Raw genomic sequence first — 133390 nt, 5'->3', positions numbered from 1 at the left:
CAATTCAGACATTTTAGTCTCTTCAACAAAAGCAGATGACCAAGTCTATATTCAGTATTGATCTAATGAAGCTAACAAAAGCATCAAAATGAATTCTATCAGCAACTGTAATCACCTCTTTATGAAACAATATTAGTACTAAATAATTGAGGAAAATAAAGGAAATTAAAACGTAGCCATCAGAACACTGGTAAGATGAAAATAAGGACTCTTCAGATTAAATGAGTTTTAAGATTGAAGAAAAGACTCTATATCCATACACAGATAATAACTATGCAATAAAGATCAGTTTTGCATGAGATTTCAACGCTGCAGTACTCAGAGGTAAGCATCACACTCATTTATAGCCTCTTTCAACAGAAATAAAGCTTAATGTCAATTAATATCCAAAGTAATATTGCAAAATATAGGCTAAAAACAAGTAGATAGGATAGGCAGAGGAAAGAAATATATCAGACTAGCAAAAAGACTGCCCAAAAGAGACTCCATTTGTGATAAGGTAAAATGAAGGGATCTATGCCCAAGACTGACCTGTGCCATCGCTTGCAGAGACAGAGAGCGCCGGTGAAGAGAGTTTAGGCCTCTTGGCTGAAGGCGGGCCCGACTCCACCACATTCTCGGCATTTTTAATTCTTTTTAGACCAAACAGAGCCCAAATTGAAGATGGGGATCCCCAATGCCTTCAGCCGTTTTCTGTGATCCAAAATCAACCGAAGAGCAGTATGGAAATGGACTGAAAGAAATAGACAAAGTTCCTACTTTTTCGGCTCCTCGAGATCGATTTCTGTTGGATAGCAGTGAGTAAGGGGGAACAGAGATGGGAAACAGGGTGTGGAAGCAGTCTTTTCTCCGGGCCACAGGGAAAAACAAGGATGAAAAGAACAGAACAAACCCTTCCTAAATTAATTAAAGGGGCTCGGTAAATTTACAAATCGAATTAAATCCGGCCGTAGAACAGTTGGTGCTTCCTCACCGCCGCCGCCAATACCACCATCTTCATCCTCCGGGGGGTCGTCGTCTTTTCCTCCTGCTGCTGCCTCTTCGCCGCCATCAACCTCTTCCTCCTCGGCGTCGTCCTCCTCCTCCTCATCGCCACAAGGAGGCGGGCGAAGGAGGAGAGGCGAAGAGAAAAAGAATCGTTTTTCTTTGCTCGCAGTTCTTTCCTACTCCTTCCAAAACCAGCTTGCAACGGAGGAAAATGCCTAGGCGGTTGAACAAGGGGCTGGGGAAGGGGATCGCAGACGGAACGTACCGAGGGTCCCCCCAACTCCCCCTGCGCCGTCCCTGCTAATCACTAATGGCTGCAGAAAAGGGAGCCGTAAGGAGGAGGAGGAGGATGAAGCTAAGTCCCAGGAGTCTCCGCTTCACATCTTGTTGTGCAGGAACAAGGAGGCGGAGGAGAGATATGTGTTGTCCCGATGGAGGCAGCAGAGATCCTGGGATGGGAGCTGGAGAGGGTGGGCTCCAGGACGCGCGCCTGCCACCCCTCCTTTTCTTTCCTTTCTTTCTCTCTCCGGCAGGGTACCCCTTTCTGGTGAGACGACGGGATCGATCCCAAAGCAAGGAGAGGAGGAGGAGGAGGAGGAAGCGGCAGGAGCGGCCCTCCCCCCTTCTCTCAGCCTCTCCCCCCTCCCCGGAGGATACGGATGGTTACGAGCGCTCGATCTATGGAAAGGATAAGGCTCTCCTCGACACTGGAGACGCCGTGTCTCAGGCGCTTCAGCAGCGGCCCCGTCTCCTCTCCACCATATAGACCCGCAGGAAAGGAGATGTTCAGAGAAGAAGAAGCAGCTCTCCAAATCGAGGCGAAGCGGTCTCCCAGACCCGCGAACGTGCTCAATTGCCAGGAGAAATTGGGGTGGAGTCCACCCGGGGTCCCGAGTTTCTAGCCGAAACCGGGAGTGCGTACTCCCCTACTGGCTACGAGGCTAGTACAGTGGGTATATCACGGAGGTTTCAGGTTGTCTCGGGTCTGGCCGGCCGGGGGCCCTGAGTTGCCGAAGGTCTCTGCCGCTGTTTTCCACCTCCAGGGCTGTACCCGCCTAGCTCGGTGCTTTTCGTTCGCTCCCTCCCTCAATCGCTCACACACCAACAAAATGGCGGCTGTTGTTTCTTCACTCTCCCGATTCCTCAGAGGGAAGCGAGCGGCCGCGCCGGAAATGAGCCAAGAGAAAAAAGGGCGTGTCCAAAAAAGGAGAGGCGGGGACGCACGCACTCGCACACACAATGGAACGCGGAGGGCTAGGAGGGGGGAGATCCCGAGGCGGGGCCAACTCCGGTCACGAGACTGGCTCGGCCACTCGGCTTGCGAGCCTTAAGTGATCCCTTCCGCAAACTCTCTCGCCTAAATTTCTTAAAGGGGCAGGAGAACTTATCTTTTCCCCCTCCCCACTCCTTACTGTTTTTCAGTCGGCCGAAATGTGCCGCGAGGTTGTTCCTTAGGCCAGTCCTATTATAACCCAGAGGGGGGGGGGGGCGGTGTATCCTGGAACCGACCGTGGCCGAAATGCGCATCAGAAGCTATTTGTGTGAAGAGGGGGCCTCCTTCTCTCCTTTACCCACTTGCCTTAACACCTCAACCTACACATAGTGGCCAAAAGATTTGGTCAGCAAAATAGTCTCTCACGTATACACACAAATGTAAAAGAGGACGACGGCGCTGTGCGCTTGTGTGTCAGCCAACGTATAAATCATTAATGTTAGCCGTTCCGTATGATAGTATAGCCGAGACTCCACTCAAGATACGGGCTCAAGGCAGGGTTGGGAAGGACTTTTATCCAACAATCCGTGTTGCCCAACACGGAATTCTCGCTTTCCTGTCAGAATCAATGTCTGACGCTCCCAAAGGAAAAGGAACTCAGCTGAGCGAAGAAGAGGTTTTATTACGCAGGAGGACGTGGGGACTTCGTTGTGCCTGGATTCATGTGCATTTCCTTGTAATACCATGAACCGAACTGCTCTCGCTGCCCGCGACTTCCTACAAAAAATCGGGCTCCGTGTAGGTTAAAGGAACGCGGATTGGCGGGATGTATATAGATAAGCATGCCTGCCACTTGCCCTTCAGTTCTCTGTGAACGGGTCGTTCTCTTGGGAAGCCCCTAAGCATAAATAACAGCCCTTTCCCCTGTCATATACTTGTATTTGTGAAACGTGAGGATTCCACTCTTTTTCTCCTCTTTCTCTCCTAGATCCTTATCACGGGAGATGAGGAACCAGTTCATTAAACTTTAGGCTACGTGGCCTCCTCCTAGTCAGTAATTAAAACTGCCTGGTCATTTGAACGTACCTATTACCCTTCATTGATATTCACTTTCAGGTTAAGCAAAGTTGGGCAAAGACTAGAAAAGGTATAAAATGGTGAGGAGAATAAATAAAAGGAATAAACGGGAGTAAAAGAAATGTACAAAAACCTTGTTTGTACAAATGCAATTCAATATATCACTCCTGTACAGAGAATCTAGTAATTTGTGTTTGTGTAAATTATATTTATGTAAATTTCCTTTCCCAATCCTTGCTTCCAGTAAGTATATTATTCACTAATTCTATGTTACCTTTTTGTTCTTTAAACTTCTCATTTCTTTCTTTTCAGGATCTTTCCAACTATCCAATCACATTTTTCAGTCTTCCCTTCTCCATTCTTCCTACATATTTTCATTTTGTGATTTGTTTCTCATTCTCCATGACTAAACTACCGGTATATAAAAGTCTTTCTCCTTGGTCATTCACTCTTTGTATTTACATTCATTCCACATCTATTAATTCTTCATATTCTTGTTTTTAACTAAACACTTTTTAAGAATACTATTCTGCTTGGTTTACAATGCTTTGACTTGTACATCATACAATGGATACAGAGTATCCAGATACATGACTATGTATTAATTTTACATTCTAACATCATGCTATTATTCCCTTTCAGGGTAAGCACTTTTATGCAAAATAAATTAAAAGCCTGAGATTAAACCACAAAATGAAAGTTAAACGTAGTATAGACCAACACTATACATCTTCATATTTGTCAATTCTTCCTTAGGACAATTTATTACTGCATACATTGCCTTTTGTTTTTAAATTATGTTTTGGAATATCTCATGAATTCCACCCAATTCCAATTTTCTCAGTCTTTGTTTTCTCTCTCTTTTTCTTCTCCTACTCAGCCTTCTTTTATACATTTTTACAATTTTATTTTTTCTTTCTTCAAACTATCTCAATTTACTTTCATATTATTCATTCAAATCTGATTTCAACCCACATTCATTCAGCACCTATTCATTTTTACTCTATTTTAATTTTAACATCTAAATACTATTCTAAATCCAGTTTACTTTTATATTTCTCCTAGCATATCTAGTTCTCACTTCCAGGTAACAAATGGGCAGAAGCACATTTCTGTATAGCCATTTCCATTTCTCTCAACATAGTGTTATTTCGCAAACCTCCTAACTTTCGAAGAGTATTTGCTTGTTTTAACATTTCTCCATTTTTTAATTTTTAATACACATTCCACTACGCTACACAAATTCATCTATATGATCTAGTTTCATAATTTATGTACAATTTGCAATTGTTTTCTCTATCTTCTCTGTCCAACAAAGTTATATTGATTATCAATATATTAGTTTACCTATCTTTTTATATAATAAATTATATTTAACATTTGGTATAAGATATTTGGCTTCTCAATCAATAAAATGAGTTCCTCTGCATATAAAAATATACACATTGATACCTCTAATCAAATATTCCTAATATCTGCACTTGATCTTAGCCAAAAGATTGAGATGTTATACATTTGTATGATTTGGGTTTCTCTTCAGATAGTATAAATCTGCAACATAATCAGGAAGTAATCATAGAGGGGTGATACATCCTCAGCTTCCTCCCTGCTTAATGATTAAGTGCCAAGTATTCCATTTTCTCTTTCATGCTGTATTTACATCATATATCTCCCTTATCATATTCTGTAACCAACTTCTGTGTTTGTGCAACATTTTCTATAATTGGTCAATTTATTTTATTATGTGCTTTATCTAAATCAACAACATAAAATTGCTTTCCCACATAACTTTTTCAATAACCTACTAAAAAGCAAAAATATACACAATTTGCTATTCAGCATAATGCTGCACCACATATCATAACTTTATTACTACCTCTCTTACCCTTTGAGTGAGAATTCTGCAGAATACTATCTCAATAGTTTTCAACAATATTTTCACTGTAATGTTTGCATTCATCCTTATTTTTCCTTTGTAAGTCATTCTTAATCATCTTTATGGTCCTTATGCACATTTATTTATCAAATTAGAAACCATCCATCTCAATCTCAAAGGACATGTTAAACTTTTCATATCTATATTAACATATCTCTAGTCACATGTATGCTTTTAGGGTAACAATTTTTACCTGTTCATAGTATTAACTTTTTCATAATTTCTTTTCCTAAACATTGATGTTTATAGTATTCATTAATTTCAGTTCCTCTCTTCAATACACCCCTATGATTCCCATGCAAACCTTTAAAATATTCCTTCCAGTATTCTCTCATCACAAATCATTTGATTATTTTTATTTTTAATTCCATTCATTGTGTTGGAGGCCCTTCTTCATCAGATTTTTCCACTTCAAAGGCATTTATATTATTATATTTCCATCAACACCATTCTGCCATTTCTCTGCCTCTACCTAATCTTAATTACTGCTTTGGAATACATTCAACTCTTTTTTCGCTACAGTTACACACTATATTTCTCTTGTCCACATTTTTGCCATAAACCATTGTTTATGTGTACAGGTGTTTTCTATCCATAACGTTTTGCACTTCATTCTACCTACTATTATTTTTCATACTTTCCACTACAGTAGTATAACTCCACACATTTCTATTTCATGTACTGAAAAATAATTGTTGTTACTCTGATCCAGGATGATTCCATATCTGCTTTCTTATGTCAATTTTCTATTCATTCTGTGGGGAGGTGACAGGTTTTGTTTCATATAAATTAATATTTTCTGCAGTTATTCTATTTTTGGTATTTTCAATTTCTTTCCCCCCATGATTTACACTTAATGGTCAAGTAACAGTTTGGTCCATATTCAGGATCTTTCCTCACACTTGTATCATTTGTTAGACTTTCATCACTTTTGATTATAATCAATGCTTTTAATTACTTTGTCTTTGTAAATATCGATAGCCTTATTTTTAAATATCAGGTTCAAAAACAAACCATCATTTTTCTAATCAGATATTGATCAAATATCATTTTAATTCATCCTTAGGTCTCTTTGTTCCCATATTCATGTCACCCTAACAAAATATTTTCCTCCAGGTCAAATTCATTTAGAATTTTACACAATTTCTCCTAAAACTCAACCATGGTCTTTCATTATTATCATTCACTAAAGTATCATATCTAACTTTCACTAACCTAAAATTCTCATGTTCATATGCATCTATCACAATTCAGAAGACAACACTTTCTGATATACATTTTTAACACTTAATTCATACCCTGTTCCCCAAAAATAAGATGTCCCTGAATAATAAGCCAATTGGGCTTTTGGGCACATGGGGGCCTCTTGCACCTCAAAATAATAAGACCACCCGAAAAAAAGGCCAAACGCTTATTTCGGGGGGGGGGGAGAAAATAAGATGCTGTCTTATTTTTTGGGAAACACGGTAGCAAACACATACTTTTAGTGCTATGCTTATATCCATCACTGTTCCTTTAGAAAACCCACACTACCTTAATTCAGTTCTATTAGACTCTTCCCTTTTCTCTGAATAACAGAGATATGCAACTTACCTGTTTTCCTTTCTTTCCACTTGTTTATTTATTTATACATTGTCATGCTTCCTAAGCCAATGGTTCTATCAATGAACCTACAAAAGGTGCTCCATTCTAACAATGTGAGACAGACTCTGCCTCAAAACTATGAAAAAGTGGTCTATGGCTTCATTCTCATCCGCAATAAAATAATTAATCTAGCCATGACAAGTCTGTAAGCTTCTTTTGTAAGCAAATTCTTAAATACAAAGTTAAGTATCTGGAGTGCTGAGATTTAGTGCTATGCTTGGTGTGAACTCTGATGGACAGAAGGACATGAATTTTTTTACTGCTTTGATTCTCTCTCTGGAAAGTTGGGAACAGCCCTGTGACTTTTCAAAACATTATGAATAATATTTTCATAATGTTCTGAACAGGTTTTTGACATCTGAAAGATGATTTCTGGATACTGATTTCTTGTAGTGATCCTGTTTTTCATGATTCAATCAATTCTTCATCAAGATAGGCTAGAAAAATGTGGTTTTGACCTGCTTGGGTTAGACTATTTCGGTATCATACTTTCTTAAAAGAATTTCAGATGGATCCAGCTAAAGTGGACTCTAATCTAACCTGGAAGTCCCCATACTACTCCCAAAGGTTTGGAAGCTTTGTCAATTTTGAACATATATTTCTAATTTCGTTGCATTGGTTATATTATGATTCCCTTAAGTGGATTCTAAAGTCCCAACAGGCATTTCTTAATATAGATGATCTAGGCCAGATTCTAAAATGAAATATGTTTTACTTGGACATATAATACTGCCATTCCACAGTTATAGACAGTCAAAATCCCAATATGTTTCAAAAACGTGATTGGCAATAAACTGATTTAAAATATTAATATCCCATTAGCCCATTTTTTTAAAAAAAACAAGTGTTTTACATGCTATTTTCAAATTGAAATTATGTCAATGGATAAATTTATCATATAATTAAGGATTAAAATTTCATTTCCTTTTTAAATCTTTCAAATACATCTTGCAGCCTTTAATTATAGAATATGTGAAATTATGTCTAAAAAACAACTATGCCCCTGCCATGATAACAGAGAGATCACATAATAATTGTGAATTGTATACATAATAGGGTTTGGAGTCAATTATTTAGATTCATATACTGCAGAAATAAAGTCTACGTGCTGGAAAATCAGGAAAGATTTAAAATCCTACGAGTGTATGGTAACTATTCCCATTGATTTTAATAATTAAAAAAATACCTTAAAAGCATTAGCATAGGAAGACCTCCCATAAATTGTCTGTCTGTCCTTCATTATATATACATAGACATTAACTAATATTCATTTTTCCAAAAAATGTTTTCCTAGACACGTTAATAATCATATATTTATAGCAACATTAATCTGAGGTAAATAATTTAAAATATTTACACTTAAAATAAAGACATTATTCTTGGGATCATTTTTCCAAGCCAAAATAATTCAAACATCAAGTCTTACATTTTATATATATCCAGAGAAACATTAGAGCCTATAAGAAGCATATGAAATTTACCACAGTTAGGTGAATAGCTGATAATTTATTAATCTTTTGTATTGATAATACAATACACATTTTTGTTTAAATGTTCATAATTTGTCGATAAGATAGCCTATATCAATTGCAATTTGTATTCCATTTCTAACGGCTTATATGACATGAGAGCAATTGACAAGGCCAATATTTCTAACACTAAATATAAGAGATATAAGATATGTGTTCTCAAGCCAAACAAAATGGACCTATCCACTGCCTGTGCTTTCTTGACTTTCATTTTCATGTTTGTTGACATATAGATTGACATTATCTTTTCTTTTCTTTTCTTTCTATTTACTGTTAGCACAATTTGTATTTTAACTTTCAAAGCAAGTTTTTCTAAGATTTCTATATCACATGTATTTCTATAAATTGTGCTATGCCAAATATAATTTAAGCTTTATTTCCACCAATTCAAAACAGTACGTACTCAATGATGGCCATTAAATTTCTGGGATTCTAGCTGAGAACTCCTTTCAACTCCCCAATGGTTTCTACAACAGTTCAACAGCTTATCAGTGGTGTTTTATCAACTTTGATGAAGCTGTAAAAATGCAGTTATTTTAATTCATAAATGAAACCAAACAACCTGAATTCTGTTCTTTATTACAGACAGTCCTTGATTTATGAATACAATTGAGCCCAAAATTTCCACTGCTAAGCAAGACAAATTCTGTCCCATTTTATGACCTTTCTTGCCACAGTTGTTAGGTGAATCACTGCAGTTGTTAAATTACTAACACAATTGTTAAGTGTATCTGGCTTCCCCATTGACTTTGCTTGTTAGAAGGTCACAAAAGGGTCACTTGATCCTGGGACTTTGCAGCCATCATAAATACATGCCAGTTGCCAAGTGTCCAAATTTTGATCACGGGACCATGCTGCGATGGTCATAAATGTGAAAAATAGTCATAAGTCACTCTTTTCAGTGTTCTCATAACTTCACATGGTTGCTTATCGAACAGTTGTAAATCAAGGACTATCTGTATATACATATGATGAATTTGTTCTATCTTCATATACCTTACTCTGATATAAGAAATACAAATTGGTGACTTCATGACATAGCTAGAATTTATTGAAATTAAAGCTTTTGGATGAAAAATCCACAATAAAACCATCATAATGTCGGTCTTTTTCAATTTTATTATCAATTGAGGTCATCATAGTCTACTGCTAGAAAGTTTACTTACTAAAAATAGGCTGTACAAACTGTTATCATGCAAATACATTGGTGCAGCTGGCTGCCTAGCTAAGGGGAAAAGGATCCTTCAATTGCCTTTTTTCATTTGCTGATATTGTGCCAAAATTGGAGGCACCATCCAGTGTGGGACCCTGGGCAAAAGAAGTTTGTCTACTTCTAGAGCAATCTCTGCATGTGATCAGAGTTGCCTAATATACCTGATTTGCCCCTTCCTAGCAGGGCATATATGACGGAAAGCATACGATGGCAGCATATGCATGCTTAATTCTTTACAAAGTGACTTGAAGCATTGCACCAATAAATACACGTGTGGTTTTGTAATTACAGGAGAAATAGAACAAGTTTGAAAGGTCTTGTTGACCTTATAAAAGAGAAGCATTTCCAGGCAGTTGCAGAAAAATAGTTATTTCTTCATTTATTTATTTAGAACATTTATTTGGCCATCCAAGTCAAACTATGCTGCATTGGGCAGTGTACAAAACCATTAAACAAAACAAACAAACCAAAAAAGAATGACATATGCTACTAAATCAAACAAACAATTGAATGACAATCACAATTAAAAGATATTATAACTATTTTATAAATGTCCAGAAAAAGTGACATTTAACCACGGTTCTAAAAGGCCTGCAAGTCATGCCAAAGTTTGCAAAAAGCCCTTGAGCAGGAACAGAGCTGGGTTGGCTCTGTGAAAAAGTGAAGAAAGGCTGTTTTTAGCTTCCCCACCCCACACACACCTTTTTCACAGCACAAAGCCTGCCTTACATGGCCCAGGAGCACAATGAGAAAAAGGTGTTTGGGCACACTTCGTCTCAGAGAAGGGCTGCTTTTGTCTCCCTCTCCCTTCAGCACATAGCCAGCCTATCTGACTCACAGGTACGACAAAAACAGGTGTTTTGGCATACCTTGACTCAGAGAGCAGCTGCTTTGCACTTTTCCTCCTTTTTTGCAGTGCAAATCAATTACCAATCCCCCAGGAACAAAGTATAAAGTGGTGTTGTGGTGCATGCCATTCTCTTTAAGCTGCATGCTTCTCCCCGCCCCCCTTTTTTTGCTAATACCTTACCTTGTCAGCAGCAAGAAGATGGTGGCAAATGTCACCTTGGGACAGTGATGAGTCTCTGAGTGGCGAGGGTGACGTGGGACCGGGCTGGGTGGTTACAACTTCTGAGGTATCGCGAACAGTCCCAGAGCATTTATTTGTTTATTTATTTATTCATTTATTTTTGTTTCATCAAGTATGAGTTAGATAACAGATATAGGTATAGACATGATTATGAATACATGAAATGAATACTAATACAATGGAATATTAGGACAGAGATGCTAGGCACGCTGGTGCGCTTATGCATGTCCCTTAAAGACCTCTTAGGAATGAGATGAGGTCGACAGTAGACAGTCTAAGTTAAATTTTGGGGGTTTGGGAAAGAAACCACAGTATCAGCCCAAAATTGCAAGTCTAATGGCATAAGGTATTCTGTTGCGAGCAGAGGAGTAGAGGACTCTTCTCATGAAATATCTCTGGACTCATTTGATTGTATTTATGTCTGATATGCAGTGCGGGTTCCAGACAGATGAGTTGTATTCAAGAATTGGTCTAGCAAAAGTTTTGTATGCCCTAGTTTGCAGTTCAATATTACCGGAGAAGAAGCTATGCGAGATTAGGTTAACAACTCTTAATGCCTTTTTGGTAATGCTGTTACAATGAGTTCTGGCACTTAGATCATTTGAGATGAGTACTCCAAGGTCCTTGACAGTGTGGGGATCATCTACAACGTCACATATGAGCTGCATGATTTTGGGGCTGTACCCACAAGGCAGGGTGCTGGGAGGCCAAAAGGCCAAAGGTGGGGAGATAGGTGGATGGGGTAATTTGGAGACAGTCCCTTACCTTACTGAGACTTGAGGCTGGGAGAAAACAAGCCCAGAATGGCTTGAATTAGGGTGGGTTCTTGGCAAACAACTGGTAAAATTTGCTTAACAATGACAACAGGGATTGTGGTATTGCTGTCACTAAGCAACGTGGTTACACAAAGTCTCATTTTATGACCACATTGCTTAGCAAACCAAAATTCCGGCCCTAGTTGTGGTCAAGGGCTACCCTATTCTACTAACTCCTGGTATTGCAACCTAAATTATCCACACTTTCTTTTTTTGAACAACAGTTAAATCTGGTGTGTTATGTGACAAGATTTTATCAGTTTGTATTCTGAAACTCCATAATACTTTAACCTTCTCATTTTTATTACTATTTCAACTATATGTTACTGTCAATTTTGAATTACTGGAACATGATAATTTTGACAGATATTCCAGTGAATATTATTCTTGTTATTACTATGGACTCTGCTTGAGTGGTGCACTGTAACCCTGCACAGAATCAAAGATGAAACCTCTCTAGTTCAAGAATTTGTTGAGGACCAAACTCCCAACCACATATCCTTGGAAGAGTTCAGATTTGCCTGTTCCTCCCCACCTGTATCCCCATAGTGGCTTCAAATAGATGTAAAAAAAGGAAAGAGTGAAGAACATTCAGGTTCTCTGTAAAGCAGGGGTCTAGGACTAGACCGCTCACCCGTCATCATCTCTAAATGGAATTGACTCTGGAGGAAGGGAAACGTACAAAACAATGCCTTCCACACTCACCCCCCCCCCCCCCGGAAGGATACTGTTATCAATGATACCAAATGCTTTTGAAAAATCAAGGAAGATCAGATTGGATGCTCTGTGCCTGCAACGGGTCTTTGTCAAGCAAAAGCAACGCTATCTTGGTCTGAAACCTACCTGGGAGGAGTCAAGGTGATTTATAATTATTGTTGTTATTTTTGTTAAAATTTGAATGCTGCTCATTTCCAATGACTCCAGGATCCTTTGGAACTTTACCAGGGATGGTTCTGGCTAGCTTTACTGCCAGTTCACTCGTGCATGTGCTTTGCGCTCGCGTGTGTGCATGTGCAGTGCAATTAAAATTGTTCTGCACATGCATAAACCTCAAAAACAAGATGGTGGCGGCAACGGCAGAGACTGGGGAACCGGTTCAGGGGAGTGGCAGGCCTGGGTCACTGCTGGTTCCAGCAACCCAGGCCGCCATACCACTACCAGTTCGGCCAAATCGGATTGAACAGGTAGGAACCCACCTCTGACTTATATCCAACTATCTCCTCAATAATCAAGAAGGTAAATTTGATGGTTGGATGAAAACTGTCCGGTTTTGTATGGGATCAAGCAATGCCTGTTTCAGAACTGGTGAGACTATCCCCTCTCTCAAGGAAGCATTCACCAGAGCCTGGATACCCAAACATGCACCTTCCCTGAAGGCTTTGACATCTCCAGAAGGATATACATTAAAATACAAGTGACTGAACCCAAAAGCTTGGACCATCATGGCCATTTCTTTGGGACCACGTGAAGGCTTCTGCAATGGGCTTCCATGTTTGCTCTCAGAGTATATGATGTTAAATTGCTATTGCTTCTCTCACACAACATTATGCCATCATGCATGGCACTTGATTGTGTTATAGTGGATGTTGCTGCATAGTATTTATTAATATGTAATCCCAGAGCAATAATTGTAGGTTAAAAATAGCATAACACAAACTGAAAAATGAAAGATGTTCTAGTGTAAAATCCAAATTAGTCACACCTCTGTTATAGAAGGTAAACCCACCATTTTATTACTCACTCTCACTTTTTACAAGAAGATTCTTTTCTTCCAGGCCATCTATGATCATTTAAAATGAATAATCTAAATTCTAAAGCATATTATTGGCATAGCATAAATGATATATTTTATGGGCTGTTCTGTGGAGGCAAAGCTGTGATTTTATATTTTAGTTTACCTAATGTTTTTATGCATTTATTATTATTAGGACTCTAAATTTATTGCTATCTCCTATATCTGAGAGGTCAACCACAATAGATTTAATTGTGATAATCTCTTTCTATACATTCAAAACCAGTTCCCTTAAGCATACGTTCTCCCAAAACCATATATAGCCTTGATTTAGAAACTGCATGTTTTCACTACTGTAACCTCTTCAAGAATGCACATAATTAATATCTTTATAGCTTCCCCTGTTTGAGGTGGGATGAGGGTCAGACTTTAAAACAGTAATAAATGGCAATTAGTTATCTAACAGTAATAAATGGCCATTTGTGTTTTTTATAAGCTGGGCCCCAAGAATATAGAATGTTGCTGTCCTAAAACACAGGGACAAAAATCCTTGGGCAACTCTATCTGCATTCTTATTTAGCTATAAACTACAATAATTCTCTGACAATGCTCATACTCCTCTCAAGCTAGTAAATTGCAGGATTCACTTGGCTCCTGGTCAGCAAGAGCTAAGAGTGCAGAGAATGGTCAGTGCGGTTCTTTGTGCAAAGAACTGACCGTTCTCTGCACTCTTAGCTCTAGCTGACCAGGAGCCAAGTGATTTCTGCAACTTACTAGTTTAATAACTGGTTTGAACCTCTCCAATTATTTTGACTATTCCTTAAGATAGGGCTGCCAAACTCCCAGCCTGCAGGCCAGATGCATCATGTGCTGGCCACGCCCACGCCCAGTTTAGCGAAGGGAGAAAAACTCCTGATACATCCCTGATGCCACTGTGACAACGCTTGACACCCCTGCCTTAAGGTGAGTTTTTGACACCACAGTTCATATCAGTAGGAATGTCTCTAAAAATTGATAACTTATTAGAAGAAGTGGGACAACTGTTTCCTTGTAAATTCACCCTACATATTTATGATACTAACTTTAAAAGTAAATCATAACAAAATATGTAGCTCCTCCATTAACACACTATCTGACCTATTGAAGATACATCATTGATATGGCTGAATCGCATACAATCCAATAGCAATTCAGAATTAATGTGAGCCATAGACATTAGAGCAGGGATGCCAAACTCAATGCCCAGGGGCCGAATCTGGCCCAAGGGGTGCTTAGATCTAGCCCACAAGGCTGACCTGGAAACAGCATAGGACCGGCCCATGAGGTTGAGGTTTGAGGTTGAGGTTTATTGGACTTATATGCTGACCTTCTCCCAAAGGACTCAGGGCGGCGTACAACAAAAAAACACATATTACAAAAGTTAAAAGAGGCCCTCCCAAGCTCTGTTTTCACTGGCAGAGATTTGCAGGAGGACATCGCAACCGAAAACAGAGCTCGGGAGCCCATTTTTGCTGATAGAGTGCTCAGGCCACTACAAGCGCCCCCTAACACAAGTGACATCAAGCTGGCCATGCCCACCTTGGCCATGCCCATCCCATTCCCCCCCAGGTCAAACACAACCCTGATGCGTCCCTCAATGAAATCGAGTTTGGTACTCCTGCATTAGAGGATGGAAGTAGAAATACCCACAACTTAATTATTATTGAGAACAAAAATGTTTCCAAGATTGCAAGCTTTTGTCAGAATGGGGAAAGTAGTGTTGTGCCATCACAATGCTAGCTCCATCCTGTTGTCTTTATGCACTGAATGCATGTGTATATGTGAATGTGTGTGTATACAGTATATGAATGTGTATATCTGTGTCTATTTGTTTGCACAAAAAGGGCAGACTTGTGTCATGAGGACACAATGCTGTGTTTATGATTTGTCTCCCCCTTTTGTCCCCATAGAAAATTCTGCTTTATAAATTCAATAACATGTTAAGCTTTCAGAAATGAATGCATTGCGTAAATGTATGAATTTTATTACTTTAGATTTGCAGAAATCAGCATTTCAAATCACGTCCAGGTTTCAAACTCTGGCTTTACAAACTTACATTAGTACAGTAGTTATTTTGGATTCCACCCCAAACATGACCTCAGGTAAAGTTTTGTCCCTAAACTCTGTTAACCTTTAAGCCTGTAATAGCAATTATACTCCTAATCAATATTTTTAATCACCATTTAAGCAAACCGGTTAACAGTTGTTAATTGCTCATAACTAATACCACATAGCTTACATGCTGCCCCCTTCCTAAGAAAATAATTCACAATGTTTACATGTCCTGGTGCCTGACAATTATTTATCTGAAAAAACAAATCGATCCTCCTATATACGGGGCAACACTGCAGTAATGCAAAGCAAAGGTGTTGTATAGCAGGCTATGATTCATTCAAAGCAAAATAAATTTCTCTACAGGCTGGCCTGCCCTTCTGCTTTTCTAGCTATCTGAAGTTGCTTCTGCTTGTTTCATCTCTTTACCTTGTTAAGAAGAGAAGCACATGCCATCATAACTGCTCAGTATTTGCACAAACAAAAGTCAATAATTAACCTGTTTCCAAAGCCCAGTGTTCTTGAACAGAGTAAAGTAATAGGATTAACAGTAAATTTTCCATACTAATTACTTTTCTATATTCGGCTAGTTCTTCTCATTTAAGCCTTTATCACTCAGTCAATATTAGAGGTGGTTATTTTTTCCACATGTCATCCTTGTCCATTGTGTTTATATTCAAGCAATTATGTTGTTCAGTAAGCAGAAAGCATAAGCTTAAGGGATGGATGTATTCTTTTTGATAAATAAACATTGCATCAGTTTTCTATACAAATAGGAATGTCTACAAATACATACACGAACTGATATACATGTAGTACCGTTTAAATTTTTAAAAAGGAAGAGAGTCATTGACCTCCTTGTGGATTTACTTCCTACAAGCTTTACGTTATTATGTAATAGATTGGATTCAATATAATCTGAACAATGCTGAGCAAATGAGAGTAAGTTATAACAGCATTTGAAATAAGAAATTATTCTTTATTCTTCTTTATTTTACATATATATAATACATTATATTAGATTATGTTATTTTATACTACATTATGTCATATTACAGTATATTATATTAATATAATATATTATTGTTGTTGTTGAAGAAGAAGAAAAGCAAGACAGAAGGGAAAAGAAATCTGAGAGTTAAAAAAATGAATCAAGGGCAATGGAAAAAGAGAATTAAAATTAGCAGTATATCTTCATTTAAATACATATTATTTCAATTGTTTTTATGTTTTGCGATGTACGCTGCCCAGAATCACTTGTTGAGATGGGCGGCTATAGAAATCAAATACATACATACATGTGGGAATAATTGCAGAGACCTGCTCCCACAGTTTGTGCCATAGTGCACACGAAACAATGAAAGCGCATGGGATGTGGAAAACAGGAAGAATGACTCATAAAAGTAACTGGCCATAGCCAGCTCTGGCCCTAAGTGATAACATTGTATGCTAATGAGTGTAATAAGAATAAAAGGGAGTTTCGGACTCTGTTCTGAGCTCTCATCCCGAGACATCTTGCCTGCGTGTCTTATTCCTCATGAGAGACCACCACACGCGGTGACCCCGACGTGATCCTGTGCTGGCGGATACGTCCCTGCTAACCCTCTGCTTACCGCCTAGAATAGGCTTGGTGCACCCGACGACGTCGCTGGCGACTGACTCTAATTCGTAAGTATGGGGGGTAGAATGTCTGCAGCTCAGAAAGTTCATGTTGAAGAGCTTAGGCAATTAGGCAGGAAGAAATATTTAAGCACCCAAGACCGAAAAACTACCAAGCCTCTCTCTAAATCAGAGGCTGTCAAATTGCTTGCTTACGTTTGGGCTAACTGTCCATGTTATCCGGAGGATCTTATCAAAAAGCAATAAAAGAAGGAGGTTTAGACGCCTCCGATTTGCAGGATACTGAGTTGTTTCCAGTCACATACCAAAATACACAAGCAGGTATTGTTTTTGACTGGGAACCCGTGCCTCTGGTAATGATTAAAGAATTAAAAACTGCGGTAAAGGATTATGGAATTACCAGTCACTACTCCAGAGGACTTCTTAATTCTCTAGTAGGTGCCTATCAACTGCTACCGCAGGATTGGAAAGATTTGGCTCGGATGTTGCTTAATGGAACCCAGTATGTGGTGTTTGAGTCCGAGTACAAAAGGGAATGCTTAATAGCCCTACTATGTGTTAGGCTTTTGTGGCTTTTGCATTACAACCTTTCCATAAATCTCATCCTACTTTTTTGGTTTACCATTATATGGATGACATTTTGGTTGCAGCTCCTGGCCCAAAGGGTACAGTACAACTTGTGCTATCGGAGCTTGTTACATTATTGGCCACGTTTGGTCTTCAAGTAGCCCCAGACAAGATTCAGACCCATGAACCTTTTTCCTATTTAGGCCATAAGGTTTTGGCCTCGTACTCATCTCCGGTAGTACCCTCCATCAAAATACCCTCGCCTTTGACTTTGGTTGCCTTGCAGCAAATTTTAGACACCATAAATTTTGTAAGACCCTTTTTGGCTCTTACCACCACGCAATTAGCCCCGTTATTTATGGCATTAAAGGGACCTTTAGGCCCCTCTTCTATTGTAATTCTTACTTCGGCCCAGGAGCAAGTGTTTTGTTTAATAAATGAGGCAGTGACCACCCGTTGGGTGGATCGAGCTCTACCAGACCGCCCACTCTCATTGGCAATTTTTGCTACTCCTCCATTACCCACTGGGGCACTTATACAATGCCATGACAAAAAAGTTTATGTTGTAGAATGGTTACACCTCCCTCATACCCCACGTAAGTCCATCAGTTCCCAGCCTCATTTAATGGCTCTTTTAATAAATAAGGCTCGCTTTCGAGCTAAATGCCTTATTAGTTTTGATCTTGCTGGTTTGCATGTCCTCATTTCTCTTACTGTTTGGGAACCCCTCTTGGCCACATCTGATGTCTTACAACTTTCCTTGGCCGATTGGTAGGGTTTTGTGTCTTGTCATTTACCTTCTGATCCCCGTTTTCAACTTTTCCTCAACGTTCCCCTTTCCCTGTCTACTTCAGATTTCAGATTTCAGATTTAATTTATTTGTATGCCGCCCTTCTCCGGGAGGGACTCAGGGCGGCGAACAACTCAAAAGGGGAAAGGGGATACAAACACAATACATATAATTAAAATACACAAGAGTCATACAGCCATACAAGTCGAAAGGGGAGGGGAACTCATCAACCCCAGGCCTGCCGGCACAGCCAGGTTTTGACGGCTTTCCGGAAGGCCTGGAGAGGGGTGAGGGTCCGAATCTCCGCGGGGAGTTCATTCCAAAGGGCCGGAGCTGCAACAGAGAAGGCCCTCCCCCGAGTAGTAGCCAGATGGCATTGACTGGTAGATGGAACCCGGAGGAGGCCGACCCTGTGCGATCTAACGGGTCTGTGGGAGGTAATTGGCAGAAGGCGGTCTCTCAAGTACCCAGGTCCAATACCATGAAGGGCTTTATAAGTTACGACTAGCACTTTGAAGCGTATCCGGAGACCGATCGGTAACCAGTGCAGCTCACGGAGGATAGGTGTAACATGGGTGTACCGAGGTGCACCCACAATCGCTCGCGCGGCTGCATTCTGGACGAGTTGTAGTCTCCAAATACTCTTCAAAGGCTGCCTCATGTAGAGCGCATTGCAGTAGTCCAGTCTTGAGGTCACGAGGGCATGAGTGACTGTCGCGAGTGCCTCCCAGTTCAGGTAGGGGCGCAACTGGTGCACCAGGCAAACCTGGGCAAATGCCCCCCTGGTCACAGCCGACAGGTGATGTTCTAAGGTCAGCTGTGGGTCCAAAAGGTGGTGTTTGTGTTTTGATTCATTCACATTGTTGCATGTACATTCATGATAATCAACCTAATATTTCTGCCACAGTGGAAAAAATGGAGTCCTTGGTACATAACAACCCCCTGCATAGTGATGGCTCTGGTACCATCGACTTATGGGGGGCTCTGTGGTCATGGCTACCTGATGGCTCCTGGCTGAGATCACTGATTCCTGTGATAATAACCATCATTGTATTGCTGGTGTTACTTTGTTGTTGTATTCAATGCCTCCCATCCCTACTACAAACGTGCAAAACCCTCCTTCCCTCTAATAGAGCGAAAGCTCTGGCCATGGAAACCGAGGTCCGTCTGAACTTAGAGGAGGTCTCCGTTGATAATATAAAACAGAAGGAGATGTGGGAATAATTGCTGAGACCTGCTCCCACAGGATGTGCCATAGTGCACACGAAACAATGGGATGTGGAAAACAGGATGAATGACTCATAAAAGTAACTGGCCATAGCCAGCTCTGGCCCTAAGTGATAACATTGTATGCTAATGAGTGTAATAAGAATAAAAGGGAGTTTCGGACTCTGTTCTGAGCTCTCATCCCGAGACATCTTGCCTGCGTGTCTTATTCCTCATGAGAGACCACCATACATGCATGCATGCATGCATGCATGCATGCATACATACATACATACATACATACATACATATGTGATCTTAAAAAAATAAGAGTATTAAAAGCCACATTTAATAATTATGTGCAAAACAACAAGTTCAGGCAAGAGTAATACTACAAGAAGGTTTTTTTTGTTAATAAAACTAATGAATAATGACCAGATTTAAATGAATGTATTGTATCCTTTGTTGTAAGATTTTATTGCAAACTTTATTTTTGCATTTTTTTAACCAAAACAATTTCCTACATTTCAAATACTGTGGAATCAGTAGGATATATGATTCAATTACTTATAGCAAAACTTACATCTAACTACAGCAGGAATCCCCAACCCCCGGAACTGGGCTTTGTAAGTGGCAGGTGAGCGAGTGAAGCTTCAACTGCACATGTATGGGATCTAGACAGGGGTGGGCTTCAAAAATTTTAGCAAGGGGTTTTCTGCCCAGTTGCTAGGTGGGTGTGGCCTAGTTGGCCTCCTGAACCACGGTTGGGGAGCGAGAGTTTTGCCCTCCCCTGGCTCTGGAGACTCTCCTCGAGTCTCCAGGAGGGCAAAAACAGCCTCCCCAGGCTCTGGAGGCCCTCGAGGCTGGAAACAGGCCCGTTTCTGGCCTTCCTGAACTTTGGGTAGGCCCGCTTTTCACCCTCCCCGAGCCTCTACACATGCCCTGTACTTACCTGCATCCAAAATGGGCCATGTGGGGACTCACGGGAGGGGTGGACCGGGATTTGGGGGTTTTCCAAATTGCACAGAATCTTAGCTAGAGGTTCTCCCGAACCCCTGCAAACCCCCAGCAGCCCACCCCTGGACCTAGGTTGTGCATGAAACCATTCCCCCCCCCCCAGCCCACGGAAGACAATTTTTCTTCCGAAACTGGTCCCTAGTGCCAGAAGGGTTGGGGACCGCTGAACTATAGGAAGTGAATCAATAGTAATTTTTCAGATTTGTTTTGTTTTTAGTTATATTTATACATTTGTATTGCCTTTTTTCTAGATGTTATAAATAGTTTTGTAGAAATAAAGGGCAAATGTTTGTCACATATAAAACAAAAAAGCCAAAGAAGTAAGCAAAAGAATTAGAAGTATTATGTTTCTTATATGTAGTTTTTTAAATAAAGCCAGCTAAGTTTATCTCTTAAAGCAATATTTCTATCAATCTTAGCAACTCTAAGATATGTGGACTTTAACTTTCAGAATTCCCGAACATATTGGCTGGGGAATTTTGGGAGTTAATGTCCACGCATCTTAGAGTTGCTAAGGTTGAAGAATACTACCTTAAAGCATGGGACTCCTGGACTGGGAGCTTTATTACAAAGCAGCAGCACTAACATGGATCAGGGACTGAATAAATTTAAAAAAATAAAAGAATACTAACATTAGAGGGCCATGATTTGCAAATGGGATGGCTTTTTTTTCCTATGGGAAGAGGGTAAAAAGAAACAAAAATACTTTCACAGACACTATATTAGAGATGCACTGATACAGGTCTGGAATAAAATTAGAGAAAAACATTACATGAAAATACCGACATGGCTTTCCACTATGGAAACCATGACACATCCCAATACACTAGATCTATCGAAAATGGTTAGATATAGTTAAATTTTAGACAACCAAGGGAATTTGAAAACAAATCCAGAATTAAAGGAGCAAAATATAAATATAGATTGGTGGCCATATCTCCAACTACAATCAAGATACAAAAAAGATGTAAAAGAATATGGAATATGCACAGAATTACAACAAATAGATAAAATCTTAATTGGCCCAGAAAATAAATTCATAACAAAAATTTACAAATATTTATTAGAAGTAACATTAGAAGAAGAAAAAGTTAAAGGTTGCATGATAGCGTGGGCCAAAAACTTTGGTTACAATATACATCTAGTGGATTGGGAAAGAATTTTGAACACAAATTATAAACTAACACGATCAGCAGCACTTAAAGAAAATATATACAAAATGTTTTATCATTGGCATTTATCACCAACAAGATTGGCTAAAATGCACCCAAACATGAAGCCAACCTGCTGGAAGTGTAAAAAAGTACAAGGCACCTATTATCACATATGGTGGACCTGCCGGAAACACAAAAATATTGGACAAAAATTTGGAAATGGGTGCAAGAAATTACAGGAGAACAGATAAAATACAAACCTGAAATTTTTCTACTGGGAATAATCAAAGGGAAATATACAAAGAAAATTAAGTACATATTAACACATCTGCTAACTACAGCTAGAATAGCATTTGCCCAATGCTGGACACAAAATAATACCCCCTCGGATGAATTAGTGATAAAAAAAACTTTGGATTGTGCAGAGATGGACAAATTAACACTGAAATTAAAAGATAAAGAAGAGTTGGAATATTATGAAATTTGGAACAATTGGTACAAATGGCTGCAAAACAGGAACAAAATTAATTAAGCCAAAAAACAATATATATAAATTTATATAGAACTGTATAAAGTGTGTAAATATAGAAGCGAAATATTATATACATGTACAGGTATGATGACATAACAATGTTGATGTAATGACTGTAAGGTGTTGTAGAAGGGAAAAAAATAATTAAAAAATCTGTCGGGAAAAAAAAGCATAATAGCCTTCTGGGATTTGCTTAATGCTACCATTCACTGTAAAAGAAGCTATGAGGGAAAATGCTGTCTTGCTAGGCAGACATCATGAGACAGAATGGAGAGGTTTTATAATATAACTATCTGAGTCTCTTTTTACCAACCACTGCTTGGGTAACATAGCCCTTTTGCAGGCCCTACATTTCTTCCAGATCATACCCTGTTTCCCAGAAAATAAGACCTCCCCAGATAAATAAGACCAATTGGGTTTTTGAGTGCAAATGCTAAAATAATCCCTCCCTCAAAAATAATCCCTCTCTGAAAATATTGTAACACAGCAGCAGCCATGGTGTGACTACGCTCGCCACCTCCTGCACCTCAAAAATAATAAGACCTCCCCGAAAATAAGGCCAAGTGCTTATTTCAGGGTCAAAAGAAAATAAGATAAAACCCTGTCTTATTTTGGGGAAAACACAGTAGTCTTTTTGCAGATTGCCTAAATTTCTCCTGCATCCATGAAGCCACTCTCCAGGAGATTACATCATCCCTGCAGTTGTAAAAGAAACAGTTCCAGAGGTACTGAGGTGAAATAGATTTTCTGGACCTATTTCAGTCAGGGATGGATTATCCTAATGTAACGGCTTTCATTGCCTTGATAGATAACTTTTGCTGGAAATTACATTAGATGTAATTCTGCTAATTCTACAACATATCCCTCTGGCTTTCAACACCATTGACTGTAGGGCCGTCTTGAGCTGTCTGATGGGTTTGGATTTTGGGGGCAGCATTTTGCAGTAGGCCTCATCTTCATCGCTGAGCTGCAATCACAATTTAGTACTAAGGGAATACTGTTCAGCACTTCCACCAGTGACCTATGAAATCTCACAGTGAAGGCTTACTTTAGTCTTATGTTTACATTCTACTAAGTGAGATCCTGGGTGCCACCAGTGCACTGATAACATACAACTCTACTGCTCTTTACCATCTAACTCCAATAATGGGCTGAATATGGGAAGTCAATTAGAAAGTTGGTTTTGGTAAGACTGCACCCATCATGACAGAGCAGGTCTACAAAAGAGGAATGGACTTTAGCTATAAGTTGATTAACAGGTAGTAGTGATGATGAGCCCTTCCTTCCTTCCTTCCTTCCTTCCTTCCTTCCTTGTCCTTCCTTCCTTCCATGCCTATCTCATTGCAGTCCTTGTAGCATTCTGTCTTGACTACTCTGATTTTTATCATATGGAGCTACCCTTGAAAAATTTCTGGAAATTGCAATAAGTAAGATAGGTAGGTTGCAACTTGCAAGGAACAGAAATCACATGATGATTGTATTGAAAGATCTGCACTATTGCCAGTTGTCTGCTAAGAATAGATTTAAGGTTTTGGTGCTGATCTACATGGTTTATTTCCAGATTTTCTAAGGGACTGGTTTTTCCCATAATGAACATGCAATATTTAGCCAGCAAGAGAAGACCTTTTGAAGATGCATTATCAAGTTTCACACCGGGACATAGCAGTAAATATCAGCTCTCCAAACATTTAAGCCCTATTCAGCAATTGGTTTAGTATGGTAGAAGATTCTCAGAAATGGTATATTAGAATCTTTATTGCAAACAATGATGCCCTTAACAAAGTAGACAATTTTCCCTCTGCAATGCAAACAGGCCCAAGCTTTTATCTAGCTCTGCACTCCAGAATTTACCTTCTAGTGTTTTTCTTTTGCCTTTTCGTAAACACTTGGTTGTTCTCTTGATGATATTGGGAGAAATTGAACTTTGGTTACAAAATAATTTTCTCTATCCCAGGAATCAACCATTTGTTTGTTTATTTATTAAAACATTTATGTAGCCATCTATCTATCTATCTATCTATCTATCTATCTATCTATCTATCTATCTATCTATCTATCTACCTACCTACCTACCTACCTACCTACCTACCTACCTACCTACCTACCTACCTACCAGCCAACCGTGGGCAGCACTCAATTCGGATCTAGGATGCTACCTCAATGATGCCTTATTAGCTATACTCCTTACATCCCCTCTACCCATATATGTAAATATTTAGAGGGCAAGGCTCATCTCCCTCACTGAACAACTCCAACGAATAGGATAGGATAGGAATAGGGATAGGGATAGGGATAGGGATAGGGATAGGGATAGGGATAGGGATAGGGATAGAATTCTTTATTGACTGTGTGATTGGACACACAAGGAATTTGTCTTATCTTGTAATATAATGTAATATATATTTGTTATATATTTAATATAATAAACAATTTATATTGCAACATAAATATTAGTACTAGATGTATTTGTGACTCCAATATTGCCTCACAATATTTCTGTGTTAAATTCAGACAGAATTTAACTAGATTTTGCATGTCAGGCTAAAAGTCAGCTTTCTTGATTAAATCATCAGGATTGCACCATTGTGTAAAATATATGCAGCCTTTTTCAGGTTAACCAAACTGGGTGAATTGTCTCAGAGTGTTGCCAGTATTTGTTTACTTGCTTATTGAATTTGTAGACTGCTTCAATCCAAGTGACTCTGGGGTGGGTTTATAAAATTAAAAAAGTAATGAATATAAAATGATTCCAATGATAAAAATACCATCCACTCAGGGAATGAAACTCCCTGTCCAATTCTTCGTAACTCCTGGAATCCTTTCATCTATCTAATCCAAAGTCTGCAAGAAATGCTAGGGTTTTAGGATCCTAGAAGTTAGGCAATCCTACCTATACTTCTGTGATTCTCTTCAAATCAACCAAGATCCTCAACTACTATTGTCCTTGCCAGTAGCAATTATGGGACCAATTATGGGAAGAAGATATCAGTAATCTCACAACCCCTCATAACATTCAGCCTGCTGGTAGTCTCCCAGTCCTTTATATACAAGTAATTCTCAACTTACAACCATGATTGAACTCAACATTTCTGTTGCTAAGTGAGACATTTGTTAAGTGAATTTTGCCCCATTTTACAACCTTTCTTACCACATTTATTAAGTGAATCACTGCAGTTATTGATAGTAACATAGTTGTTAAGTGAATCTGCTTCCGCATTGAGTTTGCTTATCAGAAGGTCACAAAAGATTATTACATAACCCAGGACTGCAACCATCGTAAATATGAGTCAGATGCAAGCATCTGAATGTTGATCATGTGACCATGGGGATGCCACAACGGTTGTAAGTGAAAAACGGTCATACGTTACTTTTTTCATTGATGTTGTAACTAAATGAACTGCTATGAATTGAGGAATACCTGTAGTCTGGGTACAGCCAGTTCAATATCAGGTCAACTGACCAGCCACAAATTCATCTACATTAGCTTTAAAAGCCCAGCAGGAAAATCACATTGAAACTGAGATCAAGCTAGATGCTGAATAATAAGGTAATGGCAGAGCCTGGGCTTTGCTAAAATAGCTCCATGATCCTGTTGATATGTTTCTGGTACACTAAGCCCATAGCTATTATCCTCTGCCAAGGAGGCCAGAGGCCCAAGGCCCCAGCCAAGAATGGAAAATGTGATGCCTTTGCCAGTCCACCAAGTCCAGAAAGCCTTCAAGGCCAGGACAACTCTGATCACACTCAGAAAAGTTTTCTGTTTGCGTCTCATCACTATTTCCAGCTCCATGCTGGACTCCACCAGAGGAACCAGATCCTATACAAGCCAGTCCACAATAGGGATCTCCCCAAAGCAGAATTTGCCCATTCTCATGCTCCATATTTCTAGTCATCATCCATTCCTTCAGTGCATTTCTCTTTTTCCTTCTCAAGTAGAATTCCGTTTCCTTTTCGATCAGATTTGGAGTACATAAGCCCCTTTCTTTCTGCAGAAACACTTTTGTTTCCCAAACCCATCATTGTATTGAAACATACCTCAGAAAAGAAATGGTTTTACAGAATGAGGAGCAATAGTGTTTGGGAAGGGAAATATTTTCAAATGCCTAAAGATTCCTGTCTACCAGAATGATTATTATTAACAAGCTTTAATCGCTTTTACCTTCCAGACAGATGTTCAAGTTTTCTGGTTGCTCATAAACTACCAGTAGATGCACCAAAAATAAAACTGAAAGGATTTTAGGATAGAGACAGCAGCTCTTCTCTTCCTTGTTACATATGCTTGATTTGTGCATGCTAGAAAGTTAAACTGACAAATGAGAAGGCTGACACCACCAGAAAATAGGCAAGAATGGGATAGTTGTGATACCAACATAGCCACCAGTGAAGACAACATATTTCCACACTGATCCTCTACAGTAGGGGTGTCGAACTCAAGGCCCAGTGGCTGGATACTGCCCTTGGGGTACTTTAATCTGGCCCATGGGGCTGCCCTGGGAACAGTGGACAGGTCTGCAATGCTTCTGCCAGTGAAAACAGGATTCTGAGCTCCGTTTTTGGCTGCCACTTCCTCCTGCAACACTCTGCTAGTGAAAACAGAGCTCTCCTGAGCTCCATTTTTACTGGCAGAGGGTTGCAGGAGGGCACGGCAGCCGAAAACAGAGCTCAGGAGCTTGTAGAGCTGACAGAGCTCTTGGGCCATCACAGGAGCCCCCAACAGGAATGATGTTGAGTGAGCCATGCCCTCCTGGCCATGCCTCCAGCCTCCTCCACGATGTCAAACACAATCCTGATGTGGCCCTCAATGAAATTGAGTTTGACACCCCGTTCTACAGAAAGTATTGAGCCTGAATGGATGATCCAAACAAATTCATGATAGCAAGTTTTTATGGACACAAAGAGGGGAGAGATTTGTTTTAAATTATCCATATGGAAATGCCCCTTAGCCATTTTTCCCACTATGAAAAAAAAAAGCAGAACCAATAGCACAACCAAGGAAGGAAAAGCTATATTTGGATTCTTTATAAAATGCTATGAATTAGACAGGGGAATTCATGATTAAAAACATATGAAAATACTTTTGGAATTACATATAAAAACCCCATATAATGCTGAACTATGAATTGCATTTGTATTGTGGCCCACCAGCGGATGTTGGAGCTGGCAGCAGATTCAGACAATGAGGAGGTTGGGGAGGAATATGGGCCAGTCTTGGAGTCTAGGAAAGGCTCAGATGAGGGCTCTGTGTTGGAGGCAGAGAGGGGGCCAGAGCTGTATGCCAGTTATCAGCCGCCTTCATAGTCAGACATCAGTGAAGCAGACGAACAGTTGGAGCCTGTTTCCAGTGTGCGCATGCGCAGAGTTGCCATACGAAGGGAACAGCTAAAGAACAGGGGTCGACTTGGGAATAAGGTCACAGGTGGATGATGAATGGCCCCTCCCAGAGGAAATAAAAGAGGAGTGAAAGGGGAGTGGAGTTTGCAGGAGACAATTAGTTCGCTTAATTGGTTTGGGACTCTCCAAGACGCCTTGCCAAGTTTTCCAGATATCGGACTGGCAGCTCTCTAAGCCAGATAAGGTCTGTGACTGTAAATCCTCCTATGGAAGACTTTGTTGGATGTGAATGAACAGAATTCACAGTAAATTAATAAAAGGGGTGTTTTTTTGGTCGGGACCAGGGGTTTCCTTCATGCTCTTGGGAAGCCTAAGTCAGAACACAGTTTTCATCTCAGATTTTTTTTCTAGTTTAGTGTATTTTGTGAAAGTCAGTATACCTGGTTGTAAATGGTGAGATGAGTTATATATAAAACAAGAATAGTAGTTCTAAAAAGCCCACTTGAGTTCAATGTGTTATGTACAAACCTAAGAAATGGGTTGATTCAGTAAAAGCGCCCTCTTTGAGGGAGATGGGCAGTTCAGAAATGTGAAATGTAAATAAGTACAATAAATGGATAAAGAAAAAAATTACATGTGTTCTTTAAACGCAGCTACAGCACTATATGAATTTAGAAATCTGGGATGATTAAAATAACCAGTAAAAGTATTTTACTGCTGGGGCATTCACCATAAATGATGGACTCCGCAGTTGTGATTTGAAATGTTTATGCAGATTTGTCTTTTTGCATTAATATTTGCAGGAAGTGCCAATTGTGGTTTTTAAACAAAAAGCTAAAGAACTGGAACAGTGAATGGCATGCTTCAACTGATGAGAAAAGGTGCAGGCTTAATAGATTAACCAAGGCACTATAGGAGGAGCTCTGAGCGGGTTTTACTCCACTCATATCTAACCATAGTGTAAACATATCTGGCAAGTTTTTCTTTCTGATGACTATGCAAGATACTGGTTTTACCTTTGTCCCCAGCAGCTGATGACTGTCTCAGCCTTAAGGTGACCTTAGGTACATCAATGTAAAGTATTTGTGTCCCCCTTAAGATGCCTTTGTCCAGTGACTGGTAAAGTCAGTCATACTTCCCTGGCTATAACATTACATCAGGCAGCCAGTAACATAACATCAGGCAGCCAGTGGAATCAGAGCAGTATCTACTGACTGTTAGAGGCTGTTAGAGGCACATTTCCTCTCTTCTGATCCCTGGTCAGGCTTTTCGTCTGCTAAAATTTTTTTGGTGGGGAGAGTGTTCCTCCATACAAAATGAGATACAACAAAATTGCACAATAATAACAGTCTGCTCTGCCAACACTACTGCAGGTACTTTAATGCTTTGGTCCTTAACAGTTTAGCACAAAGCTAAAATAGCAAAACAGTGAAATGACAGGGCTAACTAACACATTGCCTCTCAAACAGAACATAGAGGACTCTAGTAGCCAGCATTTGTTGTATGAAAAAAGGAAAAGAATGAAAGAGAAATTCTAAGAGTGCTGTTTGTGACTCAGCTCCTTTTGTGATTGGATTTTTTTTTAAAAAAATATCAGTGTATGTTGTAACAGAATGGAGTGAAGGAGGAAGAGTACAAATAACAGCCTAAAAATGAAAGTGAAATCTCTCAGCTGAACCCTCCCCATTCCTACTTGGGATTGGTGAAGTCTTCTCCGGTTGACTGGTGACATAGGAAAGTGTAAGACAGCAAAACAAAACATTGTATTTGTCACACATTACACATGCAAAATCAGGACAACATCATTTGGCAGGGAATAAGAACATACACAATGGAGGCAAAATGGGGATTTGCTATTTTAGGCCAGAATACTTTTCCAGTGCTCAAAAATGGCGGTAGCAGTTTAACACAACAGTGAGAAGACTAGAAGAAGTTAGTCTATTTAACGAAGATACTCAAAGAAAGGTGCTAACATGGTGAACAAAAACAGCCTCTAGAACAGTGATGGTGAACCTTTTCGGCACAGAGTGCTGAAAAGGGATTGTGCACACAGTCATCTGGGATGCGACCCGAAAGAGGAGCTGCCCAGGGGGCATGCGTGAGCTGAAAAATGCACTTCCAGTTTTTGGTGGACGCATGCGCGCTGACCAGGCAGACTTCCAGTTATTGGCGCACATGCATGCATGCTGATCAGCTGGCTGTCGCGCATGCTTACGCCAGAAAATGGAAGACTAGGTCTTCCATTTTCCAGCACTGCCGCACACATGCATGAAAGCCAGCTGATCATCGCATGTGCATGCCCGCCAGAAATGGGTGGAGGAATGAGGAACGGGTAACACTGCATGTGCCAAGCAACATGGCTCCGCATGCTTCTTTGGGCACACGTGCCATAGGTTCGCCAGCACAGCTCTAGAAGCAAGAGAGGTAGAAAAATATTCTACATGCTGGAAGACAACGAATGTTCTCACCCTCATAGAAACAAGCCCAGTGCCTTCCAGGAAGGGAAGGTACTGGAAACAAAAAATGGGCAAACTGATTCCAAAATGGCAAAGGACCTGCTGCTGGACCATACAAGAGAAAAAGGGCTTGATAATTAGTGACTTCCTGCTATAAGGATCTGAGATAAATGTATGGCAACTGGATCCTTAAATCTACTCCATCTGAATGACTGGTTATACAAATGGACAGAGTGACAGAGATTATTTATTATGTTATTAATTATCTGGATGATAGGTCACAGGAAGAAAATAGGTTGCGCCTCAAAAGGACTGGTTAAAAATATGTTTGGCTGAAGCAAGAAATTGATTAGGAACGTTTTAAACAAAATCCGGTAAGATCTGGGGCACAAAAAAAGGAAATAAAAGGACCTAAAATGAAGTCTTGTACATTGTAGGACAGTGGTAGGATGCAGCCAGTTTAACAACCAGTTCGGTGAACATGCACATGCGCACTTTGCTCATGCAGGCACAGCATTCAAAATCCGGCCATTTTAAGCTTAAAAACTTACCTTCTATGTCAGCATCGGTGAGTAAAACAGCTGATGTGCGGCACAGCGGATGTGGTGCACAAATCAGCTGAGCTAAAAATAGGGAAATATAGGACAGGAAAGGGCAGGGGAGGGTGGGTGGCGCCAACTGCTCACCGAAACGACCGGTTTGCCTGAACCGGTCTGAACTGGCCTGAACCGGCTGAATCCCACCCCTGTTGTAGGGGGGGGGAAAGGTATTGGTACAATGAGGTCCATTTGAATTACAGTATATAGTTTGCTCAACATTAACAAAAACCATAAGGGGGGGGGGGGGGAAGTAGTATGTTGAAAGTATCTCCATAATGTTGAGAAAGCCAAGAGAATAAGAGAATAAATTTGGTGATACTGTCAAGAGCTTTTAAAATAAACAGAAGAACAAAGAAAAAAACTTAAGTACCAGACAATGAGAATGAGAGATTGATCTGTAATTACAATGCAGTAATTATCACAGATTGGCATGGATTTGTCAAAAAGTCTTGTCAGACTAATCTGATTTTTAAATGTAGTAACTTCTTTAGCAGACATAATATAGTTTGATTTCAGCATAAGATTTGACACATCTACTTAAGCAAGCTGGTTAAGGGGTGGCAGGATAGTTAAAAAATTGGCTCAAAAATCATAACTAATACTCATTAGTAGTACTCATTAAACTGGGCTGAATTATTTGTAGAGTGCCACAAAGTTCAGTTCTGGATCCTGTACTATTCAATACTTTAGATAATGAATTGAATGAAGAAGGAATGCTAATCAAATATATGGATGCCACAGATTGGGTGAGATAGTTAATACTTAATGAGAAATAAAATGCAAAATAATCTTATTGAATTATGGTATGTACAGAGATTTAAGAAATGTTAATCAAACACACAGGTGTAGGATAGGAAACACCTGGCTTGATAAACTTGGTACAGTAATTTACTACAAAATGAGTATCAATCAGCAGTGGTGATATAATAGTAGAACCAGAAAAAAAAACCAGTTCTAGCTTGCATCAACAGAAATACTGTTTTAAGGAATGGGAAATAATATGATCAAATTATTTTGAATTGATTATATACCACATTTTAAGAACCAATCTTTCTTTAACTGTGAAACAGATTTGTTGAAGAACAACAGGCATGATCAGACAGAAAATAAAAGATAATAATAGTATGTTTCAAATATCTGAAAAGATGATAGACAAAAGAAAGTCAAGATTTCTCCCCCCTGTGTTCAAAAGTGCATTTTATGGAATTGTGAATCTAACTTATAGGAGGGCAAATTTAAACTGAATGCATGAAATGCAGTGTGAATACTGTGAAAAATTCTCCCAGAATGATTCATTGGTGGATCATAGGCTCTTTTTCAAGCACTCACTATGTAGCCATCTACCAGGATTATTTTAACTTGGATTCCTGCAGGGGACAGGAATATTATTTAAAGTAATATGTGTAAATTCAATCATACAATTCCATATATATGTTCACATGTACATGATTTGCTTAACCACGATCAGCTAAATAGATCCGGGGCTGGATCCAGGGCTAGATCAATGTTAAGCTGTTTCCATTCATTTCTAACTTATAACTAATTGTGAGCCCTTTTATATTAGGCTAGTACTACCAGACACTTCCCTGAATTAGATGGCCACTCCAAATCAGTATTTTTTAATAAACATTTTGTGCTAATTAATGGAATGAATATCACAATGGACATATGAGTTATCCAGAATACCATCTACATGTAAAAGGGGGACTACAGATTATTAAGGCTGTGCTCAGTTGCCGTAGCAACCAGACTTCCAAAGTGATGCAATGAAGAAATAGCATCAAACAGCATTGCTAAGGATATATGACAAAGTCAGTGGGAAAGCAAGGCAGCCTAGTGGGGAGTTTTCTTGCTGCAGAAAAGAGAACTGCATTGTCTGAATTTGCAGCCATGAATAGCAGTCAGTCCAAAACTGAAATCGGGGTGTTTGGGTAATCATCAGTTTAAACCATGAAGCTGGCTGGAGCAAGACAGCTATGTTGTATCTATGAAAAAGTGAATACATTCAGTGAGATTTAATGCTTTACCATGTAAATGATATGCATGATTCCCAATTCCTTTCTAAAAGACTGGTGATACATTTTATCATACTGTAATTCTGAATACCAGTAGTTGAAGAAAAGGAATTAAATAGATCAGCTTCCCAGTGGATATGTTACCTGGGGAGAGCCCTAAATGGGGACAAATGTATGTTTCCCTCTCTGAAGGAGCAAGGAAAGAAATTTCTGTATGATCCATAATCCCAGCAACATCCACTCTGTCCTAACGATATGACATTTCAGCCATGTTTTGAATATTATATACAGAATATAAATAATGCACATAGAGAGGAATGCTTCATGCATGGTGCACATATTCACTTAGTTAGGCAATCTGATTTAATCTTTACAAAACTCACTTGTAAACCTTGAGTATGGTACCTAAATTTAATTTAATAATGGGCTGGATGACAGGAAAATGCTGAAATAACATCCAGACAAGATAAAAGTGTTATAAATAAATAGGAAACTGGACTTGGAGATTGAAGTTCGGCCTATTTGGCTCCCCCTGGAAAAATAATTTTTCACTCTGGCACAGCTTTTTAGTCCTCAGTTATACTTTGATTTGCAAATGGCAGCTACTATGAGAATTATCTTTATGCAATTATATTTACTACACCAGCTGTGTCACTAGCAATGTGAGCGTGCACAGGACCTTTCACACATGTGCAGAGTGTCAAAACGGGACAAGCCTGCTACCAAGTGTGCCTGCAAAGGTAAGTAGAATAGCGAGGGAGGGGGAAATCCACTGTTCCAGGCGATTTAGATTAGCTAGAAAGCAGGAAATCTGACGATTCTAGCTAATATAAATAGTGCATCATAGCTGATCGTCAGAAATACCAGTTCACCCGAAATGATAGCATTTTTACTACTGGTTTGGGCGAATCGATCCAATTGGTAGCATTTCACCCCTGGTGTAACCCCTTGCTGACATCCAACATGATCATTGCCCTTGAGAAGTACCTGGAAGTTGCACTTGATGTACTGTAAAAATCTAACTAAAACAACTGCACAATATTATACTACTGTAAATGCACGAGGGCAGAAATGTGTTTTGGTAAAAAGAAGTCTTGTCATGTTCTTAGATTGTTGTCACAAATTAACCCTGCTGGCACAGTTAGAACAATAGTCACTTTTTGTTTGTTTTTGTGTATGAAACTAATTCTTGGACTAAAGCTATCATTTGCATAATAGTGAATTGGCATAATTAGCATAAAGTGATCATATCCATGTGAAGCATAGATTATGCTTAAGCACAAGGAATAGAATCATACCAATTTTGAAGCTGTCTTCTCTTTTAACATAATTGTTTGATCTATAACCAGCCTTTTCATTTAACGTGTATTCAGGGTGGCTAATAATGACTAAATATAACTACAAAAATAATTAAATAATACATTAATTAATTTTAAGAATCAGTAATTTAAAGATTATTATTATTGATCATATGATGAGAACACGACAGAAGAGAAGTAAACGTGTATGCACGATCCAAGTGATTATACTCTAAGTCAGTGGTTCCCAAACTTGGCAACTTTAAAACTTGTGGACTTCAACTCCCAGAATTCTCCAGCCAGCTCTGCTCTGCTGGCTGGAGAATTCTGGGAGTTGAAGTCCACAAGTCTTAAAGTTGCCAAGTTTGGGAACCACTGCTCTAAGTAAAACTTCTATGAGGGTATGGCATGACAGTGGCCTCATAATTGGATGTCCAATTCAGCTATCCAGGTGATTACCTCTGCCGTTGCTTCATGCGAATATTCTAGAGAACCAGAGAACACAAAGTTAATTAATAGGCGACATTTAAGATAATTATTATGTTTTAAAATTAAATGGGAAGGAGCAGTAAAGCTGGATGTCATCAATTTAATGATGGTATCCACTTCCAAGTCACAATCACCTCCCTTTGCAATTTAATGTAGATATTAAACAGTACCACCTTTTAGATGTAATCCCAGAACAAGAACCATAGCTTCAAAGCCCAGCCCTGCATGTTAAATGAGAATGAAGCTGTTGTCAAGGGTACATAACCTGCTGAGAGGTTCAGGAGAATAAGGGGAGCCATACTCCCAACTTCTAATTTCTCGCAAGATAATCAAAGCAATATGTTATGTTACTGGAAAACAAATTAATATGGGTCCTAATAATCAAAATTATCCAGATGAGTCTCTTCTTTAATTTTGTCTTGCATGAAGACCAGACCTTAGGAAGAGTTTTCATTTCTCCCTGATTTTAGGGCAGTGGTGGTGAATCTTTTGGGCTTGTGTGTCAAACATTTGGAAAATGTCTAGCCTGACTTTGCTGTCATCATCCTATACCAAACAAAAGAGAAACAATTCTTTACATATTCATTTATTTCAGGAAAAATAGTGCAATCGTATGTGTGATCCTCAGAATCTACCACTCACGGATTACCTTCAGGCTATGACCTCTCTGTTGCCAGGTCCCTGCGGTCTACTTGAGGCAGCTCCGGGTCACATAAAGCCTTCATTCTTGAAACTGCTTTGGAGAATACTTTTTTGTGGCCTCTGCATTCTCCCAAAACATGCAAAAGCACATCCCATTCTTGCATAATTTTGAATGCTCCAGAGACTTTGCAAGAGCACACCATTCTCCATGTGGCCTTTGAAGCCTTCAAAAATTGTGCAAGAATAGGGCATGCTTTTGAGAATGTTTTTTGGGTTTTGGTGAATACTGGCATGCCATCCAAAATATTGTAGTATGTTATCTTTGGCAGATGTTGTGGGTTCTCTGTCACTGTCTTAGGATGAATAAAGAAACTAGAGAAACTAGAAACAACACTGATGCAGAATGGGTAAGGCTGCAGGTCCTAAAAAATATAACTTATCTTACCCTTTTGTACATACAGCATTTACAAATTTGATTGGTTTAGCATATTGCCCAGATCAGTAACAGCCACCATTTTAGACATGAAGAAACCAGAATTTGAAACCAATTCTTGTTTATATTCTAATGAACAAAAATGTTGTTCTGATGAGCAAAGGAAATTAAAATACTTCATTCTAAAGCACATTAGCACAGCATATTCTGTGATCAGCTATTATATGTTCTCAACTTACATGATTTTGACTTAGCATGGTGCATGAATGCTGCTGTTGAGGTTTATAACATGAAGTCAACTTTGCCAACTATGGTCTATGAAGAAGCCACAATTGGCTGTTTTGTATATCTTGTTATTATGAATTATGAATAAATCAGTTAAACAAGCCATGATGACAGTTATTTGAGGTGTCAGAGATAAAGTTGATGGGCAGCACTTAGTCAACAATCTTATATTTACTTATTTAGGAATAAGTACTAGAGAACATAGTGGGATTTACAACTGAATAAATATGAATATGATAGCTGGCCACCAGGGTTATAATAGAACCAACCTTAAATCACACGAGAAAGAAAGATATTATTTGTGTACTGTATAAGCAGTACAATGGGCCTTTAACCAATTTGGCTATAATTAAAAATCCTAAATCCTGGAATAAAGCAGCTGTGAGGCTTTGGGCCAGTCACTTTTTTTCAGCCCTAGGAAGGAGGCAATGTCAATCTAGTTTTGAAAAACCTTGCCAAGGAAATTGGAAAATGGAGAATATGGATATAATTTATAGTTATCCATTTTGTATGCAACTTCATTTTCTAAACATTTTCCCATCAGTTGTTCTGTTACTTGTTTCAGTACACAGACAATAAAACTTAAATCTCTTGATCTTTGTGTATTTTGAATAGTGGTTATAGTGTGGTATCTTGGCACTCAACTGCTTTGTAACTCATCAAATTTGGTACTCACACATTTTGATGTGAAAATTTTGTCCGGTACTCATCCTTTGTTTGCCACTCAAACCCACAAACTACAACCTGTTGGAGTCACCTGTCTTGTGACTCACTAGATCAGTGGTTCTCAACCTGTGGGTTGGGACCCCTTTGGGGGTCGAATGACCCTTTCACAGGGGTTGCCTAAGACCATCAGAAAACACATATATTTGAAAAAATACGGAAAACAAAATAATTTTATGGTTGGGGGTCACCACAACACGAGGAACTGTATTAAAGGGTCCCAGCACTAGGAAGGTTGAGACCCAGTGCACTAGATTATTCCTTATGGGAAAAAAATTGTTTAGTACTCATCATTTTTGGTACTCATTGTCCCTCCCAGAACCAAGTAACATTGAGTACCGAGGTACCACTGAAATGCTTTTAATTAAATAAACATATCTTTTTATGGTACAGTATGTAATAATTAAAGGCTGGAGTGAGGTCAGAAAGTGAAACAGATTGTTATATCCCTGTCTTTCTTTAGCTTTTACAGGCTAAGATAGGGAATCAGATATGGTTACCATTTAGTTACCATTTTTTCTGAAGAAAAAATGATGTAAAATCAAGCTACTGTCACATTTTAGCCAGTTGGACTAAATGCTGACAAGGGCTATCTCAGCCAATCAGATTAAGCTCTGCAATAACAACTCTCATAGGAAACCACGTTAATTATAGGCGAGTATAATATTTCTCAAATTTGGCATCTTTAATATGTGGGGACTTCAAATCCCAGTTACCATGTTTGAAGAACGCTGTGTTCAATGGTGGGATTCAAAATTTTTTACTACCAATTCTGTGGGTGTGGCTTGGTGGGCATGGCTTGGTGGGCATGGCAGGGGAAGGTTACTGCAAAATCCCCATTTCCTCCTGATCAGCTGGGACTCCGGAGGCAGAGAATAGATGGGGATGGACCAGTCAGAGATGGTATTTACCAGGTCTCTGAACTACTCAAAATTTCTGCTACTGGTTCTCCAGAACTGGTCAGAACCTGCTGAATACCACCTATGACTGTGTTAATAGTTGTCAAAACAATGACAACTACTCATGCTGAGAACACTTTTGCTAGTTATCTAGCCATATTACTTTCTGAAATGAGTGCTGACTACAATATTTATTTCTCACCACATAAAACAACAAAAATAACAAAATCCCTGGAAACAAAACCCCCAAAAGGAATACATTTATTAAGAACTCTTGGGTTATTTGTTCTGTATTATTTTTGATTTTGAAGCACACTAAAATATATAAAATTTACATTACAGACTTCAAATACATAGAGAAGTATCAAATATCCATCAATGGGTATGTATCTAGAATAAATGATGTAACATTTAAAAAGAGCACTACATATTCTAATATGTTGGTCAAGTATTGATTTGCCTCCAAAAATGTTCATATTCTATTCATATTTCATATTCATATTTTTATAAATACACACCTTTTCCTATTTTAAAATATATTATCAATATGAACTATATTATCAATTGACAAGTGATTGTTTAGAAAATTGATTTAAGAGAAAAACTCTTGTGTAGTTTCAATTTTGTTCCTTTTTCTCCAATTCAGTTGAGGTTTCAATAGTATATTCATTTACCTGGCAATAAACTAGGACTCAGAATAAAGATGTTAAGATTATGCTACAAATGATAAAACACCATAACTGGACAAAGTATGTTTAACCAGGGCATCTATTATTTGGTTATATTCACACAATACTCAAAACCAAAGGGTTACAGTAATTAGAATAAAGAGGTGTGAATCTTATTCTTTACCATATAACTTGTTAACTAAGGCTCAAATCTTACATGAAACCTCCCTTTTTGGGACACCCAAGCTGGGACACCCACCTCTAGTTTGCTGAAACAGGAAATAGAAAGGTAGGCTAGTGCTGGTTTCAAACGTACTGATATAGGTTTACACGCTGCTTTATATTATTTAGTTTGGCTTTCTGATGTGTCAGGCATGATCTATTCCTTGCTTAGTATTTGGCTAATACACAGCAAAATCAGCTTGTTCAATAAACCATAGGTAAGCAAACCATGTCACAGTGTAAAGTATGCCCTTGCTCTGGGAGGGTGGACATTTCTCAAGCTTTAGAATTTTCTGGTCAAAGCCCCTTTTAAAAAGGTTAACTTTGCTTTTTCTTCATGGTTTCCATATTTCACAATTTGAAATTGCGTGAGGAATTTTATTTAATGTTTGTAATTTTCATTTCTGTTATCATACATATACTGGTAGTTATTTTCTTTAAAAAGTATATTTTAATTTAGATTGTAATTTCCCCCCTCATTTGTCCCATTATAGAAATGTTATTTTATATAAAAAAATAGAAAAGTGAAATATTAAATGTGTACACGCATATGTGTATGGAAGCCAATGTATATTTATCAGCAAGAGTTAATTTCTAAGCATGTGGAGACCGAATAAACCATCTACTTTTGTAAAGAAAGAACCAGCAAGTAATAAAATGTTGCAGCAATGCAGACAGGGATAGACTGAATAAATATCCTTTACTCCATAGCAACAGAGCAAATTAGTTGCAAGAGTTAAAGCAGTAACAATCATGGAATATTATAAAATCATCTACTGATGACAGTATTGTTGCACTTTAATATAAATGTAAAATCAAGATTTCTGAAAGTTGCGTGTATTTAACAGATGACTCCCTCCTTTTGAATTTGGCTAATCAAGGCTTTACCTATAAAGCTTATTCAAGTGCCAAAAACCAAAATCACATTTAGTTTTTGTATTAGCTGTTAAAAATATACAACATTATGCTTTAGCTTGCTAACCGCATTCACATTATATTCTAGAACAGATTGTTTGTTAACAATGATTGATGATATAGCTAGTTGTGTGAATGCTGCTTAAAAATAGCCCTTACTGAAAGACAGATGGATGATTAAGTTAATGCTAAAAAGGAATTTCTATATGATTAATTCTCATGGAATGTTTAACTCTGGTTAATATAAATTTAGCCTGATCGGTTATTCCAATTGTCTGGGTTTGCTTGGCACACTGAACCATGCAGAAGCAATACAGTACTGCCTGTGCTCAGGAAACATGTTTGGCTGAAATGTGGCGCAATGTGTTGTTTGAACATATCTACTGTGGGTGCATGACATGTCAATTCAAAATGTCTGGCTAAGGAATATGTAACTCCCACCATCTTATTTCCCCCAATACATGCAGGACCTCATTAGGTTTACTACATTCACAAAATCTGAAATTGTTATTTCTTTGGAAAATCAATTTGAAATCAAGATTTGATATAAGGTACAAATTCTACTTCTGTACATGGAAGATGATGACATTTTGTAGTTGGATGACAGTCTAAAAATTTGTTCAGTTTGGGCAATGGGGGATAGAATGAAACATTACTTTATTTCTTTTGGCATGGTGAGTTATGTAAGAATGCTCTTTATGTAGCACACTGAACTAGCAAAAACTAGACTTTAAGTCACTGTGCTGAATAATATGGTTCAGTGTATCATGCTAATTTAGAAAATTATTAGTAAAGGATAATTAATTAGGTAAAGTGTACCATGTGAACACATCCACACAAGGTGTTCACCTTAAAGCAATAAGATGACTGCTGAACGAAGACCAATCGGTGGGGTCCTTGATATTCTCTGAGGTTGTTTTCTTGCAGATGTTTCATTACCAAACTAGGTAACAAGGTATCTATTTGGTAATGAAGCACCTCAAGAAAACAATCATGCTCAGAGAGCACCAAGGACCCCACAGTTCAAACCTGAGCTACAAATATTCTCTTCTGTTGAAGGCCAATTTCTTCATTCCTTTGCATGTGTAGAAGAGAAAGAACAGAAAGATCATCAGAAGCACAAAGGTACTGGAGGAAAAGCCCATTACCTGCTGAGAGACTGTTACCTGAATAGAAGTTTCCCAGCCCATGAGCAAGAATAGCCATAATCTGGCAACCATCCAAGGCCAGCAACTCCGAAGTTGTTAATCAGGTTGGAATTAAAAATGAGAAACAGTGATATTATTCAATCCATTTATATTAATGTTTTTGTTGGATTAGTTAACAATTTAATTCTACACAAAACAGATGTTGTTTTTTTTAGCAAAGTTCTAAAATCTATTATTTTATTACAATTATTTCTCTCGCTTTTTAAGGTAACCATATTTCAAAGTGACACACAAGTAATAATATCTATAGTAAATACAAATACAACAAATATTATTGAAAAGATAGCTGGTATTGTTTCTTCGCTCCACTTTGTTGTTTATGTTTTGTAGTATTTTAACAGGTGTTTTATTAAATTCTTAGAAGCCCTTCAAAATATGTGGCATGTCTCAAAGGATGTATAAACACTTTTTTCCTTATTACTTACAGGATGTTAAAAGCCATGACAGAAATGGAACCGATAAGATAAAGGGGACAGAAAAAATATGTCAGGGTTATTTTATTTCTTTCCGCTGCTATTTTGCTCAGCTGTAGATATTTTTACTTTTATATCTGTTTACAACTGCTTGTTTATTAGTTTTGGTCTACAGATCTATGCCTTACATAGTTTATTTTTTAATAAAATAAAAACATTTCATTTTTGTTATCCCATTGTTACATTTGCTTTAGCAATAATCACACACTCCAAAAATATCTAAGCCAGTTAGTTATGTTTATGCTTCATTAGACTGGGGAATCTGCTATTGCACTCCATCCAAATCCTAGATGTGGGCATATTTCATTTCTAAAGAAATACTACCTGCCTAGGTGGAGCTTTATCACTTAGATTGCTGTACTTAAATGCCCCAGGAATGAAGTATAGAGATTAAGAGGGTGGAGATCCTATGAAAGGATCTTCGATTGCAATAATTCCACCCCACCCTACCCCCCACAAATGCACCTTCTATTATGTACTGCAAGTGTTAGACTGTGTAAGTGACTAATGTATTCATGAAATTGATTTAATTTTTGGAAAAATGATCAGTTATTGATTATATTAGAACACAGGAAACAGTTTGTGAATGAAAAACTTTAAACTGATGAGTCAAGCTTAGCTAGTGTTTTAATGTGATTGGTTGTTGCCATTTACAACTTAATAAAAAAAAAAAAAACCTGAAGAATTCTGTCCTGTATTTGAAAGTTAGTACAGTATGGGAAAGACAGGTTTAACATTATCAAAAAATGCCTGATCACAACTCACTACAAGTACAACCAGCAAAAGCTATGAAAATGGCAACACTGCGATACATCAAAAACATCTCAGAAACAATCAACAGACTACTACAACCATACAGCTTCACCGTAGTACACAAACCAATTAAAGATCTTCAAAACATCTTAACTACACCCCCCCCCCCCAATCACTGCCACTCGCCCCAGGTATGGCGATTCCCGAAGCAGGACTCAACACCAAGACCCAGAAGCCCAGGAGTCATCTACAAAATACTGTGCAGTGTAAGGACCGTAACAGCTGCCCTGTACGACAAATAGACGGAAGACTAGCAAAGCACATCCATGAATACCAACCTGCAGTAAGAAGACACAATGAAATCTTCTCAATCTCATAACATATGGACCCAACCACAATTTCAACGAATAAATTGAAAGCAAGCCAAATTCAAAAATGCTGGAAGATTGTAATTCAGATAAATCAGCCTTTATCAGACACAGAGAAATAAACCACATTTATACACTATTCAAGAGATAATAAAAAGCTACAAAGGAAACAAAGACTAGAAAAACCTCTCCAGCAGCCAAAACTGAGATAGGTACCACTAAGGGGAAAAAAACCACAGCATCCTCACTAACACTAGGAGGGTAACATACCATATATGAACAGGGAGTAACTCCCAAACTCACTAGCACTGATGATGTTGCTTAATTGGGTAATGAAACATCTACAAGCAAGCACAGGAAGCACTAGGGATTTCACATCCTTTTGAACATAACATAATTAGACCCTACTGAAATATATTTGTGACTCTAATATCCCCTATTTAAACTGTTACAAGATGTGCTCTGAATTGTCTTCAAAAATAGTTCAGAAGCAATTTGTTAAAAACAATGTTTGAACATTATAGTAGTATTTCACTAATTTATAGGACTCCAATCTATTTGTATAGTCAATTTAAAATTCTTCTACTTGTATTTAAAACCTGGGATCAGCTTATCTCACAAGTCTTCTTCTCCCATAGCTACACATTCAAATCTCAAAATTTTGGGTACCCAGTTCATTTGCATGAATATTATACAAGATGGTATTTTCAATAGGGCACCAGGTACAGAATGTCTCCTTTTATAAAGAACTATCTAGACCAGGGGTATCAAACTGGGGGCCTGCCGGCCAGATGCATCACACACATGCCACACCCACCCGTTCCGCAAAGGGGAAAAACATGGTGATATGTCACGTGATGGCAATCTGACGCCGCAAGTTTGACACCTGTTATCTAGATTCTAGACCCTTTGTCTAAATTTTCTGATATTTTTTTTTTTTAGAAAAAGTTATACTGCATACTTTCTGTTAATTTATGTTTAGCATTACTTGATACTATAACAAAATATGTATGTGATCTGGGTTTCAGATAAATAACAGAAAAGATTGAGGCATTCTAAATCACTACTTACTGGATAATTCATTGGTATTAACAGAAACAATCAATAAAAGAACAGCTTATCCAAAGACCAAGAGAGACCCCTAGAAAAGATGTTGTGCATAGGACTGAAGAACCAAAGTATAAGGATTGGATTTTGTTCCTTTTGGATTCATTCCCCACCCCACCCATCCAAAAAACACCTTAATTATGGAATAAAACCAGCGGTGAAATTCAATTTTTTTTTACTATTGGTTCTGTGGGTATGGCTTGGTGGGCATGGCAGGGGAAGGATATTGCAAAATCCACGTTCCTACCCCACTCTGGGGTCAGCCAGAGGTGGTATTTGCCGGTTCTCCGAACTACTCAAATTTCTGCTACCGGTTCTCCAGAACCTGTCAGAACCTGCTGAATTTCACCTCTGAATGAAACTATTTTTATTAGGGACTCGTACACATTTAAGATTCAATTATACAAATTTGTATAAAATATGGCTTTTGAAAATGTCATTGAAGCTTTTGAATGCCCTCTTACTCTCTGCATATACAACTCTACTTATAACAGCTCATTTAATCATTGTTCAAAGTTACAAAGGCACTGAAAAATGTGACTTATGGCTGTTTTTTATAGTTACGACTTTTGCAGCATTCCCAGTATTGTGTGATCAAAATTCAGATGCTTGGCAACTGGTTTATATTTATGATGATTGCTATGTGCCAAGGTCATGTGATCACTTTTTGCGACCTTCTCACAAGCAAAGTCAGTGAGGAAGCCAGATTCACTTAATAACCAGGTTACTAACTTATCAACTGCGGTGATAAGGTCTCAAAATGTGGCAAAACTCACTTAACAAATGTTTCATTTAACGACATAAATTTTGGGCTCAATTGTGAATGTATGACAAGGAATATCTGTATAAGATAAGTGGAAATAATGTTACTAAAATTTCTGCCATGCAAACATTTTGGTCTGCCCCACAATCTGGATAATCCTATGGATCAGAATAATTAAAACATTTTATATTCACCATTCTGTGAGATGCCACTATACTATTTGCATATTAAGCCAGTTTAAAAATTCCTATAGTCAGGCTATAGATGAAATATATGCATTTGTACAGGTATTTAGAATTTGTGAAAAATATGAACTTCTAATCAATTTAATATCCTTTTGGTAGTATGAACATTACTGTTATAAATCTGGATTTATTTCTGAAATCAGAAAAACACACAATCAGATTCAAGATGAATTGCTCATGGCTTATTGAAATTACCAGGTTTTCTTTGCTTGTTACACAAGCATCTTGTCTTAACTTAGAAACATTACTCGACTTCTCTAATTCCACATAGGAATGATGTAGATAATTTAGCATAGATTTTGCTGCTGTAGACCATGAAACATGTTCTAACATACTTACCTTCTGTGAGAAATGGTGAAGAAATGGCTTCTTATTGCTGATCTTTAGAAGTTTTAAATCTTATGATTTGATGACAGCTGCATTTGTTTACTCAAGGGACATTTCTCACCATGTGCTTTTTATGGGGTGCATTAGTCAATTGTATGCACAATTATGGATTATGTGTAAATAATTGTTCAGAATATGTAATTGTAAGGAATTGATGTCTACTTTAAAATAATTAAAGTTATGAAACTTCAAGAAGCAACTCAAACAGGAGACCAAAAAGGTTTATTACTTACAATGACTGCATTAAGAAAAAACAAAAATGTTACAACAGAGTTAGCCCATTTGCACTGTGGAAGGTTTACGTTAAGACAGAATAAACTTGGGGATCTTGGCTCTCCTACTAATGTCCATACCTAGAAAAAAAAAGCATTTTCCTTTTAGGACAAAGTAGCAATTATGTCAGAATACAACCATTTTTCTAATCTACAAACAAGTTATTTAGCTTTATAATCTACGATGGGGTAAATTTATTTATTTATGTATAGAACTGCTTATCTAAAAAAAATCCATTAAAAAAACTATAAAAATAAAATATCCTTCTCTCTGGCACCAGGCCAAACAGCATCGCAACAAAACTCCCATCCTAGCATGAGGGAAAACCTCATGGACTACCAGAAGGTTTAAAAGGTAAGGAGCACTCAGATCTCAGGTGGGAGACTATTCCAAAGGGCTGAGGCAGCCATGAAAGAGACATGCCTCTGAAGTCCCATCAGATGACAACATTTAAGGGAAGAGAACATGGAGTGCACCCACTCTAATAAAGTTGGATGAGTAGATATATATTCTCAGGGAGAAATGGTCCTGCAAATAACTTTTGCCTGTGCTACATACATAATCTGGTCAATACATGAATGGGAGACCAATAGGAAAAGCAGGAAGGTTAGCTAATTGGTTTAAAAAAAAACATACTGGAAGAAAGTGTTAGTAAATCACTTCTGGTTGGTAAGAAAATTGCAAACACTTCAATGAAATCACCAGAAGTTGATCTTAATTTGAAAGAGTCCTGACTTGCAGAAAATCTGATATCTTAACAGAAATTTTGAATGCCAAAATCACAAAAGTTTGTTCTTAGTCATGTTTAAAAGGACAGTTCAGAGGTGGTTGAAAACATCTAGAGCAGCAATGGCGAACCTTTTTTGGCTCGCATGCCATAAGTGGGGGGAGCACAGGGGAGGGGGGTTGTGTGTGGGCATGCCGCACCCATAATGCAATGTGTGACCTCCCTGGTGCACATGCGCGCACTACAGGCATGACCCCATTTTTTCCATGCTTTTTTCGCCCTCCCCAGGCTCCAGAGGCTTTATAAGAGCCTGGGGAGGGTGAAAACAGCCTCCCCCGCCCCCCAGAAGCACTTCGGAGGCTTCAGGGACCTTCAGGAGGCTTCCCTGAAGCCTCCGGAGCAGTCAAAACGACCCTCCGAGCAAACCAGAAGTCACGTCCGGTTTGCTCAGAGAGTTGTTTTGAGCGCCTCGAAGGCTTCAGGAACCTTCAGGTGGTTTTCCTGAAGCCTGCGGAGCAGTCAAAACGACCTTCCGAGCAAACCGGAAGTCCGTTCCTGAACTTCCGGTTTGCCCGTAGGGCCGTTTTTTTGCACTCCGGAGGCTTCAGGGAAGCTCATGAAGCCTCCGGATGGCCTCCAGGAGGGTGGGAGGGGGTTCGTCCTCCCCAGGCTCCTATGGGAGGGTGAAAAATGGCTTTAAAAAAGGGTGAACTCAGCTGGCCATCACCCGCATGCGCGCTGGCCAGCTGACAAGGCAGCGCCTCGCATGCCCTGACAAATGGCTCCGCGTGCCACCTATGGCACACGTGCCATAGGTTCACCATCACTGATCTAGAGCAAACTAAGTTGCATTTTCCTGATTTAAGGGATAGCACCTGCAAATTAGGAAATCATACTAAATAACTCCTATATCAGTGTACTGCTTGTTAACTGCTGGTTTGCACAAGCTGGCAATTCTGCCATTTAAAAAGGAATGAAACATTACATCATTCGTATACCATATTTAACTTGATCTGAAATGTGTTGCATGCTTTACATTACATGACACAGAATGTTGAAAATCTCTGTGAATCTTAAGCAATATTATTTATTAGCTCTGAAATCCCATTATTGATGCTTTTGTTTATGCTGCTGCAATCTTATTGATTCTTATATATTAATTAAAGTCAACCAAAATCTCTTCATGATATATTTTATTGCTTATTACAATAAAAAACTGATACATTGCCCATAAATTGTTATTAATGTAGTTGCAAATCTGCTCCATTCTTCGGTTGCAAATCTGTACCCATCAAACCAAGTTTACAAATATACTTTATACTGTTATTGGTATTTTAACAGACATCAGATTAACTACCTTTATTTCCAAAGACATTTAGTCCCGAATGGATAGTCCCCATTTTAAGGTCTACCCTTCCCAATATCTACCCTTACCCTCCTGTATGTAAGCAGGAACAATATAATTGTGTAAGTAATATTGAATAATGAACTTGAACCATTATGCATTTAACTTGAATCACTGTATATTTAACTCAAATTCTTAACTGTGGGTTATTTTAAAATCAGGGCATTCTTAATGTGGGGACTTGTACACAATCATTCTACTTATATAATGAAATATATGTGCAATCTTGAATATAAGTCTGCATACTGTATACAAGTATATGCTATACTTTTATCAATAACACTTTTCTCTGCTGCCTAAAGGGATACCATAATTCATATATGCTCATGTACTTCCCTTTAAGCAGATGTAGTAATGTTGTACTTCATCTACATCCCTTTAAAGCATATGGAAATGCCATTTTCAGCTTGCCAAAACACTAGTAATGTAAGCTCTACCTATAATCAAAGCACCTGGATGAAATTAGGCATATGCTATGGTTAACTGTATTTCCCTTATTTAGGCAAGTATATGATACTTACTTCTGAAACTCCCATTCTCGATTATCTAATGGGCATACCTGCCGAGTCTTAAGCCAGCGGGAAATGCAATGAAAATGGAAAGCGTGCTAAAAGAAAAGAAGGGAAAGTTATGATAACAGCATGCTGTAAACTGTTTTATTACTATTTTTATTTTGTAGAATTACTTCAGGGGATGATGAGATCAGTAGCATATTCAGGGTAAAATTATCATCAGAAATTGCAAGTATAGAGAAAGTCTCCAGCCTCTATGTTTTTAGCTTTCTATTTAAACCTTTTAATTTTAATTGCTTTATATTATCTTTTTTACCTTTTTTATTATATTGTAAGTTGCACATAGTCGCTGCATCAATGAGATGGGCAGCATAAAAAATTAATTAATAAATAAAACAGTTTCAACCAAATACAATAGCGTAAACAAATTTCAGTTATGTTAGAAAGGAGAATGCTATATAGGTTCACTGCATCCCCCCAAATTTGGAGGTTGGTTCTAAATATTTTGCTTCTAGTTTATTTATTACTGGAAATTATTAGTAATTCTTATTGCTACTGCAATAACAAATGTATTTAAATGGCATAAAGGTAGATTCCTTACATTACAAACACCCCATGCAACAGTGCATTCTTCCGAGGTAGCTGATGCTTGGTTAGCTTGGCATTCTATACCTGCAAGAACAAGAACAACATTAACGTTATGATTCATAACTACTTATTTGAGTAGATGAAACAACAATCTGTGATGACAAGTATATTCTCTGCTAAAAGTCGACTGGAGAAATGAGACAGCTATATTGTATGAGTAACAAAGAAGGCTCAATATGATGTAATAAACAATTTCTCCATTTTTTATTTTCATTACATCATAAGAAGCTATAGAAGCCAATAGACTGATCATAGCAACAACACCGGTTCTCATAATCATACTGACATGGACAAATTTGTCCATCAATGACTGGAATAAGTCTTAAAGCCAAATACAAAAAGAAAAAAGAAAAAAAGAGGGGTTGGGCATAAAAATATGCCTTCTACTAAAATATACTTTATGGATGTATAACTGATAGCTCTCCAAAGCCTGAGTGCTGCCCTAAAGACCTTCCAATACTGCATTTAATAATTTGCAAGGTAACAGAAAAGGAAAATTCGTAAAAACACTGGCATAATTCTGTCTCCATCTACATTTAGCTAAAGTAACTTAAATGAATTTGATTTTTTTTAATTTAATGTGGTATACTTGCTACTGAAATCTCTTAACAGTTTACAATAAATTTAATATCAAGACATTAAAAACAGCTAAAATAGCACATAAAAAGAAAACAAATCAAGAGGAATAACAATAATGGTTCAGAATCCATATTTTTTCTTTGCAAATGGCAAAGGAAATGTACTATTAATTTGAATTTTGAATGGCTATTTATTCCAAATTTCAAAATTAAGAAATGGTACTCAAGGCAAATTGGGATTATCAGTTTATTTTTGACAAATTCTGTTCACCAAAATAGTCAATAGGAAGTATTTGAACTGCTTAAGGCAGAAAACTAAGGATTGCATATGGGTTTTCAGAAGCAGAGTTCAATTTAACTACATTCTGAATCCATGATTCTGATGGACAATAAATGTGATTAAAAACAGACTACAATATTTATAATACAATAAATATGTCATAAACCACTGTGAATTTCATTTTACACACATAGCTTCAATTTCTTAGCCTTTATCAAACAACCATCAATTAGGGAACTAATTAAGGTGAAAAAGAGAAAAAGACCTAGATTTCATTAGAAGCAACTTAATTCCAAATTAGTATATGATTTTTCTCAGCAATTATCGTAACTTTTAAAGCAATACAAACTTGCAGCATCTTGTAGCAATATTTTAGGGAGTTGAACATTTTGCAATCAAATTCTGAAGTCCAGTTATATAATAAACCATGTTATTCATACCATTTTCACTATCCAGTTGTATGTAGGTGTTTCAAAACAATGACACGGTAGATTATATCAAAAAGTTAAGATGGCTGCAATGTCCATACCCGGGGCTTCATGTATGCATGGGTATGTGTATAACCTTCAACTATTTCCTAAAAACCATAAAATCAGATTTTAGATACCTAACTATAATGCACCAGGATTTTTCTAACCTAAAAATGAAGAACCTTTTAATCTTTCCTTTCTTAAAATAAGTGGTCAGGGACCAGCAAAGATAGGATTTATCAGGTTTCCCTCTTTCTTTCTACAATGAACATATCCAAATGTACATTTGGAAAATGGTTGCAGAATGGTTTAATTTCATTTGTTATTTGGTTGAATATACTTAATATATGGATGGATGGCCATTTTAACACCAAAGGATAGATTTCAAACAAACATACACAGATGTAGTTTTCACTGTGTATCTATATGAATACAGTTAGAAGCACAAAAATGTCCTCACAATACTTCTTCATATGAATATAGTCAAAAGTGAAAATGAAGAGATGCTACATTTGTTAGATTTTAGAAGCTTATATTTTGGTTTGACAGAAATTAAACATTTTAAGAAAACATCAATGTATTTATAATTACTGATTGAATAAACCTTTTTATTTTTCTGTTCAGTTTCATAAGCAAACCAAATTGATACAATCTGTCAAACCCTTAAAATTATCTATCCTTCCATTTCCTCCCAAATTTCTGTCTTTCACCTAGAAAAACAGCTTGTTTTCTATTCTTATTTGAAAGTTCTCTTCCTAAATGTAAAAAGGATGGCTATATAGATATACAGTTTTGCATTAACATTTAACACCACTATTTTAAAAATGATGCAGCAGCCTACTGGCAGACAGTATGATGCATTTATGGTAGCTTAGTTGTAATATATTTGTGGTATCTTGCACTAACTCTCGTCTCTGAATTACTCTTTAAGGAAGATGTACAGAATATATAATAGTATTACAAATCTGAAATTATCACAAGTGTACCAGGTCTGTCCCTAAGGAAAACCTAGATGATATATCAGCCCAAAGAATGGTGTTGGACACCAAGATATGCCCCTTCAGTAAGTCTACAAGCATTGTCAGATAAAGTATGTATTCCTGCAGTGAAAATAAAATATATGACCATTTAAAATAGATAAATGTCTGGACTGATGATACAGTAACAAATCCTCAATGCAGCCAGCCATTCTTTCAGCTAGCTTTTTCATGTCTTATCTGCAACAATTGAAAACAGGTATTTGGGCATATTTTTTTCAAGAATTTTGTCAATATTCTGAAGCAGGGAAGGAAACATTGATCACACAGAGATGGAAAACATACACCAAGACATGCTTGAATAGAATCTGCAGAAAATTGCTATCTTGACAGAATTTAGGAAAATCATTATAGCAGATCTTTTCTTTTAGCAGTATTTTCAGTAAATTAAGAAAAGGCTTTATGTCTCTTCACAAAGCTCTTCTAAACAGTTACGTAATGCAATAGATTCAATGAAGTGATTTCCCCCGACTGCATACTCTAGCACAGGCATGTCAAATTGGGGGCTCACAGGCTGGATGTGTCACACATAGGCCACGCCCACCCCAGCTTCACGAAGGGAAAAAACATTACGATGTCATGTGATGCCATGATTTTGACATCCATGCTCTAACATATGACTAATTATCCTCTTAATAAGGCCCACAACAGATACACTCCAGCTGTTGTTCAGCCTTGTTTCACTCCTTGGAGCTAAGCACAAAACTACACAACTATTTTTAGTGTCAGAAAACAGATTCAGAAGCAATTATGGCAATGGTTTAATTTGCCTCACCATTTCATAATGAGAGAAAACTTCAAAGGCATAAATTCTAGCTTGTCTCAAAGGTTTTCTCTTTAAAAGCCAAAAATCAGTTTATAGTCAGGACATTCATAATCTCCAGCCTACAAAGAAGCTGCAATCCAGTGAGAGTTTGAAAGTTGGTAATCAAGATCCAGAACTATGAATACAACTTCGAGTGGGAGTGGGATGGGGAATCTAACACAAATGGTGGCAGGCAATTATTGCCCTACTTTCCATTTGAAGTTGTTTTTCATTATGTCACTGGACTTTTCTATTAGTCTTTGCACATTTGTAATTATAGGATTTGCACTACACAAACACATATATTCTCTTTACCAGTACTCACAGAGATCCATAATATGATTTCTGCATATTGCACAGTTGTCAACAACGATGTCCCAAGCCCAGAGGGCAACTGCATTCCACTACAAAAAGAAGAGACATGTAAGTGCATACAAGTATCTACAAAAGAATCAATTTTGCTCATTTCCTCCTAGTCATCTTGGAGCCAATTCAGCGCTTTTATCGAATATGGTTTACTGAACAGCAATAGAATACACAGACCCAATCATATCTAGTTATAAACACTTTTTATTCAGTCCCAGTGATTTTTCCCAACCACTGTTATTATAGATGTATTCTATTGTTCTAATTAATAAAAATAAATCAAAAGCCTTATTCATTTCATATTAGCCACAGTGGCACAGTGGTTAGAGTGCAGTACTGCAGGCTACTTCTTCTGCCTGCAATTTGGCAGTTCAAATCTCACCAGGCTCAAGGTTGACTTAGCCTTCCATCCTTCTCAATAATCAGTGAATCATTAATGCTAAGCCAGTACCTTTTTTTCAACTTCACTTCATATGCTAAAATTACTACAAACAGTAATATTTAATATTTTAATAATTTAATGCAGTTACATCCATTATTTTAATAGCAATTAAATTTGACTTTTTTCCTTTGATGAAACGTCCAATTAGAAAATAGATTATTTTGTAATTCAAAAATATGTACCAATTCAGAAAATCTGTTATTTCAAATAAATATAACTAAATGTTGCTGGAGTTGCTTTCAGTCTCTGCTGACAATGATTTATTTTTAAGCATTTCATTTTCCTTTATTATGAAAATTCAGAAAAAATTATTATTCCATGGAGATAGTCCTACTTACACCTTTGTCTTTCTTAGCTCTCACTCTAGTTAGCCAACCACAATGACAGCTACAAGTATCTTTAGAAATCACCAGTACAGTCTCATACACACGTAACACTTTCTTATCTAGTGGACTAAGTTGTGGAACTATATCATAAGGACACATACTGATTGAAAATTAATACAGATAGTCCTCAACTTACAGCCACAATTGAGCCCAAAATTTACGTTGCTGAGTGAGAAATTTGTTAATCAAGTTTTGTCCCATTTTTCTTGCCAGTTATGTGAATCACTGCAGTTGTTAAATTAGTCACACGGTTGTTAAGTGAATCTGGCTTCCCCATTGACTTTCCTTGTCAGAAGGTTGCAAAAGGGAATCACATGATCCCAGGACATTGCCACTGTCATAAATGTGAGACCGTTGCCAAGCATCCAAATGTAAATCACATGACCCTCGGAATGCTACAATGATCATAAGTGTGAAAAATAAGTCACAAGTCTCTTTTCAGTGCTGTTGTAACTTCAAACGGTCATTAAGCGAACTGTTGTAAGTCAAGGACCACCTGTATGTTCATATTTACAAACACTGTCACAGGTAGATTAGGAAGACCAATTGGTATGACGTTAAGAGCCAGAAGAGCCAATTTCCTGATGTATCATTTAGCCAATATTTTCTTGGTCAGAGATCTTAACTGTCCCGTCGCCCCACCTCCCCTCCAAGCATCCCAAATCAAAGAACTACCGAGAGCTGGTAATCGAAATGCCGCCTTTAAAAACCCTAGTGAGTAGATAAGTCCACCGGTAAAGTTCTCCCTCACTTTCCTCTCACCTCTCTCTTTTTCCCATCGCCTTTCGCACGGAGCTGCGCAACACCCAAGTACTTGGCGGCTCACTCACACGCGTGACCGCCCCTTCCCAAACTCGGTCCAGAAGGATGCTGTCTAATTTAAGCACCTGCCCTTTCAAATATAATGAAGCAGAGCCCCCCAAAAAGAATCGACACCCTCTCTAGTCCGTTCGGATTCGTTACCATTACGGCTTCAAACCGTTTTCCCTTTTCTCACCTTCTTTACTTCGAAGCGCTTTTTACCGGCACCGCTGTTGGTCCCACTCGGAGTATCAACATCCATCGCGGCAGCCATTTTGGATGAGGAAATCCCTGCAGCGGTCTACCTACAACTCGCATGCGCGCGATTTAAACAAAAGCCACGCGATGGTTTCCTTTTGGCTCCCCTCCCTTTCCCCCACTCCCCTTAATATTGTGTTCGGTGGCTGACACCCTCCCCTTCCTACAAGCAGGTGTGAACGAAAAGGGGGAGCCGGGGGGGGGGGCTGGTCACGTGCCCCTTCGCTCTTAAAGGCGCTGGCCAAGGCGGGGCCCGTTACGCGCAGCCCTTGCGTAGTCTTCGTTGCCGCTCCTCGCCAGTTGCCCGACCCTGGCAGGGAGGGTGGAGGAGGGAGAAGAGGGGTAGAGCGTCGTAGACTCTCCTTTAAAGAGATAGTCCCGAATTACTCAACGTCAGTTGATCAGCCGCAGAAAAGGCAGGGTTACCAAACCTGGTGGCCCTACCTTTTCTTTATTTCCTTGTTGCCAACTGGTGGTTGTCTGGATTTGCGTGGCCCGAAATAAACACAACCCGGGAATAATTAAAGGCGAGGGTGGGTGGGATGGTAAAATAGAAGGTGCAGTAGCCCAAATTTTAAGTCACACCACTCGCAGCTTCAGAAGCAAGTGCTAAGGGTCGGCCCTACAAATTTCGAGCGAGTTGACCAGTTCCAACTGGTCCCTGCAAAATCCCCCCCATGTACTGGGCTAAGACCAGCCTGCGTCGGAAGCCTCTTCTTTAATGCCTGAATCTTCTACGTGCATCCTGGCTGCTCTGGCCCCGATGAGCAACTCTTGATTTAACCAGGGTTTGCAAAATGATTTTTTTTTCGTTTTGAAAACATTGCTCGCGGCACTTCGCCGCCGTCTCCCTGGACGCTTTGTTTAGTCCTGCAATGGATTTTTTTTTTTTTGCACGGATGTCGTGTTGCCAGATCTGGTTACAGTCGATAGCGTGCAAAATGCACTTGCAGCCCCAGCCAGCGAAATTGTGTTGCCTTGCTCGAAAAGCCCCATTAATTTGAACAGTACTTCTAACGGGCGAGATATTAGGACGACAATCAATATGTAGCCGTCCATCTTCTCAGCGTGTTAACTCGCAAATAAGTCTAACTGAACTATGTGCTTGTGCTCTGCGTCATATCGTCCCTGTAGAGATGGCATCTTGGCATATCCATAAAAGCTTGTTTGTTCTCTCGGTTTTTGACTTTGATGTGACAGTTTGAGGTTGTGGCGGATTCTGATTTCCAAGCAAACGAAATAAAACAAGGGACCCCCCAAAAGGAGGGGGCTTAAATTCATATCAGTCATTAATAAACCAAATATTAAAATCCTATACTCATAATTAAAATGCCACTTCGAATATTATACTCAGTTGCTTCTCCCTTTTATCAACAGCCTGCATGGCTGACTTCATACCCAAGATAATGCCGCCTCAATTGTTAAGGTGTATAGAGAGGCCTGTTTCAAATGCAAAAAGACTGAACTGTAGCTTTTACATAATATCAAAAACTTCATCTGCATTTAAAACAAAATCTTGCCTTTTCCTTGACATTTACTTCCTTTTCCTTTAAAAAGCAAGTAAACTGAGGAAACTCAAAATGTTTTTTTGTTTTACCAACTTCCACATACCCTGAATCATTAATACCCACCTAGCACCTACCCTGAACCTATGCAAAAGTATTTTTTGAAAATTAGTTTTTCATATACTCACTCTTTCCTCTTAAGTAGCTGCTTCTTTGGTTTAACATCTACATACTTTAAATATATATTTAATAAATAAAATAGATTTGCATTAAGTAGATAGGCAGCTTTTCCTGTAAAATTAAACTTACTGTAGTGCAATACTCTTGTAGAAACATGAGCTTCTACCAAGAATATATTTCAGCAGCATCCACAACATTTTTCAGTGCCTAAGGTAATTGTCTTGTGAGACCTTAATCTGAAAGATGGACTATAAATTGTAGATTAAATCAAGCAGCTCAAACTCCTATTCCAGATTAGTAAACACGCACACAATTTTAGCTTTCTCAACTCAATTAGCTAAAACTTTTGAGGAGGGAGAGTGGAAGCCAGCAAAAAAAAACAGTTACCCAAAATTGGCATGCAATCCTTTATATAAGCCTTACTGTGAATAATCACTAAATAGGTATGTTGAAGTAAACATGCACAGAAATGTTACCTGGCCTGTTGTATACTAACATATCAATTAGTATAGAACAAAAATTAGTAACCTGCAGCTCTAAGGCTTTATATGGCTCATGGCCTAATTCTAATAGTCCTCTATAAGAGGTCAATTTGAATCTAATGATGAAAGTGTTCTTCCTCTAAAGTTTGAAAGTTTGAACAGAGAAAAATATGTCAGATGAGTAAATAGTATCAGAAAGAAATAAAAACTGTCAAAGAGAAGGGGGTTTCTATCCACTTCTGCTGCTGTCTTACTGTGGCCCTATTTTTTTTTTTTAAAAAAGATGCCTATGCCTAATAAAGTGTGAAATGAATTCAAGACAATAACCATGCAGTAATCACTTCAGATTTCAGAAGTGTCATATTATTGTAGAATGTAGTTACTTATCAAGGTTTTTTTTAGACTTTAAAGCTGTATCAAGAAATAATAATTGAAGTAACACTGTTTTAGATCCATGAAAATGTGTATTAAATAGAAAATAAAAGGACTCTTAAGCAGTTCATTCTTTTCTGCTTTTAAAACAATGGGAATGCCATGGAAATGGCCCGAAAAAGAAGACAAAGCTCCTTGAAAGAAGTTTGATGGGCTCCTTTCTTTGTTGCCTGGAAAATACTTTTTTCAACACAAGAGTATCCTTAAGCTTCTGATCAGAGCTTTGTACAAACTGTTCAATAAAGTTAAATAGTTTAACTTATCAGCAGTATAGATTATGTGGTTCTCCAGCATATCAGAAACTTCGTTAATTTTTTTGCAAAATGCTAAAAACGGAAAAGGTTTTCCAGTCCTTCACTTTGAAATTATTTTATTATAACTGGGTAAAATCTTCATATATCTCAAAGGAATTGGCTTTTGATAAAAGGTTTCTATTATATTAGCCCCATATTTTTTTCTCAAAACCCAAATGTTCTATGGCAGGGGTGTCAAACTCAAGGCCCGTGGGCCGGATTCAGCCCGCAGATGCTTAGATCTGGCCCACAGGGCACCCTGGAAACAGCTTGGGGGGGGGGGGGGCTGCGTGTGGAACTCCGGGCTCCATTTTCACTGGTAGAGGGCTGCAGGAGGCTGTCCAGGCTGAAAACAGGGCCTGCAGGGGACATGGGTAGCTCTGCCGCGCTGTTTTCACTGGCAAGCAAAACAAACTAAAAGCAGAAATGTTTCCTCTTTTGCATTTGAGCATCCAAGAAGGGACAGAAAAGGAGAAAGGAAAGAGGTGAGACAAAGAAAAAGATGGGAAAAGAACAAGGAAGGAAAAAAAGAAAAAGGAAGGAAGTCCTGCCTTAGCACTCGGTCACCAGCAGACGGTAAGTTCCTCTGGAGGACAAGGGTTTGGCATTTTCCCTGGTCTCTCCTTCATCCACTGGAGGCAATGGATCCCCTCAGCCTGCCCAGGCCACCACAGGTGCCGACACAAGTGATGTTGAGCTGGCCACACCCACCCCAGCCACGCCCACCTGGCCCCCTGAGGTCAAACAACCCTGATGTGGCCCTCAATGAATGTTCTATGGGGATAAAATACGAACCACCTTCCAGCTGATTTAGGAAAAAACTATTACAAAAAGGATGCAACAAAAGTAATCTGATGACTACTATAGGGTACTAATCATGTTAGTTATTAAAAAGATGCAATTGTCCTTTCCCTCCCTATTCATTGACATCCATAATTAAAAATGGATTGAAGGGAAATCTGCATGTCAAGATTTCATAACAGAAAGAACATGAACTGCCTCTACTTATGAAAGCGAACCTTTTTCAAAAGGTGAATGCTTTAAGCCCATACTTTCTTAAAACTATCCAATATTTTATCTACCATATTTTTTCGGAGTATAAGATGCACTGGAGTATAAGCAGCACCAAGGTTTTGAAGAGGCAAATTAAAAAAAAATGTAGGTAGGTAGATAGAGGGAGAGATAAATACAGTAAGTAGGTAGGTTGAGAGAGAGTAGGTAGGTAGGTAGAGGGAGAGAGAGAGAGTAGGTAGGTAGGTAGAGAGAGAGAGAGCAATACAGTAGGTAGGTAGGGATAGAGTGTGAGTAGGTAGGTAGATAGATAGAGGGAAAGAAATACAGTAGGTAGGTAAATGAAGAGAGAGAGAAATACAGTAGGTAGGTAGGGAGAGAGAGAGAGTAGGTAGGTAGATGTTTCTAGGTGTATTTATCCATGTGCTAGAGAAGGAAATCTCTGACAACCTGCAGCACCTAAGTTTTTGTTTCTGCTGGCACAGCATTTGATCAATGTAATTCTCACCAACCACTCTAACTAAAGAGCTTTCCGAAAGAGTGGGGGGGGGGGAGTTTTTGCACTCTGCAAACCTCCCCCAAACGGCCTGTTTTTTGTGAAAATGAGCTCATTTTTCACAAAAACGGGCCTGTTTTTTTTCAAATAAAAGGCATGAATAGCCTGGGGGGGGGCTTGCAGAGTGCTCGGGGGGGCGCAAAAAGAGCAAAAAACAGCTCATTTTATGTGAAAACGGGCCCGTTTTTCATCAAAAAAATTGCATGCATAGCCTTATGGAGTGCTGCTGGGGGGGGGGGCAAAAACAGCCCATTTTTCCTCATTTCTCCCCTCCCCAGCCCCCAAGATTTCTCTGAAAGCCTCCATAAGGCTAGACATGGCCATTTTGGCGAAGGGACGGGGCTTCGGGAGGCAAAAAAATGCTGTATTCAATGTATAAGACACACCCAGATTTTCAGCCTCTTTTTTGAGGAAAAAAAGTGTGTCTTATACTCCAAAAAATACGGTATATACAGGTAGTTCTTGACCTATGATTCCACTTGTGGCTGTAGTTTTGGTTCCTAAGCTATGCAGTAGTTAAAATGAGTTATCATGTGACTGAAGTTGATTTTACAATTGTTTTTACTTTGGTCATTAAACCCATCACTGCAGTTCTTATGTGAATCATGTGGTTGTTAAGCGAATCATGCGGCCACTCAGCAAATCCTGATTCCCCAACTGATTTTGCTTGTTAGAAGCCGGCTGGGAAGGTCGTAAATTGCAATCACGTGACCACAAGATGTTGCAGCTATTGTAAATGCAAGCCAGTTGTCAATCATCTTAATTGCAATTGTGACCGTAGGTGAGGTGCAACAGTCGTAACTTTGAGGATGGATCAAGTTTGTGGGTGTGTAGCTAATGAGTAGGCTAGCTTGGTCAATCAACCAACAGTGAGACACTGGTGAAGCGGGCATAGCAGCACCTGCGTTGCATGAGAAAAATACATCTTCCTTCTCTTGTCCTTGCCATTTTCTATAGAAGGACAATCAAGAGCATCCTATCATATTGCATTATAATCTTGTTTGGAAGCATTAAGGCTTTGGACAGAAGGCAGTGCAGAGTGGTGAGAATGACAGAAAAGGTTATTGGTAGTTCTTCTATTTCTTTCTTCTATTCACGGCATAGCATATACGCAATGCTTGAACAGGGTCCGCAGTATTGCCTGGGATGCTACGCATCCTCTTCATGACCTCTTTTCCTTGCTACCTTCTGGAAGGAGGCTTCATGGTATCTGAAGCAGAACATCTAGATACAGTCAGTGTTTTGTTCCATGTAGCATTAACCTTTGTGAACTCTCAAGTTTCCTTTCTGCTATGGATTCAAAATGGACAGTGATTTATATACGTACATATAGGTAGGTGTGTGTATGTATGTATGTGTATATACGTGTGTGTGTGTGTGTGTGTGTGTGTATATGTAAGTATGTATATAGCATTATGTATATGTGTGTTATGTGTATAGGTAGATATATATTTTCTTTTGAGAGCAGGCAACAGAACTTCATTTTTAATGTGGGTCAATATGCTCACAGTAAAAATGACAATAAAGGTTATCTTATCTGTCTTAAGTCACTTTTTCCAAGGTCATCATAACTTTGATAAACAGTCATAATCAAAGGCTATTTGTACTACTAAAACTCTTGTGACTGTTTGTAACTTTCAATTGGGTGAAATGGTATACCACAGGAGTCCCAACCCCTGGGGCACGGACCAGCACTGGTCCATGGCCTGCCAGGAACTGGTGCATACAAGGAAGTTAAGCCCCCTCTATGCATGTGCGGGATGCAGGCAGCACGCAAAACCACGTTCTCCCCCAAAACTCAGCTGCCGAGTCTTCCAACAGTGGCTGCTCTAGGAGTGCACTCTATGGTTGTGCAGAGGCTGCCAGACAGAGAGTCTTCCGGACAGAGAGTTTTCCGGCAGCCGAGTTTTGGAGTTTGGAAGCTGAAGAAGAGGTTATGCTCGGAGCACGGCGACGGCGGTGCCCTGGCCCTGCAGGGAGAGCTGGGCCAGGGCATGGTGAAGCTGGGAAGCATGCTTGCTGGGGGCAGAACAGGCGCTCGCACAGCCCCCTTCTCCAGCCAGGCAGAGCTCCATGCACTGGGATATCCCTAATGTGCCAAGCTGTGGGAGCTGGGGGGCGGGCAGAGTGCTGTGTGCCTTGGCGCTGTAGGGATATCCCTTAGGTCAGTGAATGGCGCTCTGCCCGGCTGGAGGGGGTTTGCTGGGCGGCTGCTCGTGAGTGTGGTCACCTCATGGCTGCTTTGCTCCTGAGGCTGTGCCCGGCTCTTCGGGAACCTGCTTGCAAGAGAGCAGCCGCCCGGCAACTCCCTCCTCTGGCCAGGCAGAACGTCATTCCCCAACATAGTGGTATCCCGAACGTGAGTGCCTTCCCCCCCGCCTTTGGGGTAGTGCTAGGTTGGTGAGCGGTGCTCTGTCTGGCCAGAGGGGGGGGGCTTGTCCAGGGGGCTTATTTTCAGGGGTGGGCTTATATTTTTGCTCACCCAAAAATGTGGCAAGGCCTTAATTTCAGGACAGGTTGTATTTTCGGGGAAACACAGTATCTTTGAAACAATGATCCAGTAGGTCATAGGTTATTAAATATGCACTAAAAACAGATTTGTATCTTCAGTGGCTTTCACTGATAAAAAGGCTAGAAACTTCTCATTTTAGGATATTGAAGAAAAGAGGTTAACTGACAAGGGGAGGGCAAAGGTTTCTGCAAGCCGAGTTTTAAATGTAATTGTTGAAATTATATTTTCCCCAATACAGATATTTTTCTTTTTAGAATAAAACATTTTTGTACATTACAGTAATAATTACATTGTACACAGACATCAACTTTCAAAAATTCAAAAAGCACTTCACAAAAAGTATTCACCAGATAATTATGTAACATTTCATTTTTTATAAAAATCCCATGGTGAACAATTTGATTTGACCCAACTAGAATAGTACCAAGCTTTAATCATATTTACGAACTTATTAATGTACATATTTTTATGTAACTACTTTTGTTTTGTTCTTCTGATAATATGTGGTATTAAGACCTCAACCTTAAACCAGAGTATTCTGTAAGAATTTCTAATAAAAAATATCCCGATGCTTTGCATCAGTTCAGAAATAGTCTTATATCAATTGCTAGATTTTCCCACAATATAAAGAATTGGAGCGTTACCACTTTTTTGGGTTACCATTTCTATGTATGTAGTCAAGGAAAAGGGCAATTTAATATAAATACAGTACTTTTCATAGTTTGCATCCCAAAGTGCTTCTGTGTTCACATCTCCTATGAGAGGTTGAATACATAAAAGAAAAAAGACAGTAATCACAACTTCATTGATAAGCATCTTGAATCTAGTCTGATTCACTGAGTTTATCAAATGAGCTCATATTATTTTAACCTAAAACTGACATTTGTAATCATTAAAGCCAAGTCATCAATATATGCAGGACTGGGTGTGCCATTGTGATCAATAGCTTTGCCACATCTAATTCTGCACAGGGATTTGTCTTTAGCTGTCCTTTCTATATAATACCCTCAGTTTCACATTAATGGATTTCCCAACACTGCAGCCCTTCTTGTATCTTCTGAAAAGGGGGAAAATTCTTCTAATTTCAAGTTTGAGGGCGCTCTTCTTCTTCTTTTTTGCTTTGTACAATGGAAATTACTGCATCCAGAAAAATACTTTTTTTTCTTTTCAGCTCTTACAACTAAAAAACTAAAACTGAAATTTAATTGTTACAGACACACATATGCAGTTGGAGAAATGTCAGTACAGCTGATATTCAATACATCTCTGTAAATAACATCATCACAGTATAAGCACAGAAAGAAATAGACCAAATGATAGGATGCAGAATTCTGTTTCATCAGCTTTGTTTAGTATTAGCATAACTTTAAAATACATGTTGAACAGTTATGTACATTTTCCCATTTAAATAGTGTAATTGTGCCTTGCAAAATATTTACATACAGTTCCTTGCAAGTAATATTTTTCTAGTAGGATTCTACCTAGTTAAACAATCCTATAAGTTATGAAAAACTGTTATATATGAGTGTGTATTTTCCAATCTAAACCCAAGCAAAGTATAAAAAAGGCAGTGAAGAACAATCAAAGGCTACAACTGCAAACCTGTTCAATATCATAGATCTCCTTTGGGCAATCTGCAGACAAGATTAATGGTACATTCTCTGTCACCACCACATCATCCTCAATGCGTATTCCTATGCCACGGAATCGTTCAGGGGCACTTGTATCATCTTCAGGTATGTAAATGCCTGGAAATAAAAGTACTGATCAAAATCTAGCAGATTCAGTTTACAATTTATACAGTATATTCCTTCAGGGTTTAGAAGGCATAGCACAAAAGGTCAAGAATTGACAGCTAGTGTATCTCCACCTTGATCCAATTGATATAATGCAATACACAGAACTTCGTTTTGTACCAGTTGTGGAAACATTAGGCCAAACTTACAAGACTAGAATAGTTTTTACAAGCTACTTTACCTTGATATAAATTCAGTTAAGCACCCTTTTAAAAATTATTTTCCTACAGACTAAAGATCATGAAGGTTGTTTGTTCATAGTTAAATCTATGAAGCAAATTGCAGTGTTTTCTGGATAGTTCTCAATGCATCTAAGATGACTACTTTCTCACATTTATGGGGGTGGATAATAGAAACAGAGACAGGTTATGTTAAGAATCTGAAGCTATTTAAAAACAAAAACCAAAAACAATTGCACTGAATTTTTTGAGCATTTTTTTAAGAATAGATTTTTGAAAATAATTTTTGAGAAATGATTGTAGCAATCATTGCATAAATAACTTGGCATTCTTCTTTTCAAGATACCACACACAGACACAGATCTTTTTATACTGATTTCATCAGTGCACTCTTTTACCTGGCTCAATGGTGATCACCATACTTGGCTGGAGGAGAATTGATCGGGATACATCAGGTGTATCATGAACATCCATTCCCAGATAATGTCCTACATGATGTGGACAGTATTTCCGAACAGCCTATGAAGCAAAAAAACAACAACAACATCATTCCTAAAAGAAGTAAAATTTGGAATAATGTTGGATGGATATTCTTCAGCACAAAATGTGCTAGAAACATACAATGAAAAGGAAATACAACATTAATTGGTTGTTCTTACTTATAAATACAACCATTATGTTTTGTGTAGGCACCATCTTCTGCTTTATATCTATCAAATTTATGTTTGCTGTAAGGGCAACAGACTCTGGTCTTTAAGCAAAACATATAAATGACAATCACTTTGGTATTAAAGGCAAATAGTGTCTTGTTTTGAGCTCCAAGGTACCTTTGATCTTTTAGCTGGCAGATTCCTCTGTGGGTAAAAAATTAATATTAGGTGGAATTGTGAGGCCATCACTTATTTCATTACCTTGCCTAAACTTTATGCAATATTTATTCAAAACCATTTGACCTAAGTGGTTTTCCTGTTCAAAACCTCATCACTGTTTCCAGCAGACCAGCATGACCGTCACTATTTTTCAAGTAGGTTGGGGTTCTGAAACTTTTCAGTTCCTGGGAATTTCCCAAATAAGAGTAGGTAAGGATCTCAAGAAGCAGCAGTACGCCTCACTCTGCTAAGCAGTTGGTCTATGTTGTTGAAGTTCACATATTATATCATGGTAGCCATTACTGTACATAGAAATATTCTTAAAGCATATAACAAAGAAAGAGCTCAGGGCCACTTTCCACTTTAAAACGTCCTCAATACATAATTTGAAAGAGTAGCACACTTCATAACACTGTTTTACTTAGTATGAAATATTTTCCTAAATTTTCCAGTTGAAACAGAAGTTGATACTACTTCAAAATATCCATTGATTTAAGGTGATTTTACTGGAAGTTGTACTATGTAAAACCATGCTCTGTCCATCTAATATTGCTTATGCCAACAGGTTGCAGCTCTTTAGAGATCCACAAGTTGTTTCTTGCCCCATTAGATACTGGGCAGGCAAATATTTGATTGCTGGATTAAATACCTATTTAAGGTTTATTTTGTTGGCTCCCTCAATTTGTGCCAAATTTCAAAATACTGTTATATGATGCATTTTCTATTTGTCCCGCAATTTCTGAGATTGATGGGTAGAAAGAGCTTGTACTGAAATATTACCAGTCCTTGTATCTGTCTATGAAAGACCAGGAAAGTATTATGCAGGTAAGTTGAATCAAAGTCAGTCATTAACAGATTTCTAGAGCAGGCGCTTTCTCATGTACATGGCAAAAAATTATGTGAAGATATCTTCCATAACTATTACCAAAATCTTAAAATGAAGCACTTTTCTCCCCAATTTAGCAATCAAATGTAATAGCTTACTGACAAGTTAGAAAAATCTCACCACTGATCTCTATCTCTTGAATTAATTGTTCTCAGGAATTAAAACAACTGGTGTGTGTGTGTGTGTGTGTGAGATTTTATATATATAAAATCTAAATAGTCTGCCATCTGCTGGATGAAAGAGGTACTGTACTGCTGATAACCTTCCACTTGTCACCAATATAGGTACTTCTCAATTCATGACAAAAACTGAGCCTGGAATTATAGTCATAAATTGAGGCATAATGTGACCGTATTTGAACTTACAATTGTATTTACAACAGTGGTTAAGTGAATGCTGTGAAGCAAATTGAATGAAGCAAATTCATTTCCCACAATGGCTGTTTTTTTGCCAAAAGCTTGAAGTAAAGGTGACTCAGTTGCCAAGAGCCCAAAATTAGATCATGTGACTATGGGGGGGAGGGCTGTTCTAACTCCAAAAATAAATTGTAAGTACCGTATTTTTTGGAGTAAAAGACGCACCTCCCCCCCGCAAGGGTGAAAATCTGGGTGCGTCTTATACACTGAATACAGCATTTTTGGCCTCCGGAAACCCCACCCCTTCACAAAAATTGATGTGCACAGGATTTGGGAGGCCTGCACAGTGCTCCTGGGGGCTGGGGAGGGCAAAAAATAAGCGAAAAACAGACTTTTTTTGCTAGTTTTTGCCCACCCAACCTCCAGGAGCACTGTACAAGCCTCCTAAATGCTATGCATGCCCTTGCAAAAACGGGGCCATTTTTTGCTCATTTCTCTCTCCCAGACCCCAGGAGCACTTTGCAGGCCTCTCAAACTCTCTGCATCCCCCTTTTCACAAAAAATGAGGCATGCAAAGGGTTTGGAAAGTCTGCAGAGTGCAAAATGTTTTTTTTTTAATTTACCTCTTCAAAATCTTGATGTGTCTTATACTCCGGTGAATCTTATACTCTGAAAAATACGGTAACCCTGGGGAGATCCATCATAACTCTAAATGATTCTTAAGGGACAGGTTGTAAATCTATATTTTTTTAGACCTGCATATCTGCAGGAAGCTACAACTTCAAAACCTTAAATCATGATTTAAAGGGGTGATGATTTCAAGGATTCTTCACTTTTTTTTTTACTGTTCACTGTTGTTGTTTTAGCCAGGAAAAATAACAGGCTAAACAGATATGCAAAGAAACCAAGTACCTTGAAGACCTGACCCTCACTAGTGCTATCCTTTAGGATTCCCAACTCTTTCAGCTTCTGTCCAATGAGAGTTAGCATTAAATTGTAGATATTTTCTAGGCTCACACCTGAAGAACAAAGTCTTAGGCATGACTTCTGGACCTCCAGTATAGCTTGGTACAGCTCTGCCTGGGGACTAGTGAACCTGACAATAAGAGAAAAACACAAATCAGCTCAAGTGAGATTTAAGCAGAAAGAAAAGCAAAAATTAAATGCTAAGGTGCATGCACAAAATAATTATGTGGCACAGTCCTTTGGATTTGTTCTACTCCAAAATGTTGGTGGATGATGGCACACCTGAACACCTCTTGTTTCAAAGTTTTCCGTAATTTTACCTTGGAAAATATTAGTGAACTTGATAAATACTTTCCCATTAACATTCTGAAATGAAATAATGACATGCAAACTTTTCTGAATTATCTGGTTTTGCATTACCACAAACTGAAGCCTAACTCTAAATTAGGGGAAGCAGGACGACTGTAGAACATTGCACTAAAAACTGCAACTACAGTATTGCCAAGGATGATTTCTGAAGTATAATGAAATGAAGAAATCACAATAATGAAACATTTCAGAAAAACCTGGAACTGCAACCAACTTGATGTTCCTTTGCTGGGAACAGGACCTACCTGCCATTGATGGGCCAAGTGCGGGTAACATCACTCACATAACAAGAGTATTCACACCCTCCATCCAATAAAACCATTTCTCCATCCTGGAGCACAAAAAAAGCAATTACTTGGCATTTAATAATTTCATTTACCATATTTTTTGGAGTATAAGATGCCCTGAGTGTAAGATGCACCCAGGTTTTGAAGAGGCATTTTTTTAAAAAAAAGTTGGTAGGTAGAGGGATAGAGAGGGAGAGAAAGAGAAAGAGGGAGAAATACAGTAGGTAGGTAGGGGGAGAGAGAGAGAGTAGTTAGGTAGGTAGGTAGATAAAGTATATATATAGAGAGAGAAATAGAGAGAGAGAGAGAGAGAAATAGAGAGAACTACAGTAGGTAGGTAGGTAGGTAGAGACAGTGTAGATAGGTAGGTTGGTAGGTAGAGGTATAGAGAGAGGAAAAATAGAAATACAGTAGATAGGTAGGGGGGAGAGTAGGTAGGTAGGTATATAAGTAGATAGAGGGGAGAGAGAGAGAAAGAAATACAGTAGGTAGGTAGGGAGAGAAAGAGAGTAGGTAGGTAGGGAGATGTTTCCAGGTGTATTTATCCATGTGCTGGAGAAGAAAATAACTGGCAACCTGTAGCACCTAAAATTTTGTTACTGCTGGGACAGCACTTGATCAATGTAATTCTTATCAACCACTCTAACTAAACAGCTTTCCGAAAGGGAAAAAAAAGGTTTTGCACTCTGCAAACTCCCCAAAACGGTCCATTTTTTTCAAATAAAAGGCATGAATAGCCTGGGGGGACTTGCAGAGTGCTCCCGGGGAAGTGCCCCCCCCAAATGAGCAAAAACCGGCCCATCTTTGTGGCAAAAAATTGCATGTATAGCCTTATGGAGGCTAATAGAGTGCTGCTTGGGGGGGGGGGGCAAGAAAGGCCCATTTCTTTGCTCATTTCTGCCCTCTCTAGCCCCCAGGAGCTGCCTAAAAGCCTCCATAAGGCTATGCACGGGCATTTTAGTGAAGGGGCGGGGCTTCAGGAGGCAAAAAATGCTGTGTTCAATGTATAAGACGCACCCAGATTTTCAGCCTCTTTTTAGAGGAAAAAAGGTGCATCTTATTCTCTGAAAAATATGGTAGTGTTATAAAAGTTTTTTTAAACAAACAAACAAACCTGGAATTTATCTTTAGTGAGATAATTACATTTGCTTTTTCATCTAATAATTCAGCAGAGTGTAGCTTTTTATAGTGCACTGTCCTTCTTTGCAAGCTTTGATCTTCAGCTTATTTTAACACCATCACTGTTATTTATTATTGTATTATATACTTTATTCATTAAACATGAAACTCAGCCAACTGAACATTCAAAAATGCATCACAAATATCATTGACTGGTGCTAATGGTTGATACGGGTTGCTGCCAGCGTCCTCGGTATCAACCAAGTACCTTCTTAAAATATAAGATCTTCCGAGTAGCGCAGTTTTTTGCAGTTCCTCTGGTGTTATTGCAGGAAGCTGCAATTTGTTGATGTATCTTATAAAATTCTTGGACATGGTGCCAAGTGCCCTGATGATAATGAGTATCACTGTTACATGCTTCATCCATAGCCGTGTCCTTTCGATGGCCAGGTCGCGATATTTCATTATTTTTTCTAGTTCTTTTTCTTCGACTCTGGCATCTCCTAGAACAGCAATATCAATAAGCTGTACACTTTGGCCCTCTACAACCGTGATATCTGGTGTGTTGTGCTCCAAATGACGATCCTTTGTATTCGAAAGTCCCACAAGATCTTCACCTTCTCATTTTCAATAAATTTTCCCACTTTATGTTCCCATGACTTTCTGGATATAGGTAAATCATATTTTTACATAATGACCAGTGGATTAATTTAGCAAATCGGTCATGTCTTTGTAATCAGTTTGTGCGATTTTGCTGCATTCACATATTTAATGTGAAACAGTTTCGACTTTATTATTGCAAAGTCGGCAGTTTGGGTTGTCAGTGGATTTTTATATCTTCGCTTTCATGGCATTAGTTTGTAGTGCTTGTTCTTGAGCAGCCAGTATTAAACCTTCTGTTTTTTTCTTGATGCTTCCCATCCTAAGCCATGTCAAGTTGACATCACATTTCCCTTCAATGTTTTTCAAGTGCTGTCCATGCAAAGCTTTAGTTTTCCATCTATTTAATCTGTCATCCAGCTGTTTTTCTTATATTCTGCCTTTGTTTCTCTCGTTTTTATGCCGTTCTCCATTTTCATAGTCTGCAGCAATTTTTCTGAACTTTGGTTCACATAATCACTCAAACGTTGTTTTTCTACTTCTACGGTTTGATGGATTTGCAATAGCCCCCTGCCCATTATTTTTCTTGGCAGGTACAACTATTGTATTGTATTATATACTTTATTCATTAAACATGAAACTCAGCCAACTGAACATTCAAAAATGCGTGACCCGTCAAAACCGCGGAGGACAAAATCGCGCTAGACGAAAGCGCGCATTTGACGTCATCACAGCGCGACGAAAAAAATTAAAAATTGAAATAAAATTAAAATTAAAGCAAGCCGATTCACATAAAGGTAAGGGTTAGGTTTAGGGTTAGGTTTAGGGTTAGGTTAAGGGTTAGGGTTAGGTTTAGAGCGTTAGGGTTACGTTTAGCGTTAGGTTAAGGGTTAGCGTTAGGTTAAGGGTTACGTTTAGGGTTACATTTAGGGTTAGGTTAAGGGTTAGGTTTAGGGTTAGGTTTAGGGTTAGGTTTGGGGGGTTAGGGTAAGGTTTTCGCTTTATTTTTACATTTTTCGATCACAGCGCGATGTTTTCGTCGCGCTGTGATGATGTCAAATGCGCGCTTTCGTCGAGCGCGATTTTGTCCTCCGCGGTTTTGTGGTGGAACCCAAAAATGCATTATAAATACTGTTGACTGGTGCTAATGATTGATACGGTTGGCTGCCAGCGTCCTAGATATGACCCAAGTACCTTCTTAAAATATAAGATGTTCCGATAGCACAGTTTTTTGCAGCTCCGCTGGTGTTATTACAGGATGCTGCAATTTGTTGATGTATCTTGTAAAATTCTTGGACATGGTGCCAAGTGCCCCGATGACAGTGGGTATCACTGTTACATGCTTCATCCATGGCCATGTAGTTTCGATGGCCAGGTTGCGATATTTCATTATTTTTTCTAGTTCTTTTTCTTCAACGCTGGCATCTCTTGAAACATCGATATCAATAAACTGTACATTTCGAGCCTCTACAACTGTGACATCTGGCGTTTTGTGCTCCAAATGACAATCTGTTTGTATTTGAAAGTCCCACAATATCTTCACCTTCTCATTTTCAATAACGTTTTCCACTTTATGTTCCCAAAGAAAAGTGCCAAGATGAGAAAGTCTGATCTAACTTAACAGCTATTGGTATGTTAATTTCACTTACTTTAATTTAAGTACTATCTTTTAATCACACCTTTTATTGGCCAATAGTGGTCATATTCATCAAGCACACTGGTGGGGAAGGAGGCTAAGAAAAGGCCTCCTGAAACAAGCTTCTCATGAAACAAGCACCTAAATCAATCAAATCACATGAGTAGGTGCAGATATTATTGGGGGCCATGCTGCAAGACCTGTTCAGAGATAGATTGCTTTTATATTCTTTATACAAATCCCTATATTTCCTCATTAAAAGATTTATATACAGTACAGCTTTAAGATTATTCCTAAACTCCATAGAATGAGGAAGTAGATTTTTATCACTAGAAATATAGGACAGTCAGAAACACACTAGAATGCAGGAGTACTAGTTATGGTCTACTCAGTTTAAGAAGGTACTCAGAAACAGGATTATATCCTCTTTTAAAACTGTACATCCATACCAATCTTCTTAAGTGGCTTAGTCCTTGGAGGTGGATAAAATGAAGATCCAAATTGTTGGGGGCAATATGCTGACTCTGTAAACATCTTAGAGGGCTGTAAAAGCACTATGAAGTGGTATATAAGTCTAAGTGCTATTGCTATTACTGCCATACATCTTCATTTATTTCATTTAGAGGGGTTCAGTAGATAATAATACTATTATGTTGCGGAGTTCATTCAGTTACCTTGATAAGTTGATTGTTTTTCACATAATGCAAGGTATTGGACCTGTTGCCACCAGCAACCACAGGAGGATAAGCTAAAATATCAGCACCACGAGCCCGGCACTCAAATTCAAACTGGAAATAAAATAATCCATTAATTGTTGAAATAAATGCACAGCCAAGCCCTTTCTCACAAAGCCTCTGCCAATGGCCATACTTAGGCTAGCAAACTAGCAAAGTATATGGAATACACTGTATGTTTGAATAAGACGACTTAATTCAGCTGAGTTAAGTTTTCTCAAGTCAGGTGGTCCTCGCTTAACAATCATTCATGATTATTCAAACTTACAACAGTGAATGAATGAATGGTACTTATGACTGTACTTTCAACAATTGCAGTATCACTGTAGTCACATAATCACCATTTGCATCCTTCTTTGCCAACTTCCTACAAACAAAGTCAATGGGAAAGCTGGCAAGAGTTCACAAAAGGGGATTACATGACATCCTCGCTTAACGACTTGCGATGATTCACTTATCAATGGAAAGTGCCATAATTTCCATTGCTAAGCAGCACAGTCATGCGTCATCATGCTTTAAGACTATATCACTTAGCAATGGAAATTATGATCCCAATTAATATGGCTGAATAAAGATGATCTTTAATGGATCTATATCAGTGGTAGTCAACCTGGTCCCTACCGCCCACTAGTGGGCGTTCCAGCTTTCATGGTGGGCGGTAGGGGTTTGCTGCAACTCTGCTTTATAAATTCTATAAAGTAAAGTTACTTCCCTACTTTATAAATCACCATTACTGTGGAACCGGTGGGCGGTTAGAAAATTTTACTACTTACAGAGATACAAAAGTGGGCGGTAGGTATAAAAAGGTTGACTACCCCCGATCTATATCATAGTTTTCTGTGAGGCCAAAAAAATGAGCATATAAAACCATATAAAACAGAGCTGTCAAACTCCTGGGCCTTGGGCCGGATGCATCATGCGCTGGCCATGCCCGGTTTAGTGAAGGGGGAAAAAGTCCCCATATGTCATGTGATGCTGCTGTGACAATGTGAATTTGACACCCCGATATAAAAGCTATACTTAACTCCTTGAAGGAAATATAGTATATTAACCCATAGAGCAAGCTACTGCTTAAGTAAAGTACTTAACTGCCTCAGATATTGCAATCAGTGGAGAGGAATTCTGTTCTTCAGTACCATCTGAAAAGCCATACATTTCTCTTCCCTCCTAAAGTATGTGAACTAAAGAAACCTAATATGCTGTGGGAAGCAAAAGTATATAACACGTCTAATGTTTTTTCAGGAAAAAACTACCAAAACTGGGTGATTGCAAAATCAAAGGCAGTTTTTCTTATGTGCTTCTATCTATGCCCAGTTTCCCCACCACCTCCTATATTTATCCTGATCTGGGTGCATATCCATAGGAGTAGCAAACCAGCCAATAATTTCTTTCACTAGATGAAAGTAACGTGAAACACTAGGAGGTACTGACCTCATTAATTTTTGGGGGTTTGTGGTAGGCTGTATTTCCTACTCAAATTTGTTCCTTTAAAAAGGAAGAGATTTTAGTCTGTACTTATTCTCACATTTTCATTACGTTTGAGGGGGTGGCTGTTGGCACTCTCAACTGTTAATTAGAACCAAAACATATTTTTTGATACTATGCAAGTGTAGGAGAATGTTTGTAGGGAAAAATACTTCTGAATTAAAATGTGCAAATACATCAAGTAACACTGCACTATTTTTTCTTGAAATTTCATTTTCATAACAAGTATTCCTAAGGAAAGATAATGTTCATGAAGTGAAATATAATTAGTGCTGAAGAGCAAAATCCTCTTATTGTTCAGATGAAAGGCTATCAATAGTCCCCTACACACATCTATTCAAAAGCATATCTTATCAAGTTCAAAGGGATTTACAATCTGCAAGTACTGAGACATTTTAATAAATATTTTCTATGCTTCTTTAAAATCCTGGTCTCTCTCTTAATGTTCTCCTTTGGTATCTATCCTGCAAGTTCTAAATTAAGTGTCGACATGAGGATTAATAGAAACCTATCATATGCGTATGAGCGTACTTATTATATGTGAATACAACCTAAAAACTGGTTGTCTGGTTACAGTGAAGGACTATTTTCTACAATGCAAAAAAACCACCACATACCTTAGCGTATAAAAATGCTTCGTCCACTGGTGCTTTACTTGTAAACATAGTCTCTATGAACGCCTGTTGAAATGCAGTAATAAAAACTATTAATGAATATGTTACTTTCCAAAATATGAGATAAGGGGATCAACTCTCTTGGATCTGATTCTAACCAGTGAGGAAGAGCTGGTTGAGGAGCTGAATATACCATATTGGGATTCAATATACCATCAAATAAGAAATTGGATCATAGCTGTAAATGTACACTTTGGATTATGATGTATTATAGAAAGTGATGTTATGTTTGATTTCTTCTTCACTGGTATTTGTCATACTAACTCATACAATGATAATCTTATTATGTGAAACATAAGGGTCTACAGTGGTACTTGTTGACAGAAGGCTTTCCACAAACACAATTTCTGGAATAAATCATCAGCATCAGATCCAGAAACATCCTAATAGAAAGATGCCACCTATATCTACCATGTTTCCCTGAAAATAAGACCCTGTCTTATTTTCTTTTGGGCTTGAAAATAAGCACTCGGGCTTATTTTTTTTAAGTGCAGGAGGCGGCAAGCATGGTGGCTGATGGGAGTAGGAACGCAGCTACCGTTGGCTCCGGCCTCTCCGTCCCACTGTGTGCTTGCCCGCAGCTGCAACAGGCCAAGCTCTCGGCATGTACTGGCCTCCACCTCCTTTGCCTGCTGGCCCAGGTGCTGCTTGGACACTTCTTGCCATGGTGGGCACCGTGCTAGCTGCCAAGTGGCTGCCCATGCTGCTGCTGGCCTTGCGGGAGGCTCTTTGCCTTCCTGACAGGTTGGGTGGAGGCTGGGATGTGCCAAGACCTTGGCCCTGATTGAGGCGGCAGGCAAGCAGACAGTCAGATGGAGAGGGTGGCAACTGCCCAAACACTTTTCGCCCAGAGGAAGCTTTGTTTGCTTGCAAAAGGGACACTTTGAAATGGAGTTAAAATCTCCGTTTCAAACCGTCCCCTTTGCAAACACACGAAGCATTGAGTCTCCATCATTTCTCCATCTGGGCGAAAAGTGTTTGATCGATCATTCCCAATCATCCTAAACACTTTTCACCTAGATGGAAAGTATCCCCTTTGCAGGCAGACAAAGCTTTGTCTCCCTCAGTGAAAAGTGTGCAGCAGACCCAGGCAGAGGCAAACCCAACGCACTGCCCACTCCATCCTGTCTCTTGGCTTCCCTGTGGCCATGTTGAACAACCACCCTCACAAGGCTGTGGGATTGCCTGCCTCCCCCATTCCCCATGCCTCTGCCTGCTGCCAATGTCACCATGCAGCACAGATCACCTTTCTCTCCCCTGCCTCTATCTCCATGCTTGGACTTACTGGTATTTGCACTGTGCCAAGGGGCCAGCGGGCTGCGGCCGGACACTGTTGGACCCCGCAAGCTCCCTCCCTCTCATGCTGGCCACACCCATCCCGCCGGGCTTATTTTTGACTTGGGTTTTATTTTGGGGGGAACATGGTATATATCATTTCCCTTTTGGCATGAATTCCAATATCATGCCTTTCCTCTCCTCTCTAATAAACACTTTGTGCAACAGAAATGCTTTGATCGTACCTGTGAAGTGATTTTGGCAGCAAATTTCATCCTCTCAATCTCCGTGGCAGATTTGATCAGCCGTAAGTTTTGCACTAGATGCCGGACAGCTCGAACACGGTTGTTGCATTTAGCTTTGATCTCAACCAGGTGCAACAGATAATCAGAATGGAGCTGTGGATGCGCAGGTTTAGCAACATCATACCAAACTGTACTAGAATCATCTGTGAAACAGAATGTAATCACATTTTAAATTTAATTAACTATACTTCTTTGTAGAGATGTTTGCATATTTTTGGTAAATATCAGATTGCAGTCAAATTTGGATTTTTAAACCTGCCTGAAAGGAATCAGTAATAAGAAATATTGATGAAGGGTTTTTTTTTTTTGCATCATCCTTTATATAAAAAAGTAGATTTCAAGTACATCTGAATAGGAATATACAATTCTTTTAGATCAAAAACTGTACTTGGTCTTTGAACATAGTGCTAAGAATCACACTGCAAAAATGGAGAAGATTAAATATATAAAAAGTAATTTAAACTAGATTTAACATAAGCTGATTAAATTATTAGTTATATTCAATGGACTTAATAAAACTATTATTATTCCTATACTGTTTAATATTGTCCACTTCCACTGCATTAACAATTTCTGATTAGCAATATCTTTTAATAGGACACTGGAGCCACTTCCATGGCTCGGGAGACCACATGTGGCTCTGGAGCTATGGATTATGGATCTCTATACTATAATTTTAACAAAGTTTCTTCTTTTCAAAATACATTCTCATTCATGTGGACACAGAAGTAATGTTTTCAACACTCTTAAGTGTGATAATAATGCAGCCTAAAGAAGTACCTAGTAGGACTGTTCAAATCCTTTGAAAGAGTTGGAAGCATATACTTTTGCACTATCAAAGCAATAAGTTTCCAAAATGAGTAGCTAGTTAGGAAGCTATTCTCAATTATTTTTTCTGCCTTGTGCTTGGACAGCTGTTTTCTTTTGTGCACAAATCAGGAGAGCTAAGGTATTATAAGTTGCAAACAACTATTTCTAAGCCTGTTACTTATCACCTTCAATTTGTTGCACATATACATGACTCTACTAGAACAGTTCTTAAAGAAAGGAATTTGTTAGGAATATAATCTAACGGTTGGGTTGGCAATATATAAATCATGTAACAATGCTGTACATATTTTAAATAATGTGGTGAATACAACAACCGGTGAATTGCCATTTACTAGGTGGCATGGCAGAAAACCAGATCTGAGTTACCTACATACATTCGGAGCCCCAGCATGGGTGCATATACCATCACAAGTGAGACTGAAAGGGCAACAAAGAGCTCAACAGATATTTTTTGTAGGATATGAGGCTAACCATAGATCATTTAGGTTTTGGGAGAAAGGCACAGCTAAGGTTTACTATCGCGCTAGTGCTAGGTTTAAGAGAACACATGGGGTGGAATAAATTAGAAACAAATGATAATGTAATTATCGACACCCAAGTAGTTCCTAATGATGAGGTAGGAAAACCCGTAATTAAAGAAATTAAGGAAGAAGTACAGGACGAACCAGAAGAACAAGAGCAGGTTATACAGGAGAGTCCACTGGTGAGTCCTGAAATACCTACACGTTCAACTCATGTAACAAGACCACCCAACAGGTATCAGGCGTCTATAGCACATCAGGCAAATAAGGTTCCTGCTAATTACCAAGAATTAACTCTATATCCTACTGAGGAACAGAAAGCTTGGAAAGATGCAATGGAAAAGGAATTAAAATCATTGCAAAAGTTAGAAATATATGAAAATGTAAAGTTACCACCAGGTAAACATGACATTGGTTGTAAATGGATTTTTAAAATTAAAAATAGTGTAGATGGGACTGTAACCCATAAAGCCAGGTTAGTTGCACAAGGGTTTGCTCAGTCAGCCAATGACTATGATGAGGTCTTTGCACCTAGTTTAAAGGCTACAACATAACGTGCAGCATTAGTGTGGGCAGCTAAGAATGAATATATAGTTAATCATTTAGATGTAGAGACAGCATATCTTCATGCACCGTTGCAACATACTATATATTTACAGAAGCCTGCAGGATTCAAAACTGATAGTAAAACTGATTGCTGGAGGTTGAAAAAGAGTCTGTATGGCTTGAAGCAATCAGGCTATGAATGGAATCAATGTAAAAGAGTTAACTAAGATAGGTTTTAAAGCTGGCATGGCTGATCCATGTTTGTTTAAGAAAGAAAGTGATGGTGTGATTTCATTGTTGCTATTGTTCACTGATGACATAGCATTAATCACTAAAACTGAGGAAGAAGCTATGAGGATTATAATACTGTTAAGGACGAAGTTCAGTATAAAACATCTCGGTGAGATTAGGCAATATCTTGGTTTACAAATAGATAAAACTAGGGGAGGATACAAAATCTCACAAACCGAGAAGATTAACCAGCTACTCAGACTGTTTAGGATGGAACTGTGTAAACCGGCAGAAACTCCAATGGGTCTAGAATTTAGCCATGATTATGTAAAAGGCCCTGTATTTGATAAGGGTATTTATCAATCATTAATTGGTAGCTTATTGTATCTGAGTAATTGGTCAAGGCCCGACATAGCATATAGTGTAAATCAATTAGCCAGGTTTAATGCTGAACCTACTGAAAGGCACTGTCAAGCTGCTAGGAGGTTATTAAGATATCTTAAGCAAACGATGCATTATGCAGTGTATTTAGAACCTAAGGATGATCTGAGCTTAACTGCATATGCTGATGCAAGTTTTGCTACAGATGTGTCTACATGGAAATCAACATCAGCGTTTGTTGTATTCCTGGGAAAAGCACTAATTGGAAGGCGGTCTATTAGACAAAAACATTTAAGTCTATCAACTATGGAGGCTGAATTCTCATGTTTGTCATTATTATGTACGGATTTGGTTTGTTATAAACAACTCCTACTTGATATGGGGATTGACATACAAGAGCCTATTGTTGTTTATGAAGACAATCAAGCAGCAATTCAGATGGCATCCAATCTTGTTGTAAAAACTAGGTCAAAACACACTGATCTAAGATATCTGAATGTAAGGCAAAGTGTGAATGGTAAATTTGTTTCAATGGAGTAGTGCATGTCTGCACATAACATTGCAGACCATTTTACTAAGGCCCAAGGTAACATAAAGCATAAATGTTGTTGCGAGGAATACAGCTTAAGATTGTAAGATTTATATATTGTCCTACCCAAAGGGGAGAATGTTAGGAATATAATCTAACGGTTGGGTTGGCAATATATAAATCATGTAACAATGCTGTACCTGTTTCTTTAAATCAGTGTTTTTCAACCACTGTGCTGCAGCACACTAGTGTGCCGTGACATAGTGTAAGGTGTGCCGTGGGAGAATTACTTTATATATAGTCAATATAGGCACAGAGTTAATTTTTTTAACATTTTCTAATGGTGGTGTGCCTCGTGATTTTTTTCATGAAAAAAGTGTGCCTTTGCACAAAAAAGGTTGAAAAACACTGCTTTAAATCATGCTGTAAATGTGATTGGCTGCTGTTTCCTCAATCGGCCATAAGAGGGAGCCAGAGTCACTGTTATATGCTGATCTGATCTGAGGGTTTTGGAAGCTGGCTGATAGAAGTGCCGTTTAGTTTCAGCGTGAGCTATTGTAAGTTTTTGCAACTGCTAGCAAACTTAGTGTACCGGACTGTTTGTATGATTATGGATTATGTCATTTGGATTATCCCTTAACTGAAAGACATTGATGACTGACTGTCTTATCCATGTATGACTTGGACTGTTTGATGGACATTGATACCTTTATTTCCATGAAAGTAAAAGCCTATTTAAACTGCAGTGTCTATGTATGCTGGTTTGTGTGTTCTCCAATACCACTCTCACAACGCTTCTCTTAACGCACTCGCTCTCCCAATGGGGAGCTTACCTACCAGAATTGTGAAAGAACTTAAATGTTCTTTTCGGAACAAAAGACCAATAAAATTAATTATAGTTCTGTAGTAATCATTTCTTATCTCTAATTCACAAGTATCAAAGATATATAAGCTCAACAAACTTGGAAAACTTTCACTGTTGCGTAACAACTATCATGTGGCCACACACTGGGCAAAGACTCTCTCTGTCTCTATTCATAATTTTTACAAACTTTGCCCTTAAACATACTCATGATATAGATGGCCATTTAGAAATAATGTTAAATAAACATTTGTACAAATTTCTGAAATGAAAACTTCAATCAAAAAGTATTAACCGTATTTTTCGGAGTATAAGATGCATCTTTTTCTCTCAAAAAAGAGGCTGAAAATCTGGGTTTGTCTTATACACCGAATACAGCATTTTTTGCTTCCTGAAACCAGCCCCTTCACCAAAATGGCCATGTAGAGCCTGTAGGTGGCTTTCAGAGAGCTCCTGGGGGCTGGGAAAGACAGAAATGAGTGAAAAATGGGCCATTTTTTTGCTCAATTTCCCCCCCCCCATCCCCAGGAGTATTCTATGAGCCTCCTAAAGGCTATACATGCAATTTTTTTTGAAAAAAAATGAGCCAATTTTCATGAAAAATGAGCCGTTTTTTGCTTGGTTTTCGGGGGTCACCCCTGAGGAGCACTCTGCAAACCCCTAAAGGCTATTCAGGTCTTTTTTTTGGAAAAAAGGGGCCCGTTTTCCCCAAAAAATGGCCATTTTTGGGAGGTTTGCAGAGTGCAAAAACTTTTTTAAAAAAAATTGCCTCAAAACGTTGGTGCATCTTATACTCTGGTGTCTTATATTCTGAAAAATACAGTAGTTGGGCACATAATACTGTTTTCAGGTTGTGTAGTGTCAGAAAATATGAACTTTGCATGTTAATATTTGCATTAAAATCCAAAAACAAATTATGATTTTCCAGGGTTTTTTTTCCCTATAAAGGCACTTAAGGAGCTAAGGAATGCAGGGATTTAATTGGGTTAAACATCTCACATAAAGTTATTATATCCTTAAGTTATAGGTCACTGAATAATTGTTTCGAAATTCATATAACATGCCTACCATGAACCATCTTTTATGAACCACAATTTTTGGGTTCAAACATTAAGGCGAATCCAACCCATTCTAAGACTTACAGGTAGTCCTCAATGTATGACTGGTTAACTGTTCAAAGTTATGACATCTGAAAAAATGTACTTACGAGTGGTGCACATTTAGTCATTTGCAATGTCTCACGGTCATGTGATATTTATACTTTTGCCAGAAATCAGCATTTACTTCTGGTTTGCAGCAAAAAAACGAACAATGGATTTGCTTAACGACTGCATTCACTTAATGATGGCTGCAAAAAGGCTGTAAAATTGGGCATGAGCACCTGATGACCTGCTTAATAATTGTTGTAACTTATAACTGTAATTGCAGGCTTAGTGGTCATAAGTTGAGGACTATCTATAATGCAGTGCATGAATCCAGCTTTCTATCTTGTCTCTCTATTATGCCCTATACTTGACAGCAAATTGCTGAAGTGATTCAATATCATCCTATTTCATACAGTGCAAAATCTATTTTGTTTTCATACCTTTTAATTTAGATACCAGATGTCTAAATTCTTCCATGGTATATGCTTCGTCTACACCAGTGAGAGCCACTGCTCCATCCGTGCCAGATCGTGGCCCATCCCACAACTCTCGGCTTGGATCTCGTTTTGGAACAAACAGTAAAGCTTTGTGATAGGGCAAAGATCTACCAGGCACACTTTGCAACACTAAGATACTATCCGGTTCTTGGAAACCACACAAATATAGGAAATTAGTGTCCTGGTGAAAGGTATATGGAATATCGTTGCTCATGTAATAGGTAGGATTTGAAAGCAAAATTACTGTGTGATTTGTCCCTTGCACCTCTTGCTGTATCTGAGCCATCAACTTGTGTCTCCGGAGAGCATATTCCACTTGTGATAATCCTGGTGTTACCTCTCCTGTGAATAGAATTCAAAAACACAATTTCTATTTTAGAAACTTTTTTTCATGCTACTGAACCCTTGCAATTTTTGGACACTACGCGTACATTTTCCAGTCCATCTCCTTTCTATTCATTTTCTCTGCACTCATGTTTCCACATTCCTAGTTCAACTCTAAACTATTTTTTTCCTATTATTAGTACGTTAACAAAAAATGTTTGTAGAAGTTGAGTTCACAAGACATACTAAAAGCTACAATTAATACTAATGTAAGGATTATGACTAAAAATGATTATTGGGAGAGAGAAACGAAGAAAAGTAAACTTTAATACCTTTTTATACCATTTGCACATTGAACAGAGGATGACAGAGCTTGTTGCACTCTGCATTTTGATAGCAGTATGGATATTTCATTACCTAGAAATAACTTCTCCATGAAATGCAGAGCTCATAATGCTGAATTTAAAAAAGGATCTTTAATAAGCTGTGTATCTAAGAATTAGAAGTACTATAGAATTTTCTCAGAACTTCAGATTTAATCATCCAATCTAATTTTACCTATAACCTATAATCTAACCTATCTATAATGAATACAATGTCCAGAAAACAAAAATATTTTAACAAAACTGAACTAAATACCAAAAAAAATTGATTGTAAATGGAACGTTTTTTTAAAATAGTCTATAACAAGATTTGTATCTATTCAAGCTATTAAAGTCAATCCATTAAATTGAACAGAGCCAACACTTGAAAAATGTGAGAATTATACGTTCTGAATCTTAATTAAATCTAACAAATGGTTCTCGTGGAATCAAAAGAACTTAGTTCCATATACAATAATGAATATTTTTATTAATACATTTGTCTGCTGCCCATCTCACCATGGAGCTACTCTAGATGGTTTATTCATATGCCCCATCATTTGAAGATACCATTTAAAAATGTAAATATCTGCCTAAAACCTGGACATATTATGTACTTAAGGTTGTTAGCCTGTATTTTTAAACATTTTTCTTTATATTTTTCTGGCTAGATGCCCCTGAGACATATTTTCCCCATGACCAAAACATGGAGGGGAGAGAAAAAAGAGAAGCAATATTTTCTAGACCAGAGCTCCCCAACCTTTTTGGCTTTGGAGGGGAGAGGGAGTGGTACACCCATACGCACAGTGGAGATGCATGCATGCATGTGCTCACCCCGTTTCACAGCCTGGTTTCGAAAGGCTGAAGGCCTGATAGTAGGCCACAGCCCAGGGGTTGGGAACCTGTGTTCTAGACTATGGTGCTCCAAACAACTGCAGAAAATTGTGGACTTCTAAAACAGTGGCCAGTAATACAAGCAGCTGATTGATAGTGAGGGAATCTGTAAATTTATCATACATTAGAAGTGCATACAGTGGGAATATGATAGTCAATAATGACTCCAGGTAATTGGCAGGAACATATTGCTGCCTTTATGCCTTAAATATGGATGTCCCTAAAAGCACTTTGTTTGCTACTGTGGGAAACACAATGATGAATTTTGATTTGATGTTGTAGGACTTCTCTTGTTCTTTAGGAAGAGACATTGTTCAACTAAACACCAGGCTCTTTCCCATCTTCAATAGCAACATAATGCCACCTGATAACTATCAATTTTTTTAAAATTATCCAATGCTTTTCAAAAGGAAGCAAACATTTAAAAATAGGGGATATACTTTTAGATTAAAATTTTGTTTAGCTTCTTTTCTTCCATAAATTATATCACAGTACACACTTTAATTTAAAAACGTTAACCTACTTGCCATAAGCAATTTGCTGACCTAAGCTAGTTGCTGAGCAGCAGCATCACTAGACAAGATGAAAATAAGATATTTTCCACTGTGCAGAAGGACAAATGCTGGGCACATTATCTACTCAGATGCCAGCTAGTGAAATTTTCTGTAATACAAATAAAATGTGAGTGGCATTGATATACCATTATAATTAATCAATATTTATAGAGAATCACACATTTCAAATATTAAAGATGTGGTGGAATCTCTGGCTAGAGTAGAGGAAGGAATAAAGAGTCAGTTTAGCTTACAGTCTCTCAGTGGTGGGAAGCGACAGAGGCAAGATTCTTGAAGCCTTTATCTGCCAGTTTCCAAGATAATGCAATTCCTCTGGCAAAAGACTGGTAGTAGAGGAAATATAAAAGAAACTACTTTGGCCTAACCACGGAATTGTCTTGTTCCCTGCACCTGACAAAGGACAACTAAATCTAAGAGTTTTCTAAGCAGTTGAAATGAGGAAAGCTACTTAGCAGTACTCACATAGACTTTTACTGAAGCATAAATCTAACTAAATTAACAGTTCAAAAGATAATTAAACAATGCACATTAACCAAAACACAGCATTTTGTATAAACCTTAATTAAAGAAATTTAATAATGAATTTGACTAAAAGGATAACTTACCAATAATGCAAAAAATCAAGCTACATATTTGGAGAGAGAGACAAAACTATTGACAAATAATGTCATAAAATGCACTATATATGCAGCAAAAGGTTGAGTTCAGAAAAATGCAAAATTCAGGCACTGATGAATGCTTTCTCTGTTTTCTAATAGGAATTGATCCTGGGTCTTATTTACAAATCTGAATCAGGCAACTACAGTTATTTATTTCTAACTGATTTTGACCTGCTATTCTGTCAAACAATACAAAATGAGTGTTCAAAAAGAAAATGCCACTCAAAATGCTTAGCTAAAATAAAATATATTGATAAAAAGAGCAAAACCTTCATGGAAGAAAAATTATATTCACAGGCCATCTGAAAGTCTGTGAATATTGAGTTTCTCAATATCTCCACACCTAAACAGCACATCTGTTTCTGTCTCTTGCATCCATCTTCTGTAAATCTGATGATAGACAAACAAAAGACTCTCAACAAAGTTTTGTAACTTTGGGAGTTCATATGACAGTAGGCAATTCTTCTGATGGAAAACAATCAATGTAACTTTTTCCAGCTGTTGCAAATATAGAAAATTTTGCTAGCATTACTCACAATTGGGTTATTTATATCAGCAGCCCCCAACCTTTTGGGTACCAAGGGCTGGTCCCATGGAGGATGGTTTTTCCACAGACTTGGGGTGTGTGGTTTCATGCCCTGGATCCCACACATGAGCAGATAGGGCTTTCTGGGCTGCAGATTGGGGGTTGGGGACTCCTGATTTATCCAAGACTTTTGTCTAAATACACATATCCATGAGAACATGAGTAGAATTTAGGAAGTATTTTCTATCTGGAATATAAAACATTCTCAATAGGAATTCCTTGAAGGATATAAAATCCCCCCTGCCCCAGGTTGTTCTTTTAAAAAACTATTAAAAAGTGAGATGTTAAAGGATAGTGTCAGTAATGTAGTGTTATGCAAATCTGTCTAGGATTAAATATCTCTGAACACTTATTTCTCACTACAGTAAATGTGCTTAGAGTTGCAGTACCGTTATCCTTACCTGGCTTAAGAAGATGTGGATGTGTGAAAGGGCTAGGCTGGCCTAGATATCTATTTGGAATCTTCTTTTGTTGAACTGGTTGAATGGATAATTTCCGAAAGAAACAAAACTTGCAGGCTAAAATGAAACAGCGGAATAGCATCAAACTGAACTGTTTTCCCCATTTGAATCTGTGATAGAGTCAAAGTGAAGTTTGCCATTCTCAAACACTACTCATATCTTTTTGTTTTAAAGCTAATAATATTAACATGAATACTTGAAAAGTAATGAATGTTCTACAATAAGATTTTAATATATTTTATTGGCTGATTCTAACTGTTTGAGTTTGCATTTTTATTGATGCAAGTAATCTTCACTGATGGAATAGGCTGAAAAGCGAGGTATTAATTAAGTAATAAATACACACATTTATAAATATGATGGTCAAGACAGAACGGTTTTGCAAAAAGTTCAGAATCAAAAATAATAATAAAAAATCTTCCCAGGAACAGTTCTCTTGTACACTACAAATCACACAGCAAGGCAAATTTAAATATTTGAAATACACTATGCTTTCTAGAAAAGTTTTTGAACTAAGCAAAAATAACATAACAAAACTACTTAGATACCAAAAATAACTTTCAATGTTTAATGTTCAATGCAAAGTACTAATATTTAAGTTAGCAGATGGGAAAACAAATGGAAGAGAAGGGGAGAAAGTGTCATTATAAAATATTTCTATAATTTCTTTTACTCGTGGTTTATCAATAGTTATTATTATTTTGTGTATTTAACTTTCTAGATTACTGTTAAAAGTTTAAATTTAAAAATAAAAATATTTCTGACCTTGGCATTTATTTCCTTTACTATGGTCGCAAATGCTATAATTATGATTTTGATTGAGTGATATATTGTATAAATGAAAATACAATCTCCAGTTTAAATATTGCTAAAACATTTATGATAAACCACTGAGATATTCCAAAAAATGCAAAGATTACGTATTGAAATTATGTTTTTAATAATTAATCATTCCTGATCCATCCAATGATATTTAATAGGGATAACAATGGGACCTCATATAAGAAAAGAGTGATATTAATAACTTTTTATTTATAGCAACTTTATCCTATTTTTCATAATTACTGTTAAAACAATCCTAAAGTGTTAAAGAATGGCAATTTCTGTTCTTTAGTACAAAATAGGATTGCTACTTGACACTAAAACTTTTTTCAATCCAATTTTCAAAGCGCAATCTTTATTCATATTCCAGAGTCTAAAAATTATAAGAGTTGACAAGCAGAGCATCTTAAATCTCTAAAAGATTTAAAGCAGCCATTATGCCTTTTACATTTATGTACTCTTAAGAAATATTGAAAACAAAATAGGACAGTTTTGGATCTTTCCACTCTGGAGCCAAAAAGAGAGTACTACAGGCTTTTTCAGTGGAAACAAGCAAATTAGTATTATTTAATATGGCTGGTCAGACTATAGGCTTATTAAATCCATTTTTTAGTATATTAATTTATTATATGACTTTTCTTTTATTAGTTTTATTGTTTTTACATAGGGTTTTATATTATGTAAGCCGCCTTGAGTCGCCATGTATGAATAGGCAGCAATATAAATTCCCGAAATAAATAAATTTGAGACTCAGTTTGGTGTAATGGTTGAAGTATCAGGCTAGAAAGCAGGAAATCGTTAATTCTAGGTATCCCTTACGCACAAAGCCAGCTGTGTGAACTTGGGCCAATCAATTTCTTTCAGTCCTAAGAAGGAGGTCAAGGCAAACTATTTGTGCAAAAACTTGCCAAGAAAACTGCAGGGACTTATCTAGGTAGTCTCCAAGAATTGGGCATGATTGAATATAAAAAAAAATCCACTTGGTAACACAGAATGCTTGAACTATAAATATAAATCATTTGTGGTTATGCATTCTGTTTTTAGATATGTTAATCCAAATAAATCCCACAGAATGTAAAGGATCTACAACTAAATAAGGATTGCAGTATAAGGCCAAATGAAAAATACCATAATTAATTTATTTTAGACTGCAATCCTTTACATTCTTACTTGGAAGTATGTTTAGGATTCAGCTCAGTAGCCCAATTCACAGATATCCTTGAACTAGGACTTTTTTTTTAAAAGAAAAAGTTATATTATCTTAATTTGCACTTAAACAACATTTTAGTTTGCATGTTAATTAGGCATTGAGTTTTGCTCCATCATAAACATACATAGGCTCAAACCATATCTAAAATTCCAAAAATAAAACCCAAGCCCAAAATTAGACCTTGAAAAAATAAATAAACTTAGGGATTGTTATATCTTATTTCATAGTACACTTCACAAGGCATGTGAAGGTGTGTTTCAGCTGAACCAATCCCATTGATTTCCAGTGGAAAATGTACAACCATCTCCCCCCACCCTCTTTATTGAGATTGAAGACCTCATTTTAATTAAGGATTTAGTAATATTTTGTTAGCAATTTTTAAATCTAAATTGACAAGTTTCTGAAACTTCTATTAGAAACGTTTCTTTAATAAAATATTTCCATAATACTACCGTGGTCTTCAGGGTATTTTTTTCACCCTAGCACGAAATCAGCTACAAGTATCATAGTGTGAAACTGACAGTAAGCATTTGTTTTATTGTATACTCTTTTACACATTACACGTTTTACACGTTGTATACAACGTGGAGGGGGTACCTAAAATAACTAGCTTTCGCCCACAATTTTAGAATTGTTCTCTTATGTATAATCAAATTAAGTCTGACCTGAAAAGTTGCATTTGACCCTTACAGGTTGGATAAGTCTCTGAGCTGGCAACCACACCATAGCTGAGCTCCCTGCCTGTAAGAAGAGTAATCAACACTACGGGGCGATCTCAGAAGAAATCGCAACGCCCCAAGTCCTGATCTTCCTCCACTTCGCTCTAATGCTCTCTTTCCTGATCCCCAACCCCGAAGCATGGCCAGCTACACTAAAGCTCGATTTGAGTTCGCACGTTTGAAGGACCTTCCTTCCCCTGGGTCGGCACATAATGACGTCACCATCCATCGTAACCAGCAGCTTTGTATTTCGCCTCTTCAGGTTCGGCGAGTGACTAGTCATTATACTTTAGGAGACTAAAGAAATGCCTACTTGTTTAAGTGGCTTCATTCGCGCCTTCTTCCCGCCGTCGTGGTTAAGGAAGCATCAGAGCCAGTGAATGCGTTGCTATGACTTTAACTGGCATTCTCTCATGGACTGAATCGAAGGACAAAAGAGTGAGTCGAAAGGCAAACGAAAGAGGCAATATCGAGGGCAGCTCCACTTTCATTTCTAGAAGATTCTGGACCCCGCTGCCAAAATGGGGGCAAGAGGGGCGGTTCGTGAGAAGGCGGGGGAAGAGGGGGAGGAGCTTCGGCGGCGCGGGGAGAGTAGAGCGCCAAGAGCGGGAGTCTCTCCCACCACCACGGGAAGCTTGCCAGAGGGCGTGGGGGAGCCGTTGCGCTGTGCGGCGCGTGACGGACGGCAAGGCCTGCTTGAGGTGGGGGGAAACAGGTTGGGAGTTCCGGCTGTTCCTCCGCGGAGAGAAGCTTGTAGCGGTGGGAGCGGCGAGCGCGGCGTGGCACTGGAAGGCTGACCATGGACCCGCAGAAGTTGACTGAGCTGCGGACCTTCGTGAAACTCTGCAAGCAGAATTCTGCCATCTTGCACTCCGAGGATCTGACCTTCTTTCGCGACTGGATAGAGAGGTAAGCATGGAGCTGCTCTACCGGGGGAGCCCGAGCGGAAAACAGGTGGGGCTGCTACGGTGCTTATTCCCGCTTCTCTGACTGCTGCCCCTTTGGTTCCCCACCCCCACCCCGTAGTAAAAGTTGTTGGAGCTGGTCCTGAGATGGTGAATCTTTGGGGCTAAATTGTTCTGATCTTCCTTTAAGGGTTAGGGTGAATTTTGTCTCTCGTAGGATCGCCTGTAGAACTTGGGAAACAAGGGCGGCTGGATTACAGAGAGTTACTCCTACTTGTTAAATACTTGTACATTTCAGAGGTTGAAGGATTTCATTGATCTGACGCTGTCAGACGCCTTTAATTCGCCTCTGAAGCAAATCAGAGACGATTTGGGGAATGGAGCACTGAGCTTTTCGTGGCAAGGCCTAGTCGTTATCGTTGGAACCTGGCCTCCGGTTACTCAACTCACACACACACACACCTCCAAAAAATCTAGGAAGGTTTAACATTCACAAGGATCTTCCGTGTCATTTAACGTGCTCTGGTTTTAGAACTGAAATTGTTTGCCTGATAAATACTTTATATGAAGGAAAGGATATTTTTAAAGCTTTCTATATCATATCTATATGCAAAATTATATCCGCCCTAGAGTCAGTTGCTGGAGCTATATATGTGACTATCATGGTTAGTATATCCAATATGCTCACACAACAAACTCTGATATCTTAAATGACAAGTACATTTCTTTGTGTCCCCCCATCCCCTTCTTAAATCCTTTTTCTATGATGAAGACAACTTTATAGTTGCTTCACTTTAGAAGATTTGTTTTTTCTATGTGACAAAAAGTAGTTTTCTCAAATTATGTATTCCATACTAAGCAATAAAACCTTAGCAGTGAAATGCTATACAGTTCTCAACTTATGATCAAAATTGAGCCCATAACCTCTGCACTAAGTAAAGAGGTTGAGTTGTGGTCAATATTATAACCTTTTAAAGCCATGGTCATGAAACAAGTAATGTGGTTAAGGGAGTCTGGTTTCCCCCATTCATTTTGCTGGGAAAGTTGCAAATGGCAATCCCAGATACCTTGGGACTCTGCAACCATGGACATGCTAGTTGCCATGCATCGGAATTTTGATTGCATGATCATGGGAATGCTGAGTGGGTCATAAGCCACTTTTTCAGTGCCATTTTAACCTTGGTCATAAAAAATGGTTGTAAGTCAAAAGCTATTTATAATGCTTTGGGAACGAGCTTCTTCACAGCTATAAAGGATCTCTGCTTAAAAGCCCTTGCTGGTTTACCCATTTTACTTTCTGCAGCCACTTTTTCAAAAAGCCAATTTGTTCTTTGACAGTAACTAAGGAGTTAGAATAGCTCCTCTGTGAGGAAAGACTGTAAAATTCAGTGCTAGCATTTATGGTAATGACAATTTGACAATTTTAATAGAACACTGGATGAATTCATGGAGGATCATGCTATTAGTGGGCATTAATACTGCCGGTTGTTCTATCTTCTGTATTCTAGGCTGCATGGCTTATATACCAATTGCTGGAAGTTAATCATGACTTTCAGAGAATGCCATCACTTTAGATTTATGAATTTTGCAAATACATCCCTTTCACTTCTGTACATCTAAAATGTTGGGTTTACAGCCTGCTGCAGCAGGATTCTTATTTCTTAGTCTCATATGTAGCTTGAGAGCAGTCAGACTCTTCTTTATTCAGTCAATTACTAGGACATTTTCATATTCTAGTAACAAACCTCATAAAGTAGTGTTGGTTCTACAAAAAGAATGGAGCAGCAGGTCTGGACTTTAATGGCTCCATGACATTTCAAAAACATTGATTTCAAAGTGGCATTGAGCCATGCTCTAGATGAGGCTTTCCATTATATTTCTGACTGTAGCTAAAGTGATGAAGCTAGTTCAGCCTTTCCCATCTAGGGTCTTCTAGATTTGTTGGGTTTTAGTGGTGTAATCTCTAACCATCATGACTGGAGCAACATTCGGGAAGGTGCTGAAAGTAGAAAACATCTAGATCAGTGAAGATAGGTGGATCCAACCTGCACCCCTGGACATCTAGTAATACGGCCCTACAAGATAATAAAAATAAAAAGTTTGTTTACATAAATTAACTATATTATATATTTTATATGCGGCCCAAGACAATTCCCCTTCACTCAATGCTAGCCAAAAGGGTGAGCAACCATGATTTAAGATTTTGGGGCAGATTGTGAGATAATTCTGAATTAGTTGATTATCAATTAGCCCTTTGTAGATTCCAGCTTCCAATGATCAGTCTTAAATGTGCCTCATTTAGCATATAAATGAGCATAAACGTGAATATATTTACGAATGTTTAGCTAAAAAAAATGAGCAAATCAAAGATTTATACTACATATTTACAGTTGTAATCATTTCCCTAAAATTGTCTTGAAACAAAAGTTTCAAGACAATTGAAAAGTGTTACATTTGAATTGAACACCATTTTTAAGTTGCAATATTTTTAAAGGGAAAGGAAAATAATGCAATACAGCAAATATTTTCATTTTAGAAAATATTCATAAATGTAAACAGTGATTCTAGGTCATAGGTATCAAATTTGGCATCATGTTGCTGTCATGTGATGTATCGTGATGTTTCTTCCCTTAACAGAGCTGGGGTGGGCATGGCCTGCACATGACGCATCTGGTCTATGGGCCACTACACTACACGACACCCCTGTTCTAGATGATGCAATATGGCATATCATCATGAATTTAATAGGGCACAAGTACAATTTCACTCCATTTTTGTTGGGCATTTTGAGGGCAATCAGGTAGGGAAAGTGAAGGTTTTGGGGATAAATACAGAAACATTAAATGTGTATTTGAGCATCAGCACCCTTTGCTCTAGAAAAGTACTTGGGAGTGATGTGCATTTTATTTTTCTTTAATAGTATTTCCCCCATTATGTACTCTATAGTTCAGAATTAAATGCTTTTAAAGAGAATAACTTTCTGTGCTCACGATAATTATTCCTGTATTATGAAGCTAGGCTTAGAATAGGATCCTCTTAAATATCCCTAAATAGTTTTTTCCATATTTCTTAGATCAGAAGGCTGCAAATGATAGTGTAATTTATTCTCCTTAAAGTGGGAAGATGTCTGTCTTAACAATTTAGTATTGAAATTTAAAGCATTCCTGAAAAATAATTTAGAAAACTAACTAGATCCAATATATTCAAAGCAAAAAACACAACAACTCTGCCCTGCTAATTCTTGAGCTCATAAACAGATCTTTACCACAAGATATTATGGATCCTATATATTGCTTTATTTAACTTAAGCTAACGTGTTATATTCATATTTAATGGTGTTTTTCTTTTTTATTATAAAGCATGGGAGGTACAATACCACCGGCTCCTTGCAAAACTTCAACAGAAACAACTGATGAGGTAAGAAAGAAGCTTTGTTACAATGTACAAAACTTCAAAAATGGGATATTGCCCCTTTTTATTATCTGCAAAGGAAGAGGGTTTTTTCACATGTTTCTACAGGTTTGGTAGGTAACCTCATCTTATTTTCATTCCCCATGTCTTACCTTGAACTCTTGTAATTCAAATTTGCTATTACTCCAAATATGAGATATATAAAGAAATCTTTATATAAGGGTAATGGAAAGTCTAAGTCCAACAAAGTTTATTACAGCCATAAGACTGGAGGTAAAATACAAACAAAACATGTATATGTATATATCTCCATCCATCTGTTGGTCCGTCCGTCCATCTATCATTATAAAAAGATAACATTAAGGAAACTTGAAGAGACAGAAGCAGATCACAATATTTACAGAGAGTTCTTAGCAATTTCCCACATGTAGGATATTTATAATAACTAATACAACATCATCTAGTTCAGGGGTGTCAAAATCAATTTCTTTGAGGGCTGCATCAGGGTTGTATTTAACCTCGGGGGGGGCTCGTGGTGGCCAGCTCGATGTCACCTGTGACAAGGGGGCGCTTGTGGTGGCCCAAGCGCTCTACCAGTGAAAACGGGCTCCCGCGCTCCTTTTTCGGCTGCGATGGCCTCCTGCAACCCTCTGCCAGTGAAAATGGAGCGCGGGAGGGCCACATGCAGCCTTCCCGAGCTCCTTTTCACTGGTAGAGGCACAGCGGGCCAGTCTTTTGCTGTTTCCAGGGCTGTCCTGCAAGCCAGATCTAAGCACCCCATGGAGCGGATCCGGGCCCCTGGCCTTGAGTTTGACACCCCTGTCCTAGATGCATTGACTACATTTCCCTTTTTTTCTCTTAGATGTAACTTTACCCTGCAGAAAACATTATAAAAATTATCCGTTTTTTCTTGCAATCTTATTTTACCTTCAGAATTTGGTTTGGTTCATGAAACTCTTTGCTTCCTGTGATCCTACACCTTATTATATATCTTGATCACCTTTTCCATATTGGAAAAATAGACAAATAATGCTGACCAATAGATTTTATGGTCACACATCACTGTATAAAATAGTACTATGGAAAAATCTTCCAGGTAAATACATTGCTGCTCAAGCAGATTCTTCTATTCCTGACAGAGGGTATTCCACATCAACACTTCCTAGTTTATTTTTTAATTCCCCCCCCCCCTCCACTTCCTGTTAATCATATTTGTGTGCTTATGGAAAGTCATCTTTCCTGCAAAAATCATTGGAAGTAATAGTACCTGACATTTTCTAGATTTATTAATTAATGGAATTATTTCATTCTCAGCCACTGGCAAAAGGAGTGTCGAGCCTGAATTTGACATATGTGTAGCCATTTTATTTACCTCTCTATTATACTCATTTCTTCCTTTTTGCTTTCTCTCTACCATGTAAGGGTTTTTTTTGTGCTCGCCACATTCTTGAGGTGGGGGGAAGGAGTGAATAGATAGTGAGAATTGTTTTGGCTAGGTGACCACCTTTCCCATTGGAACAGAGGCTGCTCCTGCTGAGAACGGAATGTGAAGTTTGAAGACACCGGTCAATGCGTTTGAATGTTTATTGAAGAATGTGACTTTTCAGAGATGTTTCTAACTTAAAATATTATGTGGTGTAATTCCAGTTTATGTCAGATCTGGAATTACAACAGACTTTGCCAATTTGATGTTTATCTAAATAAAAGAAATTTGTTTTTAAAGATGAACTTTATGCATTTCTTTTTTGAATCACTTGGAAACCTAACAAGGAGATTGTGAAAGAGAAGCCTCCATTAACTAATTTAAATATATTATTGGTCAGAGGTACTTTTCAATACTCCCTCATTCTGTGTTTATATACATTTCCAAATCTCCACAGATTTTTAATTAATTGGATTTAGGTTTTTTTTTCATTATACTGTGCCAAGCAGATGTTTTATAACTTTATATCATAGTTTGGATGAGTTCACTTATTGTTATTTTAAAATCTCCCACAAAGAATGTCACTGCATCAATAATTATCAAATTTATTCTCTGATTATTTATATTTAAATAGACACAGCATTCTATGAGAAGAAGAGAATGTTACTAATTAGTGACTTTTTTTTTAGCCAAAAGCAGAAGAAAAGGTTGAAGAACCACCAAAACCTTCTGAGCCTGAAAGTGAAGAAAGTGATTTAGGTTAGTGACCAGTATTGCAATCTCTTTGATGTCATTCATTTTTTTTATTCTGAATTCAACTAAGTTGAATTCTTATTTGAAATATATGTTTGTAATTCCTTTTTTCTTTTTGGTTTGCAGAAATGGATAATGAAGGAGTGATTGAACCTGACAATGATGAACCTCAGGCAATGGGAGATGAAAATGTTGAGGTAATAGTGCTTGGAACTCTGTGTCACACTTAATCAATAAAGCAGTTAGTGTAAACATGCCTGTGCACAACTGTTAGTTCCTTCTTGTTATTGGTTCAGTTAGCAATGAACTTTTTAATGTTTTTTTTAATATGGATGGATGGATGGATGGATGGATGGATGGATGGATGGATGGATAGATAGATAGATAGATAGATAGATAGATAGATAGATAGATAGATAGATAGATAGATTTGCTATTGACAGGAGGAAGAATATGTCTAACCAGAAATAACCAAAAGATATAACCATGATATTTTTTATTTGAAGTAATGCTATCTGGTCAATTTTGGGCAGCAATATCTTTTACCCTATGTTCAGATGACAGGTTTATAACTGTAAAATCATTTGCAGTTGGTTTGCAGCCCAAAAGCAGACACTTGTGCAGTACTCAGCTCTTGATTAAATGTAATATGTGAATGTTCTATCTGATTTTAAATCCAGATAACTGTTTCCTGAAAGTATGACAACTTTGATCTGCATTCTAGTTTCTTTACCTTTGTTTTCTTTAGGTTACAGAAGAAATGATGGACCAGGCCAACGAAAAGAAAATGGAAGCTATAAATGCATTAAGTGAAGGTCAGTTTTATATATGCTATATTAACTTTTATCGTTTTTATTAGATTCATCCATAGAGTTAGTGCTTGGGTTACAACTTCTCATTTGGCAATTGTTCAGTTACAGTGATACTGAATGATACTTAAGACTGATCCTTAAAATTCTGGCTGGTACTTATGACAGTTGCAGCATCTTGCAGCCATGTGATTACAATTTGTGACTTCTACCAGCTTCCCATAAGATATTAGTGATAAAACCACCAAGGAAGGTCACCACTTGAGTCTCTGTTTTTCTAAGTCATTTTTATACATCATGTCCAATCAGTTCCCTTCTTTCCACATTTCTAGGGCCTCCACATTTAAAATGGAGTTCTTTTTCACTAACATTTTATATTTTCAGGTGAACTTGCGAAAGCCATTGATCTGTTCACAGAAGCCATCAAATTGAATCCTCATTTGGCTATCCTGTATGCCAAAAGAGCCAGGTGAGACTTTACATTTGAATATTTCTGCTATAAAAGATAGCTAATATAAAGATAGCATAATCTGGACTGTGTTTATGAATTATTGTATAGACTTTTAAAAGTTTCTTACTGAATAAATGATTTAAAAACTTGTTATACTGACATTCTGAAATAAGAAGAGGATATTTTTACAGTTCTTACGATCATTTTTGGCATTTTTAGCAATATGAAAGCTTTCTGCTAATCTCCCGTTTTTCTCTTGATAGCCATATCCAAGTTTGTGTTTTATCTTGGTTACCACTTTTTCTGTTCTTTAATACTGGTGCATTTGTATACCTTGATTTGAAGACTGGAACTGTAGCTAAGCTATAATAACAAAACTTTACAATACTGCTTGTGCTTTATCTACCCTCTTTTTTATATCCTGGTGAATGAGGGAAGAGCCAGCAAAAATCTTCTCCAAACTATTTTGTTTGTCAGGACTTAAGGAACATTTTGCTATCTTTGCTTCTTGCCTATTTCCTCTATAACTCTTTACAATAACTGCTTATGATTTCTAATCACAGTGGCTATATATTATCTCCAGTTTGGGAGCCTGTATACCTCCAAGTAATGGTTATTGTTATATGGAGATACAATAGCATTCAGGGCTTACTAAAAATGGGAATGAAGCACATATGGCTTATCTTTGTGGCAGCTTAAGTTAAAACTGAACATAATGATTAATGCCATTAAAAACACCTACTGTTAGTGATCCTGGAATCAGAAAATTTTAATGAACATTAAACAAGAATTATATAGATAATTCCTCTGGCTCTTCCTTTCCGAGCTTGTCCTAAGCAGGATGGCTCCTGCAAAGAAAGGTGGTGAAAAGAAGAAAGGCTAATCAGCCATCAATGAGGTGGTTACTCGTGAATATACTATAAATATTCACAAAAGGATCCATAGCGTGGACTTCAAGCAACGGGTTCCTCGTGCTCTTAAGGAGATTGGAAATGGGTACTCCTGATGTACGCATTGATATCCATTTGAACAAGGCTGTCTGGACAAAAGGAATAAGGAATGTTCTTTATCGTATCTGAGTACACTTATCCCGAAAGCGCAATGAAGATGAAGATTCACCCAATAAATTGTATACGCTGGTTACATATGTGCTCTGACCCCCCTCCGTACAGTGAGTCACACCGACACAAGATTACTGTTAGCCACGCTTTATTCACAGTAATTACTCACAGACAAGACTTTGGCAGCAACCCAGACACCCACAGATAAAGACATACACACAAGAGCTTCTCCAGCTTTAGTAAAACGGTTGTGTCCTGCAAAAGGTCTCCTCCCAAAGTCTCTTCTTATATACTCTCTTGGGAGGAGCCTAATCACAACCACCTGGGCCTGATTATCTTCTAAGTCTCCGTAATTGCTGCCGGCGCTTATCCGCCCTTCTTTGCCTAGCGTCCGGGACCAACTCCCTTTGCTCCTCCTCACTACTCCAGGGCCTGATGTCTTCACCGCTGCTCCAGGGCCTGACGTCAGGGACAAACTCTCTTTGGCTTTCACTGCTGCTCCATGCCTCAGGTGCTTCCTGGTGGCCAACCAGCCTCTCTGGTCCCTGCTCAGAGTCTGAACCCTGCCCAGGGTCTTCCACATCATCCAGAGCTGACTCATAGGATCCCTCGCTATCGGAGTCTGTCGGCAGCTCCAACGGCTCCTGCTGGGCCACAACACATATGTACCAGTCACTACCTTCAAGGATCTAAAGACAGTTAATGTAGATGAAAACTAAGCTTTTATTATAATAAAAATACTAAATTGGTATTAAAAAATAAATAAACAAGAATTATATAATGGTACTCTATAAGAACATTTGATAATTCAGATATATTTAAATAGAGTAAATGCAAAATGTATTGAAAGTGCTTATAATTTTGTGGCAAATGATAAGTGTATTGAGCTGAATAGTATTTTAACTCAATTGCTAAAAGTATTAGGCTGCAAAGCATATGGTATTCTATTTATTTTAAGTTAAGAATGTATACTTTTCATGTTGACAGTGTTTTTGTGAAAATGCAGAAGCCAAATGCTGCCATTAGGGATTGTGATAGAGCCATTCAAATAAATCCCGATTCAGCACAGACCTACAAATGGCGAGGAAAAGCTCACAGGTAATAAAAGTGAACCACCCTCCTATCTTCTTTATATCTTAATCGTCTTACTGAAGAAACTAAAAACTTTCTAGGTTAAACAGAAAGCTTTTAAGATGTGCTGCTTTTACTACATGTTATACAGTAACTTTTAATTTTATTCAATTTCTAAAAATGCAGAACTTGAAACTAAAGGACATTTAGACATTATTAAAAGCTTTCTTATTTATACCCATGACTTAACATTTTTTTTAACATTGTGTCAAATGATGCTGACTGTAATTAATAATTTTATTACCAGGCTGCTGGGTCATTGGGAAGAGGCTGCACACGATCTAGCTTTAGCCTGTAAACTGGATTATGATGAAGAAGCTAGCGCCATGCTTAAGGAAGTACAGCCACGTGTAAGTAATGAATGAAAATGTGGACGATGGCTTGCTTAGCTCATGATTTCACTTCTATTATATTTTATGGAACTTATGCTAAAACACTATCCTGATTTTATGTGATTTTTTTAAAACTCCAGTTTTGTAAGGATATTGTGATTCTGTAATTCTAATAATTGTTGCCATAAAGTACTGTAATTCATAGTCTGCAAGCTTGCCACTAACTTATTATAAGGCTTTTAAAAAAAACTTAACACTTGAAGTTTAAATCATTTTCTCCCTATTACAAGGGAACAAGATTAGATAATTAAAGTATGAATTGGTTCTGAAAACTGCACATTGTGTGCAATAAAATGTTGCTTGAATGTTTTGCTGATCTGCCACAAGGGAGTACTATGAATAACATAATTCAAAAAATTACTGTCTTCTCTTTAGTTACATAATAAACTGGATGATTACATACTAGCTTTAACAACAGTTGTGTTGTTACTTCTGGTCTAACATTAAAAGCTGTAGCATTTGACTAGTACTGATCTCTATTTTAATATTATACAAAAGAAATGTTGGATAATTTCTATATATAATAAGAATGCATATAGTTGAATTATTTCTGTAACATTGAATTGATTTCATTTGTTTTTGTGTATATTACAATGCTTTCTTCTGTGTCAGTTCATCTCAGGGTATGTGGACCCTGAACCATTTATGTTTCTGCCTATATCATTGAAAATGATTACAGAATGGAATATAACTTTTTCTCTAGCTTTATCTTACTTGGTTCTTATAAGCCAAAGAGGGGAAAAAAACTTATGGAAGTGAGAAATCCCAGTGCAGCATTACTGACTTCATAGTTTTTGCTTTCTTGCTTTTCCTATTAAGAAAAGAACAGTACCAAGGAAATTTTCTGTTCTTGCTAATCTGTTGTCAGGATTGCTTGAGATACACTATATTGCCAAAAGTATTCGCTCGCATGCCTTTACTCGCATATGGACTTACTGTAAGTGACATCCCATTCCTAATCCATAGGGTTCAATATGACGTCGGTCCACCCGTTACAGCTATAACAGCTTCAACTCTTCTGGGAAGGCTGTCCACAAGGTTTAGGAGTGTGTTTTATGGGAATTTTTGATCATTCTTCCAGAAGTGCATTTGTGAGGTCACACACTGATATTGGACAAGAAGGTCTGGCTCTCAGTCTCCGCTCTAATTCATCCCAAAGATGTTCTATCGGGTTGAGGTCAGGACTCTGTGCAGGCCAGTCAAGTTCATCCACACCAGACTCTGTCATCCATGTCTTTATAAACCTTGCTTTGTGCACTGGTGCACAGTCATGCTGAAAGAGGAAAGGGCCAGCTCCAAACTGTTCCCACAAAGTTGGGAGCATGGAATTGTCCAAAATGTCTTGGTATGCTGAAGTATTCAGAGTTCCTTTCACTGGAACTAAGGGGCCAAGCCCAGCTCCTGAAAAACAACCCCACACCATAATCCCCCCTTCACCAAACTTTACACTTGGCACAATGCAGTCAGACAATTACCGTTCTCCTGGCAACTGCCAAACCCAGACTCGTCCATCAAATTGCCAGATGGAGAAACGCGATTCGTCACTCCAGAGAACACGTCTCCACTGCTCTAGAGTCCAGTGGCGGCATGCTTTACACCACTGCATCCGACGCTTTGCATTGCACTTGGTGATGTATGGCTTGGATGCAGCTGCTCAGCCATGGAAACCCATTCCATGAAGCTCTCTGCGCACTGTTCTTGAGCTAATCTGAAGGCCACATAATGTTTGGAGGTCTGTAGTGATTGACACTGCAGAAAGTTGGTGACCTCTTCGCACTATGTGCCTCAGCATCCGCTGACCCTGCTCCGTTAGTTTACTTGGCCTACCACTTCGTGGCTGAGTTGCTGTTGTTCCCAAACACTTCCACGTTCTTATAATACAGCTGACAGTTGACTGTGGAATATTTAGGAGCGAGGAAATTTCAAGACTGGATTTGCTGCACAGGTGGCATCCTATCACAGTTCCACGCTGGAATTCACTGAGCTCCTGAGAGCGACCCATTCTTTCACAAATGTTTGTAAAAACAGTCTGCATGCCCAGGTACTTGATTTTATACACCTGTGGCCATGGAAGTGATTGGAACACCTGATTCTGATTATTTGGATGGCTGAGTGAATACTTTTGGCAATATAGTGTATATCTCCTTTCCCTTATATCTCTGAACCTAAATTATCAATTTCCGAGAAACAAGTAAAACTAGGCTGGGCAAAATCTACAAAATGAAATATTATGAAAAATATATATATACTGACAATTTCTTCAGAAAGATGTACCATTTTTGCTAAGTATTTTTTGCACTAGAAACTGATAATTGAAAGCATAATTCCAGTGATTTACTTTGAGGCATCTACTCTATAATGTTTCAGTGTGATTTTTACAGGATTAATACAAATGTGACATCTGTATTTTAAGGTCTGGCTGGAACTTTAGAAGCAATTTTCTGAATACTTTTATGTAGCAATTATAGCATAATTCCTTGAGGGAGAAGGATGTTCATATTGGTCTGCATAATTATAATCTTAAGGCTGTAATTCTTGTCCTGTTGTGAATTGTCAGCAGATACTCAAATAAGGTGGATATTGGATTATGCACTGCTTTATGTTTTGAAAGCACAAAATTGAAATTATTCAAATAAGAATGATTGCCTTATATATGGCTATTCGCTTCAAATGATACACTGGTTAAACTAGTTCAGTTTAAGTTTATAAACTTGTAATATTTTATATCAGTTTTATATATTTAATACCATACATTTCTTGAATTAAATAAAAAGTTTCTCTTCACTGAATTTTTGTTTTAACTGTCATAGATCTCAAGGCATTGGTGGTTCTAATGCTTTGCTACTTGTCTATATGTTGTGTATGAAAGAAAGTTAATAGAATCCCAGAGGTTTTTGCTTTTGAAGCGTTTTACTGTGTTCGTTCTGCAAATAACTTGCAGATGGTTTCTCATTAATTCTTTTTATTTAATTTTTAAGGAGAGTTCAGCTCTATTTTTCTACTGAAATTAATTTTCATCTAAAAGACTGTAGTGTATTGCCAAACTTATACAATTCTGTGGGATATTTTGGAGCTGTAACATTGTTGAAGGGAAGAATTAGTGTTGATTATAGCCTTACAATTCTTGAGAGAATTGACATACAAGCTAAAAATAGTTGTTGTAGAATACTAGAATTATATCGTATAAATGATACTATACATGCGACAAATAATTTTATTCATCTTGTACCTTAGGCTCAGAAGATTGCAGAACACAGAAGAAAATATGAACGAAAGCGTGAAGAAAAAGAAATTAGAGAAAGAATGGAAAGAGTAAAAAAAGCCCGAGAGGAACATGAGAGAGCACAAAGGGTAAGAGCTTGAAAAACATAGTTTAGCCCTTAGAGGGAAAGACTAGAGATGTCAAACAAGAATTCATATCCTGCTACATCATCTATCTAGGAACTTGGTAATTTATACAGTCTTCCAAGAGACCCTCACCTGGCATATTCTTAATCCTGATGTATGAGAGGGCTGTGCTGTTTTTTCTGATAATTAATAGGTGAAATTCAGGGGAGGAAAATGAAAAAGGTTCTATAATATATTCTTCTGGTCTTATGGTATACAGCTACGTGATTAGGGATGTCAGCTCACTCTCCATCCTTTTGGGAAATAGATTTAAACAAGAGCAAACTTTATTTTTTTAAAATAGAAAAATAGTTTTTATTTAAAAATATTTGGTATTCCAGACAGACTACAGGATGGTGCTATTCTTCTATAATTAGCAACCTCAGAAAACAGTGTTTTTAGATTATATCTAGAGAGAAAAAAATAATTCTTGGATACAGCCTGAGGTTGGAATAAATAAGTCTGAGCAAAGTCTCCTGCTTTATAAATACAAGAAACAATAACATTACCTAGTGTCTTACAGACTAATAAAAATCAAAAATTCTAATGCAGTTTCATGGCTAGATAGTTTGTATTTAAAGAATATGTAGGGAAACAGATAACTGAAGCAATAATGCTGTTTGCTTGCATATACTGTACTTTTCCAAATCCTTGTAGATTCCTCCAGAAATTCAGGAGACCCGTGCAGTGCATGTTCTCATTTCTTAACTGTGATACCCAGTTGTTTTTGTTCCATAATGACCTCCTGTTTTCTTCGTGACAACAAATGAAGTTTTTCTTTGCCCCTAGAGTGGTATGGATTAATGATATCTGCAACCTTCTGAAAAATGCATACAGATAGTCCTCAGCTTACGGCTGTAATTGAGCCTGGAATTGCAGTCATAAGTCATTGTGGTTATATCACGTGACTAGACCTGATTTGTCAACATTTTTTGCAGTGGTCATTAAGCAAATGCTACATTTGTTACATTTTCCCAATGTGTATATTTTGCTGGAAGCCAGAAGTAACACCAAACACCAGCAAAAGACATTGCAAATCACTGTTCTTTGACTGCAGGATATTGCAAATAGCCATAAAGGTGAGCCAATTGCTAAGCACACAAAATGTAATCATCTGATTGTGAAGGATGCATCTATTGTAACTTTAAAAATGAATTGTAAGTAGCTCTCGGGATGTTCATCATAACTTTGAACAATTGTTAAGCAATCTGTCATAAGTTGAATACTATCTGTATTTAGGTCTGAGCTGGCAAATTGGGCCAGCTACAGGAATAACATATTAGGAAAACTTCATATTTTAAAAGTCTCTGTTTCCCCAAACATAATAATGGCTTCTTACCCAACAGTAGTCAGATTTCCACTTCGCACAATGTTACAAGGTTGTTTGTTTAGTTGTAAATTAACCTAATGAGGAAACTTGACCACATTTTACCCTTTCTGAGGCTGTTCATTAAATGACCGGTTGTAAGTCAAAGACTACCTGTAAAACAGTTTACCATTTAACATATGCTGGTTTGTTTGAATATGGACAAATGGAAAACAGATTTATTTCCAGTGAACTCCAGAACCACTCCTGAATGGCTAGTTTGACATAAGTTTGAAGGAAAAATAGGAGGTTCCATCTTTGAAATGGTGGATTTTGTATATTCTTATTGGAGACCAAGTAAATAGTTTTATTTTTGCAGGAGGAAGAGGCTCGCCGGCAGACAGGAGGACCTCAGTTTGGTGGTTTCCCGGGTGTGTATTCATCTCAAAGCATTTATAGAAGAAACTTGAGCTTCATATGAATTGGGATCATAATAGTTTGCTTTACTTGTGGAGAAAAAAAGAAAATCTACCGTGTTTCCCCAAAAATACGACAGGGTCTTTTTTTCTTTTTACTTACAAAATATGGCCTTGGGCTTATTGTAGGGGAGGTCTTATTGTTTTGGGGTTGTCGGGCGGCTGCTCCCTTGCGAACTGGCTCCTGAAGATCCGGGCACAGCCTCGGGGGGCAAAGCAGCCATGAGGTGACCAAGCTCATGAGCGACCGCCCGGCAAACCCCCTCTCCAGCCAAGTAGAACACCATTCACTGACCTAGGGGGTATCCCTAAGGCGGCAAGCCACGTGGTGCTCCCCAGCTCTCGCGGCTTGGCACATTAGGGATACCCCCTAGGTCAGTGCATGGAGCTCTGCCGGGCTGGAAAAGGGGGGTTGCACGAGTGCCTGTTCCACCCCCAGCAGGCATGCCTCCTAGCCTCAACATTTCCGGGCCCAGCTCTCCCTGTAGCAGCTGCTGTGGCACTCCAAACATAACATCATCTCCGGTTCCAAACTTGGCTGCCGAGTCTTCCAGCAGCGGCCGCTCTAGGAGTGTGCTCTATGGTGGTGGGCTGGCTGCTGGAAGACACTCTGTCTGGAAGACTCTCTTACAGAGTCTTCCAGCAGCCAGCCAACAACCATAGAGCGCACTTCTAGAGCAGCCACTGCTGGAAGACTCGGCAGCCGAGCTTGGGAGTGTGGAACCGGAGAAGATATTATGTTTAGAGCGCCGCCGCGGCAGCTGCTCCAGGGAGAGCTGGGCAACTCCCCCCTCTGGCCATGCAGAATGCCACTCCCCAACCTAGCAGTATCCCAAAGGCGGCAAGCAATGTGAGCGCCTTTCTCCCCCCCCCCCCCCGGCTCCTGTAGCTTGGCGCCTTCAGGATTACCGCTATGTCAGTGAGCGGTGCTCTGCCAGGCTGGAGGCAGGGGGGTTGTCCAGGGGGTTTATTTTTGAGGGTGGGCTTATATTTTTGCCCACGTGAAAAATGTGGCATGGCTTTAGTTTCAGGACAGGTGGTATTTTCAGGGAAACACGGTATGTTTTGTACTTGAATTCATCAAACAAATACAGAAGTGCTGTATTTCTGATATTTGAATATAAAATATTCTAATACTACTAGCAATTATCCAAGGCTGTGATATTAAACAATGCAACATGAATTTTAGCATACAAAACACAGGAAAATAGACATTACTTTATTTCAGTCATTGACCAATAAAAATATAATCAATAAAATGAATAACACAGTACTATTTACTAACAAGAACTATTAGCAATCATAATGTAGCAAAATTTTGCTGCTTTTAGAGAAATATACAATTTATTTTAAATTATTTAACAGCTATTCAAGTGCTCTGGAAATTTAAATAAAACAGGTATAATTAATTCATGGATTATATGATAAAGATGTAACTAAGATATAGTCCCCTGTAATTTTCTATAATGATATTCCTTACATTTTCAGGTGGTTTTCCTGGAGGCATGCCTGGAATGGGAGGTATGCCTGGAATGGGAGGCATGCCTGGAATGGGAAGCATGCCTGGTCTCAATGAAATTCTTAGTGACCCTGAAGTTCTTGCAGCCATGCAGGTGAGGAACAATGGAGAAAGGAATGATGCTGCAACATAAGAATTCTGATTGTTTTTTAAGAACTCCTGCCCCAATCACTCTAGATTCTTGCATTACTGTAGTTTCTTGTACTGATTTTTGCTTTGCAGGTCATACTTTATGAAATGATTTAGATATAATCTAACAAAGTGCTTAGTACCTATTAATTTTACTGTACTTTTTCTACTTTATACTATACTTTATAATAGATTGAAACATAAACTGTACATAAAAACTCACATCATACTATCCTAGTGATACATTTCAATCCTTCCTTATTTTTACAGGATCCAGAAGTAATGGCAGCTTTCCAAGATGTTGCCCAGAATCCAGCAAATATGTCAAAATATCAGAATAACCCTAAAGTCATGAATCTCATTGGAAAACTTTCATCCAAATTTGGAAGTCAACCATAAAATTTCTTTTCATTGCAAGACATGGCAGAAGTATTGATCGCATATTATATATCGCAATAACACAAGCCATTGTACTGCTAATTCTCAAATGAGAACTAGGGTGCTCTGGATAGAATCCATTTTCCTCTTTGTTTCAAAAATGAATATTAGTTCACAACTGTATGGAAGGTTCACATAAAACCACCCCACCTTTCTACCATGCCCTTAATTTTCTTACTGAAAACAGTTTGTTTTTAAATTGTATAATTGTTATTTCTTAGTAGATCCAAAAATATAGAGTGGTTGGGGATGAAATTTGGAGTGGAGGAATGATGGTTCTGTTTGTGATTGATTGGGATAATTGGACTGTTTAATTTCTAACACAAATGAGGCTCACTGTTTTTATTTTAATTGGAAGAATTCATTTTCAATTCTTAAAATTCACAAGAATTATTTAAACTGTTGAAATATACTCTTCTTGGATCATATCCTTGCACTGGAAAGAAGCATCCTAAATGTTGCATGCTTTGGCTTTAACTATATTGATACAAATGATACTGAGGCTGGAAACTTCAATCAGTGTTGAGCAGATTAACACGCTACTCATCTATGTCACAGTGAGCAAATGTTTTATCAACACCAGTAAGCTGATTACTTGAATGATTGGGAGCCCTTTAGTTATTTGTACTGATTTTGCTATTGAATATGACTAATTTCTTAGTTTGAGGGAGGGAAGCAAAGTGTTTCCCATTACCATGTAATATTCATTATATAATTCAGAATATAGGTTAAATATAACTGATGAATGGTAATGACCTAGACAGTATATTAGAAAGGTATATACACCATCTATCTCTAATGTCATGTCATATGAATACATATGGGGCTAAAGGAAAAATAAAAACTACTCATTGAAATCCTTGCTATGAAATATTTACTGGTGGTTAACACAAATCTTGTTTTGGTCTCTGCCTTTTTAATTATCTGCTCAGTGTTGGAGGGCCTGTTATAATTAGGTTTTGGGTTTTTTTAGGGCTTTTGAATGTTTCCAGTTCTGTGCTCTTGTAATTTTGTCTGAATCCACAAGTGATGTATGTTTTCTGTTTTTAATTAAACCTCAACTGGTTCAGAAATTCAATATATTCTTAAAATAAAATCCATATAGTAATTATCTTGTCAAATTAAAGGAAATATGACTTCAGTTTTGCTTAAGAAATATGAGAGTACTTCTAGTTGCCTTTAAAATAATAAAGACTGGTTTTGAAGAATCTTGGTTTATCTGTCAACATTTAATTAATGAGAGGTAATATTCACAATCTCCTCTGTATTCTATGGATCAGGAGAAATCTTCCTTTTGATTAAGGAAAATGTAATTGGATTGTTGAATGAATATTGGTAGTCTTTGACATATTACTTACAATTAGGATCAGAAATTTGGTCATAAATGGTTACAATCATGTCAAGGCACCACATTACCGAGTCTGATTTTTAGACTTTTCCATAGTGGTCATTAAATGAATTAAGTCCAAATCCACTCTCCTGAATGGGTTTTTTTTGCACAAAACTGGCAAAAAACATTACAAATCATGGTCCTGTGACCATGGGATACTAACTAGTTGTAATGTGGTTAAGGAGGAACAGTGTACCATTTTATGAAGGCCACAAGTGCTTGACAAGCCATAAAGCACCTTTTATAATGCTATCATAACTGAATGGTTATTAAATGGCTGGTTGTAATTTGATGATTACTTGCATATTGCAGCTACAGGCAAGATACATTATTTTCTAAATATTTTTAGAATATTTCAGTTCTCTGTTTTCAAGGTGAGTTGGTGATTCATAATAATTAGAGTAATAGCAACAGTATTGATAAATGCTCAGATGTAATTTGGAGCTTGATTACAAGATAAGAGTCTAATTCTTTACCCTTTTTTCTAGTTAAATGAAAATAAAGTTATTTTTAATATATTAAGTGCAAAAGTTTTTTTAACTTGCAAAATATATGAATATTTTATTTATCTCATCTTAATAAAAAGTACAGGTAGACCTTGGCTTACAACTGCAATTAAACCAAAATTTCTGTTGCTAAGCAAGGCACTTATGAGGCTTGCCCCATTTTATGACCTTTTTGACATGTTTGTTAAGTGAATCACTACAGTTAAGTGAATAATGTCATTCAGCAAATCTGGCTTTCCTTCATTGACTTTGCTTGTCAGAAGCTCAGAAGGTTGCAGATGACAGTCTCAGGATCCTGGGACACACTAACCATTGTAAATACATGCCAGTTGCCAAGTATCCAAGGTTTGATTATGTTCACTATGGAGATCCTATAACTATCATGAGTGTGGGAATTGGACATGTCACTTTTTTCAGGGCTATTGTAACTTAGGTCATTAAATGAATGGTCAAGAACTACCTGTATAAGAAATAGATGTAACTTAGTTGATGCTGCTTAACATTAGTAGGTCTTGCCTGCTATTGTTTGTGAAAATTCCACTGTTGCAGCCTTGGCTTGTACTTATATTATTAAAAGCAGGTAATTCCTGAAAAACTGGTTTGAGTCTAAGGCAACCCAAAAACGTATGTGTTAAGAGATTTAACTGTTTTACAAAATCTACCCCAGATCTTATATTTGTACACAGATTGAGAAATATATTTAAGCACACAAACACTATCATAATATTATACAAATCTTGCACAACCCAAAAAATGTAGTTACTAAAGTTATATTAAAGACAATAGGAAAAAACAAGAATTTTATAAATTACTAATTTTTAAAATGAATGAGCATATCGAGTGTGTACCTAGTATGGATGAATAAAACAGTCTGGCTATCTTGCTTGCCCCTATTATCAGTTCAGCATTTTTTCACTACGGACTGATGGTGTAACACCTGGTTTCCGTAGTCTGCAATTTTTTCCCCTTCTGGAAATCCATTCTGGATTTTCATTGGATTTCCAGGGGGTGGGTGGGAATTGCGGACTAAAGGAACCAGGAGCACTGCTCAGGTGACCTGAGGACACAAATAAACCTCCATGTACTTCAATGACCCTCTAAAAGGATACAAATGATCAGCTGTCTGCAAGGAATATAAATCCTTCCCTCTATCCCGTTAGAGCTGAAGAAGCTTCTTGGATGAGAAACGAAATGTCCTCAAAGAAAAAAAAGTCCAATTGCCTCCTGAAAAAAAAGCATCTGGGATATAGATGCATCAGCTTGCTGTACACATACAGTTAAATTCAATTGATGCAGTTGGATCAAAAGTAAACACATTTTTGCTGAGCCAACAGGCACATTTTAGAAGTGACTAAGCTCTGGACCACTTTCTGGTCCTTCACTGCTGAACCAAGGAATATGCTTCCTAGTCCAGACTTTATATTTTCACAGTCCTCGTTGATTCCAAATTTCCAAGACTTCCTTTTAATCCCAAGGGAGAGGCTGTGGGATAAATGAATAGGACCATCAATATACAAAAGGTTATTTCTCTTTCCCTATTGTAAAACTCAAAATTTCAACAAAAAAAATCCACTGTTCAAAAAGTAAATTTCTTGTTAATTGCGAAGTCATGTCCGACCCATCGCGACCCCATGGACAATGCTCCTCCAGGCCTTCCTGTCCTCTACCATCCTCTGGAGTACATTGAAGCTCACACCTACTGCTTCAGTGACTCCATCCAGCCACCTCATTCTCTGTCGTCCCATTCTTCTTTTGCGTGAAAAGTGAATAGTTTGTGCTTATTTTCCCTGAACCATTTCTGCAGCTGTCACTGCATCCTCCAGCTATTATGCCTTAAGGATAAGGCAAGGTTGTTGTCAAGATTGAAGGTGGTTATGCTTTTTTTGACTCTTACCACTTTCCAACTTGCCAAAGAACTGGGCAGAAGGAGGGGGTGAGATAGAATGCAGGGGCTTCAGACATCAACCATGAGAGTCAAGTATCCACCAAGGACACTTCTGCAGGTGTTGGCCAAGACATGGACTAAAAGCAGAAGAATGATTCATAATTGGACAACGTCACCTGTTCCATGGGAGGAAGGGAGAATGCTATTCTTTAAGTATGCAAACTTGTGCGGGAAAAATTAGCTGATTTTGAACCTTCAGTGCCAGAATGATGTATTCAATAAAGTTTTACTTTTGGAATTTTGAAATTCCAGAGTCAACTTCTGGTGGGTTCAATAGTCAGAATGTTGAGAGCTGTATGCCTCCCTACTGTTTAATTTGTATATTTACACAGTATTTCAGGCACTCCTGCTTTCTACATATCTCCCCACTCCTGTATTAGGTTGAGTGGTCCCAGGGCTTTTAGATGCAGTTCTTGCAAAGCCTTTATAGCCAAGAGCATTTCTCATCTTCTCTGTGGTGTTCAAGTATGTATGTCTACAAAGTTTGAAATTATTTAAGATGTCTGATCTTAAGTTTATTAGAATAATGCCAACATGTATTAAGAATGCTTTTCCAAGTTTTGAAAAAGGTTTGGTCCCTGAATGCTTCACGGCCTTTAAAACATTTGGCTAAAGTTAATTTTAGTTCCCCAGAAAAAGCTTCTTAGAAAACATTTTAAGTCAACCTGGCTAAAAAAAAAGTTGGCGAGCTCTATCCCTAGGATTTGCATTGAACAGTTCTGAAAATGCCAGAAGTGTTTTTAAGCAGTGGATTCTGAGATATAAATTTTAAATGATTTTAAGTCGGGTTTCACTTTGATCAAACTGGATTATTGTCCTTTACTATTCCATTGGAGCACTAGAAAAATACCTCTTCTCATTAAAGCATAATACCTTGTGGGGATGACTCAGTAGTATCTGAGCCATATGCTTTTTCCATCTGTTCAGAAAATCCCAGATGATTTTCATACTTCCTATCCTAAAGAAATTCCCTAGAAAAGAATTGGATTTCCATTTGTCATTTCTCCTGTCTCATCCTGTCTCATCACTTCTAGGGTTGCTCAGCTTTATACTTCCATATTACATGCCATACTTTTTTGTGTTGGCTTTTTACTTTTTTATCAGCCTTTATTATTTTATAAATAACTCAAGGCAGTGAAAATCTCTAATACTCCTCCTTCCTCCCTTTTCCCCCAAATTACAACCATGAGAAGGAGTTGGGGCGAGAAAGAAAATTTGGTCCCAAATCACCTAGAATCTCCTTGTTTCAATCCTAGTTCCTTAACCAAGGATTGTATTAATATCCATCCATCCTTCCTTCCTTCCATGTTTTATTTATATTGAGTACTAGATTTATTGCTATAATAAATGATAGATTGAAAAAGTTTCATAAATAATTGTCAGGATTAGACATTTTATTGGCTATTGAGTCTCTGCCTAATTTTATGTGTTGCCCTTGTGCAGTCACATAATAGGCAAAATATAAAATTAGTGCAAAGGATGCTACCAGAACTTTGCTTACAGCAATGATTCTTAAATCTACGCATTTGTGGAATATTTGAATCATATAACAATAAATATCAAACCATTAGATTCTAACACAAAATATTTTTCATGAAAAACCCATAGTTAAAAAAAATGAAGTTAAGAGTGACATTTAAAATTTTTGAAAATATCTTCTGTATATGGCAAATAATTTTGATTTTTGGATCTGAGAGAATCTTGACGAACCTTCAGGAACCCTTGGACTATGCTTTAAGGAATATTGGCTTAAGGAAAATCTTTACCAGCACTTCATATTGTGTTTGATATAAAGCTAGTAGTAGCGTTGAATGACATTCCAAAGATATTTCCCCCAATCAGAGTAGAGCTGGAAGGGACCTTGGAGGTATTCTAGTCCAGCTCCCTGCTTGCAGGAGATCCTATACCATTTCAGACAAGTGACTGTCCAGTCTCTTCTTAAAAACCCAGTGATGAAGCACCCACAACTTCTGAAGGCAAGATGTTCTACTGGTTAATTGTCCGCACTGTTAGGAAGTTATCTTAATTACAGGTTGCTTCTCTCCTTGCTTAGTTTCCATCCATTGTTTGTCCTCTCTGGTGTTTTGGAAAATAAATTGACCCCCTCCTCTTTGTGGCAGCCTCTCAAATACTGGAATACTGCTATGATGTCCCTCCCAGGTCCTTTTCTCTAGACTAGCCAAACCCAAATCCTGCAACCATTCTTCATGTTTTAGTCTCCAGAGCATCTTAGTTGCTGTTCCTCGCAACTAAGATGATTAGTTGCGAATCATCCAAAGTCTCAACATCTTTTTTGTAATGGGACTAAAACTGGATGTAGTATTCCAGGTGTGGCCTTACTAAGGCTTTATAAACCGATACTAATACGTCATGTGATTTTGATTCTATGCCTGTTTATACAACCAAGGATTGCATTCGCTTTTTTGGCTGCTGTCACACACTGCTGACTCCTGTTGAAGTGATCGCCCACTAGGACTCCAAGGTCCCTCTCACAGTTACTGATTTTGAGCCAGGTTTCGCCCTCCCCGCTTATTTTGTTCACCACAGATTTGATTTTAAAGTAGCCTTTTCAATGCTTCCTTTTTTTGTCCTTAAATTCCACATGAAATATATCCTTCTTGGCCACAATTTTGACCTGCCTTCATGGGTTAGTCTTCTCTTTGCTAATGACCACCCATTTTCAATTGTCAGATGGGTACCTATCCCTCAAATAGCAAGGCCATAAGAGGAATAGAACAACAGAGTTGGAAGGGACCTTGTACTAACTAGGTCATCTAGTCCAACCCCGTGCTCAAGCAAGAGACCCTATATTTCTGACAGATGGCTGTCCAGTCTCTTCTTGAAAACTTCCAATGATGAAGAAGCACCCACCACTTCCGAGAAAGCTCTTATTTTGCTTTGAGCATCCGCTAGTTTGACAGAACTCTCAAAAAGCAACGTTTGACAGAGAAACGAAAGCACGGCTAAACCGTCGCTATGAGAACATCTTGAGGTCAAATTGCTGCGGAGGGGGGGAATGGGGGGGGTAGGGTGAGCGGGATAAGCGGGGTGCGAGCTCGGACAGCTTTTCTTCCTCTCGGACATCTTTCCCGATCCGCGTAAGTGATTGGCGGTGTGCAGGAGACGTCACGTAGGACGGCAGCGGCTTGGCCGGGGGGTGGTGCCGGCGATACGTTGCTTCCCTCTCTAGCCTCTCCATTTCTGTGCTCTCTTTCAGGCAGACGGGGGAGATCGCACCAGCGGCAATCGGGCCCTGCCAAAGGTGCAGCTATGGTCGGCGTCTTCTCCTACGAGAGCTTGGTCCATGCCATGGCTGGAGCTGTGGTGAGTAGGCTTCGGAGGGAGCGGGTGTGTGGAAAATCCGGAAGTGAAGGGACAGGATTTGGCTGGATTAAAGGAAGGCACGGAGATGGAGGGGACCTGTTCTCCCTGCCTTCGGTGCATTGGGTAGCCGCTAAAAAAAAAAACTGCTGTTAGCTTTTGAAGTCGAGCTCTCCTCCCAACTTTTGTCTCTGCGGGTGCCTGTTAGTCTGAACTGTCATCCTAAATATTTGTTATTTGCTTATTTGTAACTTCCTGTTACGCTCCGTTTGCCCAGGAGCTTGAAGAGCATAGGTTATCAATACAACCACTGCTGCAGAAGAAAAGATTACATTTTTCGTTCTGGATGGTTTCATAAAAAATGACTTCAGCTTTAAATGATATGCAAAAGTTTATTGCAGTCTTTAAAGGAAGACTGATGCTTTCAAGATATACTTTGTTTTCTGCCTTGAGTTATTTGTAAAACTAATAAGGCAAGATACAAACAAACAAATACATAAATAAAAAATAACCTTGTTAATTGTACGATACATTGAATTAAATGTCCACTTGCTTGTCTGTTTTCGCCTAATTGCAAATCTGTTTATCAGTGGACTAGGGTCCAGAATCTTGTCAGGATTGCCAATGTATATAAGTCTATTAGTGTTTTCTCATAATAGCTTCTAGGGTTGCTTGTTTAATACACTTCATCAACATGCCTGTTAAAAGTATTTTTATATTATTTTTATTAAATATATTAATATATCACTAATACAACAATCAGAAACTGCAAAAAGTTTGCAGATCAAATGGGTTATAGTTGTTTATGACTGTGTTAATAACTGGATCATTGTAGTAAAACATGTATACAATCCAAGAATCAACATAGATGGTACATCTCTTTAGTATCAGTGGTCCAGATTAAAAACATAATCGGGTAGAGTAGTCACCCTATCTCTTCTACTAGAGTAAGTTCAGAACTCTAAATAAAGCATGCTGTCATTTTCATATGTCATCCACTATGATGAGTTCTTTTTGGTAAATGCTACATCCAAAAGTTTTCTTCCCTTTGTTACAAGGGATTTTTTTATTATACCAATACACAGTGATCCTTAAACAGAATGTATGATGCTTCCTTATTTTTTACCTACAAGCCTATTTTACATATTCTGTGTTACTTCTAAGGATTTTTACGTATGGCTTCTATGAATATTCATAAAATCTTTGTTCTCTCCCCCCCCTTTCACCTTTACAGACAGATTTGAATTACTTATATCTGTGAAAAGATATTGCAGTAGTTAGCTATATTTTGGGCTGCTCTCTCAGGTGTAGAGACTATGGGCAAATTCCTTAGTTGCAATTATAGCCACCTCTTAACCAATCTTTAGGTACATTGAAATTAGCTGGTTTAGGAGTCATTATTTTCAGCCAAGTACCAATTGCTGCTATCCTTATCTCTTATGGGCCTTAAGCATCTTATTATTATTTTTTTGCTAGGAAGGGAAAAGTTCCTTATCAGCTGTTGGATGGCTGTTACTTGTCTGTGTTTTTACTTTTGAGTCTGAATTCCACACATCCCTCTCCCACACTGACATTTACCCCTTTTTGTCTGGCATTTCCTCCTCTTTCACTTGCAACTTTAATTTCTTCTGGTTGTCCCAAATAATTGCAATTGCCCATCTCAAAATACAGTATACACCCATACCTAAATACTGAAGACATCTTTCTCTTGGAGCACAGGTGTGCCTCAGCTATTCATGCTGTCTTAAAGGTGTGGGAGGGTATTACTGGATAAAAAGAAGGAAAGAAAAGGCTTGCATTGATTGTTTTAAGACTCTTCTTCCATACACAGGAATTAGATTATACAATTATACAAATAGATGGTCTTGCATTTTATATCTGTATATATGAGGGTAATTGTGCAGTCCAGGAAAGCAGTTAACAAATAATAGTTCAAGACTGATTTACATGTGAATTCTATTATAACTTGTTTAGACCTGCATAGGTGGAACAAGAATGAGAAAATTATTTCATGTGCTCATTGTCTTCTGGCTCATGGATTTAAAGATTATCAGATTGCTAAATAAGTTTCACAGTTCTTACATGTCGGAATAATTTTGATAATCAAATAAGAAATTAGACCATATCTAGTTGTTTGTGTGGAAGTTTGTGAATCTTAAAAGTTTGTGAATCTTTTTTTATTTATCTTTTTTATTTTCAATATTTTTGCATAACTAAGAACTAATAGTTTTGAAATATTATCTAAATGTGATCTTTGCCACACAATTCTAAAACTAAATAGATTTGATTAAACAAATGAGTCAAAAACTATATAGTTGTTCTATATATTAGGAATGCAATTTATATTTTTGTATTAATTCCTCCTTTTCTTCTTTGATAATTATAAAAATTAATGTTATAACATTAGATAGAATGCCTCAGGGATAGATTGTGTATAATATATCAATATTGTGCTTCACACAAATATTTTATCAAAACTTTACTATGGCAAGTTGTAAATAAAATATAAATACCACTATTAAATTATTTCAGTGTGCTTGGAATATGCACAAAATCTCTGTTTCGAACACATATAGTATCAAACTGAACTTTAATTTATTGTGAACCACATTTTTAATGGGCAGTTGTATGGAATTTTTTTTAAAATAAATATTTTGACAGCAATGGTCATAACCATAAAGTTCTGTTTAAGTTGAAAGTGAATTTATATAGAGGAAGCTTTTTCACTGCCATATTTCATAAGGTTTGATGTAGCTTTTTTTTAGGCAAGGATTTAAAAATATCCTCCTGTGTTGCCCAGTTTTGTGCTATTTCCTGCACAATTTGCCGCACCATTAATTAAGTCTGGTTACTTATTTATCACTTTTATAGCAATGTTTTTATTTATATATTTTTAGATCCTATCTTAGTCATTTTCCTGATACACACATAGATGGATGTAATAGTTCTATAGGATATTTTACTTTATCTGCTCAAACGGCTGCAATAAACTTATTTGATTTAATATAGGTCATTGTAGATTTACAAAAAAATCTGCATGCTCTATATAGTTAATTTTTTGTGCTAAATGTTTTAGGGTAGTGTGACAGCAATGACAGTGTTTTTTCCTCTGGATACAGCTAGACTAAGACTTCAAGGTGAGTAACCCATTCTTTTACATTTAGCCTTTGAGAATATTATATATCACTTACCAACTTGTTTTTGCATTTATATCTTAAAATTTGTTCAGGGTAGTAGCTGATCTTCTTTATTTTGCTAGCTGTTAGTATATTTTTGTATTTATTCTATTCACTCTATTTTTGTTTTTGTTCTTTTAAGTTTTGTTGGTCATTGATCAAATACATATTGAGTGATTGATCTGTTTTAGCCAATAATTGGAGAGATGCTAGGCTACTACAGTACCTATTGATGTGTAAGTGGCAACTAATGCATTTTGTAGCTGACCAGGGCTTTTTATTTATTTCAAATTACCCCTAAAATAATTGGGATGCCAAAACTATGGTTAGTATTTTCTTTATGAGTGCAAAAAACCCTGTTTTTTAAAAGACACTATGTACTCAACAATAACCAGTCACAGATATGTAACAATTTTGCAAAGTATATTGATTACAGCATGTCTCTGTTGTGATAGTTTTCAGAAAATGGAACTTGCAAAATCTTGGCTACTTTGGAAACCTTTCAGATTCCTAACTAAGCTGATGAATCTCCTTAGTATGTTATTGTTAGAGTCATCAGAGAAAATATTTTGTCTTTCTAAACTGCATGAAGATATAATCTGGATGTTCTAAAACATTATTTATTATTCTTTATTCTCAATACTGTAGACATGAAAGAAGGTTATATTCACATGGCAAATGTACATTTTAGCAAAATACGGTAACCTCAGTTTGAGAAATGCAGAGAGATGATGGAGAAATCCTTTCAAAAAATTAATTTTAGGATTTGGTGTTTAATTATAAAAGACAGATATTTAAAACTGAAAAAAGGCAATCAATATAGTTATTCTTAGAGCAGATATTAAATAATCTTGTGATGTAATCTTAACTTTCCAATGAGGAAAGCAAAAAGTCTACACATTTCTTTTTTGCAATTTGTATAAATGGAAACTTTTCTAATCCTATTTCTTAATTTGTGGTCAGTTGTAGACCTATCCATGAAGGAGAAAACAACTCTTCTCTTTCAGATTGAATCAATGAACTTGAAGATTAAATAAATAATGCACTTTTACTTTTGCCCTAGCTTCTCCAAAATATTAGAAGATGATCTCAACTATAATGAATAACTGTTAAAAATATTTCTTGTTTTCCAGTTGATGAAAAACGCAAATCAAAAACCACACATGCAGTTCTTTTGGAGATAATTAAAGAAGAAGGCATGTAAGTACAGGGCTATTTTGCTAGGAGAATTAGTTTTTTAAAACTTCTGTGGAGAACAATGTGTACAACACATCTTCCTAAATTTCAATTAAGTAATTTGAATAGTTATACTTTAAACAGAGCCATTAGACTAAACCATATTTTAGAAAGATGATGATGACTGCATTTTTCTTTGTAATTCAAAACACTATTTAAAAAATTAAAAGTCGGGTAAGAGACTAAGAGACTTGCTGCAATATTGTTTCTTCTTCAAGAAGAATTTCTAGGCAGGAATTACATTGGCTCAAATCTTGCCTGAATAAATTGGCCTCTATGTAGTTAAAGCTTCTGTCACATAAAAACATTTGTGATGTCTTTAGTATGAATGGAATATTGTTAACTATATAATTACAGTATGTTAATTTTTAAAATGTGCCTCCATAAAATACTACTATCTCTGAAAGGAAATACTTGAACAAGAAACAATGTGTTTGAATTGGATGTTTCTTGCATTCAGATCAGATTGTATTCCTTTTGATTTTTCCAATAATACTGTATTTCCCCAAAAATAAGAACAGGTCTTATTTTCTTTTGACCCCCAAAATTGCACTTGGCCTTATGTTCAGGGAGGTCTTATTATTTTTGAGGTGCACCTCATGGCTGCTGCTGTGTTGCAATATTTTCAGGGGGGGCTTATTTTCAGGGAAGGGCTTATTTTAGCGCATGCACTCAAAAGCCCAATTGGGCTTATTTTCTGGGGAGTTCTTATTTTCAGGAAATAGGGTATATCCTCTTGGGTTATTTTCATAGTTATTCAGACATAAACATGTTCAGTTAATTTAGTCCTGAGTATAGAATTGTATTCTGTTAAATATAGTTAATAAGTACCATATTTAAATATGTTTTGTTTTGCCACTTGGTTTCTTGAACACTTAGCCCAAAATCCTTTAGTTAGTAGATATATTTAATTGATTATGTTTGGAATCGGGTGCAGATATGCTTTTTTGCTATGATGGTTGCATTATTTTCATTTTTTGCTGTTGTTATTTTGTTCCTTAGCATTGCACCATATCGAGGGTGGTTCCCTGTTATCTCCAGCCTTTGTTGTTCCAACTTCGTCTATTTCTATACATTTAATAGTTTAAAAACTCTTTGGGCTAAAGGTCATCATTCAACTACAGGAAAGGACTTGATTCTTGGTGTGGTTGCAGGTAATAAAATCCTATCAGCAATGTATTGATTTGGGGATGTAGATTAATTTATCATGAAGGCAATTTAAAATAATGAAGCGATAAATGTATTTTTAATTTGAAAGGGTTTGTCTCATTTCCTCTTTTCTAGTTTTACTTGTTTTAGATTTTTCACTTTTGTATAACAATGTTTCTCTTCATTTCATTATCTTATTTTTGAACATGAGCATGGGCTAAGTTGATGTGTATTCTCATATCTTTGGAAAGTTATTCATTTGATAATAGCAATGAAATTCATAATTTCTTTGAAATGTTTTAATATAGTGTGAGTAGTAAATATAACTGTATATAACAGAAACTGAAAATGTATATTATGAATTTAACATCAGATGTTTTCCAAAGCAAAAATCAAAAATCTTAAATATTTGACAAATTTGGTGTTTGTGCATAGCTACCCATTTCACAAATATGATTCTGAGGAGTGTACAATGAAGCAAACCGTCAAAACCATCTAAAGCAACAATTGAAAACAAACACAAATATAAATAAGACAGCAGAGGATGGATCAGCATCCTACACACAGTGTAACAATCTCATAAACTTACTACTTTCATGGGATTGACAGCCTGCTGGAGGAACTCCTTTTTATTCCCTCTCAAGTAGCAGGAATGATGTCACCAAGGATGGCGTGTCTTTGGGTTCACGTCAAATGGAAATTTTTAGCAGAAGGAACCTGTAACACACCTTTCCTGCCAGACGTGATAGGACACGTAAGATATACAGGTGAAACTCGAAAAATTAAAATATCGTGCAAAAGTTCATTTATTTCAGTAATGTAACTTAAAAGGTGAAACTAATAAATGAGATAGACTCATTACATGCAAAGCAAGATAGTTAAAACCATGATTTGTAATAATTGTGATGATTATGGCGTACAGCTCATGAAAACCCCAAATCCACCATCTCAGAAAATTAGAATATTACATGCAATCAATAAAACAAGGATTGTACATAGAACAATATCGGACCTCTGAAAAGTATAAGCATGCACATATACTCAGTACTTGGTTTGGGCCCCTTTTGCAGCAATTACTGCCTCAGTGCGGCATGGCATGGAAGCTATCAGCCTGTGGCACTGCTGAAGTGTTATGGAAGACCAGGATGCTTCAATAGCGGCATTCAGCTCTTCTGCATTGTTCGGTCTCATGTCTCTCATCTTTCTCTTGGCAATGCACCATAGATTCTCTATGGGGTTCAGATCAGGCGAGTTTGCTGGCCAATCAAGCACAGTAATCCCACGGTCATTGAACCAGGTTTTGGCAGTGTAGGCAGATGCCAAGACCTGCTGGAAAATGAAGTCAGCATCCCCATAAAGCTCGTCTGCAGAAGGAAGCATGAAGTGCTCCAAAATCTCTTGGCAGACGGCTGTGTTGACCCTGGACTTTATGAAGCACAGTGGACTAACACCAGCAGATGACATGGCTCCCCAAATCAACACAGACTATGGAAACTTCACACTGGACTTCAGGCATCTTGCAGTGTGTGCCTCTCCATTCTTCCTCCATACTCTGGGTCCTTGGTTTCCAAATGAGATGCAAAAGTTGCTCTCATCAGAAAAGAGGACTTTGGACCACTGAGCAACAGACCAGGTCTGTTTTTCTTTACCCAGGTAAGATGCTTCTGACGTTGTTTGTTGTTCAGGAGCGGCTTGACAAGAGGAATACGACACTTGAAGCCCATGTCCAGGATCCGTCTGTGTGTGGTGGCTCTTGATGCACTGACTCCAGCCTCAGTCCACTCCTTGTGAAAGTCCCCAACACTTTTGAATGGCCTTTTCCTGACAATCCTCTCCAGGCTGCACTTATCCCTGCTGCTTGTGCACCCTTTTCTTCCACAGTTTTCCCTTCCACATAACTTTCTTTGATACAGCACGTTGGGAACATCCAACTTCTTTTGCAATTACCTTTTGAGGCTTTCCCTCCTTATGGAGAGTGTCAGTGATGGTTTTCTGCACAACTGTCAGGTCAGTAGTCTTTCCCATGATTGTGATTCCTACTGAACCAGTCTGAGAGACCATTTAAAGGCTCAGGAACCCTTTGCAGATGTTATGGCTTAATTAGCTGATTAGAGTGGAGCACTTTGAGCCTAGAATATTGCACCTTTTCACAATATTCTAATTTTCTGAGATAGTGGATTTGGGATTTTCATAAACTGTAAACCGTAATCATGGCAATTATGACAAATCACGGCTTGAACTATCTTGCTTTGCATGTAATGAGTATCTTATATATTAGTTTCACCTTTTAAATTGCATTACTGAAATAAGTGAACTTTTCAATGATATTCTAATTTTTCGAGTTTCACCTGTAACTGGGGAGAGATAGTCTCTCAAATAACCTGGTCCCATGTTAAAACCAACATCTGGAATTAAACCTGGAAATAAACCAGCCACCAATACAGAGCAGAGATATAATGTGTGTCTTTCTATGGCTGCCAGCACTGCTACATATTTCTTGATCTGTATCTTATTTTGGTTTATTATTTATTCTTACTTGTACTACTCTCATTTTATGTGCCACATCTGAGGGATGCCTTTTGAATCCTTAATTTAAATTTTATTTAACAGTTTAGCACTTCTGATTTTCTCAATGCATTATTTCATAATGAAGAATAATGTGGGAAGTTTGCGTCAAGTTGGGAAAAATATTTGGAAATAATTAGGTGTGTACCTATTGTGAAAAGCAAGCTTGCTTTTCTTGCATTGCTCAATGAAATGTGTAATAATTGGTAAAGAATCAAAATAAAGGAAGCTCTGTTGGATGTCTATGAACTAAAGAAGGTTCTTGGATGAGAAGCAAAGCATTTTCAAGGAAAAAAATCAAGAAAGTCCAGTTTCCCTTTTTAAAAAGCACCTTTGTGACAAGCTCCCTTGACTTTCCATTTTAAATATTTTTTCCCCCAGAATAATTTCAGTCTAGATTTTGCGAAGTATTTCAAATGGTACTTCTTCTGCTTTATACATTAAAGTTAACATTTTAATTTTGATTTTAATTTTATGAGGCCTCTTTTTACTGAATTTTGCTTCTGTTTCCTTAGGTGTAGTGAATGTACTGTTGACTACTCCGCTCTGGGTGGTAAATACCCGTCTTAAACTCCAGGGGGCAAAATTTAGAAATGAAGATATTATACCAACCAATTACAAAGGCATTGTAGGTAGGTTGCTGGTGTGTGTGTGTGTGGTTGCCCTTGTCTATTGTAAGGTATTTAAATTATGCTTTTTCAAACTCAGTATACCAACACATACCTTCACCACTCTTGAGACAGCATTTTGGCATAGTTTTCCTTGCACAACAAATACCCTGTGCTTTTTGTAGACTTGAAGAAGCTGCTATGCTCTCAATATCCTACCAAATGCATGAAAAAAGAACTGATACTAGAATGCAATATATTTCATGTTCTCCCGCACATGAGCTATATTCTCCAGAAATGTCAGCCATTTATATACTTCCTTTTTATTCTAGCAACAATGAGACAGACTTTTTTTCATATCTTTACAATCTGAAAGATGAGGTGGATTATTTAACCATTACTCTGTCTAGTCATTTTGTAAAAAAACAAGCTACCAGTTATCTTTAACTTTCAATGTTATTTTTACAAAGTGAATTAAGGCATATAGCCGTAACTCATATAAACTATATGGAGAAGAAAATTCCAGGCTGATTTCTATTTTTATTTTTATTTAATTTGAGAAAAATGTACAATATAAGCAAAATACTAAGCTACACTAAAAAACAAAATCCTTAAACTCGGAGCTGAGATTCCCTCCAAGCTGAGATTCCCTTCTGCCAAGCAATCTCACTTCCCTAGCAAAAAAAACCCCAAGATCAAAACATTGATTAGCAGGAGAAAAGGAGTTAAATAAGGAATCAACACCCAGTATTTCAAGAAAAAATGGGTTGCTGTACAGAATAAGGCTTCATCCCTAACAAAGGAACAAATTGAACAGATTTGTAGTTCCTTTGGGATATCGCAAAGTAATATTGGAATTAGCTCAAGAAACTCCATGGTCTGTATACATGGGTAGGGTTAAGTATTTTGGATAGATTCTATTAGTCAGGGATCTGTGGAGAAATGGCCCAGTACTGTAGATCCTGCCCCGTATGTCAATTGGTAAAACCAAAAGGGAAACACAATAAAGTTCCTATCGAAAGAGTAAATTTAATTCTTATTCCCTTTTCTAAAATAATCGTGGATGTTGTAGGTCAGTGATGGCGAACCTTTTCGCCACCAAGTGCCTAAACTGCAGGTGCGCGTGCTGGAGCATTGGAAATTTGAAGACCAGCTGGCCGGCGCACACATGCTTGTTTTTTGGCTGTTTTCAGGCCGTTTTTTGGGCTGTTTTGAGGTCAAAAAAGCCCCCCAAAATGGCTTGAAAATGGTGAGAAAACAACTTGAAAACAGCCAGGGAGTTTTCATGTCCCCGTGAAGATCAGCTGGTTGGCGCACATATGCATGCTGGAAACCAGAAGAGCAGCTGCGACGGCGCGCATGTCCATAGAGAGGGCTCTGTGTGCCACCTATGGCACACATGCCATAGGTTCGCCATCATGGTTGTAGGCCTTTTGCCATGATCTAGTAAAGGCAACGAGTATATCCTAGTTGCCTGCGACTATGCCACTTGGTATCCCGAAGCAGTTCCATTAAGGAAAGTGACCACCGAAAGAATAGCAGAGGAGCTGGTCGAAATCTTCAGTAGACTGGGCATACTAAAGGAGATCCTTACAGATCAAAGAACCAATTTCCAAACTACTGCTGAAATATTTATATACACATCTGGGAATAAAAGAGATATGTACCAGTCCTTAGGACGGTCTTACAGAAAGGATGAAGCAGACCCTAAAATCTATTCTCAAAAAATAAGCAGGCCAAGACACAAAACATTTGGATACATAGATGCTGTTTCTATCTGAAATTCCCCAGACGTTTACGGGATTTAGCCCTTTTGGGTTACAGTCTAAAAGTCAACTTTCGGAGTTCAAGACACCATTAAGGAAAATCGGTGCAAAAAACTAGAAGGCTTTAAAGACCTAATTGAATATATCTTATTCGAGAGGAATAATTTAAAATCCCTAGGACACAATGGTAAGGAATATTTAGAAACCAGTGAATGTCAGAAAAGGCATGATAATAGAAGTTTAAAGTTGAAGCAATTTAACATAGCAGATCAAGCCCAGTTACTGTTGCCTAGTAAAGGAAACAAACTACAGGCTAAGTGGCAGGGGCCTTACATAATTATGAGGTGAACTGAACCAATAAAGTATGAAATTGAATTGGGAGACAAAAAAAAGGAAGTGCCAACCTACTAAGGAAATAGCACAATAGAGCTGAACCTGGGATGGTTTGCTGGCACTAAAGGAAAGATATCCAGAATTATTGGATCAATCTTGGGGTGCAATACTTCAACCATATTATGGAAAAATACTTATCAGTTCAGACCTAGGGGATAGTTAAAACAAAGAGATAAAAATATTAGGGAACTGGAAATATACATTTACCATACAATTGAGCATAATATCTTAGTTGAACACAAAATAGAAAAGGGCGGAACCTGATCAATTAGATCTCCCTATAGAATTCTTGAGTGGTTGAAAGATGTGTTAACAAAATGAAATAGAAAAGATGCTCCAGATAGACACAATAGAACCATCTGAAAGTGATTGGTGTTCTCCAGTTGTATTGGGCTCAAAGCCAAATGGGGATGTATGGTTTTGTGCAGATTTCAGGCAAATAAGTTTGATGGGTACCCAATGCCTAGAGAGCTCTTGGATGGTCTAGGTCAGTGTTTCTCAACATTGGCCACTTGAAGATGTCCGAACCTCAACTCCCAGAATTCCCCAGCCAGCAAATGCTGGCTTGGGAATTCTGGGAGTTGAAGTCCAGGCATCTTCAAGTGGCCACAGTTGAGAAACACTGGTCTAAGTGGAGCCAAATATTTAGCATCTTTGGATTTAACCAAAGGATATTGGCAAATTCCATTGGAGCACCACTCCAAAGAGAAAACAGAGTGTGTGCCACTCCACAAGGATACTTTCAGTTTTAAAAAATTCCATTTGGTCTACATGGGGCACCTGCTACCTTCCTGAAATTAATGAATAAAATCTTACCAGGTCAAAAGGAATAGTGTGTTGCCTATTTAGATGATATCCTCATCTACAGCAAGACCTAGGAAGAATACCTTAAACACACAAGGCAAACAATTGATTGTCTACAGAAAGCTGGCTTAACCATAAACCCAGAAAAAGTGCCATCTAAGATATCAGGAAACCCAATACTTAGGCTTTATGGTAGGTAAGGGGGAGATGAAATCTGAATAGAGAAAGGTGGAAACAGATAGAAGCCCCAAAAACAAAGATGTTTGTTCTTTTCTGGGTTTGGGGGAATATTACCAAAGGTTTATCCCTCTAAGACAGTGGTTCTCAAACCTTCCCAATGTCGTGACCTTTTAATACAGTTCCACATGTTGTGGTGACCCCCAACCATAAAATTGGTGTCTCGGTTCCTAAGACCATTGAAAATATATGTTTTCCGATGGTCTTAGGTGACCCCTGTGAAAGGGTCGTTCGACCCCCAAAGGGGTCCCGACCCACAGGTTGAGAACCGCTGCTCTAACAGACCTAATGAGAAAAACAGAACCTTCGAGAGTACAGTGATCTAAGGAATGGCAGGAGACATTTTTGAAAATGCATTATGTAGGAAGTCAGTATTAAAAGGGCCAGATTTCTCCTAACCAGGTGTTGTATAGATAGAAGCATCTAATGTAGGCTTAGGTGAAGTGCTTATTCAAAACCATAAAGGGATGAACCATCCTATGATCTACTTGTCAAAGAAATTCCTTCCAAGGGAACAAAAATATGGCACCATTGAAAAGGAAGCCTAGGGACGGATATGAGTAATCAGTGCTCTTTGTGTGTATCTCTGGGGTTGTGAAATCACTGTGATAACTGACCACCAACCACTCACATGGTTGCAGCAGATAAAGGATACCAAGTCCCGATTAAGAGGGTGGTGTCTGACATCGTAACCACTGTATTGCTTCAGTGGGCAGGATAACAAAATGTCATCAGTGACTTCTAATGAGTGCAAAGTGCACAGAAATGGAAAAAAATATCAAAAATATTTTAATAAAATTTATTAAACAGGGTGAGGTATGTGGCAGGACAGCTGACTACAAAAAGGCCAGCACCTGTGCTGCTGTTGTCCTGTTCTTTTAAGTCCTCTTCCTAGCCAGCACAGCAATTGTTGACTTTAAAAGTTGAGCAGAGAGGCAGCTGGATGTGATGCAGGGACGTGCATTCACTAGAGGCAGGGGAGGCCGGGCCTCACCAGTTTCCTGAAGAAAAAGAAAGAATTTTAAAGATTTTTTTTAAATAATTAAAGCCAAGCTAGTTGCTATCAGAGTCCAAGTCACAGTGACTTGGAGTCTGCTTAGTGCTAACTGTAGGGGGAGGCCAGAGAACTATGGGCCTCCTTTGTCTAAGGAATTTTTCGCCTTTTAACAGTTACGCAAGGGTTAAAAAGCAAAAAAAAATAGTATGCAAATGAGGCCCATAGTTCTCTGGGGAGATTTAGGAGTAACTATAGACACATTTAATTTATATTAAACACAGATGACATGGTATCAGAAGTGTTACTTTGCAATCAGCTAATTAATCAATCAATGACAGAAGCAAGTAAATCAAACAGTAATTTTCTGCATGCCAAACCTCTTTAAACTTAATTTGAAAGGCATAAGGGTTAGTCTGCCTTAACTAAATGGTACTTATTTGATTAGCCTTGCATTTCTGAAAGAAAAATTAACACGGCTTGGAGTAGTGCGCCATAGAAACATTATAAATAAATCTTTGAATCATGCCACAATTACAGGAAAAAATTGAATTGATTCATAAGACAACTTTGTATGAGTCCATACAAAATTCTTTGAATTCTCAATAAATAAATGTAAATTTAGATGCAAAAAATGTAAAACTCTATGATTAATGCTAACCTGGCAGACTGATCAAATGTATAATTCTGCATCCTCTGTAAGATTCTTATTTCCCTTACTTATTTTTCTAATCAGATGCCTTTCATCAGATAATTCGAGAGGAAGGAATCTTGGCTTTGTGGAATGGTACTTTTCCCTCACTGCTCTTAGTATTTAACCCTGCCATACAATTCATGTTTTATGAAGGGCTTAAGAGAAAAATTTTAAAAAGACAACTGCAGGTAAGATTCCAAGGCTTACAAGAAAGATGATATTTACTTAACTTTGATCTTAGAAATTGTTCCATTCAACTAAATCGTTACAATTTTGGTTTTGAATTAGGATGGATTTGAAGGTTCTTAATTTTGTTTTTGCATACAGATACTAATTTGTTTTCATATTGTTTTAGCTGTCTTCACTGGACGTTTTCGCTATTGGAGCAATAGCCAAAGCAATTGCCACTACCCTCACTTACCCTATGCAGACAGTACAGTCAATTTTACGGGTATGTATGAGTAATGCCAAATCACTTTCATTCACACCCTAACTTGTAAACTTTTATTCCATTTAATAGTTCTTAATTTGTTATTAGACAAGCGCAACTTTTAACTGAGGCTATCAAAGCTCTTAAAAAACTGTTTCTCAGACTTTCACAATTAGAATTTTGTGAATTAATAGTAGCACATGGCTTCCATAATGGATGCTGTTTTTCAAAAGCACATTAGTATATTACACTGCATTTATTACTATTAGGCAGGATTTCTCCTTTTTGTCTCTGCATGTTTTATGACATTATGTAATAGTGAGATAAGCCTGGTAGCTTCATACTCTCTTTGTAAATCCTTTCTGTTAACATCAAGCTCAAGTTATATGCCAAAATTTAAAATAATTATACTTATTTCTCATTTGGAAGACTGAAAAAAAAAGTAGAAGAAGAGTGGCTGACAGCAGTCTTCCAAGATAGCCAATAGCTAAACATTAATGAACTTTTTCTACAATAAGAAACAGTAAACTAACTTCATTTTCCATTTCTAAAAACTCAGGTTCTTGAATGGGACTTTAAAACAGAACTAAAAAAGAGCAATTATTTGAGCTTTCTTGTTTTTCTTAGAGATGAATTAATTGACTGCTCTGATTCTACACTACCCCTTCCCCATCATTCTTCAGTCCATTTCACTTTCTTCTAATAAAAATAAGAAGATAAGATCCAGTCATAGAATGGCTCAGCTGAATTCATGGCAAAACAATGTTTGCTCACAGCAAAGACTGACCTTTTAATGTTCAAGCAATTAGTCTTCATTAAAAATAATCGGGATCCGTGCAAAACAGACTTTGAAGTTTTGCACAAAAGCATACAGAAAGACACTCCACCTTTATTGAAACCCATGCCCAAGCAGACAACCTAGTTAAACAACAACACTTAGGACCCAATAAAGGTGTCAGTTGATTCTGGTGTGAAACCAGTTAAAGAAGTTATCTCATCGAAGCTTATTCCTTGCAATTAAATTGGGTTGCTCTTCATTGCACACCCTTCGTTACACAGCCTTAATTCTAGTCAGTCAGTCCAAAAGAGCAATTGTAACTTCTCTGGGACAGCTTCTTCGTTGCCAAATACTGTGTTTCCCTGAAAATAAGACAGTCTTATTTTCTTTTGACCCTTGAAATAAGCACTTGGCCTTACTTTTGGGGAGTTCTTATTACTTTTGAAGTGCAGGAGGCAGTGAGCATGGTCATCTCATGGCTGCTGCTGTGTTGCAATATTTTCAAGGAGGGCTTGTTTTCAGGGGAGGGCTTATTTTAGCACATGAGCTCAAAAGCCCGATTGGGCTTATTATCTGGGGAGGTCTTATTTTCAGGGAAACGGCAGATTTGTGCTTATTTGAGTGGCTCCCACATTTGGAGGAGAGACCGCCTCCTGCCAATTACCTCCCTACGACCAATTAGATCCCACAGATTAGGTCTCCTCCGGGTTCCATCAGTTAGCCAGTGTCGATGGTCGACCCCCCGGGGGAGGGCCTTCTCTGTGGCTGCTCCGGCCCTCTGGAACGATCTCCCCATGGAGATTCGGACCCTCACCACCTTTCTGGCTTTCCGCAAAGCCGTTAAGACCTGGCTGTTCCGGCAGGCCTGGGGCTGATGAGTTCCCAGCCCCACTCGAATTGGTGCGCCTGTTGCGGAGTTTTAATATGTTTTTTGTAATTGTTTGTCTTGTTTTGCTTTCGTTGTATTACCCCCCTCCCTATGAGTTTGTTAGCCGCCCTGAGTCCCTTCTGGGAATAGGGCGGCATACAAGTTTAATAAACCATAACCAACCATAACCATTTGCCTTGCAGCCAACGAATCTTACTGACTTTTAAGCAATTTATTATACCTCACATGTCACTTAAAAGAAAACAATTTATTGCTACCCTTTGGATTGATCCAATCAAAGGATACATGTTGGAGGGGAAATCCCTTTGTTCAGCTCTGCTACTTGTGATCTACATAGTATTTTAATTAATAACCTATTGTTAATATCAGTAACTCCTAATAGCAGGCATATATGCAGATTGAGGCAAAGTTTGATACAGAAGAAGCAGTACTTATCTACACTTTTGCAGCTTTGCCCATGGTTAAGCAAGATGATACATTACAAAGGATGGATAGCCTTAAAAGACTACTCTACTATCAATTTGACTAACAAAAAATAATAGCAAATTCTAGTCTTTAGGACTTTCTTTGGAAAACCTCTGTCCATTAGGGTTTAAAAACTCCATATATCTTTCCCATTTTAAAGAACTACTTTGGTAGACAGCATATTGTCTATCTGTCACTGCTCTTATTTAACCAGGACCCTGACATATATTTCCAGGTTGCACAAATTTTGGTCATTGCTACTGCTATCTGTGTTAAAGTCATTATACTAAATTTAATGTAATTTAATGCATGTATGTCTTTTTAAAAACAGTTTTAATAACAATTACAGGTTTACATGTTTCATTATTGTGCTCTCTGGCTCAAAGGCCATAATAAGTTTAATTTGTTTATGTTTAAGTTATGTACAGGATTATAAAAGCTTGATCACAATACTTTCTGTGAACAATCAAAATATTCCATAATTTTGCATACTTCTGTAAGCAGAGATTTAACAGTAAAAATGTTCATTTATTCATTTTGTCTCCTTTTCAGTTTGGACATCACCGACTAAACCCGGAAAACAGGAGATTAGGTAGTCTTAAAAATGTCCTCTACCTTCTTCAGCAAAGAATAAAGTAAGCTTTGCACTTTTAATTGGCTTCTACTTAACCCAGTTTAATGTCTTACTAGTTTACTGTAAATTGGGTTCTTTGTAAATGGATAGTTACATAAAGATATACCTATGCATATACATACACAACAACAATTTTAATAAAAGAATAGAATAATAGTAAATTGGGTTCTTTGTAAATGGATAGTTACATAAAGATATACCTATGCATATACATACACAACAACAATTTTAATAAAAGAATAGAATAATAGTAAATTGGGTTCTTTGTAAATGGATAGTTACATAAAGATATACCTATGCATATACATACACAACAACAATTTTAATAATAGAATAAAAGTCCTGGAATTATTCTATGATAAAAGTTGTCATATTATATTAAAATTAGAAGGGATAAAAGAAGCCATCTAGTTCAATTTATTGCTTAGTGCACAATCCATTATAGCAGGAGTGTCAAACTCAATTTAATTGAGAGCGGCATCTGAGTTGTGTTTGAACTTAAACACAGGGTGGCCAACCCACTCTGGCCTGTAGTTTTAGAAGAAACTATCTGATGATCATGGGCAAGTTTCTACCAAGTTTCATTGACGCTTGTACATTGACGTTTGTTTTCCTGTATCTCTAGTTCTCCCTGTTCATATCAGTTCAATTTATTATGATCTGGCAACATGCAGAAAAAGAAGAATTTATAATATTTCTTGCCACCAGGCAGCAGAAGACATGATTAAGCCATCTCTTTTTTTTTTCTATTTTAATAATTATGGTAGTATATTTATTTTTAGCAGCCTGAGTGCTCAGTGAATGCTCAATTTGACTAAAAAGATGGGTTATAAACAGTGGTGGTTTGCAGGCGGTGTGCCCCAGTACGGGCGTACCGTAGCCTGCCTGGAGCACTGGGTACCGCTCCGGTATGGTGCTTCGAAGCCCCCCCCCCACTCCTTACCTGTCTTTAAACCCTTCAATGCTTCTGCGCACGGCACATACAGCGCCTGCGCGATGCTCCGCCGAGCAGCTAGAGCATCGCAGAGGCTTGCAGAAGGGTTGCTGGATGGTAAGACACATGTGCACGCACCGCACACATTCATGTGGAGGATGCTGGGAGACACCACTGGTTATAAATCTGATAAAAAAATATTATTACAGATTCTGAGGTAATTAATTAAAACCCATCTTTTGGAAATGTCTCTTTTCCAAGACGTAGCTACATCTAGAAGCCCAGTGGAAGACAGAATCTGCAGTTCATTCTGCTCAATTAGATAAAGCCAATGGGCCACTGGTCTTATTGGCATTTAGTCAAAGAGGACATCATATCCTTAAATCCTTAATGATTCTTAACAATTGCATTCAAAGAGTAAGAACAGAGCAAAATTGATGTATGTTTGCTATAGAAGGAAGAATTATCTGTGTTTTGTTTTTTTAATGTATAATGTTTAATATGTTTTTTTTATAGGCGCTTCGGATTAGTGGGACTCTATAAAGGACTAGAAGCAAAGCTACTCCAGACAGTCCTCACTGCTGCACTCATGTTTCTTGTCTACGAAAAACTTACTGCTATTACTTTCACAGTCATGGGGTTAAAGCATCCCTTAAAGAACTAAAATATTTTAATATAAAGCATATAAAACAGAGAGAGGAAATCAGAATACCTGACAAATGATTGGGTGCCATTTTATCCCAAGGCCAAAATTTTATTTTACTGTGCTTTTGTTTTCAATCAAAACTGTTGAATGTTTCTATATTCCAGTATCTAGAAGGCATCACTTTTAGTCAGTTTTATGTAAAGATTGGGGCATTCTTTGATTTTTTTATATATATTTTAAAATACCAATTCTCCATTTGCTGTCAGATGATATTCCAAATATTTGGTGTTACATGATAATCTTAATGAGTCCAATAAAGATTTTATTACAAAATGTCCTTAGAAGATAAGCTTTAATTGGTTAAGAATATTTTAATTGTCTTGGAAGAACTGAGTTGTGTTCTTTTATGCCTTCTTCTGTAGCAACCTAAGAATTTTGAAGAATGGATTTGAAATTGTTTTAAGCATCAATTTTATTACCGTTTTAATGCTTAATTAAATATTGTGCCAAGCTTCCCTGATATGATAAAATTGAATAATATACGTACATACATATAGAATGTTAATCATGTCAGATTTCTGACATTTAAGAAATTAAAATTATTCCATACATACTCTTCTCCCTCTTCTATCATATGAACTATTTTAACATAAATTGCAAAATTGGGAATTATCTTTTTATACTAGTAGAAGCCCCAACTTTTAAAAAAATGTAATTACCATATGAGATTGTTCAAACATTGTGATGATTTATTATATATCAAGGTAGATAACTATGAATCTTGGGTTTATATGTTACCTCTCTGATTTAATTATGGGGCAGTTGAAAACTTCAGTTTTTTAAATTGCATTTTTCTTTTTGTTCTAATCCAAGTCAACTTCAAAACATAGGCATAAAAAGGTTTATTACTTTCAATAAATTATAGTTAAGATTTAACTATGCTATTGGTTTAAACAGTATTTTAAGCAATATTTATATATGGTTAATAAACAAAATTAGTTCCTGCAGCCATGCTGAAAGAAAAGAATAAAGATGGAATGTGCAAGTTTATGATTCATTCTTATTGTGATAAATCATAGTATTGAACTATATGTATATTAAATAAATGCACATATGCCCTATTATTAAAACTGTAATTAAATTTTGAAAAAAGAACCAACCTACAGCAAATAATAAACATTCCATATTGTAACTGTAATAAGTGAAAGACTAAGAATTATTCAATAATATTTATTATTACTCAGATCCATAATTGATTAATAATGAATAAACTTGTTTTGAAATTGATTGTTATTCTGTTTTTCAAAACAGAAACATTGTTTGGACTGTTTCTTACTTTTGTTTTGCCAAATGTTTGATCATAGTAACTCTTAATCTGCTTTCAAACAACTAATAAACTTGAGGAGAAAAGCTAAGGATAATTCACAGTGGGATGAGGAAGGTGGGGCTCTGACAGTGGTGGGTTTCAAAAAAATTTGGAACCTCTTCTGTAGGTGTGGCCTGCTTTGCGGGTCCACTGGTGGAACCTCTTCTAACCGGTTCGGTAGATTTGACGAACCGGTTCTACCGAATAGGTGCGAACTTGTAGGAACTCACCTCTGGGCTCTGAAGGCATGAGAGGAAAGCCATCCATGCAGAAGAAACTCCTAAATCAAACCCAAAAGGATATGAAAGCAAACATTTGTACTGTTGTCAATGAAACTTTACATAACTTTTATGTTTAAATACATTTGGGTAGAGTTTATGAGAAGTCTCTGGTTGGAAGACACTCATGTAATAACATGGGAAGAATATCTAGTTTCCACATATGTTTGGAATTGAAGATGTGGCAAGATAAAAACCTCAAGGACTGATGGTTACTGATTATTGAAATAATAGTTCCCCAATTAACAACTACATGCATATAGTAATTGAAAGTGAGGATGAATCAAGAAAAAGCAAAATTGTCAAAATAGAAATGAAACCATTTATATATTTTAAGGAATTGAAATTATGAAAACAAACAAGGCCAGTGTAACTCCTATGTTTACATGGTGTACTTGAACATGTATTCTGTGTGTGACTTTATCAAAACAATGGAATGTCAATAATACTTCAAAAGGGGCTTGTCTTGCTTTCAGAATTCTTCGAATGGTAGAAAAATGCACAAGATAATTGCTTTTCTATATTAACCATATGGAAGTCTTGTGATATAGAGAATTGGATAAAAGAGGGGATCAGTTGATAGATGATGAGGGTAATTTTTAACATGCTGTGCTAAGAGATATATACCTATCAGATATAACTCAATGGCAATATTTATAGCTACAACATTAGTTAATGCTCAGTCTAGGAGCATTTTTAGCTTCTAAGGCACCTGAGATACTAGAACAACTGAGTAAATCTTTTGAAACAACCTCCCCCCTTAGTTTTTATAGGCGTTATAAATAAATCTAATGCACAAGTTAAAAGATGAGTGGAATAAAGAATTAGAACTTCCTGTATTGCATATACAATGAGAGACTGAACTTTATGGCAAGAGTGTCAATTGCTCTTAAACTATGACTTCTATAACAAAAGTAATATTTGGAATGCATTGGACTCCATTGTGTTTGTATAGGAAAGGATTGTGTAAGACAGCATTTTGTTGGAGATGTAAGAGGGACAATGCTTTCTTAAAATGTCTTTGTAAAATGTCCTATGTACCATGTCCTTACTATGGAAGGTTTTGGAAGAAACAGTGGACTATGTGTGACAGAAGCTAAAGTTTTCAGAGGATAATATTCTCTTGAATTACATATTTAATACAGTATATGAAACTTGAACAATATACATCTTTTCTCTGAGTTCTTACTATGTTTAAAAGATTCATTCTGCAATATTGGAAAGATAAATGTATGGCCTCATTTACTTCATGGATTGAAGATTTGATTAAATTTCCTAAGATTGCATACAGACAAACTTTGGATAAATATAATGAAATATGAGACTCGTTTATACAAAATACAGTACGGTAAAAAACCATGATAGTTATAAAATTGTATTAGAAGTGTGTGTGTATATATAACGTTTATACTAGATAATATATAGAATTGTAGCTGTTTATTGCAATGACATAATACCTTATATACTCTATATATTTTCTCTTGAATTTCTTTCTACTCATTTTTAAGCACATTCCGTTTTTTTTTTAGTACACATGTATTTCTGTGTCTTTCTTTTCTTTTTCTGTCATTTTTTATTAATTGAAAACTGGCTTAAGGCTTCTATCACTGAGCTTCAGCAAGAACATGCATGATAGTTGCTTTGCAAGAGATCCATCTTTAAATGGAAACAATAAAAAAAAGAGTTAGTCCAACATACTGGATTGCTGGAGAGGAGCTCATATAGCCATTACTATGATGACTTTTAGCTACTGGTATATGCAGTATTTATATCCAATTGCTAAATAATAAAGAACAAGTTATATAGTATAGCCACTAGAGGTCACAGGCTGTTAGGAAAATAAAGGATGCTCTGCATTACTGTATAGCAGAAACAGGCATTTGTAGATCTTTACTGACAAGTCTCTGGGCGATCTGCACTACATCAGCAAATAATTATATTTCCTAATTACTTAACCAGCATGACAACAAAATGATTCCATCTCATCCTACGTGGTATAATTTGTAGTTCTAAAATGAAAACCAATTCTCTTGACCACTTGGTTTTTCTTTCAAAGGAATGTACGGTAAATTATGTTCATTTCTGGTATTCAACACATATTTTTTTCCAGAATTATTTCAGTAACGTATTTTTGTACCAGGCTCCAGTTTAAAATAATATCATCAAAAATAGAGTCGAATCCAGAAAATAATAAAAAACAAAAACCCTAAGAAACCACAGTATTTACAATATGTCTTACCTTTAATAAATTAATGATATTTAGTTGTTTAACTTTCACAGTTCTGACAAATACAGAAATTTAAATTTGATTAGCTGACATGTTTTCCCCCATACCATGGATTCTTACTGCACAAGTGAATGAATATATGGACTATATATTGTAATTGACAATGTTGTGATCTTTTTGTATTTATGTAGCATTATTTGAACAAATTATTGAACAATCTACTGAA

The 133390-nt window shown here is 37.6% G+C and overlaps 4 protein-coding genes across 6 annotated transcripts; 2 read left to right on the top strand and 2 right to left on the bottom strand.

Annotated features, from left to right (window-relative positions):
* Positions 1-44695: 44695 nt before the first annotated feature.
* RBX1 (ring-box 1) lies at positions 44696-53771 on the bottom strand. Its single transcript, XM_032222146.1, has 5 exons — positions 53419-53771; positions 51553-51631; positions 48011-48081; positions 47419-47504; positions 44696-44845 (listed from the first exon to the last, which is right to left on the bottom strand). The coding sequence occupies exons 1-5, from the start codon at positions 53494-53496 to the stop codon at positions 44833-44835; spliced, it is 327 nt and encodes a 108-aa protein (XP_032078037.1). The 5' UTR covers positions 53497-53771; the 3' UTR covers positions 44696-44832.
* A 7034-nt stretch (positions 53772-60805) lies between these two features.
* XPNPEP3 (X-prolyl aminopeptidase 3) lies at positions 60806-86580 on the bottom strand. Of its 3 annotated transcripts, none has more exons than XM_032220510.1 (11): positions 86456-86580; positions 83332-83448; positions 81634-81773; positions 79474-79872; positions 73928-74130; positions 72351-72413; positions 70189-70302; positions 66118-66203; positions 65450-65633; positions 62825-62945; positions 60806-62199 (listed from the first exon to the last, which is right to left on the bottom strand). In XM_032220510.1, the coding sequence occupies exons 3-11, from the start codon at positions 81638-81640 to the stop codon at positions 62033-62035; spliced, it is 1344 nt and encodes a 447-aa protein (XP_032076401.1). In that variant the 5' UTR covers positions 81641-81773; positions 83332-83448; positions 86456-86580; the 3' UTR covers positions 60806-62032. The 3 variants fall into 3 exon arrangements, with proteins under 3 accessions (XP_032076401.1, XP_032076402.1, XP_032076399.1); XM_032220511.1 differs by having other exon boundaries at positions 81656-81773; XM_032220508.1 differs by lacking the exons at positions 81634-81773; positions 86456-86580 and adding an exon at positions 86089-86356.
* Positions 86581-86675: 95 nt separating this feature from the next.
* On the top strand, positions 86676-104941 carry ST13 (ST13 Hsp70 interacting protein). Its single transcript, XM_032220512.1, has 12 exons — positions 86676-87051; positions 90407-90464; positions 92571-92640; positions 92761-92831; positions 93383-93449; positions 93828-93912; positions 95943-96053; positions 96334-96436; positions 99713-99829; positions 101551-101602; positions 103136-103260; positions 103566-104941. The coding sequence occupies exons 1-12, from the start codon at positions 86942-86944 to the stop codon at positions 103692-103694; spliced, it is 1098 nt and encodes a 365-aa protein (XP_032076403.1). The 5' UTR covers positions 86676-86941; the 3' UTR covers positions 103695-104941.
* A 5777-nt stretch (positions 104942-110718) lies between these two features.
* On the top strand, positions 110719-129350 carry SLC25A17 (solute carrier family 25 member 17). Its single transcript, XM_032221906.1, has 9 exons — positions 110719-110898; positions 113972-114032; positions 115205-115271; positions 116310-116461; positions 119537-119653; positions 124560-124705; positions 124873-124968; positions 127632-127714; positions 129164-129350. The coding sequence occupies exons 1-9, from the start codon at positions 110845-110847 to the stop codon at positions 129309-129311; spliced, it is 924 nt and encodes a 307-aa protein (XP_032077797.1). The 5' UTR covers positions 110719-110844; the 3' UTR covers positions 129312-129350.
* Positions 129351-133390: the final 4040 nt, after the last annotated feature.

The sequence above is a fragment of the Thamnophis elegans genome, chromosome 7 (assembly GCF_009769535.1).
Source record: "Thamnophis elegans isolate rThaEle1 chromosome 7, rThaEle1.pri, whole genome shotgun sequence".
NCBI classification, from domain to species: domain Eukaryota; kingdom Metazoa; phylum Chordata; class Lepidosauria; order Squamata; family Colubridae; genus Thamnophis; species Thamnophis elegans.
The sequence above is the reverse complement of the archived record's forward strand: the minus strand, read 5'-3'. Positions and strand labels throughout refer to the sequence as shown.

Excerpts from the sequence above, each read along its gene's own strand:
- RBX1 (XM_032222146.1), bottom strand. The coding sequence starts at position 53,496 with ATGGCTGCCGCGATGGATGTTGATACTCCGAGTGGGACCAACAGCGGT. Across the intron at positions 51,632-53,418 it reads AGCGCTTCGAAGTAAAGAAG|TGGAATGCAGTTGCCCTCTG; the intron begins GTGAGAAAAGGG and ends TTCTTTTTGTAG. Across the intron at positions 48,082-51,552 it reads AAATCATATTATGGATCTCT|GTATAGAATGCCAAGCTAAC; the intron begins GTGAGTACTGGT and ends TTGTTCTTGCAG.
- XPNPEP3 (XM_032220508.1), bottom strand. The coding sequence starts at position 86,149 with ATGGTGTGGTTGCCAGCTCAGAGACTTATCCAACCTGTAAGGGTCAAA. Across the intron at positions 72,414-73,927 it reads CTGCCAAAATCACTTCACAG|GCGTTCATAGAGACTATGTT; the intron begins GTACGATCAAAG and ends GCATTTCAACAG. Across the intron at positions 65,634-66,117 it reads ACTTGGCCCATCAATGGCAG|GTTCACTAGTCCCCAGGCAG; the intron begins GTAGGTCCTGTT and ends TCTTATTGTCAG.
- ST13 (XM_032220512.1), top strand. The coding sequence starts at position 86,942 with ATGGACCCGCAGAAGTTGACTGAGCTGCGGACCTTCGTGAAACTCTGC. Across the intron at positions 101,603-103,135 it reads TCAGTTTGGTGGTTTCCCGG|GTGGTTTTCCTGGAGGCATG; the intron begins GTGTGTATTCAT and ends TTACATTTTCAG. Across the intron at positions 103,261-103,565 it reads AAGTTCTTGCAGCCATGCAG|GATCCAGAAGTAATGGCAGC; the intron begins GTGAGGAACAAT and ends TTATTTTTACAG.
- SLC25A17 (XM_032221906.1), top strand. The coding sequence starts at position 110,845 with ATGGTCGGCGTCTTCTCCTACGAGAGCTTGGTCCATGCCATGGCTGGA. Across the intron at positions 110,899-113,971 it reads ATGCCATGGCTGGAGCTGTG|GGTAGTGTGACAGCAATGAC; the intron begins GTGAGTAGGCTT and ends TAAATGTTTTAG. Across the intron at positions 115,272-116,309 it reads ATAATTAAAGAAGAAGGCAT|CATTGCACCATATCGAGGGT; the intron begins GTAAGTACAGGG and ends TTTGTTCCTTAG.